Raw genomic sequence first — 141,180 nt, 5'->3', positions numbered from 1 at the left:
TTCCCTGTTCTGGTTCCCGACTCCTGTTACCACACTCACTGTCTGGCCCCCAGGCAGGCCCCCTGCCCTCCTCACCTCCATGGAGACACGCTGTGCCCTCATCTGATTCCTGAAGTGACTGCTGACCCTGCCCCCTCTGCTGAGAAGTGTCCCTTTCTGCCATAGCTCTGGGGGCGAATTCTCTGTGTCTGTGCTTGCAAGAGAGAAGCCAGCTCACTTACTGTTGGACTATTCACACTCACTCCCTCCGAGCTGAGGGACGGGGTGGGGCTGTTTGTAGGCATTTATTTACTCATCTGTACACACCTCGCATCTACCTCTGCTTTATGGCTGTGCAGCTGGTAGGTCTCAAGGGACACTGCGGAGGTGCCAGAGAACCCCAGAAGGAACAAGGAAGCAGAGGCCTGCTCTGCTCTCAGGGCACCAGACTTAAGAAAAGCGTTCTCAGACGGGGCATGGTGGCTCATGTCTGTACTCTCAGCACTTTGGGAGGCCAAAACAGGTGGATCATCTGAAGTCAGGAGTCCAGCCTGATCAACATAGTGAAACCCTGTCTCTACCAAATATACAAAAATTAGCTGGGTGTGGTGGCATATACCCATCTCCCTGGGAGGCTGAGGCAGGAGAATTGCTTCAATCTGGGAAGTGGAGGTTGCAGTGAGCCAAGATCGCATCACTGCACTCCAGCCTGGGCGACAGAGTGACACTGTCTCAAAAAAAAAAATAGAGAGCGGGCATTGTGACTCATACCTGTAATCCCAGCACTCTGGGAGGCCCAGGAGGGTGGATCATGAGATCAGGAGTTCGAAACCAGCCTGGAAAATATGGTGAAACCCCATCTCTACTAAAAATACAAAACTGGCCGGGCGCGGTGGCTCAAGCCTGTAATCCCAGCACTTCGGGAGGCCGAGCCGGGTGGATCACGAAGTCAAGAGATCGAGACCATCCTGGTCAACATGGTGAAACCCCGTCTCTACTAAAAATACAAAAAATTAGCTGGGCATGGTGGCGCGTGCCTGTAATCCCAGCTACTCAGGAGGCTGAGGCAGGAGAATTGCCTGAACCCAGGAGGCGGAGGTTGCGGTGAGCCGAGATCGCGCCATTGCAGTCCAGCCTGGGTAACGAGCGAAACTCCTCCTCAAAAAAAAAAAAAAAAAAAATACAAAACTTAGGCCTGGCATAGTGGCTCACGCCTGTAATCCAAGCACTTTGGAGGCCAAGGCGGGCGGATCACCTGAGGTCGGGAGTTCAAGACCAGCCTGACCAACATGGTGAAACCCCATCTTTGAAAAAATTTTAAAATAAAATACAAAATAAAAATACAAAAATTAGCCAGGCGTGGTGGCAGACTCCTGTAGTCCCAGCTACTGGGGAGGCTGAGGCAGGAGAATCGCTTAAGCCCAGGAGGCAGAGGTTGCAGTGAACCAGATCGCGCCAGTGCACTCCAGCCTGGGCAACAGAGTAAGACTCCGTCTCAAAAAAAAAGAAAGAAAGAAATGAGTTCTCTTACCCATCAGCATTACTAACCCACCTCTTCCAGTAGGGTTTGACCCAAGCAGGGGAACAGAAACTTCCCCTAGTCTGCTCACACATTCTTTGCTTCCAAATACATACTCCTCACTCTTCTCAAAGGTCTTGGGTAGAGTGGGGACAAGGGGCCAAGAAATGTTTCTGTATTTTCTAAGTCTTTCTTTCCTAACTCCAGTCTCTCACAACTTGAACTTCAAAAGGAGGCATTTGCTGCCTTTGTCCTCTGTTTCAGACTTGTCTGGACTGGAGAGGCCTCCAGGGTATAAGTAAATACATGTGGAAGGTGGGCAGGGGCTGCTACCATTAAGGCTTTTTGTGTCATTGCACCATGGTTGTCCCAGCCCTCAAAGCAAAAATATACCTGATTGGAACTGTGTTTCGCACAGGACAATTTTGGCATTTCTTCTTTTTTTTCCCCCCCAAGATGAAGTCTTGCTCTGCCACTCAGGCTGGAGTGCAATGGCTCAATCTCAGCTCACTGCAACCTCCACTTCCTGGGTTCAAGCAATTCTCCTGCCTCAGCCTTCCAAGTAGCTGGGATTACAGGCATGCGCCACCTTGCCCAGCTAATTTTTATATTTTTAGTAGAAATGGTGTTTCACCATATTGACCAGGCTGGTCTCGAACTCCTGACCTTGTGATCCACCTGCATTGGTCTCCCAAAGTGGGGATTATAGGCATGAGCCAGCATGCCCAGCCCAATTTTGGCATTTGGAAGCACAGTAATACAAAAACTACTCTTTTTGTTTTGTTTTGTTTTGTTTGAGGCAGGGTCTTGCTATGTTGCCCAGGCTGATCTTGAACTCAGGCTCAAAGTGATCCTCCCAACTCGGCCTCCCAAAGTGCTGGGATTACAGGCATGAACCACCATGCCCAGCCTCAAAAGCTACTGTTAACACTTTGGTAGGGCAAAGGAGATGAAACACAGGGTGCAGATTACCCTTCCTGTGAGAGGACAGTCTGTTTTCACTGGCTAAGGAGAGAACAGCAGAAAAAAGACTAGCTGCTGATGTTTTTCTCCATGTCCCACCCTATTGTTACTGGAGAGGGGTCCCGATCCAGACCCCAAACGAGGTCTTGGTTCTCGTACATGAAAGAATTCGGGGTGAGTCCATAAAGTGAAAGTAAGTTTATTAAGAAAGTAAAGGAATAGGCCAGGTATGGTGGCTCATGTCTGTAATCCTAACACTTTGGGAAGCCGAGTCAGGCAGATCACCTGAGGTCAAGAGTTCGAGACCAGATTGACCAACATGGAGAAACCTCATCTCTACTAAAAATACAAAATTAGCCAGGCGTGGTGGCGCATGCCTGTAATCCCAGCTACTCAGGAGGCTGAGGCAGGAGAATCACTTGAACCCAGGAGACGGAGGTTGCCGTGAGCCGAGATGGCGACACTACACTCCAGCATGGGCAGCAAGAATGAAACTCCATCTAAAAAAAAGAAAAGAAAGGGCCGGGCGTGGTGGCTCACGCCTATAATCCCAGCACTTTGGGAGGCTGAGGCAGGTGGATCACGAGGTCGAGAGATTGAGACCATCCTGGTCAACATGGTGAAACTCCGTCTCTACTAAAAATACAAAAATTAGCTGGGCATGGTGGCGCGTGCCTGTAATCCCAGCTATTCAGGAGGCTGAGGCAGGAGAATTGCCTGAACCCAGGAGGCGGAGGTTGCGGTGAGCCAAGATCGCGCCATTGCACTCCAGCCTGGGTAACAAGAGCAAAACTCCGTCTCAAAAAAAAAAAAAAAGAATGGCTACACCATAGACAGAGCCACCTCAAGAGCTGCTGGTTGGCTTTTCTTATGATTAATTTCTTGATTATGTGCTAAACAAGGGGTGGATTATTCATGAGTTTTCTGGGAAAGGAGTGAGCAATTCCCAGAACTGAGGGTCCCTCTCCTTTTTAAACCATATGGGATCTGATGTTGCCATGGCATTTGTAAACTGTCATGGCACTGGTGGGAATGTCTTTTAGCATGCTAATGAATTATACTTAGTGTATAATAAGCAGTGAGGATAACCAGAGGTCGCCATCTTGGTTTTGGTGGGATTTGGCTGGCTTCTTTACCACATGCTGCATTTGTTTGTTTGTTTGTTTGTTTGTTTGTTTTGAGACTAAGTCTAGCTCTATCACCCAGGCTGGAGAGCAGCGGTGCGATCTCGGCTCACTGCAACCTCTGCCTCCCGGTTCAAGTGATTCTCATGCCTCAGCCTCCTGACTAGTTGGGACTACAGGTGTGCACCACCACACTGGGCTAATTTTTGTATTTTTCAGCAGAGACAAGGTTTTGCCATACGGCCAGACTGGTCATGAACTCCTGACTTCAGGTGATCCACCTGCATCAGCCTCCCAAAGTGCTGGTATTATAGGTGTGAGCCACCAGGACTGGCTACATGCTGTTTTATCAGCAAGGTCTTTGTGACCTGTATCTTGTGCACCTCCTATCTCATCCTGTGACTGTGATTAAGAATGCCTTAGGGCCGGGCGCAGTGGCTCAAGCCTGTAATCCCAGCACTTTGGGAGGTCGAGGCGGGTGGATCACGAGGTCGAGAGATCGAGACCATCCTGGTCAACAAGGTGAAACCCCGTCTCTACTAAAAATACAAAAAGTTAGCTGGGCATGGTAGTGCGTGCCTGTAATCCCAGCTATTTAGGAGGCTGAGGCAGGAGAATTGCCTGAGCCCAGGAGGCGGAGGTTGCGGTGAGCTGAGATCGCGCCATTGCACTCTAGCCTGGGTAACAAGAGCGAAACTCCGTCTCAAAAAAAAAAAAAAAAGAATGCCTTAACCTCCTAAAAATGCAGCCCAGTAGATCTCAGCTGTGTTTTACCCCTCCCCTATTCAAGATGGAGTTGCTCTGGTTCAAACACCTCTGATACCATCACACACTTATGTCCCAAATTCACAGAAGCAAGAAGCACCTACGAGACCTTTTCAGATGGTCCAATTAACTCCTGTAGTCAAGCGCTGTGCTGAACACCAGAGATGCAATAAGTAAACCACAGTCCCTGCCCTTGGGTTTTAAAAGTCTACTTGGATGACAGACATTTAAGCAAATAACCCCAGTGGCCTGAGAGATGCTCTCACAAAGATGCATGCGGCTGAGCACAGTGGCTCACACCTGTAACCCCAGAACTTTGGAAGGCCAAGGTAGGTGGATCATGAGGTCAGGAGTTCAAGACCAGCCTGGCCAAGATGGTGAAACCCCCATCTCTACTAAAACTAAAAAAATTAGCCAGGTGTGGTGATGGGAGCCTGTAATCCCAGCTACTCTGGAGGCTGAGGCAGGAGAATTGCTTGAACCTGGTAGGCAGAGGTTACAGTGAGCTGAGATCATGCCATTGCACTCCAGATTTAAAAAAAAAAAAAGGCTGGGCGTGGTAGCTCAAGCCTGTAATCCCAGCACTTTGGGAGGCCGAGGCGGGTGGAACACAAGGTCAAGAGATCGAGACCATCCTGGTCAACATGGTGAAACCCCGTCTCTACTAAAAATAAAAAAAATTAGCTGGGCATGGTGGTGCGTGCCTGTAATCCCAGCTACTCAGGAGGCTGAGGCAGGAGAATCGCTTGAACCCAGGAGGCGGAGGTTGCGGTGAGCCAAGATCGCACCATTGCACTCCAGCCTGGGTAACAAGAGCGAAACTCCGCCTGAAAAAAAAAAAAAGACCAAGTGAGGTGGCTCGCACCTGTAATCCTAGTACTTTGGGAGGCCTAGGAGGACAGATCATCTGAGGTAGGCAGTTCAAGACCAGCCTGCCCAACATGGAGAAACGCCATCTCTGCTAAAAATACAAAAGTAGCCAGGAGTGGTGGCGCATGCCTGTAATCCCAGCTACTTGGAGCCTGAGGCAGGAGAATCGCTTGAACCTGAGAGGTGGAGGTTACAGTGAGCTGAGTTCGTGCCATTGCAATCCAGCCTGGGTGACAGAGTAAAAGTCCATCTCAAAAAAAAAAAAAAAAAAATAGCTGCATGTACAGCGTGATGGGGACACAGAAGAGGAGACCCAGCTCTTAGAGGGGGTGGCACTTGGGGAACTTTTTTTTTTTTTTTTTTTTTGAGACAGAGTCTCACTCTGTCGCCAGGCACTAGGCTGGAGTGCAGTGGCACAATCTCGGCTCACGGCAACCTCCGCCTCCCGGGTTCAAGCAATTCTCCTGCCTCAGCCTCCCGAGTAGCTAGGATTACAGGCACACGCCACCACGCACAGCTAATTTTTGTATTTTTGGTAGAGACGAGGTTTCACCATGTTGGCCAGGATGGTCTCGATCTCTTGACCTTGTGATCCACCCGCCTCGGCCTCCCAAAGTGCTGGGATTACAGGCTTGAGCCACCGCGCCCGGCCTGAGGAACATTTTTAAAAATAATAATTTTGGTTTGTTGTTGTTGTTGTTGTTTCAGAGACAGACTGTTGCTCTGTCACCCAGGCTGGAGTGTGGTGGTGCAGTCATAGCTCACAGCAGCCTCCAACTCCTAGGCTTCAACAAACCTCTTGCCTCAGCTGAGACTACAGGTGTTTGCCACCATGCCTGGCTAAATATTTCTTTTAATTTTTTTAGAGCAGGGGTCTTAACATGTTGCCCAGGTGCAATAACTTTTCTGTAAAAATAACACTTGGTCGGGCACGCAGGTTCACGTCTGTAATCCCAGCACTTTGGGAGGCAGAGGCAGGCGGATCATGAGGTCAGGAGATCGAGACCATTCTGGCTAACACGGTGAAACCCCGTCTCTACTAAAAACACAAAAAGTTAGCGGGGCATGGTGGCACCTGTAATCCCAACTACTCAGGAGGCTGAGGCAGGAGAATTGCTTGAACCCGGGAGGCGGAGGTTTCAGCGAACCAAGATGGTGCCACTGCACTCCAGCCTGGGCGACAAAGTGAGATTCTGTCTCAAAAAAAAAAGACACTCGGCCAGGTGTGGTGGCTCATGCCTGTAATCTCAACACTTTGGAAGGCTGAGGCGAGCGGATCACTTGAGTTCAGGAGTTTGAGACCAGCCTGGCCAACATAGTGAAACCCCGTCTCTACTAAAAGTACAAAACATTAACTGGATGTGGTTCCACATCCCAGCTACTTGGGAGGCTCAGGCATGAAAGTTGCTTTAACCTTGGAGGCGGAGGTTGCAGTGAACCGAGATCATGCCACTGTACTCCAGCCTGTTCGACAGACTGAGACTCTGTCTCAAAAAAAAAAAAAAAAAAAAATTAACTAAATTAAATTAAGGAATTCAGTGGGTCACGGTGGCTTATGCCTGTAATCCCAGAACTTTGAGAGGCTGAAGTTATCAGAGGCATTTGAACCAGAGCAATTTCATCTTTACTAGGGCCTGGGTAAAATGAGGCTGAGCCCTACTGGGCTACATTCCGAGACAGTTAAGGCATTCTTTTTTTAAAAAAGATGGGGTTTCTCCATGATGGCCAGTCTGATCTTGAACTCCTGACCTCAGGTGATCCACCCACCTCAGCCTCCCAAAGTGCTAGGATTACAGACATGAGCCACCACTCTCAGCTAAGGCATTCTTTTATATCTATATCTATATATCTATATCTTTCATTTTAGGTTCTGGGGTACATGTGAAGAACATGCAGGATTGTTGCATAGGTATATTCATGGCAATGTGGTTTGCTGCCTCCGTCCCCATCACCTATATCCGGCATTTCTCCCCATGTTAGCCCTCCCCAACTCCCTACCCCACGCTGTCCGCCCCCTAGTCCCCCACCACAGACCTCAGTGTGTGATGCTCCCCTCCCTGTGTCCATGTGTTCTCACTGTTCAACACCCACCTATGAGTGAGAACATGCACTGTTTGATTTTCTGTTCTTGTGTCAGTTTGCTGAGAATGATGGTTTCCAGGTTCACCCATGTCCCTACAAAGGACACGAACTCATCATTTTTTGTTTTTAGTTTTTGAGATGGAGTTTCGCTCTTGTCACCCAGGCTGGAGTGCAATGGCATGATCTCGGCTCACCACAACCTCCGCCTCCTGGGTTCAGGCAATTCTCCAGCTTCAGCCTCCTGAGTAGCTGGGATTACAGGCACGCACCACCTTGCCCAGGTAATTTTTTTGTGTTTTTAGTAGAGACGGGGTTTCACCATGTTGACCAGGATGGTCTCGATCTCTTGACCTCGTGATCCACCCACCTCGGCCTCCCAAAGTGCTGGGATTACAGGCGTGAGCCACCGCGCCTGACCATCTCCAGATCGCCATTCTAACTGAGGTGGTATCTCAATGTCAGGTAAGTCATTCTTAGTCACAGGATGAGATAGGAGTTAGGCACCAGATACAGGTCATAAAGATCTTGCTGATAAAGCAGGCTGCAGTAAAGAATCCAGTCAAAACCCACCAAAACCAAGATGGCAACAAGAGTGACCTCTGGTCATCCTCACTGCTACACTCTCATCAGCACCATGACAGTTTAGAAGAACAAAGTCACCCTGTATAGTCTAAAAGGGGAGGCATGAATAATCCACCCCTTGTTTAGCATATAATCAAGAAATAACCATAAAAATGGGCAACCAGCAGCCCTCGGGGCTGCTCTGTCTATGGAGTAGCCTTTCTCTCATTCCTTCACTTTCCCAATAAACTTGCTTTCACTTTACTCTGTGGCCTCACCCTGAATACTTTCTTGTGCAAGATCCAAGAACCCTCTCTTGGGGTCTGCATTGGGACCCCTCTGGTGTAACACCTCTCTGGCAACCACTGAAGGGACTGTCGTGTGGAAACTCCCAACCCAAAGGCTAGTGTTGGGGTCTGGTAAGAATCATATGTGGCCAGGTGCGATGGCTCATGCCTGTGATCACAACACTTTGGGAGGCCGAGGAGGGTGGATCATGAGGTCAGGAGTTCAAGACCAGACTGCCCAACACAGTGAAACTCCGTCTCTACTAAAAAATACAAAAATTAGCTGGGTGTGGTGGCTAGTGCTTGTAATCTACTTGGGAGGCTGAGGCAGGAGAAGTGCTTGAATTGAGACCCAGAAGGCGGAGGTTGCAGTGAGCCGAGATCACGCCACTGTACTCCAGCCTGGGCTACAGAGGGAGACTCTATCTCAAAAAAAAAAAAAAAAAAAAAAAAAAAAAAAAAGAATCATATGCAGCATCCAACCGCAGAAAGTGGTTAAAACACTAGAGCAGGCTGGGTGCAGTGGCTCCTGTCCGGTCTCCATATGCAAGCCTGGAGCCTGAAAGTCTGAAGTCCTGCTTGCCTCGGCTGATGTGTCCCACCACCACCACCCCCACCCCGCCTCCCCTCCCCGTCCGCCATTGTCCCTGACAGCTTCTCCAGGCAAGCCCCTCACCCAGCCCTGCCATCTTAACTGTTCTTACAATAATGTGAATACCTCTCACCCAAGCCTGCCGTTGTAACTGAACCTGTGGTCATGTATACTCCTTTGCCCCTACCCCCCACCACCGTAACTGAACTCCTCACTCTGCAACACCCCACCCCCCAAAAAACTACTCAAACCTATAAAACCACTGCCCTTTGCCAACGCCCTTTTCGGCCCTAGCCCACCTGCACCCAGGTGAATAAACAGCCGTGCTGCTCATACAAAGCCCATTTGGAAGGTCACTTCATTCAAAGCATGCGTTTTTCAACATCTCCGCCTGTAATCCCAGAACTTTGGGAGGCCGAGGTGGGCATATCACTTGAGCCCAGGAGTTTGGACCAGCCTGGCTAACATGTTGAAACCTTGTTTCTACTAAAAATGCAAAAAATTAGCCATGTATGGTGGTGAGTCCCTGTAGTCCCAGCTACTTGGGAGCCTGAGGCAAGAGAATGGCTTGAGCCCAGGAGGCAGAGGTTGTAGTGAGCAAGAGCATGCCGCTGCACTCCAGCCTGGGCAATGGGAGTGAAACGCTGTATCAGAAAACAGCAACATCAACAACACTATAGCATGTGGATTTAAAACATGCACCCCATTTCCCAGGAATGAATGTTGCTTTTTTCTGCTATGACAATGAATCATTTCAGCTACCTACTTTTTGTTTTGTTAGTTTCATTGAATTTTGCCCCATGGGGAAGGAAGGGAGAGCAGGATGAGGGGCACAGCTGGGGGTTGGAAACATGGCACTGGCCTGCAGCCCGGGGTAGGTAACTTAGGCAGCTACTCCTGAGGTGGTGATTTCCCTCGGATGTGGGGGAAGGACAGAATCGGACAGTCAGAGGGAAGATCAGATAAGTGAGGCCCTGAAATGATCACGTGCAATGGAAAAGTTCTTTCAAAAACACCTTTTTTTTTTTTTTTAAGTAGCAGTCACGGTTCTGAGGTTTGGTTCCATGCGCCCTCACTGCTTTCCAAGTTCCTGGTTCACACACAGTCCCGTCAGCATGACAAATCCTGTGAGTAATCCTAGTTCCTACTCAGACCTGATCCAAAGAAGTGGGCAGAGACCCAGGGTCCAGCTCCAGAACCAGCTACCTCTGAGCCATTTCTGCTTCCTACAAGGTGAAGCTCCTGGGAGGGAAGGGGCCCAAGGACCTGGAATGATAAAGCTCCCTGGAAAGCCGGCCAGGGCTAGTCTGCAGTCCCTGGGGACTCCGTGAGAGTCTAGACCCGGACAGGCCAGGGGTTGCCAGCTCAGGACAGCTGAGGACCTCAGTGTCCACTGGGAAGAGAAGGGAGGGAAGCATGCGTGCTGCTGGTCTTCCCTTCCATTCATTATCTGGGAATCCATTTCCTGTGGAAAGTGCAGTCAGAGAGGTTCTTCTCCACATCCTCGCAAGTCTTAGTGGCCCCTTCTCTCTGGACTCTCCCAAGATGCAAAGAGTGTTTCTAGAGATTAGTAGGCTCAAGAAGGGAGGGGAGCTAGCAACAAATTTTGAACAATCTTCACAGTTTGGAAGATTTGGGGTAGCTCTCAGGGATGAACTATCCAGCTTCTGTGACAGGTGTGTGAAAGTAGGACTGTGACTGATCTCCAAAAGAGCCCTGAGAACAGGAGATCCCCAGCAGCCAGGAGCTGTGGAAGGTCACCTTGGGGGAGCAGGGGCCCTGCTAACCCAGCATAACATCCATTCCTAAGGTAGTGCCCAGAGCAGAGATTCCCAGAACTTGACATACAGACCACCTCCATCAAAACCACCTGGAGAGCATCGATGTCCAAAGCCTGCCTCCTCTTCACCCTCCACTTAACGAATCAGAGGAGGGTCCCAGAGATCTGCATTTGTCTGTCTCTAAAAGGCAGCCTCCAGTGCTCCTTAGACTTGCTTAGAAAACACTATAAATTCAAAGACTAATAAAACTCTAAATGTCTCAGAATCCCAGGGTAAAGAATCACAAGTTCTCTACCACCCTGCCCCATTTTTAATCACACTCGTCATAGACCACAGAGCACCTGGCAAACCCAGGGAACGGTGGGTTGAAGATATGTTTTCTTCTAGCAGATTAAGAACTGAGCAGTATTTCCTGTGCCCCGCATTTCATTAGCACATTGGTGGTGTCGTTTCCGGTGACTGACTCTCTGTTTCCATTCTGGCACAGTGGTTTGCTCTTTTCACTTTGCTTTGGGTGTTGAAGGAGATGAGCTTCTCACGGAGCCTCTCCTGAGCCTCTTGGCAGTTTCGCCCTCTGTGCCCCTCATGTTTCCACCAGAAGGCAGAGGCCATAGATTCTCCCTGAGCCACCTCACTCGGAGGCACCACGTCCGGACGAGATTAGCCACATCCAGGTAGAACCAAACCTGTTGCTTAGGTATGTTGGGTCAACTCAGCCTGACATTTCAGAGGTAGACACAAGATAGGAAGTTTGTTGGGGGTGGGGGGAGGTGATAGACATGCTGGCTAACTGATTATGATTCAGAGAAACTTAGAAGCTGAAGCCAGAGAGCATCTGAAAGGTTCCTGAGACAATGGATGGTGTCACCACAACCCTTCCGACAATCGGAGGGAGGATCTTGGAGTTCAGCACTCTGCATGTGACTCCCAGCAGCCCGGACAGGTAAGTGACTCAGGGTGGTGAGTTCCACCCTCCCCTGATTTAGGCAGAAGGTCTTAGTCCACCCTTAAGAGCTTCTCACACAGCAGTGCTGCTACCTCTCAGCACCCAGGCTCGGGTCCACTAAGACCACTAAACTCTAGGATTGGAGGCTTTTCCTCAGGGGTGCTAGGGGGAAAGGCAGGTATTGAGGAAAGAAAGAAGATATTGTGGTTGAAGAAAAGCTATGATAACACTGGTCCTTAAAGTTAGTTGCCTGGACTAGTTGGATTTCTCACCTCTCAGAGGCCCTGAACCCTGTTGTCAATCTTTCCTAGATGTCCCCATGACAGAAACAAAAGGCTGAGTTTTCCAAGGATGTGTTTTGAGATCCAAAAACTTGCCACGAATAAAAAATGTAGTAATAGATGTAATAAAGGTATGTCTTTAGGACATAAATTCTTACAGAACTAACTAATTGTGGGTATAAATTATTGCTAATCCTTTCAATCTCATACAAACAAAACTAAAAATCCTTCAGCAGTTGAAACTTTGAAAACATTGATAGCTATAAATTTCAGTATTATAATAAAAATATAACCCAATGACAATTTTTAAATTGCAGTCATTTTGAGGCCGGGTGTAGTGGCTCACACCTGTAATCCCAGTACTTTGGGAGGCCGAGGTGGGCAGATCACCGGAGGTCAGGAGTTTGAGACCAGCCTGGCTGACATGGTGAAACCCCGTCTCTACTGAAAACACAAAAATTAGCCAGACGTGATGGCATGTGCCTATAGTCCCAGATACTTGGGAAGCTGAGGCAGGAGAATCACTTGAACCCTGGAGGCAGAGGTTGCAGTGAGCCGAGATCATGCCATTGCACTCCAGCCTTGGTGACAAGACTAAAACTCTGTCTCAAAAAATAAAATAGGCCGGGTGCGGTGGCTCAAGCTTGTAATCCCAGCACTTTGGGAGGCCGAGGCGGGTGGATCACGAGGTCGAGAGATCGAGACCATCCTGGTCAACATGGTGAAACCCCGTCTCTACTAAAAATACAAAACATTAGCTGGGCATGGTGGCACGTGCCTGTAATCCCAGCTACTCAGGAGGCTGAGGCAGGAGAATTGCCTGAACCCAGGAGGCGGAGGTTGCGGTGAACCGATATTGCGCCACTGCACTCCAGCCTGGGTAACAAGAGCGAAACTCCGTCTCAAAAAAAAAAATAAAATAAAATTGCAGTAGTTTTGGGAAATAAATGTTATTAGCCTAGCAAACACATGTCACTTGCAGGTAGATACAAGCATTGATGAGCAATGAATTCACAAAAATCAGAAGCCTGAAGCGTCCCTCCAAAAGTGTTTCTTTATTTATTTTTATTTATTTCTAATTGGCAAATCAAAATTATATATATTTATCATTATATCCTGTTGTTTTGAAATATGTATACATTGTGCAACAGCTAAATTAAACTAGTGAAGACACACGTTACTTCACAATTTTTTTGTGGTGAGAATACTTAAAATTTCTCAGCAATTTTCAAGAATATGACACTTTTTTTAAGATTCTTTTTTATTTTTATTTAATTAATTAATTTATTTTTTAAGATGGGGTTTCACCATGTTGGTCAGGCTGGTCTTGAACTCCCGACCTTAGGTGATCTGCCCACCTTGGCCTCTAAAGTGCTTGGATTACAGGCGTGAGCCACCATGCCCGGCCAGAATATGACACATTTTTATTAACTATAGTCATCATGTTATACAACAGATCTCTTGAACTTATTATTTCTCTAACTGAAATTCTGTATCCTTTGACCAACATCTCTGCACCCCCTCCCTGGCAGCCACCATTCCACCATTTCTATGAGTTCAGCTTTCCACTCCACATATGAGTGAATCATCTGGTATTTATCTTTTTGTGCCTGGCTTATTTCATTTAACATAATGACCTCTAGGTACATTCATGTTGTCAAAAATGACAGGATTCCCTTCTTTTTTAAAGGCTGATTAGTATTCACATTTTTTTCATCTACTGATGGACATGTAGGTTGATTCCATATTTTGACTATTGTGAATAATGCTGCAATAAGTATGGGAGTGTAGACATGACTTTCAAATACCAATTTCATTTCCTTCGGATATATACCCAGTAGTGAGATTACTGGATCATACGGTAGTGTTTTTTTGTGTGTGTGTGTGGTGGTTGTTATTTTGAGACACATTCTCGCTCTGCTGCCCAGGCTAGAGTGCAATGACACGATCTTGGCTCACTGCAACCTCCACCTCCTGTGTTCAAGCAATTCTCCTGTCTCAGCCTCCTGAGTAGCTGGGATTATGGGCATGTGCCACCATGCCCAGCTAACTTTTTTTTTTGAAATTTTAGTAGAGACGGGGTTTCATCATGTTGGCCAGATTGGTCTTGAACTCTGACCTCAAGTGATCCACTCACCTTGGCCTCCCAAAGTGCTGGAATTACAGGTACGAGCCACTGCACCCAGCTTTGGTAATTCTATTTTTAATTTTCTGAAGAACCTCCATACTTTTTCCAAAATGGCTGTACTACACTCAAAACTATTCCTATATTAATTCTTTTATTAATTCAGTCACTCATTCATTTAACAAATACTCATCAGCGCCCTACTAAGTACGAAGCCCTGTTTAAGGCAATAGTTAAACAGGATAAAGGTGTCCATAACCTCCTGAAGCTTATAGTCAAGTTGGGGAGTCAAATGATAAACAAGGCTGAGCATGGTGGTTTACGCCCATCATCAAAGCACTTTGGGAGGCCGAGGCAGGAGGATCACTTCAGCCCAGCAGTCACCAGTCTGGGCAACACATGGAGACTCTGTCTCAAAGTTTTTTTTCTTTAGTGAAAAAAATGATAAACAGCCAGGTGCGGTGGCTCACGTCTGTAATGCCAGCACTTTTGGAGGCCAAGGTGGGCACATCACCTGAGGTTAGGAGTTCAAGCCTAGTCTGGCTAACATAGCAAAACCCCATTTCTACTAAAAATACAAAAAAGTAGCCAGGCGTGGTGGTGTGTGCCTGTAATCCCAGTTACTTGGGAGGCTGAGGCAGGAGAATCGCTTGAACCAGGGAGGCAGAGGTTTTGCAGTGAGCTGAGATTGCACCATTGCACTCCAGCTTGGGCAATAAGAGGGAAAATCCGTCTCAAAAAAAAAAGAAAAAAGAAAAAAGAAAAAAGATAAACAAGCAAGCAAATGAATGTATGATATCAATCAATCATCAGTGCCATGAAGAAAAAGTGGAGCGCAGCAAGGGGACTGCAAGCAATAGGGTGTGGCCATAGAAGACCCGTCTGAGGAGATGACATTTGACATTTCAGAAGAGACCTGAATGAAATGAGGGACTCAGCCATGCAGACGGCTGGGAGAAAAGGGCTCCTGGGAGAGGGAGTGGCAGCTCTGACACAGAACTGTGCTTTTCCTGGCAGGCAGAGTCAGAGGGAAAGTGGTAGGAAGTAAGGTCAGAGATAGGCAGAGGCCAGATCATATTGTGCCATAAAGTCCTCATTGAGGAAGGACTACGAACTTTATTCTGAGGCACCCGAAGCCAGGGAGAGCGACAGCCAGGGAGAGCGACGAGCAGAGGAGGGATGTGATCTGATTGACTGTTTAGAGTTATCACACTGGCTTTTGTGTAGAAAGTATTACGTAGCCAAGAGTTAAAGAAAGGAGACCCACCAGGAAAGTTCTTGCAAAGGGTCATGTGAAACACACAGTGGCTTACACCCAAGTGGGGACAGCAGAGGAGGAAGAGGTGGCTGGGTTTGGAATAAATGCCTAAGGTAAGGCAGATAGAATCTGCTCGTGGATTGGAAGTAGGGCATGAGCTCCAAGGGTTTTTTTGGGTTTTTGATTTTTTTTTTTTTTTTTTTTTTTTTTTTTTTGAGATGGAGTCTTGCTCTGTTGCCAGGCTGGTGTACAGTCGTGCAACCTCAGCTCACTGCAACCTCTGACTCCCTGGTTCAAGTGATTCTTCTGCCTCAGCCTCCTGAGTAGCTGGGATTACAGGCACACGCCACCTCGCCTAGCTAATTTTTGTATTTTTAGTAGAGATGCAGTTTCACTATGTTCATCAGGCTGGTCTCAAACTCCTGACCTCGTGATCTGCCGACCTCGGCCTCCCAAAGTACTGGGATTACAGGTGTGAGCTGCTGTACCCAACCTGGCTCCAAGGTTTTTGACTAAGCCATTAGATGATGGGAGACATCGGGGGAGTAGCAGGTTTATGTGGGAAGAACAGCAGCTCTGCTTTGGTTTGAGATGTCTGTCAGGCAGCTAGTAGAAATGCCCACTAGAAAGTTGGATAGGCCGGGAATGGTGGCTCAAGCCTGTAATCCCAGCACATTGGGAGGCTGAGGTGGGTAGATCACGAGGTCAGGAGTTCGAGACCAACCTGGCCAACATGGTGAATCCCGTCTCTACTAAAAATACAAAAATTTAGGTTGGGTGTGGTGGCTCATGCCTATACTCCTAGCACTTTGGGAGACTAAGGCAGGCAGATCATACCTGAAGTTGGGAGTTCAAGACCAGCCTGACCAATATGGAGAAACCTTGTCTCTACTAAAAATACAAAAATTAGCTGGGCTTGGTGGCACATGCCTGTAATCCCAGCTACTTGGGAGGCTGAGGCAGGAGAATCTCTTTAACCCAGGAGGCAGAGGTTGCAGTGAGCCAAGATTGCGCCATTGCACTTCAGCCTGGGCGATAAGAGCAAAACTCTGTCTCAAAAAAAAAAAAAAAAAAATTAAAAAATTACCTGGGCATGGTGGCATGCACCTGTAGTCCCAGCTACTCAGGAGGCTGAGGCAGGAGAATCACTTGAACCCGGGAGGCAGAGGTTGCAGTGAGCCAAGGTCACACCACTGCACTCCAGCCCGGGTGACAGAGCGAGATTCTCTCTAAAAAGAAAAGAAAAAAAACTCCACACAACAGCGGAGTGTTGCTTAGACACCAGCTCCACTCCACAAATTGGCGCTGCGGGGGTTATTCAAGTTCATGCAGGTTGGGCTCTGTCACAGAGCCACTCCCTAATTGTAAATTGGCTAATCCTCTCCTCCAAGCAAGCCAGGAAGCTCATGAGTAGGGAACAAGAAGGGGAAAGGCCAGATGCATTTGACTTTGCAGGTTTGGAGGACAGACACTGGGGCAGAGTGAAAAGAGCATGGCCTTTGGACACAAACAGACCTCGAGTCACATTCCTCCTCTGCTCCTTCCTACCTGGGTAATCTCTGACATGTTCCTTTACTCCTCTGAGTCTAAATCTCAGGTTACTTGGCCACAAAGTGAGATAGGATTGCTGTAAAGATTAAGTAAGTCTCACCTGCAAGCCCCTGACACTCAGTAGGCGTTTGAAAGGAATAGTTCCCTTGCCCCCTGTCCAAGTCCCCTCTCTCCATAAAGTCCATATTCAGAGATAACCCTCTTTTCCACCACACCCCACCTCGGCTTTCCCTCACTCAGCTTCCATTCCAAATCTGCAGGCTCTAACTCTTGAAGGAAATGTCTCCTTCAGCCTCCCCACCCTCCTACAGCTGGCACATGGCATGTGATTGATTTTCTAGAAATAAAGACCAGATCAGCAGCATCTTTTCTGGGTTCCTGGGACTCCTCACCATCCTCCTGGTCGTTGCGGTTTTCTGCATCCTGTGGAACTGGAATAAACGGAAGAAGCGTGAGTCCCTTCTTTGTCCTGAGTTGGGACACAGTAGGATTAATAATCTAGCCTGGTAATTAAAGCCCAGCTTATTTTCCAGGAATAAACTGTTGGCCTGGGGAGTCCTTAGTTCTTACCTGAAACACTGGCCATTGTCTCACTCAAGATCCTGAACTGTGGCCCCAAAGGCCTAGCGCTGACAGGGTTCCCCTGGGAAAGACATTCCCCGGGTGGCCCTGTGGCCAGTTTCCTCTTTATGCTCTGCCCATCAAGTCCCCTACTCCTCTCACTCGAATGAAAATTTCTGTAGCTCAAGTTTGCAAGGTTATTTTTGTGAGCACTGACGAGGATGGGGAGCATTTTCAAGGGCCACTTCGTGCCCATGCGTCTCTATACTCTGTGCAGCTGACCCCGCCATGACTCCCATCTCTCTCATTGCTTTGCAGGGCAAGTTCCCTACCTCCGAGTTACCGTCATGCCCTTGCTGACTCTGCCACAAACCAGACAAAGAGCCAAAAATATTTATGACATCTTGCCTTGGGGACAAGAAGAGCTGGGTAGGTTTTTCCTTCTAATCCACGGAGTCCAGATGTTCAAACTTCTGCTCCCAGAATGTGCCTCTTGCGCTCCAGAAGCAACTTCCTCTAAGCTCTCAAACCTGTTTGCCCTTCAGAGAGCATCAGGGAGACTGGGATAGATAGACGGTCAGCTGCAACTCCAGGAGTGCTGGAGGGCTCCAAAAAGGGAGCAGAGGGTCATCTGGGCTGGGAGTTTTTTGTTTTTTTGTGTTTTTTTTTTAAGATGGAGTCAGGCCAGGCGCGGTGGCTCAAGCCTGTAATCCCAGCACTTTGGGAGGCCGAGGCGGGTGGATCACGAGGTCAAGAGATCGAGACCATCCTGGTGAACATGGTGAAACCCCGCCTCTACTAAAAATACAAAAAATCAACTGGGCATGGTGGAGCGTGCCTGTAATCCCAGCTACTCAGGAGGCTGAGGCAGGAGAATTGCCTGAACCCAGGAGGCGGAGGTTGCGGTGAGCCGAGATCGCGCCATTGCACTCCAGCCTGGGTAACAAGAGCGAAACTCCGTCTCAAAAAAAAAAAAAAAAAAGATGGAGTCTTGCATTGTTGCCAGGGCTGGAATCCAACACGATCTCAGCTCATTGCAACCTCCACCTCCCGGGTTCACGTGATTCTCCTGCCTCAGCCTCCCGACTAGCTGGGATGACAGGTGCACGCCACCACACCTGACTAATTTTTTGTATTTTTAGTAGAGATAGGGTTTCAATATGTCGGCCAGACTGGTCTTGAACTTCTGACCTCTTGATCCGTTCACCTCAGCTTCCAAAAGTGCTGGGATTACAGGCATGAGCCACTGTTCCCAGCCTGTTTTTTTTCTTAATGTTAAGGCAACAGAAGAAAGCCAAGTGTGTTCAGGCATGGGGAAGACGAAAAGGAGGAGAACTTTGGTGACAGCATCACAGGCGGAGGATGGGCTGGGGAGGAGCTTCTCCCACAGGGGCTTGTTTCTCAGACTCCCAACCTCTGTGCTAGCGTCCTCCAGTGCCACAGCAGCTGATGGGCTTCCAGTCCTCAGAGTGTCCTCCCCATAGCTCTGACCTCAGAACACCGCAGAACCCCGGACCCAAGGCTCGAGATTCCAGACTCCGTGCAAACTCAGTTCATCCATGAGGCAGGGGTTACTTGGGCTGAAGCACCCAGAGGACTGGCTCTCTTCAGGATTTGTTCTCTGTCCTTTCAGGGAGACATCAGTCAAGGGGTATCCGCATTTTCAGTACCGAGAGCCTCCTCTCCAGAAATTCTGAGAGCCCTGAGCATGTGGTAAGAGTCAAGCTTCCTGGGAGAACGACATGTTTCTGGCAGAAGAACTGAGGGGACAGAGTTATAGGGCTTGGATATGGTTTCACTACAAACAAACAGCGTGCCTTTTGGCACTTGTCCTGAAGTCCTATTAATAAATTGGGGGCCGGGCGCGGTGGCTCAAGCCTGTAATCCCAGCACTTTGGGAGGCCGAGGCGGGTGGATCACGAGGTCAAGAGATCGAGACCATCCTGGTCAACATGGTGAAACCCCGTCTCTACTAAAAATACTAAAAATTAGCTGGGCGTGGTGGCGCGTGCCTGTAATCCCAGCTACTCAGGAGGCTGAGGCAGGAGAATTGCCTGAACCCAGGAGGCAGAGGTTGCGGTGAGCCGAGATCGCGCCATTGCACTCCAGCCTGGGTAACAAGAGCGAAACTCCGTCTAAAAAAAAAATAAATAAATTGGGAAGACCAGCCTCAGGACCTCCCTATACCCAAAAGGAAAAATTAGGAACAGAGGCAAGTACCTGTTTTAAAAAGGGTGCCAGGGTACAGATATTCAAGTGCATAATGTCAGAACTGAAATTGACTGGTGTGTGTGTGTGTGTGTGTGTGTGTGTGTGTGTGTGTGTATATATATATATATATTTTTTTTTTTTTTTTTTGAGACCGGGTCTTACTTTGTCACCCAAGCTGGAGTACAGTGGCGTGATCACAACTCACTGCAACCTCTGCTTCCTGGACTCAGGTGGTCCTCCCACCTTAGTCCCCCAAGTAGCTGGGGCCACAGGCACACACCACCACACCTGGCTAACTTTTGTATTTTGTGCAGAGATGGGGTTTTACCATGTTGCTCAGGCTGGTCTCAAACTCCTGAGCTCAAGCAGTCTGTCCACCTTGGCCTCCCAAAGGGAGTTTCAGTACCAAATTGTCTTAAATTCACAAATGTACTTGGCTTGGACTTTAGTGTTTTAAGAATATTTTAGGCCGGGCGCGGTGGCTCAAGCAAGTAATCCCAACACTTTGGGAGGCCGAGGTGGGTGGATCACTTGAGGTCAGGAGTTCAAGACCAGCTTGACCAACATGGAGAAACCTCATCTCTACTAAAAATACAAAAAAGTTAGCTGGGCATGGTGGTGTGTGCCTGTAATTCCAGCTACTTGGGAGGCTGAGGCAGGAGAATTGCTTGAATTTGGGAGGGAGAGGTTGCAGTGAGCTGAGATCACGCCATTGCAGCCTAGACTGGGCAACAAGAGTGAAACTTCATCTCAAAAAAAGAGAATATTTTGAATCAATTGCCAACATTTAAAAATTGAGACCAGGTGCAGTGGCTCATGTCTATAATCCCAGCACTTTGGGAGGCTGAGAGAGGAGCATGGCTTGAGCCCAGGAGTTTGAGACCAGCCTGGACAACATAGCAGGACCTTGTCGCTACTAAAAAAAAAAATTAGCTGAGCCTGGTGGTACACACCTGTAGTCTCAGCTATTTAGGAGGCTGAGGCAAGAGGATCACTCGAGCCCGGGAGATGGATTCTGCAGCCTGGGCAACAAAGAGAGATTCTGTCTCAAAAAAAAATTTTTTTAAATGAAGACATTTTAAGACATCTGAAAGTCCAGATTTCCAGCTTTTCTTGAAAATTCAGAATTTCTGGAAACATCAGACCAGCATTCCTGAATGGCTACAATCAGCTGAGTCTATGTATCACCTGTCCCTCTAATAAAATGGCAAAGATTTTTCCGCCAGGCACAGTGGCTCATGCCTGTAATCTCAGCACTTTGGGAGGCTGAGGTTGGTGGATCAACTGAGGTCAGGTGTTCGAGACCACCCTGCCCAACATGGTGAAATTCCATCTCTACTAAAAATACAAAAATTAGCCGGGCGCGGTGGCTCAAGCCTGTAATCCCAGCACTTTGGGAGGCCGAGGCGGGTGGATCACGAGGTCAAGAGATCGAGACCATCCTGGTCAACATGGTAAAACCCCGTCTCTACTAAAAATACAAAAAATTAGCTGGGCATGGTGGCGCGTGCCTGTAATCCCAGCTACTCAGGAGGCTGAGGCAGGAGAATTGCCTGAACCCAGGAGGCGGAGGTTGCGGTGAGCCGAGATCGCGCCATTGCACTCCAGCCTGGGTAACAAGAGCGAAACTCCGTCTCAAAAAAAAAAAAAAAAAAAATACAAAAATTAGCCGGGCATAGCATTGGACACCTGTAATCCCAGCTACTTGGGAGGCTGAGACAGGAGAATCTCTTGAATCTGGGAGGCGGGAGTTGCAGTGAGCCGAGATCATGCCATTGCACTCTTAAAAATAAAAAGGCAGGCTGGGCGTGGTGGCTCACGCCTGTAATCCAAGCACTTTGGAGGCCAAGGCTGGTGGATCACCTGAGGTCGGGAGTTCAAGACCAGCCTGACCAACATGGTGAAACCCCATCTTTTAAAAAATAAATAAATAAAAATAAATAAAAAATAAAAAAAATAAAAAGGCAAGCAATTTTCAGTGTTTTCTATGTGCCAGGAGCTATTCTAAACCATTTATACATAGTAATCCATTTACTCCTCACAAAATATTATGCTGTGGCCGGGTGCAGTGGCTCACACCTGTAATCTCAGCACTTTGGGAAGCTGAGGCAGGAGAATCACCTGAGGTCAGGAGTTTGAGACCAGCCTGGCCAACATGGTGAAACCTTGTCTTTACTAAAAATACAAAAAAAATTAGCCGGCTGGTGGTAGCAGGCACCTGTAATCCCAGCTACTCAGGAGGCTGAGGCAGGAAAATTAATTGAACATGGGAGGCGGAGGTTGCAGTGAGTTGAGATCGCATCACTGCACTCCAGCCTGGGCGACAAGAGTAAAATTCCTTCTCAAAATTGAAAACCAAAACAAATTTATAATGTACGTATTATGATAATCCTCATTTTATAAACTAGGAAATGAAGACACCGAGAGATTAGGTCAGGTGCTCACACTCACTTGGCTCAAGGTGGGGAGGCTAGGATTTGTGCCTTCAGTCTGAGTCTAAGCCTCACCTTTAGCCACTATGTTGTACAGCCTCTCAATGGGCTCTAGGGTTGATAATACTTTCCTTCCACCCCTCATTGATTCCCATTCTGTGGCCAAAAACCAGTTGCAGCTTATCATCGCATTTGCACTGTTGCTCTTCTTAAACTCATCCCATTTCCCTTATACCTACCTGGCATGTAGAGCCTTGCAGTTTGGGACCCCTGACTTAGGCATTTTCTCCGAGGTGGAGAACCACGTGAACTATGCCAGTGGTATTTGCCAGGAAGAAGAAAGGCTCTGTCCATATTTCTGCTTGCACCTGGTCACTGGTGTCCTCTTCTTCCTCCTAGCCCTCCCAAGCAGGCAATCCCTCCCCGGAAAATAGAGCCCATATCCATGCCATGGAGTACGCAGTGGGTATCTATGACAATGCCCTGGTGCCCCGGATGTGTGGGAACCTCACTCCCTCAGCACACTGCGTCAATGTCGGAGCTTCCAGAGACTGCATAAGCATTTCTTCAGAGGATTCCCATGATTACGTCAATGTCCCCACAGCAGAAGAGATTGCTGAGACTCCAGCTTCTACCAAAAGCCCTTCCAGAAATGTCTGTGCTCTTCCCAGTACCCAGAAGCTGGAGGAGTTCAGTGAGGAAAGAGATGAGGGTTGTGGGGATGTTGGTGACTGTACCAGGTTTCATTGTCCGGGAACTGAGGGACATGATTCACTCAGCGATGGAGAAGGTTCTTCTCAGACCTCAAATGACTATGTCAACATGACAGGGTTGGATCTCAGTGGCATCCAGGAGAGGCAGCTCTGGGTGGCTTTTCAGTGCGGCAGAGACTATGAAAATGTTCCAGCAGCAGATCCTAGTAGAAGCCAGCAGCAGGCTGAGAAAGATGTGCCATCCTCAAACACATGTCATGTCGAGGACAAGACAGATGATCCAGGGACTCACGTCCAATGTGTCAAAAGGACAATCCTTGCTTCAGGGGATTATGGAGCTTTTCAGCCATTCACACAGAGTGAGGACAGTGAGATGGAACCTAGAGAAGAAGAGACGTCAAATGAGGACTCCAATGACTATGAGAATGTGCTAACGGCCAAGTTAGAAGGCAGGGACTCTGAGCAGGGGCCTGGCTCTCAGCTCCTTCCTGATGAATTAATATGCAGGTACCCAGCCGTAAAGCCACATGAAGTAGTCTATCCTGTGGGATCTTTAGCCACTGCAGAGTCCACTGCAGACCCGTGAATCACCCTAGTGCTTCAGTGGATTCACTTGGTGAGACTAAGAAGAGGCTGAAATGAGCAGAAACCAAGAGGCCACACAAAAGCAGAGGTTTGGGGATTCCAGAAGGGAATTTTTCTCAAGTAGAGTGTGGTTCTCTTCTGTACCAACCTAAGAATGTATGCTGAAGGCCGGGCGCGGTGGCTTACGCCTGTAATCCCAGCACTTTGGGAGGCCGAGGCGGGTGGATCACAAGGTCAAAAGATCAAGACCATGCTGGTCAACATGGTGAAACCCCGTCTCTACTAAAAATACAAAAAAATTAGCTGGGCATGGTGGCACGTGCCTGTAATTCCAGCTACTCAGGAGACTGAGGCAGGAGAATTGCCTGAACCCAGGAGGCGGAGGTTGCGGTGAGCCGAGATCGCGCCATTGCACTCCAGCCTGGGTAACAAGAGCGAAACTCCGTCTCAAAAAAAAAGAATGTATGCTGAAACTGCTTCCTAGAACTGTGAGGAGAGGAGGGAAGTAGTGCACAATAGTCTAAGATTATTACCTTCATTAACACCAACAGGATGCAAAGCAAGAGTATAGATTATTGTATGATCCAGGCAGAGGTCAAAAGAAAGGAAGACGTTGGGGTGGAATGGGGTGGGCAATTTCCATTTTAAAGAGTGTGCGCAGGCCAGGTGCAGTGGCTCATGCCTATAATCCCAGCACTTTGGGAGGCCAAGGCAGGCGGATCACTTGATGCCAGGAGTTCTAGAACAGCCTGGCCAACATGGAGAAACCCCATCTCTACTAAAAATACAAAAATTAGCCAAGTTTGGTAGTGCGAGCCTATAATCCCAGCTACTCAGGAGGCTGAGGCAGGAGAATCCCTTGAATCCGGGAGGTGGAGGTCGCAGTGAGCCAAGATTATGCCACTGTACTCCAGGCTGGGTGACAGAGCAAGACTTGCTTTAAAAAAAAAAAAAAAAAAAAAAAAATGTAGGCAACCAAATGTGGTTGAGGATGCAGAGGAACAGGAACTATCACTGGTCGCTGATGGGATTGTAAAATGTCAGAGCCACTTTGAAAAACTGTTCAGCAGTGTCTTATAAGCATAACTTACCATATGGCTCAGCCACTCCACTACTAGAAATTTTTTTTTTTTTTTTTAGACGGGGTTTCACCATGTTGGTCAGGCTGGTCTGGAACTCCCAACCTCTGGTGATCCACCCACCTTGGCCTCCAAAGTGCTTGGATTACAGGCTTGAGCCACCATGCCCGCCCACTACTAGAAATTGACCCAAGTGAATTGAAAACTTACATTCACACAAAAACCCTCACATGATTATTTATAGCAGCTTCATTCATAATTACTGAAAACTAGAAATAACCCAGATATCCTTCAACAGGTGACTGGATAAACTGTTGATATACATTCCTTGAGTTTATCCATACTCAACAGTGAAAAATGAACTATCGGTTCACACAATAATACGGACAAATCTTAAATCCATTTTGCTAAGTGAAAGAAGCTAGGTCTAAAAGTCTACATGTTGTGCAATTCTATTTATATGGCATTCTGGAAAAGGCAAAACTATAGGGCAGAAAAACAGATCAGTTGTTACCAGGTTTGGGGAAAGGAGAGAAGTTTGCTACAAAGGGGCTGCGAAGGGAACTTTTAGGCTGATGGAGCTGGAGCTGTTCTTTATAATACTGTGTGTGGTGGATATATGACAATATCCATTTGCAAATACAATAACTATACACGTGGCCGGGTGTCGTGGCTCATGCCTGTAATCCTAGCACTTTGGGAAGCCAGGGCAGGTAGATCACAAGGTCAGAAGATCGAGACCACCCTGGCCAACATGGTGAAACCCCATCTTTACTAAAACTCCAAAAATAAGCTGGGCATGGTAGCATTCGCCTGTAGTACCAACTGCTCAGGAGACTGAGTCAGGAGAATCGCTTGAACTCAGGAGGCAGAGGTTGCAGTGAGCTGAGATCACGCCACTGCACTCCAGCTTGGGCAATAGAGTGAGACTTAGTCCCAAAAATAAATAAATAAATAAGTATACACTAGAAAAAGAGGCTTTTGTTGTATGCAGATTTTTAAAAATGAGCAGACTGTAAAGGGAACCCAGGATGGTACGTAAATTGTGGTTAATGAATCTAGTTGTATTATAAATGCCTGACATCAACTCACTGAAAGGGATGGGGTAAAAAAAGAACTGACAATTACAGTTGGAAAACAGTGTTCTGACTTGTAACTGTAGATAAGGACACAAAGAACTGTATACAAAAATTGCACTCTGCTGGGGCACGGTGGCTCATACCTGTAATCCCAGCACTTTGGGAGGCCAAGGCAGGCGGATCACGAAGTCAGGAGTCCAAGACCAGCCTAACATGGTGAAACCCCATCTCTACTAAAAATACAAAACTTAGCTGGGTGTGGTAGCAGGTTCCTGTAATCCCAGCTTCTCGGAAGGCTGGAGAATCGCTTGAACCCGGGAGGCGGAGGGGTTGCAGTGAGTCGAGATTGTGCCATTGTACTCCAGCCTGGGCGACACAGTAAGACTTTGTCTCAAAAAAAAAAAAAAGCCAGGTGTGGTGGCTCAAGCCTGTAATCCCAGCACTTTGGGAGGCTGAGGCGGGTGGATCATGAGGTCAAGAGATCAAGACCATCCTGGTCAACATGGTGAAACCCCGTCTCTACTAAAAATACAAAAAATTAGCTGGGCATCGTGGCACGTGCCTGTAATCCCAGCTACTCAGGAGGCTGAGGCAGGAGAATTGCCTGAACCCAGGAGGCGGAGGTTGCGGTGAGCCGAGATCGCGCCATTGCACTCCAGCCTGGGTGACAAGAGCGAAACTCTGTCTCAAAAAAAGAAAAAAAGAAAAAAAAAAAGTTGCACTCTGGTTGGTAAATTTGTATCTCACAGAAGTATGGGTTAGCAATTCTGAAACTACTTTAAATGTATATTTGGCTTAAATAAGTCAATCTACTGTAGATAAGGAGAGACAGGTTAGCATAAGAATTCAATTGTAGGACACTCAGCTGGTATCCAGAGAGTTGGAATACTGGTCAGCTGTTGGGGGGAAAATCCCCACACATTTGGTGTCAGAAGTGTTGTGAGTGAAAACAGACCATTACTCCACCAAGTGGCCAGAATTTAAATTCATGCCACACAGAGGACACCATGACAGTCTGGTGCTGATGGCCAAGCAGGGTGAGCCAGGGCAGCAGCAAGCACAGAGAAAGGACAGCCCCACAGTCAAGTAAGGAGAAGTTTGTCTCATAGGTGAGAATAAAGCTTAAATAAACGGAACAAAATCTTAAATATTGGCATGAGAGAATTCTCATAACTAAGAGAGGATGAAAAGTTATGGCATCTAAATTAGAAGTTGTGACAACAGCTGTCACCCAGGATGGGTGGGAGGGACTGTTGGGGGCAGGTCCTGGAATAAACTAAGCCAGCTCTTTTTGTTTTTTTGAGATGGAGTTTCGGTCTTATTGCCCAGGCTGAAGCGCAATGGCATGATCTCAGCTCACTGCAACCTTCATCTCCCAGGTTCAAGTGATCTCCTGCCTCAGCCTCCCAAGCAGCTGAGATTACAGGCACCTGCCACCACACCTGGCTAATTTTGTATTTTTAGTAGAGAAGGGGTTTCACCATGTTGGCCAGGATGGTCTCGATCTCCTGACTTCATGATCCACCTGCCTCGGCCTCCCAAAGTGCTGGGATTACAGGAGTGAGCCACTGCGCCTGGCCCTAAGCCAGCTCTTGTTTAGACACCAACAATCTGGATACCTCAATCAGCCAGTCACACTTACATATTCTCGGCCGGGCGTTGTGGCTCACACCTGTAATCCAAGCACTTTGAAGGCCAAGTCGGGTGGATCACCTGGGGTCAGGAGTTCAAGACCAGCTGACCAACATGGTGAAACCCTGTCTTATATGTAAAAAAAAATTTTTTTTAATTTAAAAAAGAGACTCCATTACATTTATATATTCTCCCAAATCAAGAATGATTAATGCATTGTAGATTGCCTCAAATAGGTAGATTTTCTGTTTATTTCTTGTTCTTTTTTTTTTTTCCTTTCTTTCTTTTTTTTTTTTTTTGAGACGGAGTTTCAGTCTTTTACCCAGGCTGGAGTGCAATGGCGTGATCTCGGCTCACCGCAACCTCCGCCTCCTGGGTTCAGGCGATTCTCCTGCCTCAGCCTCCTGAGTAGCTGGGATTACAGGCACGTGCCACCATGCCCAGCTAATTTTTGTATTTTTTTTTTTTTTTTTTTTAGTAGAGACAGGGTTTCACCATGTTGACCAGGATGGTCTCGATTTCTTGACCTCGTGATCCACCCGCCTCAGCCTCCCAAAGTGCTGGGATTACAGGCTTGAGCCACCGCACCCAGCCTTATTTCTTGTTCTAAGAAATTTTTGCAAATGAGTCAATGAAAATAATTTTTATTGAATGCTGATTTTTTTTCTTTCTGTTTATGGTTTTGTTTTTTCACATTAGTTGCCAGGAAATTTTGACTAATTGTCTTATCTCATACACTCAATAATGCTAAATATGAGGAAGTTTTTCAAGATTAGGACAGGATGAAAAAGTAGATATAAAGCTAACCAAGGCCAGGCACAATGGCTCACACCTGCAATGCCAGCTCTTTGGGAGGCCAAGGCAGGCAGATGGCTTAAGCCCAGGGGTTCAAGACCAGCCTGTGCACCATAGTAAAACCTCATCTCTACAAAAAATACAAAAATTAGCTGGACATGATGGTGCTTGCCTGTAGTCCCAGCTACTTGGGTGGCTGAGGTGGGAGGACTGCTTGAGCCCAAGAGGTCGAGGCTGTAGTGAGCTGTATTCTTGCCACTGCGGCCTGGGAAACAGCAAGACTGCCTCAAACAAACAAAGATAACTCATTCTGAGTCCTCAATTGGTTAAATAAAGTTAATTAATCATTCAAACCTTTGTTATATTGATTGTGTCTTCCACCAGGATGCCGTTTAGTACAAAATACAGAGGTTTGCTAAATTCCCTCCTTCCCTCTAGAAGCCCCTGTCCTCTAACGGTAAGTAGATGAGGTGTTGCTGTCCCTCTGGCATCTGTCCTCCTTCAGCATCCCCTCACTTTTTTTTTTTTTTTTTTAAAGATGGGGTTTCACCATGATGGCCAGGCTGGTCTTGAACTCCTGACCTCAGGTGATCCGCCTACCTCGGCCTCCCAAAGTGCTGGGATTACAGGCGCGAGCCACCGCGCCCGTCCAAGCATCCCCTTAATTTAGCAGGCTGTGTATCGTCACTTCTGGGTTTCCTGTGGGCTGAGGACCTATACTGACTTGCAAGTATTTCCAGAAACTTTCAGTCAATAAGCCGGTGTCCTGCTCTCCTGAAGTCAGAGGGAAATGGAGGTAAACAGGCTTCCCTTCCTCTTGCTAATCATTTCCTTCAGCATTCCCAGCTCCAGACTGGGAAGGTAGACATCTGTTTCTACCCTGAAAGGTTAGGATCATTTCAGAAGAATACGACAACATAGCCAGAAAACTCTAACCTTTTCTTTCTATCTCCGATGCTTCTTTGACTCTCCAGGGGAAATGAAAGGAACCTAAGGCCCTTCACAAAAGCGCAACTTCCCACACAGGGCCAGCTTCCTGGACGTGCTGCCTGAGCAGCTGCACAGGGCCTGGCACTCAGAAGGGCCCTGCATTTGGTTTAATGGTGCTGTTGCCGTCTTGAAATTCTTACCTCCTTCTTTTTTCTGAGGCAGAGTCTCACTCTGTCACCCAGGCTGGAGTGCAATGGCATGATCTCGGCTCACTACAACCTCCGCCTCCTGGGTTCAAGTGAGTCTCCTGTCTCAGCCTCCTGAGTAATTGGGATTACAGGCACATGCCACTGTGCTTGGCTAATTTTTGTATTTTTAGTAGAGACATGGTTTCACCATATTGGCCAGACTGGTCTCAAACTCCTGACCTTGTGATTTGCCCACCTCAGCCTCCCAAAGTGCTGGGATTCCAGGAGTGAGCCACCGCACCCGGCCTGAAATTCTTACCTTCAAAAGAAATCCTTAGGCCAGGCGAGTTGGCTCATGCCTATAATCCTAGCACTTTGGGAGGCTGAGGAGGGTAGATCATGAGGTTAGGAGTTCGAGACCAGCCTGGCCAACATGGCGAAAAGATCGCTACTAAAAATAGAAAAATTAGCCAGGCATGGTGGTAGGTACCTGTAATCCCAGCTACTTGGGAGGCTAAGGCAGGAGAATCGCTTAGACCCTGGCAGTAGAGATTGCAATGAGCCAAGATTGCACCACTGCACTCCAGCCTAGATGACAGAGCAAAACTCCGTCTCAAAAAAAAAAAAAAAAAAAAAAAGAAAAAGAAATTTTTTTTTTTTTTTTTTTTTTGAGACGGAGTTTTGCTCTTGTCACCCAGGCTGGAGTGCAATGGCGCGATCTCGGCTCACCGCAACCTCCGCCTCCTGGGTTCAGGCAATTCTCCTGCCTCAGCCTCCTGAGTAGCTGGGATTACAGGCACGTGCCACCATGCCCAGCTAATTTTTTGTATTTTTAGTAGAGACGGGGTTTCACCATGTTGACCAGGTTGGTCTCGATCTCTCGACCTTGTTATCCACCTGCCTCGGCCTCCCAAAGTGCTGGGATTACAGGCTTGAGCCACCGCGCCCGGCCAAGAGAAAGAAATTCTTATCTTTGAACTCATATTTTGTAAATCAAGTCTGTTGGGACAACGGAGAATGCACATGGGAAGAGAAGATACCCACAATATTCATGTTCATCATTCATTGCTTCCCATTAATATACAGTGTTTGCAGTGCCTATGAGTAGAGAGTTCTGGCAGACCCACATTTCATAGAAGTTCAGCAAGATTCAGAATGGGTATGTCAGAGGCACTGGAACCAGAGCAATTCCATCTTGAATGACAGCCAGGTAAAATGAGGCTGAGACCTGCTGGGCTGCATTCCCAGGAGGTTAGACATTCTTTTTCTTTCTTTCTTTCTTTTTTTTTTTTTTTTTAAATGAGATGGAGTCTAGCTCTGTCATCCAGGCTAGAGTGCAGTGGCACAATCTTGGCTCATTGCAACCTCTGCCTGCTGGGTTCAAGTGATTCTCCTGCCTCAACCTCCCAAGTAGCTGGGACTATGGGTGCCCACCACCACACCCAGATAATTTTTTGTATATTTAGTAGAGATGGGGTTTCACCATGTTGGGCAGGGTGGTCTTGAACTCCTGACCTCAAGTGATCCACCCACCTCAGGCTCCCAAAGTGTTGGGATTACAAGCGTGAGCCACCTCACCCCATGGGTTAGACATCCTTAGTCACAGGATTAGATAGGAAGTTGGGACAAGCTACAGGTAACAAAGACCTCACTGATAAAACAGAATGTGATAAAGAAGCCAGCCAAAACCCATCAAAACCCAGATGGCAATGACAGTGACCCCTAGCCATCCTTATTGTTCATTCTATGCTAATTAGAATACATTAGCATGCTAAAAGACACTCCTACCAGCAACATGACAGTTTACAAATGCCACGGCAATTGAAGTTACTCCTCTCTTTTTCTTTTTTTTTTTTTTTTTTTTTTTGATACGGAGTTTCGCTCTTGTTACCCAGGCTGGAGTGCAATGGCGCGATCTCGGCTCACTGCAACCTCCGCCTCCTGGGTTCAAGCAATTCTCCTGCCGCAGCCTCCTGAGTAGCTGGGATTACAGGCACGCGCCACCATGCCCAGCTAATTTTTTGTATTTTTAGTAGAGACGGGGTTTCACCTTGTTGACCAGGATGGTCTTGATCTCTTGACCTCGTGATCCACCCGCCTCGGCTTCCCAAAGTGCTGGGATTAGAAGCTTGAGCCACCGCGCCAGGCTGAAGTTACTCTCTATGGTCTAAAAGGACAAGGAAGCTTCAGTTTTGGGAAATCCCCACCCCTTTCCCAGTAAACTAATGAATAGTCTGCCCTTTGTTTAGCCTATGATCAATAAATAACCAAGAAAGGTCAAAGGTGTGGTGGCTCATGCCTGCAATCCCACCAGCACTTTGGGAGGCTGAGGCAGGCAGATCATTTGAGGTCAGGAGTTTGAGACCAGCCTGGCCAACATGAAGAAACCCCATCTTTACTAAAATAGAAAAAGTAACCAGGTGTGGTGGCACACACTTGTAATCCCAGCTACTCAGGAGGCTGAGGCAAGAAAATCCTTTGAACTCAGGAGGGAGAGTTTGCAGTGAGCTGGAAACTCCATTGCACTCCAGCCTGGGCAACAGAGCAAGACTCCATCTAAAACAAAAAAAACAAATAACCATGAAAACAGCCAACCAGTTCCCTTCAGGGCTGCTCTATCTATGGAGTAGCCATGCCTTTATTCCTTTACTTTCCCCTTATTTTTTTTTTTTCCTTTGGAGACAGGTTCTTGCTGTCCACAGGCTGGAGTGCAGTGGTGCTATCACAGCTCACTGCAGCCTCAATCTCCCTGGGCTCAAGTGATCCTCCCACCTCAGCTTTCCAAGTAGCTGGGACTACAGGTACATGCTACCACACCCAGCTTTTTATTTTTTTATTTTTTGCATTTTTAGTAGAGGCAGGATTTTGCCATGTTGGCCAGGCTGGTTTCAAACTTCTTAGATCAAGTGATCCACCTGCCTCGGCCTCCCAAAGTGCTGCAATTAAAGGCGTAACTCACCACGCCTGGCCTATTCCTTTACTTTCTTAATAAACTTGCTTTCACTTTACTCTGTGGACTCGTCCCTAATTCTTTCTTGCACAAGATCCAAGAATCCTCTCCTGGGGTCTAGATCAAGCAAGACCCCTTTCTTGTAAGAGGTACAAGGTAAGCGTGTTGTGTCTACAACTGAGAAAGCAAGGACACCAACGATCCCCAAGGCCATGTTTTCAGTTGAAACCAGAGTCTGATAGGAAGTGTCAGAACAGAAATTTAAAAACCAAACAAAACAGAACTTTGAACACAGAAAGATGTAGACGGGGGCCAGGCGCAATGGTGTAGGCCTGTAATCCGACAGAGGTGGTTAAATGGCTGGAACCCAGGAGTTCGAGACCATCCTGGGCAACATGGTAAAACCCCATCTCTACTAAAAATAAAAAATAAAAAAAATAGCCGGGTGTGGTGGCAGGTGCCTGCAGTCCCAACTACTCAGGAGACTAAGGAGGGAGGATCGCTTGAACCCAGGAGGCAGAGGTTGCAGTGAGCCAAGATCGCGACTGAAGAGTGAGACCCTGTCTCAAAAAAAGAAAAGAAAGAAGAAAGCAAATAAACAAACAACAACAAAAAATGCCCACTGATGACTTCTTCTTTTTTTTTTTTTTTTTTGTACAAATGTAGTCTCGCTCTGTCGCCCAGGCTGGAGTGCAGTGGCGCAGTCTCAGCTCACTGCAACCTCCACCTCCCGCGTTCAAGCAATTCTTCTGCCTCAGCCTCCTGATAGTTGGGGTGACTGACGCATGCCACCACACCCAGTTAATTTTTGTGTTTTTAGCAGATATAGTTTTGCCATGGTTGACCAGGCTGGTCTTGAACTCCTGACCTCAAGTGATCTGCCTGCCTCTGCCTCCCAAAGTGCTGGGATTAAAGGCATGAGACACTGTATCTTTTTTTTTATTTTTTTTAAATTTTATTTATTTATTTATTTTTTTGAGAGAGAGTGCTCTGTCACCCAGGCTGGAGTACAGTGGTGAGATCTCAGCTCACTGCAATCTTCATTTCCTGGGTTTGAGTCATCCTCCCACCTCAGTCTTTCAAGTAGGTGGGACTACAGGCATGCGCCACCACACCCGGCTAATTTTTTTTTTTTTTTTTTTTTTTGTAGAGATGGGGTTTCACTATGTTGCCCAGGCTGGTCTCAAACTCCTGACCTGAGATAATCCGCCCACCTTGGCTTCCCAAAGTGCTGGGATTACAGGTATGAGCCACTGGGCTGGCCAATGGGTGTTCTAAGAAACACGAATGACTGAGAAGACCTATCGTATCCTTTCTACTTGTGTTACTTGCCTGACTTAGTTAACCACTTATGCTGAAAATAAATAATAGCATGGCAGAAAAGAGAACAGAAGGATAACCCACAGGTCCATTTCCCGTCGGTCTCCCTTCACTCATCAGCACATGGAAGGTGGATAGTGTTGGTAAAATATGCATGAAGTGTCAAGAAGTGGGGTAAAAAAAAGTTGAGTCAGTTGTGAGCAAGGCTCCCACTATTCTGGTGATAATCAAATACAGTTCATTCTCGTCATCCACAGTAGTTATGTTCTTTTTTTTTTTTGAGACTGAGTTTCGCTCTTGTTACCCAGGCTGGAGTGCAATGGTGCGATCTTGGCTCACCACAACCTCCGCCTCCTGGGTTCAGGCAATTCTCCTGCCTCAGCCTCCTGAGTAGCTGGGATTACAGGCATGCGCCGCCATGCCCAGCTAATTTTTTGTATTTTTAGTAGAGACGGGGTTTCACCATGTTGACCAGGATGGTCTCGATCTCTTGACCTTGTGATCCACCTGTCTCGGCCTCCCAAAGTGCTAGGATTACAGGCTTGAGCCACCGCACCCGGCCACAGTAGTTATATTCTATAAAATCACCAACAACACTAAATTAGTGAAAACATCCAGGAAAAATGCAGGTTTGGGTTTCTGTCAGCTTCTGGTGACAACTTTGTCATCAGTTGATCCATTACCTTGTTTTTTTTTTTTTTTTTTTTTTTTTTTTTTTTTTGAGACGGAATTTCGCTCTTGTTACCCAGGCTGGAGTGCAATGGCACGATCTCGGCTCACCGCAACCTCCGCCTCCTGGTCTCAGGCAATTCTCCTGCCTCAGCCTCCTAAGTAGCTGGGATTACAGGCACACGCCACCATGCCCAGCTAGTTTTATTGTATTTTTAGTAGAGACGGGGTTTCACCATGTTGACCAGGATGGTCTCGATCTTTCGACCTTGTGATCCACCCGCCTCGGCCTCCCAAAGTGCTGGGATTACAGGCTTGAGCCACCGCGCCCGGCCATTACCTTGTTTTATATGTGTCTCTGTTTAAAGACACAATGTGGCATACCTTATTTAATATATATTGTTTGTTCACTAACAGTGCACTCACAACTCATGGCATTATAACTCACACCTGCACGAAGCTTAGCTAACACACATATTTTTGCATAAGGCACATTAAACCCCCTTGCACTTAGGTACACCAGACAACACTTCAGCCCCATCCTTAGGGGCCATATGAAACTCTGAAACTACCAAGGGAAAAAAACACAAAACACAACAAGAGTGGCACTGCGTGGGCTGCAAAAGACATTGTTTATAGTATGTAAGAGAGCTGAAACAGAAAGCAGAGCTTTGCCTGTTTACTTTTGGGTGGGAATGCAGACATGAGCTGACTCAGCGTTTTTCTACACTACACATGCACCTGACCATGAATAACCCAAAGCACCAGGAGTATTGCTGTGGGGGTTATAAATAAATGTTAGCAAGTAAGCAAATTCACATGCACAGAATCTACAAGCAGTGAAGATCGACTGCATGTACGCATTTACAAAGTACAAAATAAAAAATTGTGTAATTTTGGTAATTCCACGTGAGTTAAGTGCTGTTATATTTGCATGTAAAGCTGGCATTAGGCCAGACGCAGTGGCTCATGCCTGTAATCCCAGCACTTTGGGAGGCCAAGGTGGGCAGATCACGAGGTCAGGAGTTCAAGACGAGCCTGACCAACATAGTGAAACTCCGTATCTACTAAAAACACAAAAATCAGCCGGGCCTGGTGGCAGGTGCCTGTAATCACAGCTACTTGGGAGGCTGAGGCAAGAGAATCACTGGAACCCAGGAGGTGGAGGTTGCAGTGAGCCGAGATTGCACCATTGCCTTCCAGCCAGAGCAACAAGAGTGAAACTCTGTCTCAAAAAAAAAAAAAACCTATAAAGCTGGGATTGCACAATATAAAGATGAAACCATGCTAACTATGTTAGATGTTAATTCTGTTTACTTAGATGGCATTAAATAGTAAATTTAAAACACCATGTCAAGAAAAACTGGATATAGGGGTGTCCAATCTTTTGGCTTCCTGGGCCACACTGAAAGAAGAATAATTGTCTTGGGCCACACATAAAATATGCTAACACCAATGATAGCTCAGGAGCTAAAAAAAAAAAAAAAAAGAAAAGAAAAAAAAATCGCAAAAAAGCTCATGTTTTGAAAAAGTTTATGAATTTGAATTTCTGTTAGGCTACATTCAAAGCCGTCCTGGGCTTTATGCAGCTGGCAGGCTCTGTGTTGAACAAGCCTGGACTGGAAGAAAGGGGAAAGCTTTATATTCCAGCAACTTTAACAGCTTTTCTTTTCTTTTCTTTTTTTTCTTTTTTCTTTCTTTTTCTTTTTTTTTTTTTGAGACAGAATCTTGCTCTGTCACTCAGGCTGGAGTGCAATGGCACGATCTCGGCTCATCGCAGCCTCTGCCTCCTGGGTTCAAGCGATTCTCCTGCCTCAGCCTCCTGAGTAGCTGGGATTACAGGCATGTGCCACCATGCCCAGCTAATGTTTGTGTTTTTAGTAGAGGAGAGTTTTCACCATGTTGGCCAGGCTGGTCTCAAACACCTGACCTCAGGTGATCTCCCTGCCTTAGCCTCCCACAGGGCTGGGATTACAGGAGTGAACCACCATGCCCAGCCAACAGTAGTTTTTTTTTCTCTTTTGCGAACAAGTGGTTGCACATTTTCAGTTTGCACTGGGCCCTACACATAACGTAGCCAGCCCTGGGCCTATGGACCTGTCCTCCTTGCCCTCATGCTTATGTGCTTATCTGAGTCTCTTTTCAGGAATGTGGATGTCCCAACTCTACTCCAAATGAGGAAAACACATCCTTTCTCACAGAAAGAGCTCTTGCTCTCATTCCTTCCCTCTCCCCAGCACACTGTGCCCCAAGCCTAAGTTTTGCAATCTTGAATATCAGCTTGAATGTCAGCTTCATGGACGGTAAGCAGCCATCCCCACCTATGCTATCAGACTCATGCAGGGAAAGACAGGGCCCCAGTCCAAAGGTCAAATAGGCAATAATTTTTCTAGCCATGTGTCCTTTCTGTCATGCTGTCAGTGCAAGATGTGGACTTCTAATTCCTTCAATTAGTAAATCTATTAAAATAATACAATCTAAAACTATGGCAGTTCCGAAAAGAGACTAGGGAAAAAGTTTTATAACCTCAGAGTGGTAAAGGTCTTTGTGTACAGGTACTCAAACCTAGACAACTATAAAAAGACAGATGGGGCCGGGTGTGATGGTTCTCTCCTGTAATCCTAGCACTTTGGGAGACCAAGGCTGAAGGATCACTTCAGTCCAGGAGTTTGAGACCAGCCTGGGCAACATGGCAAAACCTCATCTCTAAAAAAATACAAAAAAATTCCAGGCCTGGTGGTACACACCTGTGGTCCCACCTACTCTGGAGGGTGAGGTGGGAGGATCCCTTCATCCGGGGAGGTAGAAGTTGCAGTGAGCCACATCTCGCCATGCACTCCAGCCTGGATGACAGAGTAAGACCCTGCCTCAAAAAAGAGGCCGAGTGCAGTGGCTCATGCTTGTAATCCCAGCACTTTGGGACACCAAGGTGGGCAGATCGCCTGAGGTCGGGAGTTTGAGACCAGCCTGACCAACATGGTGAAACCCCGTCTCTACTAAAAATACAAAATTAGCCAGGCATGGTGGCACATACCTGTAACCCCAGCTACTCAGGAGGCTGAGGCAGGAGAATCGCTTGAACCCGGGAGGCAGAGGCTGCATTGAGCTGAGATCACGCCATTGCACTCCAGCCTGGGTGCAACAAGAGTGAAACTCGGTATCAAAAGAAAGAAAGAAAGAAAGATGGATAAATTTGACTGCTGTATTAGTTTTCTACTGCTGATGTAATACATTGCCCAAACTTGGGGGCTTAAAACAACACAAATTAGCCGGGCGCAGTGACTCATGCCTGTAATCCCAACCCTTTGGGAGGCCAAGGCGGGCGGATCACTTGAGGTCAGGAGTTTGAGACCAGCCTGGCCAACATGGTGAAACCCCATCTCTACTACAAATACAAAAAATTAGTTTAGCATGGTTACACGCGCCTTTAGTCCCAGCTACTTGGGAGGCTGAGGCAGAAGAATTGCTTGAACCTGGGAGGCAGAGGTTGCACCAGTGCACTCCAGCCTGGGCAACAGAGCGAGACTCTGTCTCAAAACAAACAAACAAAAAATGCACAAACTTATTAGCTCACAGTTCTGGAAGTCAGATGTCTGAAATGAGTTTAATGGAGCTAAAACCAAATTCTTAGTAGGCTGTGTTTCCTTCTGAAGGCTCCAAGGGAGAGTCCATTTTCTTGCCTTTACCAGCTTCTAAAAGGTGCCTGCATTCCATGGCTCATGGCCCCTTTCATCTTCAGAGTACGCAGTCCAACCTCTCCTTTTGACACTCACCATCTTACCTGCTTCTTCTAAGAACACTTCTAATTATACTGGGTCCACTCTGATACCCAGGATAATGTCCTTATCTCAAGACCCTTAATCGTATCTGCAAAGTTTGTTTTTTTTTTCTTGGCGACATAGTCTCACTCTTGTCAACCAGGCTGGAGTGCAGTGGCTTGATATTGGCTCACTGTAACCTCTGCCTCCTAGGTTCAAGCAATTCTCCCACCTCAGCCTCCCGAATAGCTAGGATTACAAGCACGTGCCACCATGCCTGGCTAATTTTTGTATTTTTAGTGGAGATGGGATTTCACCATGTTGGCCAGAATGGTGATCCGCCTGCCTCAGCCTCCCAAACTGCTGGGATTACAGGCGTGAGCCACTGCACCTGGCCTTGCAAAGTTTTTTTTTTTTTTTTTTTTTTTTTTTTCCATGTAAGGTAACATAGTCACAGGTTTCAGGGATTAGGATATGAAAATCTTTATGGGGGGCATTATTTTATCTACTACAAAAACATAATTTAATATGTCTGATGATAGAAGAACATGATAATATCTGAAGCCCTGTTGTAAGATTCAGAGAAGTAAAAAGGTATGAGCATATGTAGGCATGCACACAAATCTAGGTTTCTAAAGAAGAAACAAAGAAGTAGAAAAAAGGCTGTTGGGCCTGAAACATTTGCTGGTTTCTTGATAAACTAATATCTTTTCTTTTTTTTTTTTTTTTTTTGAGACAGAGTCTCGCTCTTGTCACCCAGGCTGGAGTGCAGTGGTGCAATCTCGGCTTACTACAACCTCTGCTTCTTGGGTTCAAGCGATTTTCCCACCTCAGCCTCCCAAGTAGCCGTGATTATAGGCGCCCGCCACCACACCCAGCTAATACAGCATTTGTAGTAGAGACAAGGTTTCACCATTGTTGGCCAGGCTGGTATCAAATTCCTGGCCTCAAGTGATCCGCCCGCCTTGGCCTCCCAAATGGTGGGATTATAGGCATGAGCCACTGTGCGTGGCCAGATAAACTGATTTATATTATGTATCAGATAAGGCTTTCATTTAAGAAAGATGTTTCTTCCCTGAAGCTCATAGCAAACATCAAAGCAGAAGCCAGCCATGTAAAGCCATCAGCACTCAGGCAGACAGCAGGCAGACACATCAGGGAGGTCTCCATGTGGATAAATACATGTTAGGTCCGTAAGTAAGCTGCACTCAGAAGCAGAGAATCTCTGACAAAGTTTGAGTTTGACCCAGGTGTCCCCAAAAACTGATTCTGTAAGAGGGGGAAGCCCATTCTCGGCAATCTCAGGTCAAGACATAATTCTCCAAGTTTGTTTAAATTTTGTGGGATTTCACACGAAAAGAATGCATATTCAGCTGCCGTTGAGCAAAATGCTTTGAAAACATCAGTGAAGTCGAGTTGGTTGACAGTGTTTGTTGTTCAGATCGTCCATATTCTTACTGATTTTCCATCCACTTATTCTATCAATTGCTCAGAGAAGAGTGCTGATGCTTTCAGATATAATTGTGGATTTCTCTGTTTTTCCTTTCAGTTCGGCCTGCTTGGCCGGGCGTGGTGGCTCACGCCTGTAATGCAAGCACTTTGGAGGCCAAGATGGGTGGATCACCTGAGGTCGGGAGTTCAAGACCAGCCTGACCAACATGGCGAAACCCCATCTTAAAAAAAAAGAAAGAAAGAGAGAAAGAAAGAGAAAGAAAAAACAGTTCTACCTGCTTTACCTTCATGGGTTTTGAAGCTCTATTGTTAGTTGCATGTATATTTAAGATTGCTAGTGCCTTCTTGGCGAATTGACGCCTTTGTCATTATTTAATGCCCCTCTTTATTGCTGGTAATATTCCTTGTTCTGAAGTCTATTTATCTGATATTAATATAGCCTCTCCTGCTTGCTTGCTTTCACTTAGAAACTGTTTAAAACAGCCAGGCACGGTAGCTCATGTTTGTAATCCCAGCATTTTGGGAGGCCAAAGCAGGTGGATCGCTTGAGGCCAGGAGTTTGTGACAAGCCTGAGCAATATGGTGTATTTTTAAAAAAGTAGTCAGATGTGGTGGTGCCCACCTGTAGTCCCAGCTACTCAGGAGGCTGAGGTGGGAGGGTCACTTGAGCTCAAGAGGTTGAGGCTGCAGTGAGCTAAGATCACGTCACTGCACTCCAGCCTGGGCAACAGAGCGAGATTCTTCCCCAACAACAACAACAACATGCGATTAAATGAGGGGAGAAAAGAGGAAACCGCCAAACAACTAGAGAATGAGGCCGGGCGCGGCGGCTCGCGCCTGTCATCCCAGCACTGTGGGAGGCCGAGGCGGGCGGATCACGAGGTCGAGAGATCGAGACCATCCCGGTCAACATGGTGAAACCCCGTCTCTACTAAAAATACAAAAAATCAGCTGGGCATGGTGGCGCGTGCCGGTAATCCCAGCTACTCAGGAGGCTGAGGCAGGAGAATTGCCTGAACCCAGGAGGCGGAGGTGGCGGTGAGCCGAGATTGCGCCATTGCACTCCAGCCTGGGTAACAAGAGCGAAACTCTGTCTCAAAAAAAAAAAAAAAAAAAAAAAAAAAAAAAAACCAACAACAACAACAACAACAACAACTAGAGAATGAGCAGCCAGAGGGGATGGGGGGAAAACAAGATAGAATTTTGTCTTGGCCAGGCAAAGTGGCTCATGCCTGCGATCCCAGCATTTTGGGAGGCTGTGGCAGGCAGATTACTCGAGGCCAGAAGTTAGAGACCAGCCCGGCCAACGTAGCAAAACCCCGTCTCTACAAAACATAGAAAAATTAACCTGGTGTGATGGCGGGTGCATTTGGTCCCTACTACTCGGGGGCTGAGGCATGAGAATCACTCAAATCTGGGAGGTGGAGGCTGCAGTGAGCCAAGAGCATGCCACTGAACTCCAACCTGGGTAACAGAGTGATACTCTGTCTCAAAAAAACAAACAGAACAAAAGAATTTTGTCTTCTAACTGAAGGGAGGAGAGTTTAAAGAAAATGGTGGGCCGGGTGTGGTGGCTCACGCCTGTAATCCCAGTACTTTGGGAGGCCGAGATGGGTGGATCACCTGAGGTCAGGAGTTCGAGACCAGCCTGGCCAACATGGTGACACCCTATCTCTATTAAAAAAAAAAAAAAGATTTAAAAAAAAAAAGAAAATAGTGAATGAGGTCAAACTTTTGCATATTGATTTGTAGTTGGACAGACCTGGGTTTAAAACTTGGCTTTGCCACTTACCAGCAATGACACTTTTTTTTTTTTTTGAGACGGAGTTTTGCTCTTGTTACCCAGGCTGGAGTGCAATGGCGCGATCTCGGCTCACCGCAACCTCCGCCTCCTGGGTTCAAGCAATTCTCCTGCCTCAGCCTCCTGAGTAGCTGGGATTACAGGCACGCGCCACCATGCCCAGCTAATTTTTTGTATTTTTAGTAGAGACGGGGTTTCACCATGTTGACCAGGATGGTCTCGATCTCTCGACCTCGTAATCCACCCGCCTCGGCCTCCCAAAGTGCTGGGATTACAGGCTTGAGCCACCGCGCCCGGCCACTTTTTTTTTTTTTTAAACAGGGTCTGGCTCTGTGGCCCAGGCTGGAGTGCAGTGGCGCAATCTCGGCTCACTGCAGCCTCCACCTTCTGGGTTCAAGCGATTCTTTTGCCTCAGCCTCCTGAGTAGCTGGGACTATAGGCACATGCCACCACACCCAGCTAATTTTTGTATTTTTAGTACAGACGGGGTTTCACTATGTTGGCCAGGCTGGTCTTGAACTCCTGACCTCGTGATCTGCCCTCTTCAGCCTCCCAAAGTGCTGGGGTTACAGGTGTGAGCCACTGCGCCTGGCCAGCAATGATGCTTTTAACAAGTCACTAGAAGTTTATTAAAAAGGGGTTAATAATCATACTTATTTCATAGTTATTGTGTTGATTAAATTAGATGATGTAAATAAAGCCATTAACATAGTGCTGGCACACAACAAACTATTAATAAATGCTGGCTAATAACTTGAAGAAAAACAAACACTGAAAAGGATCTATTCAATTTAAAACTAATGACCCTACCACGGTAATTTCAGGGAAGCCATGAGAATATACATCCAAATGAAACAGATTAAAGAGTGTATGAGAAAAAAAAAAAAAAAACAAAACAAGAGTATATGAGAGCCAAGAAAGCAGGCAAGGAAATTGGAAGCAAGACAGGATGAGAAATGAGGTGTGCCAGAGGGAAAGGACAGATTGCACATAATGTTCTTGCCGCGTTGTTAATAGAATGGGATGCATGTACGTTACTAGGCTTTGGGGAACAGCTAGAGAGGGATAAATTAAGCTGTAAGAGACAGAGGGGATAACAGACTAGGACCAAGAGGGACCACTCATTGATGCTTTCACTGACTACTGCAGTCACTTCTGCCCAACATCACCACAAGTTCAGGCTTTCTGAAACACAGCTTTGCTAATGTCACATCTTCTACCATTTTGTTTCCACTTCAAAGCCTTCTAGGAATTCCTAGAAATGCCAACAGAGTATATGATTCCAACATCTTCTCAAGATTCAAAACCCTCTACCATCTAATTCCAACCTACCATTACAATATCCTCTCTTCCTGTAACCTGTGAGCTCTTCTCCATCATCCCTTCAGGGATCTCTGGAATATAATTTCTTTCTTCCTTGATATGGTTTGGCTGTGTCCCACCCAAATCTCACCTTATAGTCTCACGTGTTGTGGGAGGGACCATGTAGGAGGTAATCGAATCATGGGGGTAGGTCTTTCCCCTGATGTTCTCGTGACAGCAAAGTTTTATTTTCTCTTTTCCTTTTCTTTTCTTTTCTTTTTTTTTTTTTTTAAGACAGGGTTTCACCATGTTGGCTGGGCTGATCTTGAACTCCTAACCTCAGGTGATCCGCCCGCTTCAGCCTCCCAAAATGCTGAGATTACAGGCGTGAGCCACCATGCCCAGCATGATAGCAAAATTTTAAAGGGATCTGATCGTTTTAAAAAGGGGAGTTTCTAGGCTGAGTGCGGTGGCTCACACCTGTAATCCCAGCAGTCTGGGAGGCCGAGGCGGCGGGTGGATCACGAGGTCAGGAGTTTGAAACCTGCCTGACCAACATGGTAAAACCCCATCTCTATTTAAAAAAAAAAAAAAGAGGGAGTTTCTGTGGGCACCGTGGCTCATGCCTGTAATTCCAGCACTTTGGATGGCTGAGGTGGGTGGATCGCAAGGTCAGGAGTTTGAGACCTGCCTGATCAACATGGTGAAACCCTGTTGCCACTAAAAATACAAAAATTAGCCAGGCATGGTGGCAGACACCTGTAATCCCAGCTACTCGGGAGGCTGAGGCAGGAAAATGGCTTAAATCCAGGAGGTGGAGGTTATAGTGAGCTGAGATCATGCCACCGGATTTCACCCTGGGCAACAGAGTGAGACTCTGTCTCAAAAAAAGGGAGTTTCCCTGCACAGGCTCTCCTCTCTTGTCTGCTGCCATGTGAAATGTACCTTTCACCTTCTGCCATGATTGTGAGGCCTCCCCAACCACAATTCCCCTTACACTGGAAATGTAAGTCCAATAAACTTCCTTCTGTCTTTTAAATTGCCCAGTCTCTGGTATGTCTTTATCAGCAGTGTGAAAACAACTAATACACTCCTCTTCACTCACCTCTCACCTCTGCCTAGGTTAAAATGAAACTCAAGTCTCACCTGCCTCAGAAAGTACTTCCTGAGGGGCTGGGCGCGGTGGCTCACGCCTGTAATCCCAGCACTTTGGGAGGCCGAGGCGAGTGGATCACAAGGCCTTTCACCCTTTGCCATGAGATAAGCCTCACCAGATGCTAGTGCCATGTTCTTGGACTTCTGGGAGGTGGCTCTTAGCCAGAATCATGCCCCCAGCTAAGAGCCAGATAAGCCTCACCAGATGCTAGTGCTATGTTCTCAGACTCCCAAACTGTGACCCAAAGAAACTTTTTCTTTTTTTCTCTTCCTTTTTTTTTTTTTTTTTTTTTTTTTGAGATGATTCTCACTCTGTCACCTAGGCTGGAATGCAGTGGTGTGATCTTGGCTCACTGCAATGACTGCTTTCCAGGTTCAAGTGATTCTCCTGCCTCAGCCTCCCATAGTTGGAACTACAGGCATGTGCTAGCATGCTCGGGTAATTTTTTGTATTTTTAGTAGAGACAGGGTTTTACTGTGTTAGCCAGGATGGTCTTGATCTCCTGACCTCATGATCTGCCCACTTCGGCTTCCCAAAGTGTTGGGATTACAGGCGTGAGCCTCGCCCAGCCTTAAACTTCTTTTCTTTATAAATTACCCAGTCTGTAGTATTCTGCGATAGCAACAAAAACAAAATAAGACACCCCATTCTAAAACTAAATACAGGACCAGGCACAGTGGCTCATGCCTGTAATCCCAGCACTTGGGAGGCTGAGGTGGGCACATCACCCAAGGTCGGGAGTTCGAGACCAGACTGACCAACATGGAGATACTTCATCTCTAGTAAAAATAACCCGTCTTTACTAAAAATACAAAATTAGCCAGGCATGGTGGCTCATGCCTGTAATCCCAGCTACTTGGGAGGCTGAGGCAGGAGACTCACTTGAACCTGGAAGGCGGAGGTTGCAGTGAGTGAAGATTGCACCATTGCACTCCAGCCTGGGCAACAAGAGCGAAACTCCATCTCAAGGGAAAAAAAAAAAGCCAGGCGCAGTGGTTCACGCCTATAATCCCAGCACTTTGGGAGGCTGAGGTGGGTGGATCATCTGAGGTCAGGAGTTTGAGACCAGCCTGGCCAACATGGTGAAACTCCATTTCTACTAAATATAAAAGAAATTAGCTGGGCATGGTGGTGCATGCCTGTAATCCCAGCTATTTGGGAGGCTGAGACAGGAGAATAGCTTTGAACCAGGGAGGTGGAGGTTACAGTGAGCCAAGATTGCACTCCAGTCTGGGCAACAGGAGCGAAATTCCATCTCAAAAAAAAAGGCCAAAATTAGTTGGGCATGGTGGCAGGCACCTGTAATCCCAGCTAATTGGTAGGCTGAGGCAGGAGAATTGCTTGAACCTGGGAGGTGGGGATTGCAGTGAGCTGGGAACAGGCCACTGCATTCCAGCCTGGTGACAGAGCAAGACTCTATCTCAAAGACAAAAACAAAAAACTAGTACATATGTTAAGTTCTCATTTAATATTATCAATACGTTCTTGGAAACTTAAGGTAAAACGATAGCAAAATCAATTTTACTATAGGCTAACTGATATAAACAAAAGTTGAGTTCCTATAGCATAGTTCTGGTCACAAAAAAATCATCAAACTTTTTTTTTTTTTTTTTGAGACAGAGTCTCACTCTGTCACACAGGCTGCAGTGCAACAGCGCGATCTCAGTTCACTGCAACCTCCATCTTCTGGGTTCAAGCAATTCCCCTGCCTCAGCTTCCTCATTAGCTGGGACTACAGGCACATCCCACCATGCCCAGCTAATTTTTGTCTTTTTAGTAGAGTCAAGGTTTCACCATGTTGGCCAGGATGGTCTCGATCTCTTAACCTTATGATTTGCTCGTCTCGGTCTCCCAAAGTGCTGAGATTACAGGGGTGAGCCACCACACCCGGCCCTGTTTTTAATTTATTTATTTTTTTCCAATACAGAGTTTTGCTCTTGTTGCCCAGACTGGAGTGCAATGGCTCAAAATCTTGATTCACTGCAACCTCCACCTCCTGGCTTTAAGCGATTCTTCTGCCTCAGCCTACCAAGTAGCTGGGATTACAGGCGTGTGCCACCACACCTAGATAATTTTTTGTATTTTTAGTAGGGATGGGGTTTCACCATGTTGGCCAGGCTGGTCTCGAACTCCTGACTTCAGGTGATCTACCTGCCTTGGTCTCCCAAAGTGTTGCGATTACAGGTGTGAGCCCCTGGGCCCGGCCTTAATTTTAATTTTTTAGAGATGGGGTCTCTGTTACCAAGGCTGGAGTATAGTAGTATCATGATCATAGCTCATTGCACCCTCAAATTCCTGGGCTCAAGTGATCATCCTGCCTCAGCCTCCCAGATAGCTGAGGCGACAGGTGTGCACCGCCATGTCCCACTACATTTTGTATTTTTTTGTTTTTTTAAAGACAGGATCTTGGCCGGGCGCGGTGGCTCAAGCCTGTAATCCCAGCACTTTGGTAGGCCGAGGCGGGTGGATCACAAGGTCAAGAGATCGAGACCATCTTGGTCAACATGGTGAAACCCCATCTCTACTAAAAATACAAAAAAAATAGCTGGGCATGGTGGTGCGTGCCTGTAATCCCAGCTACTCAGGAGGCTGAGGCAGGAGAATTGCCTGAACCCAGGAGGCGGAGGTTGCGGTGAGCCGAGATCGCGCCATTGCACTCCAGCCTGGGTAACAAGAGCGAAACTCCGTCTCAAAAAAAAAAAAAAAAAAAAAAAGACAGGATCTTGCTATGTTTCCCAGGCTCAAACTTCTTTTTATTTTTATTTTATTATTATTATTATTATTATTATTTTTAAAGGCGGGGTTTCACCACGTTGGTCAGGCTGGTCTTGAACTCCTGACCTCAAGTGATTCTCCCACCTTGGCCTCCAAAGTGCTTGGATTACAGGCATGAGCCACCACGCCCGGCCTTCCCAGGCTCAAACTTCTAAATAAAGAACAAAACATTGAACATTAAACATTCAATATTAAAATTGAAATAAATGTGAGTTATAGATGCATTTAAGAAAGTTTAGTAGGCTGAGAGTAGTGGCTCATGCCTGTAATCCCAGCACTTTGGGAGGCTCAGGCCAGAGGATCACTTGAGGTCAGGAGTTGGAGACCACCCTTGGCCGACATGGTGAAACACTGTTGTTCTTAGTCAGGGTTCTCTAGAGGGACGGAAATAATGGAATAGATACACGTATAAAAGGGAGTTTATTAACTATTAACGCACACTATCACAAGTTCCGCCATAGGCCATTTGCAGGCTGGGGAGCAGGGAGAACCAGTACAAGTTCCAAACTGAAGAACTTGGAGTCGGATGTTCCAGGGCAGGAAGCATCCAGCACGGGAGAAAGATGTAGGCTGGGAGGCTGGGCCAGTCTCGCTTTTCATATTATTCTGTCTGTTTATATTCCAGCCATGCTGGCAGCTGATTAGATTGTGTCCACCCAGATTAAGGGTGTGTCTGCCTTTCCCAGCCCACTGATTCAAATGTTAATCTCCTTTGGCAACACCCTCATAGACATACCCAGGATCGATACTTTGTATCCTTCAATCCAATCAAGCTGATACTCAGTATTAATCATCACACCCCTCTCTACTAAAAATATAAAAATTAGCTGGGCATGGTGGCAGGCACTTGAAATCCCATCTACTCAGCAGGCTGAGGCAAGAGAAAAGCTTGAAACGAGGAGGTGGAGGTTGGGTAAACTGAGATTGTGCCACTTTACTCCAGCCTGGGCAACAGAGCAGGACTTCATCTGGAAAAAAAAAAAAATGAGGCCTGGCATGGTGGGCTCACGCCTGTAATCCCAGCACTTTGAGAGGCCAAGGTGGGCAGATCACAAAGTCAGGAGCCTGACCAACATGTTGAAATCCGTTTCTATTAAAAATACAAAATTTAGCCAGGTGTGGTGGCGTACACCTGTAATCCCAGCCCCCTCAGGAGGCTGAGGCAGTAGAGTTGCCTGAACCCGGGAGGCAGAGGTTGCAGTAAGCCAAGATTGTGCCACTACACACCAGCCTGGGTGACAGAGCCAGACTCTCTCAAAAAAAAAAAAAAAAAAAAAAAAAAAAAAAATTAGTAAGAACAAGCTATTTATTTACCCAATTATTTCAGGTCAGGGTCTTGGTGGCTGAAGCTTATCCCAGCAGCTCAGGGAGCGGAGCATAAAGCAAACCTGGATAGGCTGCCATTCCATCATAGCATATGCCCACACACAGCCAGGCTCACTCAGACTGGGATCATTTAGACACACCAGTTCACCTAACTTGCACATCTTTAAGATGTGGGAAGAAACTGGAATACCTGGAGAAAACTTACACAGACATGGGGGAAATGTGCCGACTCCACACAGAGTCTACTCGGCCAGGAATTGTGTTTGTTTTTTTTACTTCATCATCATTATAATGAAATGACATTGAATGGAACAATGTTATTTGAGGACCTGTTGTACAAAGTACAAAATCCTATGTGAGGAAATGAAACAGGATAAGGAAGCATCAGAAGCACTAGAAGGAGAAGGCAGGCCTGGAAGGGTTGATTTCAATGATACCAGTTCAGATCCTGCAGTCAAAAAAAGAAGTTTAAATTGTGTCATCTGTAGTTAGTAGGTTATTTGTGACTCCTGTCTAAGGCTTCTTGCTAGAATGCTCTGTTAGTCACTGTCTTCTCACACATGTCAGACAGCTGAGACCCAAAGGCAGGGATCAAAAGAGGCAAGACGGGGCCAGGCAAGGTGGCTCACGCCTGTAATCCCAGCACTTTAGGATGCTGAGGTCGGCAGATCACCTGAGGTCAGGAGTTGAAGACCAGCCTGACCAACACGGAGAAACCCGGTCGCTACTAAAAATACAAACAAATTAGCCAGGTGTGGTGGCACATGCCTGTAATCCCAGCTACTCGGGAGGCCGAGGCAGGAGAATTCCTTGAACCTGGGAAGCAGAGGTTGCGGTGAGATCACACCATTAGCACTCCAGCCTGAGTGACAAAAGCAAAACTTGGTCTCAAAAAAAAAAAAAAAAAAAAAAAAAGCAGCAGCAAGATGAGGCTGGGCCCAGTGGCTTATGCCTGTAATCCCAGCACTTTGGGAGGCTGAGGCAGACATATCACCTGTGATCAGGAGTTAAAGACTAGCTTGGCCAATATGATGAAACCTCATCTCTACTAAAAATACAAAAAAATTAGCCAGGCATGGTGACGGGCACCTCCCAGCTACTTGGGAGGCTGAGGAAGGAAAATTGCTTGTACCTGGGAGGCAGAGGTTGCAGTACACTGAGATTGACATTACACTCCAGCCTGGGCAAGAAGAGCAAAATTCCATCTCAAAAAGAAAAAAAGTAAGAGGCAAGGTGATCCATAGTAGTGATGAACACTGCAGGGGAAGGGACTAGCCTCTCACATGGTGGTTCCTCTCCCACTGCAATCTCTCATGCCGAGTAGTATAAACAAAGGGCTACCCTCAGCTTTTGGAGCCCACAGGACTGACTAGAGCCTCTGGGCGAAGACTAGGTTAGAATTTGAATCCAGATCATATGAGAGTCAACACATTTTTTTTTTTTTTTTTTTTTTGAGATGGAGTTTAGCTCTTGTTACCCAGGCTGGAGTGCAATGGCGCAATCTCAGCTCACTGCAACCTCCGCCTCCTGGGTTCAAGCAATTCTCCTGCCTCAGCCTCCTGAGTAGCTGGGATTACAGGCATGTGCCACCATGCCCAGCTAATTTTTTGTATTTTTAGTAGAGACGGGGTTTCACCATGTTGACCAGGATGGTCTCAATCTCTCGACCTCGTGATCCACCCACCTCGGCCTCCCAAAGTGCTGGGATTACAGGCTTGAGCCACTGCGTCCGGCCGAGAGTCAACACATTTTACCACCACCTAAAGAGAGTAGGATCTGCTATGCAAATAACGAAGCTTAACCTTCAGGTACCCTTTCTTTCACAAGTTCCCTTCAAGGCTCTGGGCAGGGCCTTAGCAAGGCAGTCATTATAAAGCTCGCAAAAGTAAGATTTGAATGGCAATGATTAAGAGCCTTGTTTCTTTTCACTCAGCTGTTCTTTCTACTACCTTCTTACTGGGCATTTTGGGATCTGGCTAAAAGAGAGTTGGGATGCAATCATTTTGGGTTATACTTACGTGATTTAAGGTCACTTTTATGGGGCTAGAAATATTTTTCAAGAATACCCCGATTACCCACTGTAGTGACTCATCTGGCATTATAACACAAAGTTGTAGGGCCAGAGGTCACCTTTTGATGTAAACTTGCCCTACAGCATCTGGAACTGGAAGAATGTAAATCACGGAGGAGAGACAAGGTTGGAAACGTATGGCACCAGAAGCTAGTCTGTAATTCTTCACATGTCTAAATACTTTTTTCTCCTCCTGTCCCCTCCCCTAAATTTTTTTTCTTTTGAGATGGAGTCTCCCTCTGTTGCCCAGGCTGGAGTGCAGTGGCATGACCTGGGCTCACTGTAGCCTCTGCCTCCCAGGTTCAAGTGATTCACTGCCTCAGCCTTCTGAGTAGCTGGGATTACAGGTGCCCACCACCACACCTGGCTGATTTTTGTATATTTAGTAGAGACGGGCTTTCACCATGTTGGCCAAGCTGGTCTCCAAATCCTGACCTCAGGTGATCCACCTGCTTTGGCCTCCCAAAGTGCTGGGATTACAGGCGTGAGCCACTGCACCTGGCTGGCCACACATCTAAAATTTTATTTTATTTTATTTTATTTATTTTTGAGAAGGAGCTTCACTTGTGTTGCTCAGGTTGCAGTGCAATGGCACCATCTCAGCTCATGGCAACCTCTGCCTCCCAGGTTCAAGAGATTCTCCTGTATCAGCATCCTGAGTAGCTGGGATTATAGGCATGCACTACAACACCCAGATAAGTTTCATATTTTTAGTAGAGACAAGGTTTCACCATGTTGGTCAGGCTAGTCTTGAACTCCTGACCTCAGGTGATCCACCAGACTCAGCCTCCCAAAGTGCTGGAATTACAGGCGTGAGCCACCATGCCCGACCTATTTATTTATTTATTTATTTAGAGATGGAGTGTTGCTCTGCTGCCCAGGCTGGAGTGCAGTGGTGCGATCTGGGCTCCCTGCAGCCTCTGCCTCCCACGTTCCAACAATTCTCACCTGTCTCGGCCTCCTGGGTAGCTGGGATTACAGGCACATGCCACTGTGCCGGGCTAATTTTTGTGTTTTTAGTAGAGACAGGGTTTCAGCATGCTGGCCAGGCTGTTCTCAAACCCCTGACCTCAGGCGGTCTGCCTGCCTCGACCTCCCAAAGTGCTAGGATTCAAGCGTGAACCAGCGTTCTCGGCCACATGTAAAATTTTAAATGGAAGAGTCAGTTATCACTAACTAACAGCTGGTATGGTAGCAAGACTCCAAGAAAGACTCCAATGATCTCTGGCTCCTGTTATCATGCCCTTGCTTAATACCCTCCCACATTATGCCAGTGTTAATCTGTGTGATCAATAGAATACAGAAGAAATGTTGGTATGCAATTTCCAAGGCTGGGTTCAAGTGATTCTCCTGCCTCAGTCTCCCAAGTAGGTGGCATTACAGACACCCACTACCATGTTCAACTAGTTTTTTGTATTTTTAGCAGAGATGGGGTTTCACTATGTTGGCCAGGCTGCTCTCGAACTCCTGACCTTATGATCTGCCCACCTCGGCCTCCCAAAGTGCTGGAATTACAGGCGTGAGCCATCGCACCTGACTTATTTATTTATTTTTTGAGACAAAGTCTTGCTCTGTTGCCCAGCCTAGAGTGCAGTGGTGTGATCTTGGCTCATTGCAACTTCCACCTCCTGGGTTCAAGTGATTCTCCTGCCTCAGCTTACTGAGTAGCTGGGATTACAGGTGCGCACCACCATGCTAAGATAATTTTTGCGTGTGTGTATTTTTAGTAAAGACAGGGTTTCACCATGTTGGCCAGGCTGATCTTGAATTCCTCACCTTGTGATCTGCCCACCTCAGCCTCCCGAAATGCTGGGATTACAAGCGTGAGCCACTGTGCCCAGCTAATTTATTTATTTCTTTAAAAGACAGTATCACCAGGCACAGTGGCTCACGCCTGTAATCCCAGCACTTTAGGAGGCAGAGGTGGGCGGATCACCTGAGGCCAGGAGTTCGAGACTAGCCTGGACAACATGGAGAAACCCTATCTCTTTAAAAAAAAAAAAAAAAAAAGACAATATCACTTCATCACCCAGGCTGGAGTGTAGTGGTATGATCAGAGCTCACTGTAACCTCCCACCCGAGTCTCCTGGGATTCCAGGTGTAAGCCACTATCACCCGAGTAGCTGGGATTGCAGGTGTGAGCCACCATGCCCAGCTATTGGTAAGAATATCATGACTTTTTTTTGAGTTTGTAATATATGTGGCACAAAGTTTTTTGTTTTTGTTTTTTCTTTTTTTTTTTTTTAGCGAAACACAAAGTTTTATTTATATTTTTGCAGAGATGAGGTCTCACTATCTTGCTCAGACCAGTATCAAATTCCTGGACTCAAGTGATCTTCCGACCTCAGTCTCCCAAAGCACTGAAATTATAGTCATGAGCCACCACACCAGGCATGAAGTTGTTTGTTTTTTTTTTTCTGAGACGGAGTCTTAGTCTGTTGCCCAGGCTGGAGTGCAGTGGCATAATCTTGGCTCACTGCAACCTCTGTCTCCCGGGTTCAAGCGATTCTCCTGCCTCAGCCTCCCGAGTAGCTGGGATTACAGGTGCGCATACCACCATGCTCGGCTAATTTGTGTGTGTGTGTGTGTGTGTGTGTGTATACATATATATACACACACATATATGTATATATACGTGTATATACATATATATACACACATATATATGTATATATACGTGTATATACATATATATACACACATATATATATGTATATATACACTTTTTTTTTTTAAGTAGAGACAGGGTTTCACCATGCTGGTCAGGCTGGTCTCGAACTGCTGACCTCGTGATTCGCCCACCTTGGCCTCCCAAAGTTTTGGGATTACAGGCGTGAGCCACTGCGCCCGATATCGTTTAGATACTTTACCCCTTATAACATAAAAAGGGCAAGCCCAGCCCCACCACTGAGAATTCTGTGTGTATATGTGGGAGACGGGGGGAGGTTGGCATGTGCACTCTCCTGATTCTGAGAGGGTTTCCCAACTACAGCCTCAGGCTTTTCCTTCTGCCTGCCTTTTTCTTTTCTTTTCTTTTTTTGAGACAGGGTGTCTCCCAAGTAGTTGCGACTGCAAGATGTGCCACGACACCCAGGTAATTTTTGTATTTTTAGTAGAGACAGGATTTTGCCATGTTCGCCAGGCTGGTCTTCAACTCCTGACCTCTAGTGATCTGCCAGCCTGGGCCTCCCAAAGGTGTGAGCCACCCTGCCCAGCTTGCCCTCTTCAATGAATGTCCTTATTACTCTATTATAATTTTTTTCCTTCCCCTGTTGAGAGATACTAATAGAAACTGAAAAATGATTAAATTCATCAATAAGGGCCTGGTGAAATAAACTTTAAAAAGAGCCTTACAGTGAGTGGGATGGGAGCTGTTAAGAACATGGTAGGCCTCTAAGCGCCGATGACCATTAAAAGATATTCAACATATAGTGTAAAGTGAAAAAAACAAATTGCAAAACAATGTGTAGTTTTAGCCTCTTCATATTTTCATTCATTCTAAGATGTACATCCTTTCCAATTTTAAGATCTCTGATCAGAGTTTAATTGGCAGTTGCTGGTTTTTTTCTTCCTCCTCGAGGCTTGTAAAATAAAAATGTATCTTACCCCGGGGCGCGGTGGCTCAAGCCTGTAATCCCAGCACTTTGGGAGGCCGAGGCGGGTGGATCACGAGGTCAAGAGATCGAGACCATCTTGGTCAACATGGTGAAACCCCGTCTCTACTAAAAATACAAAAAAAATAGCTGGGCATGGTGGTGGTGCCTGTAATCCCAGCTACTCAGGAGGCTGAGGCAGGAGAATTGCCTGAACCCAGGAGGCGGAGGTTGCGGTGAGCCGAGATCGCGCCATTGCACTCCAGCCTGGGTAACAAGAGCGAAACTCCGTCTCATAAAAAAAAAAAAAAAAAAAAAAAAAAAATGTATCTTACAATGAATGACACTTTAGGTTTAATGAAATATGATGTACCTATAAACTATAAATAGCACACTACTCAGGCCAGGACTGCATCTTGGAAAGCCCTAGGTTGGAAAACTGGAAAACTCTTTTTTTTTTTTTTTGAGACAGAGTTTCGCTCTTGTTACCCAGGCTGGAGTGCAATGGCACGATCTCGGCTCACCGCAACCTCCGCCTCCTGGGTTCAGGCAATTTTCCTGCCTCAGCCTCCTGAGTAGCTGGGATTACAGGCACGCGCCACCATGCCCAGCTAATTTTTTGTATTTTTAGTAGAGACGGGGTTTCACCATGTTGACCAGGATGGTCTCGATCTCTTGACCTCGTGATCCACCCGCCTCGGCCTCCCAAAGTGCTGGGATTACAGGCTTGAGCCACCGTGCCCAGCCGGAAAACTCTTAAACTTGTGGCAAGCCCTCTGGTAGATTTTTAAAACCCTAGGTGTGGTGGCACAGACAGAAATTGGTTACCAGTAAGAGTTACACAGACCAAGTCGGGCGTGGTGGCTCACTCTGTAATCCCAGCACTTTGGGAGGCTGAGGTGGGCAAATCACAAGGTCAGGAGTTTGAGACCAGCCTGGCCAATACAGGTTAACCTCATATCTACTGAAAATACAAAAAAAAAAAAAAAAAAAAAATAGCCGCACATGGTGGTGGGTGCCTGTAGTCTCAGCTACTTGGGAGGCTGAGGCAGGAGAGTCGCTTGAACCCGGGAGGTGGAGGTTGCAGTGAGCCGAGATTGTGTCACTGCACTCCAGCTTGGGTGACAGAGTGAGACTCTGTCTCAAAAAAAAAAAAAAAAAAAAAAAAAACCGAAAAGAAGAAATTGGCTACGAGGAATTTGCTTAGGTCTGTTGACATGGTAATCACAGAGCATTGTCATGGAAGGCAGAGACTGGAGCTAAGATTCTAAAGCTAAGATTCTAAGGTTCTTAACTCTGAAAGGAGATAAAAGCCCAGATAGGAGGAGACTCTGGACCCTTCTGTTCTGACAAATTTCGTCTTGCGCTGCCTGGGACTCACACCACCAAGCTGGCAGGTGGAAGGAGCAGCACAAGAGGAAAATAAAAGGTGCCTGGAGTCCCGCCTGCTTTATCAACAGGGGTTTCCTTTCTTAGTAGCAGAACTATATCATTTACCCAAGTTGGGTAAAATGTTTGCCACCTAATTAGAGTTCTGCTGAGCTGCTACCCCAGGGAGATGTTGGGACGTAGGGAGACTCCTATGACATGTGTAATATATTTAAGTATGTTTGCATTGTAAAAGCCAGAAAGAATATATGCTGAGTTAACGAGAGCTATTTCTCAGGAATGAGATTAATAGAGATTTTAACTTTCTTTTCTTTTCTTTTTTTTTTTTTTTGAGACGGAGTTTCGCTCTTGTTACCCAGGCTGGAGTGCAATGGTGCGATCTCGGCTCACCGCAACCTCCGCCTCCTGGGTTCAGGCAATTCTCCTGCCTCAGCCTCCTGAGTAGCTGGGATTACAGGCACGCGCCACCATGCCCAGCTAATTTTTTGTATTTTTAGTAGAGACGGGGTTTCACCAAGTTGACCAGGATGGTCTCGATCTCTTGACCTTGTGATCCACCCACCTCGGCCTCCCAAAGTGCTGGGATTACAGGCTTGAGCCACCGAGCCCGGCCGAGATTTTAACTTTCTATTCTACTTTATATATTCTCTCTTATCTAAGTTTCTAAAAAACCACTTCCATGTGTTATCTTTTTTTTTTTTTTTTTTTTTTTTTTTTGAGACAAAGTCTCGCTTTGTCAGCAGGCTGGAGAGCACTGGTGTAGTTTCGGCTCATTGCAACCTCCGCCTCCAGGGTTCAAGAGATTCTCCTGCTTCAGCCTCCCAAGTAGCTGAGACTACAGGCTCAAGCCACCACGCCCAGCAATTTTTTGCATTTTTAGTAGAGATGGGGTTTCACCAGGTTGGCCAGCGTGGTCTCGATTACTTGACCTCGTGATCCACCCGCCTCGGTCTCCCAAAGGGCTGGGATTGCAGGAGTGAGCCACCATGCCCGGCCACCTGTATTACTTGTGTAACCTCGGGGAAAAGGTAAAAACATTCCAAAGGGAAAGTGCGGGATAATGTTAATAATGAAGCAGGGAGGAGACTGCTAATTGCGACCTCCAAGCAACCCTCCGGAATTTGGTCATGAGCATAAATTACTTTTCCAATACACAAAGTTGCTTCAAGAAATCAAAGAAACGCCCCTAAAGCCCAATTTCATTTCTTCAAGTAAAAAACTAACAAATCCTTCTACATTGCATGCTTAGGAAAAGCAGCGCATTTCTAAATTCAATGTATACATGGTTTGGGAGATTTACTCATTAACCAAATGTTTTGGTAAGAATAAACTGGGCGCTTACTGAATGGAAGATTCAGTTCCTGCGGCCCTCTCGCTTATTACCGCATTTGATTTAAAAACAAAAACAAAACGTTGTGAAAGCCGGCTTCCAGGCATTCCCTGGAGGGGAAGGGACTCCCCTACCCAGCACCTCCCCTCTCACGTGACCCTGTGACCCGGAGCAGCCATCTTAGGCATCGCCTCATAGAGGAACTACATCTCCCAGAACCCTCGCGCCCTGCGTCGTGCTGGCACTTTTACCGGCCGGGCCTTAGAACGGAGCCTGTAGCCGGGCGCCATCTTTGACGCTGGCAGTCTTGGTTTTCTGCTGGTGCTGCTGCTGCTGGGAGGACGACGGGCGGCAGCGGCCAAGCAAGAAGAAAGACGTGGCAGCAAGCAGGAGTCGGGGATAGTGTCATCGGTTCGGTAAAGTTTCTGTTCTCTGGTAACTAGACCCGTTTTTTGATTCCCGGTTGGCTTGGGGCCGGGGAGGTGGGGGAGAGGGCGAGGGGAGTGGCAGCGGCCTCCCCTCGCCCCTCGGTCGAGGCCTATCCCGGGAAGTCAGAGCGGATCCTTCAGCCTCGCCGTAACGACCCCTCCCCCCACCTCCCGGCCGCGGCCCTCGCCGGGGCGGGCTGGGAGCCCCAGTCTCCCGCTCCCTCTTCCCACCCTCCCCGCCTCCACCCCCCTTCACCCCACCCCCACGGCGCCTGCTCCTTTCCCAGCCAGCCTTCCTCCCCTCCCCCACATCCGGTGTTGCTCATCTGGGGGAGCCCGGAGGAGCCCCCGAAAGCCGACCGTTCCCCCGAATCCCGGAGAGAGAACTGACACTAGATTGCTTTCTTCCGGGCAACAGTTTCTCTAGTTCGGCGGACCCTCACTGCCTACATCCGACCGGGTGCCGGGCGCTGAATTCACCAACTCTCATTCCTCTCCAGGGTCCCACTACTTTGGAGCTTGTCTCAAACTCCACATACAGAAAGCCACGACCTTATTCCGGTGTCCTACACCCATTCCCCACCCTCACTCTACCCCCACCCCCGGCCCTCAGCGTCGGAGTCAAGAGCAACAGGGACACTTCGGTTCTCCTTGTAGGATTGGTGAAACCGTAATGAAGAACACCCCCTAAACTCCCATAATCGGTGCGGATTCCTATGGGGAAGGCCTATATGGTTGACATCTTCCAGGCCTTGGTTCTGGACCTTGAGAAGGAGGCTGTGGAACTAGAGATAGCGATGCTTTTTAGGGCAAATGTATGTAGGTATTGGGGGAAGGGGAGGGATCAATCGAAAAGAAATGGAAGTGGTTTAAAGTTTATATTTCACTTTCTGCTGTCCGTATAGCGTCCAACTTGTGAGTTACTTACAGGCTGTAAAAGCTTCTCCAGTCTAAAAATATCTGAAAACGAAACTTGGATTAACTCTTGATACACACAGCACTTTGAAAATGCAGCATTTAATCTTGTTTTAAAATTTTATTCTCAAAGCATTTTTTTCCCAGCCACTCACATTTTAAAACGTTGTGTTAACCTTTAGTTAGAATTGAAAGGGCTCAACTAGCATTTGCTGTGACCAGTATGCGGAGTCTGTGTTAGCTTTCCAGAATTGACTTTTTGGGTTGTATTGGCAAATCACAGTCTTAAATGATGAATGTTGAATGGTGCACTATGTTTTTGTTTAAATGAAATTTTCTGAAAATAGTTAATTTCAGAATTCAGGGAAATTGATGTCGCTATCATGAGGCATCATAAAAATATATATTTTAAAAGTTGAAGGCATTTCAAGCAGATACAGTTTTTGATGAAGCAGAAAGAACATGGATCTGAGATTTGGAAGACCTGGCTTCTAGCTGCTGCTAACCAACTCTGTGACTCTGGGAAAAGGGGACTCAGTTCACTTCTGTAACATGAGAACACTGGACTATTTGAATTCAGAACTTAGAAAATTGGAAGGGACTTTAAAGCACTCTAAGAAAGAGTTTGGGAAATGTTCTCCATTGCTGTCACTTTTCCTCCAAAAATAACCTGGCTTGGAAGTTATTGGTCCAATGGGAATTTGATTCCCCGTAGAAATTGGAGAAAAGGTAATGCAAGGAGAGAAGAACAGCTGTGTTTCTGCTTGAGTAATAAATCCACTAACAGATTCTGGTACGAATTGTGGAGACATAAAGAGAATGAGTGTATGTACTTTAAGTGTACCAGTTTCCTCACACTCTCCTGGCAGAAGATGCAGCACTTTTAGTGGTTCTGGGATTCTCGGATGTGTTCCTATTAATTCTAACACAGATGAAGATGTGGTAGAGGAAAAGATGGTAGCAGAAGGAGTGAATAAAGAGGCAAAACAGCCTGCTAAAAAGAAAAGAAAGAAGGGTTTGCGAATTAAGGGGAAAAGGCGTCGGAAAAAACTGATTCTTGCCAAAAAGTTTAGTAAGGATTTGGGATCTGGGAGGCCTGTTGCAGATGCCCCGACTTTGTTAGCTTCCAATGACTCTGAGCAGGATGAAGAAAGTCTTTTTGAGAGCAATATAGAAAAACAGATCTATCTACCTAGTACTAGAGCCAAGACCTCCATTGTGTGGCACTTCTTTCATGTTGACCCCCAGTACACCTGGCGGGCTATTTGTAACCTCTGTGAGAAAAGTGTCAGCAGGGGTAAACCAGGTAGCCATCTTGGTACATCTACTCTTCAGCGACATCTGCAAGCAAGGCATTCACCTCATTGGACCAGGGCCAACAAGTTTGGCGTCACTAGTGGAGAGGAGGACTTTACCTTGGATGTGTCTTTATCTCCCTCTTCTGGAAGCAATGGAAGCTTTGAATATATTCCTACTGATCCATTAGAAGACAACAGAATGGGGAAGAAACGTGATAAGTCAGCATCTGATGCCCTAAGGGCAGAAAGAGGGAGATTCCTTATCAAAAGTAACATTGTCAAGCATGCTTTAATTCCTGGAACTAGAGCCAAGACATCTGCAGTTTGGAATTTTTTTTATACTGATCCTCAGCACATCTCAAGAGCTGTGTGTAATATATGTAAAAGAAGTGTGAGCCGGGGTAGACCGGGGTCCCACTTAGGGACTTCAACACTTCAGCGACACCTGCAAGCCACACATCCTATCCATTGGGCTGTTGCCAACAAAGACAGTGGTGCTGTTGCAGATGCACTAGATGAAGCTGAGACCGACAGAAGTGATCTCTTGAGTGATACCTTGCATGGAGAAAAGTCTACAGGCAGCCAAGATTTAACAGCTGAGGACCTTAGTGACTCTGATTCAGATGAACCTCCTTTGTTAGAGGTTGAAAATAGATCCGAAAGTCCTATTCCTGTTGCAGAGCAAGGCACTCTGATGCATGCGCAGGAGAGAGAAACAACACGTTGTGGAAATCCAGTCTCAAGTCAAATAAGTCAGGCAATTATCCAGATGATTGTGGAGGATATGCATCCTTACAACTACTTCTCAACCCCAGCCTTTCAGAGGTTCATGCAGATTGTGGCCCCTGATTATAGGTTGCCATCAGAGACTTACTTTTTCACTAAGGCTGTACCTCAGTTATATGATTGTGTCAGAGAAAAAATTTTCCTGACTTTAGAGAATGTTCAAAGCCAAAAGATCCACCTGACTGTTGACATATGGACCCACGACCCATCCACTGACTATTTTATTGTGACTGTACACTGGGTCTCTTTGGAAACTTCATCGTTTCTCAATAATGGCAGGATTCCCAATTTTAGAAAGTGGGCAGTGCTTTGTGTTACAGGTTTGGCTAAAGACTGTTTGATAACCAATATTTTACAAGAATTAAATGACCAGATTGGTCTGTGGCTTTCTCCAAATTTCCTTATCCCTAGCTTAATTGTTTCTGACAATTCCTCTAATGTGGTACATGCAGTCAAAGATGGTGGTTTTACCCATGTGCCATGCTTCCTGCATTGTTTAAATGTGGTCATTCAGGACTTTTTTTGTGAGCACAAAAGCATTGAGAATATGTTAGTGGCTGCTAGGAAAACCTGCCATCATTTTAGTCATTCGGTCAAGGCCCGTCAGATACTGCAAGAGTTTCAAAATGATCACCAACTTCCCTGGAAGAATTTGAAGCAGGATGAAACTGGCCATTGGATTTCTACCTTTTATATGTTAAAATGGCTATTGGAGCATTGCTACTCAGTTCACCATAGTCTTGGTAGAGCCAGTGGAGTTGTGCTCACCTCCCTTCAGTGGACTCTAATGACTTATGTTTGTGATATTCTTAAGCCATTTGAGGAGGCTACCCAGAAAGTGAGTGTGAAGACCGCAGGATTGAATCAGGTGCTACCCCTAATCCATCATCTTCTCCTTTCCCTGCAGAAACTCAGAGAAGATTTTCAAGTCAGAGGTATTACTCAGGCCCTCAATCTGGTGGATAGTTTATCTCTGAAACTTGAAACGGATACCCTTCTAAGTGCCATGCTTAAGTCCAAGCCCTGTATCTTGGCTACTTTGTTAGATCCTTGCTTTAAGAACAGTTTGGAAGACTTTTTTCCTCAAGGTGCTGACTTAGAAACTTATAAGCAGATCCTTGCAGAAGAGGTTTGTAATTATATGGAATCTTCACCAGAGATCTGCCAAATTCCAACTTCAGAAGCTTCTTGTCCCTCAGTTACAGTAGGAGCTGATTCATTTACCTCATCTCTAAAAGAAGGCACCTCCAATTCAGGTTCCGTTGATAGCTCAACTGTAGACAATGTTGCCCTTGGAAGCAAAAGCTTCATGTTCCCTTCTGCTATAGCAGTTGTGGATGAGTACTTCAAAGAGAAGTATTCAGAGCTCTCAGAAGGTGATGACCCTTTAATTTACTGGCAGAGGAAGATAAGCATATGGCCGGCTTTGACCCAGGTTGCCATCCAGTATCTAAGTTGCCCCATGTGTAGTTGGCAATCTGAATGTATCTTTACTAAAAATAGCCACTTTCATCCAAAACAGATCATGAGTCTGGACTTTGACAATATAGAACAGCTGATGTTTCTGAAAATGAACTTGAAAAATGTTAACTACGATTATTCTACATTGGTTCTGAGCTGGGATCCTGAGAATGAAGTTGTTCAAAATAGTGAAAAAGAAATACTACCTTAATTTCTTTTTCTCCATTTAAAATGGGCAACTTTTTGCTGTGTTACTGTATCTTAATAGCTATAGTTGTTAAATATAATCATTTCTGTTTATAAGCAAACACATCTGGGGAAACCTGAAATCACAGAAGGGCTGAAAATTCCTCAGAGGCAATATAATTTTGATAAAATGAAGATTAAACTTAAAAGATTTCATAGCTATAACTCAATGTCGCTAGCACTTGAAAATTTTGCTCATACCAATGAAAGAGAGAAGATTTTTTAGTTTAAGAAAATATAGTGCAGCATTGAAAGGCCTTAGGCCTTCTGCCTGGTAGATTGAGCTAGTAATTGGTTTTAAGTAAAGTTTCCCCCACCATGGGAAATTTTATTGCTCTGAAATCAGTGAAATGAGAAAAAAAGTACACTAAGCTGGCATTCCTCCTGCCCCTGTTTTTGTTTCCTTAAAAACCCTGATTCTTAATTACAACTTGGCAAAAAGAAAACCCATGAAATTGTTTTATATTTGGAAATTTCTAATTGCTCCTCATACTGGTCAGCTTTATAATTTCAAATTGTTGAGTGTGATAGTGTTACCCTTTATATTTAGAATTGGATCTTATATAAAAGGGAAATATTAGAAAACAATGAGGAAAATATACATTTAGTCTTTGAAATGCCTGTTTTAAACCTTTATAAAGTAATATAAAAATAACAAAGTTTGTGTAGGTACTTTAAAATAATTTATGGGTAAAAACATACTAAAACATTTGCAAGAATTGGAAAGGATTGAACGGGAATTGTAATGAAAGCGCTTTGAACAGACTTGGAAAAATCCAGTAGATATTTCCCAAAGATCGTTTCTGTAATTTTAGGTAATCTTTTTAAAAACATACTTAATGACCCATAATACTGTATTAACTGTGCAATTGTTTTGGCCATTGAATTCTCAATGAAAACTAGCAGTCAATATTTTTATGTGTTAGGAATCATTGGTGAGATGAGTGAATTGATCTCATTATCTTTAAAATCCCTTTCTACTCTGAAAGTATGTTTCTGTGATTGAGTAGGGAGGCCAGAAAATGATGACTTTTAGTAAAAGTCTATTAAAAGTTTCAGACTGAATAACTAATGTAAGATCCCAATTTTTCCTTTTTTTCATTTTAGATTTGGGGATATTCCCTGCCCAAAAAATTCGTGGAAAATTGACTAGTATTAAGTGTGAGTAAAAGGTGTCCACTTTTTTTTAAGTTTTGATTTTAGTTTTGTCTTGGATAGTATTTGGCAAGATTTAGCCTAGAAATTATGTAGTATTTATTACATAAGAATCAAAATTGCTTGTTACTGGGCTGGTTCAGAGTTTAGAACTCATTTCTATGTATCAAAATAGGATTTTTTGTTTTTGATTTTTTGGTTTTTTTTTTTTTTTTTAATTCTTAAATGGTAAATATGCCATTGTGAAATGAAATCTCAACTCCGAAAGTTTACCCTTTTACTAACTGGAGTACATGTATAATTATAAAGTCTTTAGCTGTAGCCATTAGTAGAAAAGAATTTGGACTTAGGCTGTATAAGCAAGCCTTTCCAGGGCGAATATTTAATGGCAAACCAGTGACACTGGTGTTGATATAAAATAAGAAAAAAATTTTCCCTTAGATAAAGCTTTCTGTGTTTTGACAGTGCCAATTTTAGAATGGCTATAATGCTGCTCTGCCTTCTACAGCTTGCTGCACCACTCTGTAGTTACTCTATTACCATACGTTTCTATCTTTTTTGGTTAAACACTCCATGATGATGATGATGATGATGATGTATATACATACATCCATATTATACATATTGATAATATGTGTAAGGATTTACCTTCGTCTTTATTTTGTGGGCTGGGAAAAATTTAGTGTAACAATAACTTCATGACACTTTGGTATAAGAGTAAGTTCTTTATTTTTATAATGAACCCAAATCTAAAGTCTTTTATAGTGTATTTTAAAAGGGGAAACTTATCCAAATGTTTTATTTCTACACATTTGTGTATATGTGTGTGTGTGTGTGTGTGTATAAGCCAGTTAGTATATATCTCTATGTATATTTACATAAAACACTATATTTTTACATACAAGTATGCTTTTATTATACAGATAATAAAGATGGGGGAAGGTTTCTGTTTTTTTCTTAATAGGTGAAGAAATCTTGAAGACCAGAGATTGGATCTTACTGAATTTTGGTGGTTTTTTTTTTTTTTTTTTTAATTGTTCAGCTATGGAAGATGGATTTTCTTTTTTCATAATCCTTTGATTCTCAAGTTCATCCTTAAATGAACTCTTTTTTTGTTTTTTGTTTTTGAGGAGATAGCTAACCTTAGCTGTCTCCAGTCTGACAAAGGTTATTTGAATGGACTTAATCTTCCAGTAGTTGGGAGATATTTTAAAAACACATGCTGTGTTTGAATTGTGGCTGAGAGGTTTTCTTGGCAATGTGAGGAGGAAAATTTTTTCTGCCTCATTATTATTAATTCATGGATTGAGTGTTGGTTCGACCTACAGGCGTAATAGATTGGAACTCAATGAAGACACAGACGTTCCTGTTGAGAGCAACCAGCTAATGTAAGTAGGGAAGCAGGCATTTTTCTTATGAAGGGAGTGAACATTATTGTCATTTAAGGGATAATTTTCATGGATCAGTAAGAACTTAAAAGGGCATTGTCTAGACATTTTTGCTTTTACGTAATAGTTTATAAACTTTTAGTTTTGGGATGGAAACACATCTTTTCTTCCTTTCCTTTCCTTTCTTTTCCTTCCTCCCCACCCCTTCTTTCTTATCCACCAGGCTGGAGTGCAATGGTGCAATCTTGGCTTACTGCAAGCTCTTTCTCCTCAAGTGATTCTCCTGCCTCAGCCTCCCGAGTAGCTGATATTACACATATGCACCACCACGCCTGGCTAATTTTTGTATTATTAGTAGAGAGAGTTTCACCCTGTTGGCCAGGCTGGTCTGGAACTCCTGACCTAAGGTGATCCACCTGCCTCGGCCTCCCAAAGTGCTAGGATTACAGGCATGAGCCACTGTGCCTGGCCCATAGTTTTTCTTTGTTTTGATAATATATGTACATTGTAAAAAAGGTGAAAACAATATAGCCAAACTTAAACCCTCCTGTAATTTCATCTCCTTGGAGAAAAGCACTGGATTATTTTGTTTTGTTTTGAAACAGAGTCTTATGCTCTGTCACCCAGGCTGGAGTGCAGTGGCATGATCATAGCTCACTGCAACATCAAACTCCAGGGCTCAAGATATTCTACTGCCAAAACCTCCTGAGTAGCTGGGACTACAGGCGCGCACCACTGTACCTAGCTACTTTTTTAAACTTTTTGTAGAGATGGGGTCTTCCTGTGTTGCCCAGGCTGGTCTCAAACTCCTCTGAGTTCAGGCAGTCTTCCTGCCTCTGCCAACCAAAGTGTTGGGATTACAGGCATGAGCCACCATGCTTGGCCTCCCATTCCTTTTTAAATAATGACTCTAGATGATTTTATAATCAAGTTCCAGTAATAAACTCATTGGGATTTTGACTTGAATTACATTCAATATGTGCATTATTTTGGGGAGAAGTAACTTATTTAATCCTCTGTTCCATTTATTCATCATCCAGGTCTTGTGTGCCTTAATAGTTTCATAGTTTTCTGGTTTTATTTTTAATTTAATGTGGATCTTGCATACTTCTTCATTTTCTTCCTGCATGTATTTTGTGTGTGTGTGTGTGTGTGTGTGTGTGTGCGCGTGTGTGTGTGTGTGTGTGTGTGAGTGAATGATACTCTGCCATCATCTGAATAATTGCTGCTGGCATGAAGGAAATTTACTACTTCTTGTAGATTTTATATTTTTATTATTTTCAATTTGTTTTAACTGATTTTCTTTTTCCTTTTTTTGAGATGGAGTTTCACTCTTGTTGCCCAGGCTGGAGTGCAGTGGTGCAATCTCAGCTCACTGCAACCTCTGCCTCCTGGGTCTAAGTGACACTCCTGTCTCAGCCTCCTGGGTCTAAGTGACACTCCTGTCTCAGCCTCCTGAATAGCTGGGATTACAGTCATGTGCCACCATGCCTGGCTAATTTCGTATTTTTAGTAGAGATGGAGTTTCATCGTATTGGTCGGGCTTGTCTCAAACTCCTGACCTCAAGTGATCTGCCTGCCTCAGCCTCCCAGAGTACTGGGATTACAGACGTGAGCCACTGTGCCTGACCTGTCTCATCTTTTTAAATATATGCTTGTAATTTACACCTTTTTTTCTTTTGAAAAAATTGAGTGAATGTTCTATTCATTAAATATCAAGAAATATTCATTATTGATTATAAGATGTGGTATTGAGGAAACCACAGAATCAAAATATGATATAATAGAGATTTTTTTTTTATTTTTTGAGATGGAGTCTCGCTCTGTCACCCAGGCTAGAAGTGCAGTGGCACGATCTTGGCTCACTGCAACCTCTGCCTTCTGGATTCAAGTGATTCTCCTGCCTCAGCCTCCTGAGTAGCTGGGATTGCAGGCATGTGCCACCACACCCAGCTAATTTTATATTTTTTAGTAGAGATGGGGTGTCTCCATGTTGGTCAGGCTGGTGTCAATCTCCTGACCATGATCCACCCACCTCAGCCTCCCAAAGTGCTGGATTACAGGCATGTGCCCAGCTTCTTTTCTTCACGTTTTTTTTTTTTTTTGAGACGGAGTTTCACTCTTGTTACCCAGGCTGGAGTGCAGTGGCGCAGTCTCGGCTCACCGCAACCTCTGGGTTCAAGCAATTCTCCTGCCTCAGCCTCCTGAGAATCTGGGATTACAGGCACGCGCCACCATGCCCAGCTAATTTTTGTATTTTTAGTAGAGACGGAGTTTCTCTATGTTGACCAGTATAGTCTCCATCTCTTGACCTCATGATCCACCCATCTCAGCCTTCCAAAGTGCTGGGATTATAGGCATGAGCCATCGTGCCCGGCCTTTTCTTCACTTTTTAACCATTTTTTCTTTTTTGAAATCTTTCAGAAGTTACGACAGGATTTTTTTCTGTTCTTTACCCCTTTCACGCGATTAAATGTAATGAGTTTCCTAATGTTAACTCATTCCTAGTTCTAAAATAAACCTTTTTGATTATGTAGTGTTTTATTTATTTACTTATTTATTTTTTGAGATGGGGTCTCACTCTCTCACCCAGACTGTAGTGCAGTGGCGTGATCTTGGCTCACTGCAACCTCTGCCTCCCAGGTTCAAGCAGTTTTCCTGCCTCACCCTCCCAAGTAGCTGGGGCTACAGGCACATGCCGTCACACCCAGCTAATTTTTATATTTTTAGTAGAGACATGGTTTCATTATGTTGGCCAGACTGGTCTTGAACTCCTGACCTTGTAATCCGCTCACCCTGGCCTCCCAAAGTGCTGTGATTACAGGCGTGAGCTGTCGCACCTTTTTATTTATTTTTAATTTTTATTTAGAGATGGGGTCTCACTGTGTTGCCCAGGCTGCTCTCAAACTCCTTGCCTCAGGTTAGTAATCCTTCCAAAGCTCTGGAATTACAAGCATGAGCTACCATACCTGACTGTGTTACTCTTTTAATATATAGCTGGTTCAATTTGCTAATGCTTAATTTAGGATTTTTTTTTTTATCTGTATCGTAAGTCAGGTGTCCAAAGCAGTTGTTTTAAACATTTTTAAAATATTTATTTATTTATTTAGAGAGAGTGTCTTGCTCTGTTACCCAGGCTGGAATACAGTGATATGATCAAAACTCAGTGTAGCCTCAATTATTCCTGGACTCAAGTCTTCTTCTAGCCTCATCCCCCTGAGTAGCTGGGATTACAAATGTGACTCACTATGCCTGGCTATTGGTAAAAATATTATGACTATTTTTTGAGTTTGTAATATACGTGGCACAAAGTTTTGTTTTGCCTTGTTTTTTTTTTTTTTTTTTTTTTTTTTTTTAAGAGAGAGAGTCTCACTCTGCCTCCCAGGCTGGAGTGCAATGATGTGGTCATAGCTCACTGCAATCTCAAACTCCTAGGCTCAAGTGATTCTTCCAGCACAGCCTCCCGAGTAGCTAGGACCACAGATGCATGGACCATGCCCAGCTAATTTTTTTTTTTAATCTCTTTTTTAGGAGGGAGGCATGGTCTCACTATGTTGTCCAGGCTTATTTATTTATTTATTTATTTGAAAGTGGGTTTTGCTGTTGCCCAGATCAGAGTGCAGTGGTGTAGTCACGGCTCACTGCAGCCTCAGCTTCTTGGGCTCAAGCAATCCTTCTGCCTCAGCCTCCCGCTCCTTTACTCCTTTACTGGAAATAAAGGCATGTGCCACCATACCCGGCTAATTATTTAAATTATTGTAGAGACGGGGGTCTCACTATGTTACCCATGCTGGTATCGAATTCCTGGGCTCAAGCAATCCTGCCTTGGCCTCCCAAAGTGCTGGGATTACAGGTGGCTCACATGTCTGGCTTGTTTTGTTCTTTTTCCACTTTTTTTTTTTTTTTTTTTTTGAGACAGAGTTTTGCTCTTGTTGCCCAGGTGGGAGTACAATGGCGCGATCTCGGCTCACTGCAGCCTTTGCCTCCCGGGTTCAAGAGATTTTCCTGCCTCAGCCTTCCGAGTAGCTGGGATTACAGGCATGCGCCACCATGCCCAGCTAATTTTTTGTATTTTTAGTAGAGATGGGGTTTCTCCATATTGATCAGGCTGGTCTCAGACTCCTGACCTCAGGTGATTCACCCACCTCAGCATCCCAAAGTGCTGGGATTACAAGTATAGCCACTGCACCTGGCCTTTTTTTCTACTTTTATTGAGTGTTTTTTTGTAAATTCTTTTTCTGAAGTTAGAATACTACTTTGAATATTTTTCAAAAGTACAAGTATATAGGCAGTGTACTTTTTGAGAATTTTTGTGTCTAAAAACTTCTAAATTCTGAGCTATCCATGAACTGTATTTCGAAATTCTAAATCTAAGGTCATAATCTTTAAATTCTGGATGAATAGCATTTTGTCTTTTGCCATTTAGAGTTTCAGATGAAAAGTCTAATAATGTCAGGTGTGATTTTTCTTTCCTTTGTTGTCAGTCCTATTTTTCCTGGAAGTTTGTGTATTTTGTTTTTAACCATTGGTATTCAAAAATTTCACCATGTCTGTATATAATAGAGGTGCCTTCCCCCCCCCCCCCCGAGACGGAGTTTCACTCTTGTTATCCAGGCTGGAGTGCAATGGCGTGATCTCGGCTCACCGCAACCTCCATCTCCTGGGTTCAAGTAATTCTCCTGCCTCAGCCTCCCGAGTAGCTGGGACTACAGGCGTGCACCACCATGCCCGGCTAATTTTTGTATTTTTAGTAGAGACGGGGTTTCACCATGTTGACCAGGATGGTCTCGATCTCTCGACCTCGTGATCCACCCGCCTCGGCCTCCCAAAGTGCTGGGATTACAGGCTTGAGCCACCGCGCCCGGCTGTAGAGATGCCTTTAAAGAAAAGTTCTACCTGGCATTTGATGAGCCCCTTTAAAGACTCGAGTTCATCAAGTTTAGGGAAATGTTCTTGTATTGTTCTTTCATAATCTCTACAAATTCCATTCCTTTTTAGAATTTCTATTTATAGAAATTGAGTTTTGTGGAATTATTTTCATTTCATATACAATTTCCCTCGTAGTTACATATGTTGGCATTTTTGCTTTGGATTCTTGGAGATATCCTGTCAGTGATAGCTTGTAATTCAGTTGATATGTTTTTCATTGGTGTTTATTCTGCTCTTTGCTCTACTGATAACCTGTTTTTGAGGGTAGGAGCTGGAAATTTGAGGGTTTTTTTCTTTTCTTTTTTAAGATGGTGTTGGTCAGGTGATCTGCCTGCCTTGGCATACAGAGTGATTGGATTGCAGGCATGAGCCACCACAGCCAGCCATTTTTTTTTTTTTTTTTTTTTTTTTTTGAGATGGCTCTTGTTCCCCAGGCTGGAATGCAGTGGTGTGATCTTGGCTCACTGCAACTCCTGCCTCCCGAGTTCAAGCGATTCTCCTGCCTCAGCCTCCTCAGTAGCTGGGATTACAGGCATGCACCACCACGTCTGCCTAATTCCTTCTTAGCTTTTGAGTCTGTGTTTGTTCTTGTTGCCCAGACTGGAGTGCAATGGCACGATCTTGGCTCACTGCAACCTCTACTTCCTGGGTTCAAGCAATTCTCCTGCTCAGTCTCCCAAGTAGCTAGGATTACAGGCCCATGCCACCGTGCCGGCTACTTTTGTATTTTTAGTAGAGATGGGATTTTTACCATGTTAGTCAGGCTGGTCTTGAGCTCTTAACCTCAGCCTCGGCCTCCCAAAATGCTTGGATTACAGTCATGGGCCATCACACCCAGCCCACGTTTTCTTATTTTTTAAGCTTTGTTTTCTTCCCACTCTTTTTCATAGTGTCATGTTATTTGTAGCAATGCTATATCCTTTAAAACTTGCTGAAAGCATGAAGATTTTAAAATAATGTCTCCTTTTTCCTACATTAACTTCTAGAATGTGGGTTGAGAAAGGTCCAATTATTTTTCTTGGCTTCATATTTTCAGTTGAAAAGTAACCAGATTGACCGGGTGTGGTGGCTCATACCTGTAATTCCAGCACTTTGGGAGGCTGAGACCAGTGGATCACTTGTGGTCAGGAGTTTGAGACCAAGCGGGCCGACATGGTGAAACTCTGTCTCTACTAAAAATACAAAAATTATTTTGAAACCACTTCAAATGCTAAAGGAGCAAAGAAAAAAGAAAAATAAAAAAAAAGAAAAGGGAAAAAAAAAATTAGCCAGCGTGGTGCCAGGCGCCTGCAATCCCAACTACTCGGGAGGCTGAGGCAGGAGAATCACTTGGAACCCAGGAGGTGGAGGTTGCACTGAGCCAAGATCGTGCCACTGTGCTTCAGCCTGGGCAACAGATTTTAGCCATTGTAAATTTTTTTGTTTTTTTGAGACAGAGTCTCACTCTGTTGCCCAGGCTGGAGTAGAGTGGCATGATTTCTACTCACTGCAGCCTCTACCCCGGGTTCAAATGATTCTCCTGTCTCAGCCTCCTGAGTAGCTGGCTTACAGGCATGTGCCACCACACCCAGCTAATTTTTGTATTTTTAGTAGAGACGGGGTCTCACCATGTTTGCCAAGCTGGTCTCAAACTCCTGACCTCAAATGATCCACCTGCCTCAGCCTCCCAAAGTGCTGGGATTACAGGTGTGAGCCACTGTTTTTGAATGGATTTTAGCCATTAGAAAAGGAATTCGCGGCTAGGCGTGGTGACTCATGCCTGCAATCCCAGCACTTTGGGAGGCCGAGGTAGGTGGATCACCTGAGGACAGAAGTTTGAGACCAGCCTGACCAACAATGGAGAAACCCCATCTCTACTAAAAATACAAAAAATTGGCCTGGTGTGATGGCACAATCCTGTAATCCCAGCTACTTGGGAAGATGAGATAGGATTATCACTTGAACCTGGGAGGCAGAGGTTGTGGTGAGCCGAGATTGTGCCATTGCACCCCAGTTTGGGCAACAAAAGTGAAATTCTATCTCGGAAAGAAAAAAAAAAGGAATTTACAATTCCTAATGATATATTTTGTTGGGCAAGGTTTCAGATGCTTATTTTCCATCTATATATCTTCTTTGGTGAGGTACTTGTTCAGATCTTTTGCTTTTTTGAATTGGGGGCTTTTGTCTTATTTCTGAATTTTGAGAGTTACATATTTTATTTATGAGACCTTATCAGTTACGTTTTGCAAAGATTTTCTCCCAGCCTGTGGCTTTTTCATTGTTTTGACAGAGCATTCATAGGGCAGAGCGTTTTAATTTTAATGAACTCCAATTTAATGGTTCCCCCCCACTTTTTTTTTGTTTTTTTTTGAGACGTAGTTTCGCTTTTATTGTTCAGGCTGGAGTGCAATGGCATGATCTCAGCTTACTGCAACCTTTACCTCCTGAGTTCAAGCAGTTCTGCCTCAGCCTCCCAAGTAGCTGGGATTACAGTCATGCGCCTCCACGCCTGGCTAAATTTTAATGGTTTTTATTGAAAACCAATTATTGGTTTTCTTTTATATTTAAGTTGTTACACATTTTATTTTTTGTGAAAAGTGTAAAGTCTGTATCTAGAATTTTTTTTTTTTTTTTTTTTTTTTTTTTTTTTTTGAGACGGAGTTTCGCTCTTGTTACCCAGGCTGGAGTGCAATGGCGCGATCTCGGCTTACCGCAACCTCCACCTCCCGGGTTCAGGCAATTCTCCTGCCTCAGCCTCCTAAGTAGCTGGGATTACAGGCATGCGCCACCATGTCCAGCTAGTTTTTTGTATTTTTAGTAGAGACGGGGTTTTACCATGTTGACCAGGATGGTCTCGATCTCTCAACCTTGTGATCCACCCGCCTCAGCCTCCCAAAGTGCTGGGATTACAGGCTTGAGCCACCGCGCCCGGCCTCTAGAATTGTTTTTTTGTATGTGGATATACAGTTGCTCCAGTAACATGTTGGAAAGATTATCCTTTGCTCCTTTGTCAAAGGTCATTTGACCATGCTTGTAATCTATATTAGTTTCTTAGGACTTCCGTAACAAAGTATCACAAATTAAGTGGCTACAGAAGTTACTGTCTCACAATTTTGAAGGTGAGATGTCTAAAAAGCATTCAGTAGGGCCATGCTCCCTCTGAATCCTGTAGAGGAATGATCCTTTCTTTTTTTTTTTTTTTTTTTTGAGACGGAGTTTCGCTCTTGTTACCCAGGCTGGAGTGCAATGGCGCGATCTCGGCTCACCGCAACCTCTACCTCCTGGGTTCAGGCAATTCTTCTGCCTCAGCCTCCTGAGTAGCTGGGATTACAGGCACGCGCCACCATGCCCAGCTAATGTTTTGTATTTTTAGTAGAGACGGGGTTTCACTATGTTGACCAGGATGGTCTCGATCTCTTGACCTCGTGATCCACCCGCCTCAGCCTCCCAAAGTGCTGGGCTTACAGGCTTGAGCCACCACGCCCGGTCGGAATGATCCTTTCTTACCCCTTCTGGCTTCTGGTGTTTGCTGGCAATCCTTAGCATTCCTTGGCTTGTGGATGCATCACTCCAGGCACATGGTCATCTTTTACTTGTATGTCTTCTCATCATGTTCCATCTGTACATGTCTGTCTCTTTCATTTTAAGCTGGCAGCATTTTTGCTAAGATGGTTGCCTGAATCTAGGAACATACCTAATTGCCAGCAAACTGTTGTCCACCCATACCTTTTTCTCTACACAGCATACATTCTTGTTTTTTTGCAATATGCATAGGCTGAGAATTTTCCGGATCTTGAAGTTCAGATTCTTTACCCCTTTTTGCTTAATAGTTCTTGTCTCAGTATATCCCTTTCCTTGCATTTCACTGTAAGCAGCAGAAAAAGACCAAGCTGTTCCTTTCACACTTTGCTTAGAAATCTCCTCGACTAAAACCCAAATTTATTGCTTTCAAATTCTGCTCTCTGCACAACAGAACACAATTCTAAGTTCTCTGCCACTTTATAAAAAGAATAACCTTCCTGGCTGGGTGTGGTGGCTCATACCTGTAATCCCAGCATTTTGGGAGTCCGAGGCGGGCAGATCACCTGAGATCAAGTGTTTGAGACCAGCCTGGCCAACATTGTGAAACCCTGTCTCTAGTAAAAATACAAAAATTAGCCATACATGGTGGTGCAAGCCTGTAATTGCAGCTACTTGGGAGTCTGAGGCAGGAGAATCACTTGAACCTGGTAGGCAGAGGTTGCAGTGAGCCGAGATCATGCCAATGCACTCCAGCCTGGGCGACGGAGCAAGACTCCATCTCAAAAAAAAAAAAAAAAAAAGAATAGGCCGGGCGCGGTGGCTCAAGCTTGTAATCCCAGCACTTTGGGAGGCCGAGGCAGGTGGATCACGAGGTCGAGAGATTGAGACCATCCTGGTCAACATGGTGAAACCCCGTCTCTACTAAAAATACAAAAAAATTAGCTGGGCATGGTGGCACGTGCCTGTAATCCCAGCTACTCAGGAGGCTGAGGCAGGAGAATTGCCTGAACCCAGGAGGCGGAGGTTGCAGTGAGCCGAGATTGCGCCATTGCACTCCAGCCTGGGTAACAAGAGCGAAACTCCGTCTCAAAAAAAAAAAAAAAAAAAAGAAAAAAAAAAGAATAAACTTTCCTCCAGTTTGCAATAACATGATCGTCATTTCTGACTGAGACCTCACCATAAATACCTTAAGTACCTTTAAACATTCATATGACTTAGCAGCAGTTTCTTCCATTCTTCCAGGCCTTTCCTATTAAGCACCTCAGAGCTCTTCCAGCCTCCACCCATAACCCAATACCAAAGTTACTTACATATTTTTAGATTTTTTTTTGGTTTATGTTTTTGTTTTTTTTTTACAGCAGCAGTCACTTTCTGGTATGAAACTCTGTAATGGCTGTATATTGTCACATTATGTGAATATACCATTATTTTTATTATTTACTATTTTTGAGACAGAGTCTTAACTGTTGCCCAGGCTGGAGTGCAGTGTGTAATCTCAGCTCACTCAGCAATTTCCATCTCCTGGGTTCAAGTAGTTTCCCTGCTGTAACCTCCCGAGTAGCTGGGACTACAAGTGTGTACCACCATAGTCAGCTAATTTTTGTATTTTTAGTTGAGATGGGGTTTCGTCCTGTTGCCCAGGCTGGTCTTGAACTCCTGACCTCAAGTGATCCACCAGCCTCCACCTCCCAAAGTACTGGGATTAGAAGTTAGCCGCTGTGCCTGGCCATATATCATAATTTTTAAAAGATAGTTGCCCTGGCTTGTGGCTCGTACCTGTAATCCCAGCACTTTGGGAGGCCGAGGCAGGTGGATCACCTGAGGTCAGGAGTTCGAGACCAGCCTGACCAAAATGGTGAAACTCAGTCTCTACTAAAAATACAATAATTAACCGGGCATGGTGGCAGATGCCTGTAATCCAAGCTACTTGTTAGACTGAGGCAGGAGAATTGCTTGAACCCAGGAGACAAAGGTTACAGTGAGCCGAGATCACACCATTGCACTGCAGCCTGGGCGACAGAGCGAGATTCTATCTTAAAAAAAAAAAAATCATCTTCACTTTTTGAACATTTAGGTTTCTATATGTTATTTCATCATTTTTTCCTTTTTTTTTTTTTTTTTTTTTTGAGACAGAATCTGTGTTGCCCAGGCTGGAGTGCAATGGCACAATCTCAGCTCACTGCAACCTCTGCCTCCTGGGTTCAGATGATTCTTATGCCTCAGCTCCCCCTTCTGAGATCACAGGTGTGCCCCACCACGCCCAGCTAATTTTTCTGTTTAGTTTTTTTTTTTGCCATGTTGGACAGGCTTGTTTTGAACTCCTGGACTCAAGTGATCTGCCTGCCTTGGCCTTCAAGAGTGCTGGGATTATAGGCATGAGCCACTGCACCCAGCCTGTTTTGTTAATAATACAAGATTGTGATAACACTTCTTGTGCATTGTTACCTTTAATACTTCTATCTTATAATAAATTCTAGAAATGGAATTGTTTGTCGAAGGGTATGTAAACTTTAAAGATGTGGGTACATGTTTAGTGTCAGACTCTTAGTCCTCATCTAGTTTGCTAACATCAAGGTGACTTTTCATCATGGTATGCCATTCTTGCATTAGGAATTATTAGTGGGAAATATGATTGAATTTGACTTAATTTCAAGTTGTAAATCCCTGTTTCTGAAACGATCTTCTGGTGTATAAGTTTGTGGAAAGCCCTTCCATATTCTCTTATGTGCTCTTGTTATATGCTGTAGCTTTTGTAGAAACTTGCTTGGACATTTTAGTGTGGGGACCAGGGTATGCCATGGACTAGGGGAGAAAATATTTGTTGTTGTTGTGGAATCACTATTTTGTGGAAAACCCTGAAGACTTAGTTTGCTTCTTGTTTGTAATTGGTGTACAGCTCTAGTCATCTTCATTAATGTAAGCTAGATCCATAGATATTTTCAGAAGTAATTGTTTCATCAGTTATTCTTATAGCTAAACAGGGTTTTCTCACCTAGTTAGGATTATATACTTTTGAAATAACAAAAATGCTTGTGAAAATATTTGAACTTTTTCATTTAGATGAAACATTCTACTTTATCAGATTTTGTTAGCAAGTATCTTGCGTTAATAATCTAAGTTCCATTAATAATCTAAAATGTAGAGTCATGAGACTCAAATTGATAGACAAATTCTCTCTCTCTCTCTCTCTCTCTCTCTCTCTCTCTCTCAATGTGGCTAGGCGAGATGGTTCACACCTGCTCCCAGCATTTTGGGAGGCCAAGGGAGGAGGATTGCTTGAGGCAGGAGTTCAAGACCAGACTGAACAACATAACAAGATCCTGTCTTTACAAAAAAAAAAATTTTTTTTTAAATGAGCTGTTCAGGGCCGGGCGTGGTGGCTCAAGCCTGTAATCCCAGCACTTTGGGAGGCCGAGGCGGGTGGATCACGAGGTCGAGAGATCGAGACCATCCTGGTCAACATGGTGAAACCCCATCTCTACTAAAAATACAAAAATTAGCTGGGCATGGTGGTGCACGCCTGTAGTCCCAGCTACTTGGGAGGCTGAGACAGGAGAATTGCTTGAACCCAGGAGATGGAGGTTGCGGTGAGCTGAGATCACGTCATTGCACTCCAGCCTGGGTAACAAGAGCAAAACTCCGTCTCAAAAAAAAAAAAAAAAAATGAGCTATTCATAGTGGGATGTGCCTAAAGTCCTAGCTACATGGGGGAGGCTGAGGTGAGAGAATCACTTGAGCCCAGACCATCAATGCTGCAGTGAGCTGTGATCACATCATTGCACTCCAGCCTGGGCAGCAGAGTGAGACACTGTCTCTAAAAATAATTAAAAATAAAATGTAGATGTTTAGTTAACAGTGCTTATTTAATTTACAATGCTGAAACCGTGTAAAAAGCATCATAGAGAATGTAAAAGAAAGAAGGGCATGGCCTTTCTAGCCAAAATTTTACATTGTAGATGGGAAAGTATAGTATTCACAATCAGTGTGTTTACAAGGCTCTGTATAAGCAAGTTAGTATTAATAAAAGTTGATTTTAACAGTATGATCTCATTAGCCATGGTGATTTGAAGGAGGAATAATTTACCTGAAATATTTTAATTCATTGTGTCCTCACTTTAGGATTACAGTTGAAAGACAATTTCTGTGATTGAGTTGTCATTTGGAAGATTAAACCCATTTCACGAGGACTTGGAGCCTGGTCTTTGCTTTGAGGAAGCAGTGGCTTGTTACCAAAAGCCACTTCTGATCTAAGACTCTACCCGGCATGCCTAATCAAGGAGAAGACTGCTATTTTTTTTTCTATTCTACATGTACCAAAGTAAGAATTGACATCTTTAAATCACTCCTTTCTACAACTTAACTTAATAGAATTGGATAATATTTTCCCAACATTTTAAGTTGTTTTTATTATATATTTTGTTGCCCAAGTGTTTATTATTGGCTGTCAGTTTTTAAATAAATAATAATGTATTTAGAAGAATTCATTGTTTTTTTCTCTTCATTTTATATATAACTAATTTTTCCATGTTCTACAAAAGTGAAAAGATATGTGACATGTAGGCATCATTCAGTGCTTGGAATTAATCTGTTCAGGGTGCCTGTGGAAATGGGGGCACTTTGACCTATGCCTTACGAACTTTGCTTTTATATACTTTGTATTAAATGAGTGAGTGGATTGTATTGTACTTCCACAAACTGTCATGGGTTGAATTTGACTTCTTTCTTTTCCCAGATTTCCTGCTGAGTACTAAGAATATGGAGCCATCGTTCTAAATAGCTTTTGCGTTTTTTTTTTTTGCTTTATCTTTGTCAGAAATTCTGTTTTTCTGCTTGATTCTTTTGCAGCTCTATTTGCATATGCCTACTGCTTTCTGTAATTTTATGTTGTTAGAAAAACTTGCTCTTCAGTCATCTTGATATTGTGGGTTTTTTTTGTTTTTTTTTTTTTCCTTTGAGACAACGTCTTGGTCTGTCTCCCAGGCTGGAGTGCAGTGATGCAATCTCGGCTTACTGCAGCCTCCGCTTCCAAGTTCAAGTGATTCTCCTGTCTCAATCTCCTGGATAGCTGGGATTACAGGCATGTGCCACCATACCCAGCTAATTTTTGTATTTTCAGTAGAGACGGGGTTTTGCCATGTTCATCAGGCTGTTCTCAAACTCCTAACCTCATGACGTGCCCACCTCGGCCTTCCAAAGTGGTGAGATTACAGGCGGGAGCCACCGCGCCTGGCAGTATTCTGTTTTAAATGATGAGTTTTGAGCAAAGCAGTGATAATTTTATCTTACCTACAGCAGTTTGCACAACAGTAGCATTTTATTTCAGATATTACCATTGCATAAAGTATGCAGTGAAACACAGTATGTTAATTATATTTAAATTCTGTTCGCTTTCTGATTTTCCATCAAAAGCTAAAGTTACAGAAATCGAGATGTCAGTTTTGAAGATGAACTGTAAAATATGTATTGTTTTGTTTTGTTTTGTTTTGTTTTCTGAGACAGAATCTCACTCTGTTGCCCAGGCTGGAATGCAGTGGTGCAGTCTTGGCTCACTGCAACCTCTACCTCCTGGGTTCAAGCAGTTCTCCTGCCTCAGCCTTCCAAGTAGCTGGGACTACAGGTACATCACCACGCCCAGCCAATTTTTTGTATTTTCCGTAAAGACAGGGTTTTATCGTGTTGGCCATGATGATCTCAATCTGACCTCATGATCTGCCTGCCTCAGCCTCCCAGAGTGCTGAGATTACAGGCGTGATCCACAGCCCCTGGCCTAAAATACATTTTTAAAGAATACCTAACATTCCTGCTAGTCTTTTTCAACCCTTTCTCTCATCTTGTGTCACTCATGTCAGATCAAATGAAGGGTCCTCTCTAGAAATAGGTTATAGGAAATAATACATTCGTTGCTCTCAGTTTGTTCCTGTCATTCCATCTCCGTTGTTTTTTTTACCATACCTTTCTTTTCTTACTCATTTGTGCTTGTCTAAATTTCAGGAGTTCTTGTTATGGATATTTTACCTGGGATGTATTTCGATGCTACAGTTCTTTTCTGTGCTCTCTTTTTGTTTACAGGGTGACAGCTGCCCATTCCGTCACTGTGAAGCTGCATTAGGAAATGAAACTGTTTGCACATTATGGCAGGAAGGGCGCTGTTTTCGACAGGTGTGCAGGTTTCGCCACATGGAGATTGATGTAAGTTTTTTATTTCTGTTACCATAATAAGTAGCTTAGGGTCATGGTAGACCAATAAAAAAGAGAGGTACAAAACTGACTTTTAAAAATATATATTAGAGGGCCGGGCGCGGTGGCTCAAGCCTGTAATCCCAGCACTTTGGGAGGCCGAGGCGGGTGGATCACGAGGTCGAGAGTTCGAGACCATCCTGGTCGACATGGTGAAACCCTGTCTCTACTAAAAATACAAAAAATTAGCTGGGCATGGTGGCTCGTGCCTGTAATCCCAGCTACTCAGGAGGCTGAGGCAGGAGAATTGCCTGAACCCAGGAGGCGGAGGTTGCGGTGAGCCGAGATCGCGCCATTGCACTCCAGCCTGGGTAACAAGAGTGAAACTCCGTCTCAAAAAAAAAAAAAAAAAAATATATATACATATATACATATATATATATATATATATATATATATATATATATATTAGGCCGGGCGCAGTGGCTCATGCCTGTAATCCCATCACTTTGGGAGGCCGAGGTGGGCAAATTATGAGGTCAGGAGTTCGAGACCAGCCTGACCAACATGGTGAAACCCCTTCTCTGCTAAAAATACAAGAATTAGCCAGGCGTGGTCATGTGTGCCTGTAATCCCAGCTACTCAGGAGGCTAAGGCAGGAGAATTGTTTGAATATGGAGGTGGAGGTTGTATATATAGAGCAGTGAGCTATAATTCCAGCCTCCCAAAGTGCTGGGATTACAGATGTCAGCCGCCGTGCCCGGCGAATGGTATTTTTGTTGTGTATGATCCTGTGGCACACAGTTTTAATTTTCTCATTACTGGTCATGTTAACTTTGATCACTTGATTAAGATGGTGTCTGCCAGATCGCTTCATTATAAAGGTTTTCTTTTTATAATTAATAAATATTTTGTGGAGAGGTACTTTTAGATCCTTTACTCCACTTTTCATTGAACTTCAACTTTTTCTTCTTCTTTTTTTCTTTTTTTTTTTTTTTTTGAGACGGAGTTTTCGCTCTTGTTACCCAGGCTGGAGTGCAATGGCGCGATCTCGGCTCACCGCAACCTCCGCCTCCTGGGTTCAGGCAATTCTCCTGCCTCAGCCTCCTGAGTAGCTGGGATTACAGGCACGCGCCACCACGCCCAGCTAGTTTTTTGTATTTTTAGTAGAGACGGGGTTTCACCATGTTGACCAGATGGTCTCCATCTCTCGACCTCGTGATCCACCCGCCTCGGCCTCCCAAAGTGCTGGGATTACAGGCTTGAGCCACCGCGCCCAGCCAACTTTTTCTTAGTTATTTATGTGAATTATTGCAAACTTGTGATGTGGTTTGGCTCTGCACCCCCACCCCAATCTCATCTCGATTGTAATCCCCATGTGTTAAGGGAGGGACCTGGTGGGAGGTGATCGGATCATGGGAGCAGTTTCCCCCACGCTATTCTTGTGATAGTGTGTGAATTCTCCCAGGATCTGATGGTTTAAAAGTGTGGCAGTCCCTTTGCTTGTGCTCTCCTGCTGTGGTGTAAGACTTGTTTGTGCCTTGCATCCTCTGATTATAAGTTTTCTGAGGCCTCCCCAGCTATGTAGAACTGTGAGTTAGTGTAACCCTTTTTCTTTATAAATTATTCAGTCTCAGGTAGTTCTTCATAGCAGTGTGAAAATAGACTAATACATGTGGTTTTCTATTTTAATCAGTGTGTCATACTCTGTTACTATCATTACTGATTTTTTAATGCTCAAGTTGACCCAGATTTGGCTAGTAGGATTTCAAGCTGATTTTTGTGTCCCTTTGATGTTTTACATCTTTCTTTCAGCATCTCTGCTTTTTAGCCTGACAAGATTCTCCAGGCTCATCCAGTACCTTTCTTACTTCAGCCCTGGATTCAGTCATTGATCGAAGATACCCTGGTTTCTTTTAGTGAAGAATGGTATATAGAGGTTAAGATTTGGGTTGCTCCTAGAGTGTCATCACTGTCAGGTCCTCTCAGTGGAAGAAGCTAAGGAATATATAAATATATACACTTAGAGACATTTACATCATTATGTATTTAACAATAGATACATAGTGTTAGAAATTATGGGTTCATATAGATGCTTCCAGTTCATCAATACCACAGGACTTAGTCTAGACTTCTGCTTTTCCATACCTGTAACTCTTATTCAGAAGTGAGAAACTTGGTTTCCATTGTTCATAATAGTTTTTTTTATTTAATCAGTCTCCTAATAAAAACTAATATTGTGTCACAGACTCTTCCTTCATCTCAGGCTCTGACATGACACACAAAGCTTTGCCACAGGGACTTCTTTCTCACCATGTTTCAGCTCTAGTACCCTGTGCTAAGCCTCCCTGCTTGCTTAACCATAGGAACCTCTTCCTCACCCTTCTTGGACTCCAGCATCCTACTTTTGACCCCCAACCCTATCCCTATAATGGATACTGTTTTCACATCCTTGGGCTGTGATACTTTGTGTTGGGCAGCCCTCCCGTGTGAAATGCTGTCCTGATCCTGCTCACATACTCCAACTCTGTACCAGTTTCCCTTGGGAGTACCCTGCTTTCCTCATCCCGCTTTGTCTTTGATGCCCGTTCTAGGCTAACCCTACATAAGTATATCTTCATCATCCTACATTGGGATCTCTTCTGCACAAAACATTGCTAACCCTGCTGAGGCTCAGCACTTGTCAGGGTACCCTCTCATGCACATGTCCTCAATCCTCCATGGGTTCCAACACCCTATGCGAGTTCTACACGGTCATGTGGTTGCCTTCCACATCTCAGTCAGGCTCCAATTCTCTGCTCTGGGCCACCATGTCCTTTCCTCCTCCCATGTGAGTGCCTGCCTCCCTCAACACCATCTAGTGACTTTGGACTGAATTGTTAGGGCAAGACTAAATATGCAGTTCATATGCCTAGGTTCAGCTACTCCAACCTGGCTTCAGATTTCTTGTCTCTTAACTACATTCTAAGCTACCTGTCTTGCAAATAGCAGCAAATATCAAATAAATTCATAAAGGAGTACTCTGCAACTTTTTTTTTTTTTTTTTTTTTGAGATGGAGTTTTGCTCTTGTTACCCAGGCTGGAATGCAATGGCACGATCTCGGCTCACCACAACCTCCGCCTCCTGGGTTCAGGCAATTCTCCTGCCTCAGCCTCCTGAGTAGCTGGGATTACAGGCATGCGCCACCATGCCCAGCCAATTTTTGTATTTTTTTTTTTTTTTTAGTAGAGATGGGGTTTCACCATGTTGACCAGGATGGTCTCGATCTCTTGACCTCATGATCCACCTGCCTCGGCCTCCCAAAGTGCTGGGATTACAGGCGTGAGCTGCCATGCCCGGCCCGCAACTTTTATGTTTTATGTTATAACATGAAAAATCATGTTATAACATTGTTAGTGGAGTGTATATTGGCAAAACTCCTATGAAGAGTATGTCAGTGTCTCCAGGAGCACCTCTTCATTTAGAGATTTTCTAGCATGTACTCAGAGTTGAGATGTATTATGGAAATAGAGTAAGGATTCACTGTCAGATCATAAAAAGATAGAGGAAGAGTCTGGAAGAATCCATCTGCCTGTTTTTTTTATGCTCACTCCCTTTAGGGGTGACACAGAGCACATACTTCTCCCAGTGATGAAAATGCAGCAGTGCATATATGGTGTTTCTACCCAGGGAAATCCATTAGAGTTTCAGCATTCAGGATTTTCATTGGTGCTGGCCATGTAGGCACCCTTTACCAAACATGTACCCAAATTCTAGACTCCCAGAAGGAAGGCAGATGTTCAGCATTAACCATAGTCTTTGCACAAACAGTCTAGGCATACTGAGCCTTTTCCCTCCTCCACTTCCAATTAACTTACTAGGAGTGTTCTAAAAGCCAGTTCTCAGAGGCTAGCCAAGAGCAAGCCTTGCAAGCAGGTGTTTCTAAGCATAGTAGTCTCAGAGCTACTATGTTAACTCTTTTTTGCACAGAGGCTTTTTGGCTGTATTGCTTGAAATAACGAAATGCTTATATTTTTTACACGTATGTATTCACATGCAAAATAAGATGTGTGCAGAATTACTTATTGTAATTTGTAATAGTAAAATATTGGAAATAACCTAACTGTCCTTCATTTAAAATAAAGTTTTACTACATTCATACAGTGTAGTGCTGGGCAGCTGTTAATAAAAATTTTAAAGGGGAAACTAACTTACTGATACGGAAGTAATCAGGGTATATTGCCAAGTGAAAAATGTAAGGCGAAGAGCAAGGTGTGTTAAAAAAGGAGAGACAAGCTGGGCACAGTGGCTCACTTCTGTAATCCCAATACTTCGGGAGGCTGAGGCAGGTGGATCACCTGAGGTCAGGAGTTTGAGACCAACTGGCCAGCACAGTGAAACCCTGTCTCTACTAAAAATATAAAAATTAGCCAGGCGTGGTGGGGCACACCTGAAGTCCCAGCCACTTGGAAGGCTGAGGCAAGAGAATTGCTTGAACCCTGAAGGCAGAGATTGCAGTAAACTGAGATTGCACCACTGTACTCCAGCCTGGGTGACACAGTGAGACTCCCATCTCAAAATTAAAAAAAAAAAAAAAAAAAAGGAGAGGGAAAATAATTCGTATTTGTTTTTCACTTGCATATGAATTTTTTTTTTTAATTATTGAGATGGAGTCTCACCCAGGCTGGAATGCAGTGGGCATGATCTTGGCTCGCTGTAACCTCTGCCTGTTTCAAGCCATTCTCCTGCCTCGGCCTCCCAAGTAGCTGGGATTCCAGGCGCCAGCCATCACGCTCGGCTAATTTTTGTTTTTTTAGCAGAGACGAGGTTTCACAATGTGGACCAGGCTTGCCTCGAACTTCTGACCTCGTGATCTGTCCACCTTGGCCTCCCAAAGTGCTGGGATTACGGTGTGAGCCACTGCGCCTGGCCTGCATATGAATTTTTTAAATCTCTGAAAGTATAAAGGTGAATTTCCTTTTTTTTTTTTTAATTGAGACGGAGTTTCGCTCTTGTTACCCAGGCTGGAGTGCAATGGCGCGATCTCATCTCACCGCAACCTCCGCCTCCTGGGTTCAGGCAGTTCTCCTGCCTCAGCCTCCCGAGTAGCTGGAACTACAGGCACGCGCCACTATGCCCAGCTAATTTTTGTATTTTTAGTAGAGACAGGGTTTCACCATGTTGACTAGGATGGTGTTGATCTCTTGACCTCATGATCCACCCGTTTCGGCCTCCCAAAGTGCTGGGATTACAGGTGTGAGCCACCACACCCGGCCTCCTCTTTTTTTTTTTTTTTTTGAGACAGAGTATCACTCTGTTGCCCAGGCCGGAGTGCAATGGCACTATATCAGCTCACTGCAACCTCCGCCTCCCGGGTTCAAGCAATTCTCCCTCAGCCTCACAAGTAGTTGGGATTACAGGTGCCCGCCACTACGCCCAGTTAATTGTTGTATTTTTAGTAGAGATGGGGTTTTGAACTTCTGATCTCAGTTGATCCACCCACCTTGGCCTCCCAAAGTGCTGGGATTACAGGTGTGAGCCAGTAAGTCCAGCTAAAGATGAAACTTAACAACAGTAGCTGTGGGAAGGTGACAGGGATGAGGAGGAGTCCTTTTACTGTGTACCCCTTCTGTTGCAGTTCATTTTCATTATTCATGGGCTCCATATTTGTGAATTTTGCCTGCTTACTAAAATTTATAACCCCAAATCAGTACCTGGTCATTCGCAGACATGTTAAGAGCAGCAAAAAATTTGAGTCATCTGACGTGTCACGTTGATTCACAAATTGAGTCACATTTCCAGGCAAGGTAGAACAGACCTCTGTGCTTTCTTGTTTCACATCCTTTCCATGATCTGTTTAGTACCACGTTTTTTCCATTTTTGTGCTTTAGGTTGGTGGTGGTGCTGCTAAAATGGCTCCTGCATGCATTGCTGAAATACTTTATAGTATTCCTGAGTAGAAGAAGGCTGTGATATGTCTTACAGAGAAAAGAGATTGTTAGATAAGCCTTGTTCAGGTGTGAGTTGCAGTGTTGTTGGTCTTGAGTTTCATATTAACAAATTAACAATATCAGACACACCCAAAACCAAAGTTGTGTATTGATTAGTTGATGAAAATGTGACCGGAGGCTCACTGCAACCCAACTCTTATTTCCCTTAGGGAAAATGGTTTAGTGTTTACTAACTCAGTGTTCTCGGTGACTTTATAGAACATAACTACTGAAAACAATGAGAATCAACTGTTTTATCTTTGGATCATGTGCTAGATTACTATTAAAAATGTCAAGACATAATTACATAGGAGAAATACTACTATGGAGGATTTTTTTTTTTTTTTTTTTTTTTTTTTGAGACAGAGTCTTACTCTGTTGTCCAGGCTGGAGTGCAGTGGTGCAGTCTTGGCCCACTGCAACCTCTGCCTTCTGGGTTCAGGTGATTCTCCTATCTCAGCCACTTGTGTAGCTGGGACTACAGGTGCCCGCCACTACAACCAGCTAATTTTTGTAATTTTTAGTAGAAATGGGGTTTTACCATATTGGTCAGGCTGATCTTGAACTCCTGACCTGAGGTGATCCACGCACCTCAGCCTGCCAAAGTGCCGGGATTACAGGCATGAGCCTCTGTGCCCGGCATGTAGAGGATGTTACTTAGGAAAAATGTACAGAATTATATGGAATACCTTTCTTTTTAGTATGGATATATAGTCGCTTGTGATTTTTTTTTTCCAAGTAAAAAGAATTCATACCAAAATAAGTGATTCTCTTTGAGTAATAGCATAATTAGCATTTATTTTCATTTTCCTAGTTGTCTTCATTACACTTATATTACTTTTCAATTAGAAACAAAATCTAGTAAATGTATTAAACAGATCAAATAAATTTCATGTGACTTCTGTATATAGAAGATACTGTTACAGAAATCATTCAGCAATTTGAAAATTGCTTCCAGGAAAGATGTAGAAATTTAAGCAAAGGTGGGCTTAACAGCAAGGAAGATTAGCCTTAGGTTCTGCCTTGAGAAAGGAAGACTTGAATAATTGTTGTTATTCCTGTCTTAAAAACAGTGATAGCTATTACATCTACCTTTTGGGTGTGACACAGGACTAATAATTTCTGTCTAGTTCTTTGAAAGGTAACAATATTTGGCATTTGCTGTACTTTTATTTTTACTTACTTAATTTATATATTTATTTTTGATGTTCCTTGTGGAGCAGGGCTACTCTATAGACAGTGTTCCCAGAATAGCCTGTACTTTTAAAAAATATTAATAGGTAATCATGCATATGACATAAACGTAGAACATACTTTTAAAAAATTGTTTTTGCTAAATCACCTTTAGAGATGTGGAGCTAATTTACATTTCCGTTATGTGTTTGAGACTGCCTGATTGTTCCACATCCCTAAAAACAGTGTACAGTTGAATTTTATAAGTCTCTCAATGTAGTAGATTTTGGCCTTTGATACATTTGATACATTTAAGCATCTTTTTGTAATGGTTATTGTTTCTTTTTCTCTTCTCCATGTTCTAATATTTCTGAAGTAATGCTGGTGTTTTTTCCTGGAATTTTAAAGCTTACGCTGTTTATTAGGATTAGAGATTCGACATAATTAAGTTCATCAGAGGTTACTTTTTGGAAGTGCTTCTCATATATTTTCTCCCTTTTTTGAACTATTAAAATGTATACAGAAAAGTGCACAAATCATAATCTTAGAACCTGAAGAATTTTCACAAAGTGAATATGCTTATTTGATCAGCACCTAGTTCAAGAAATAGAGTATTGGCCGGGTGTGGTGGTGCATGCCTGTAATCCAGGCACTTTGGAGGCTCAGGTGGGCGGATCACCTGAGGTCGGGAGTTCAAGACCAGCCTGACCAACATGGTGAAACCCTGTCTTTAAAAAAAAAAAAAAAGAAACAGAGTATTAGCAGTAATCTAACTTCTCGTTCATCCCCTCGTTAGTAACCACATCCCCAAAGCTGATCACCATCCCAACTACTCTACCATGGAGAAGTTTCGACTGTTTTGATCTTTTCATAGACAGAATCACGTGATATGCACTCGTATCTGGCTTCTTCATTCTACATCTGTGGCACTGAGTATAGCAGTGATTTATTCCTTATTACTAGATGACGTTCATAAAGTATGAATACTTTATGGTTTCTTTTTTCTTTTTTTTTTTTCCTGTCACTTAGGCTGGAGTGCAGTGGCACAATCTTGTTTCACTGCAACCTCTGTCTTCTGGGTTCAAACGATTCTCATGACTCAGCCTCCCGAGTAGCTGGAATTACAGGTGCCCGCCACAATACCTGGCTAATTTTTGTCTTTTAAGTAGAGACAGGGTTTCACCATGTTGGCCAGGCTGGTCTTAAACTCTTGACCTTAGGTGATCCGCCCACCTCAGCCTCCCAAAGTGCTGGGATTACAGGCATGAGCCACTGCACCCAGCACTTAGTTTCTTTATCTGTTCTAGTATTGATGTACATGTGGGTTTGCAGAATTATAGAGCTATTGAAAATAATACTGTTGTGAACGTTGCTTATACACATCTTTTGGAGAACTAATGTGTATGTTTTCTTGGATATATATCTTATGATGCAGCAGTTTATTCTAGATGCACAGGTATTTTTTTTTTCCTCCCAATTTTTCTTTATAAAAGTGAGGTGACTTGGGAAAGATACATCACATCCTCAGTGTGTTGTTATATGTGCCTTACTTTGAGAATTCATGAATGGGAAAAATTTTCTCAAAGCCTTGAACTCTCAGCTTTAAGTAGTAACTGCAGTGTGTTGAGTTTGGCCTGTGTGCTTAGTGCTTTATATACATTATTTTTAGATAATCTTCATAAGAAACCAATTATTCTCATTTTATCGCTAAGGAAAGTGAGGATTAGAGGCATAAGTTGTCCAAGGCCACGTGGCCAATAAGTAGTATAATAGAGATGCAAACCCTGTTATCTTTGATTTCATAAACTGCTATATCATCCTGCTGCTCTAAATTAACTGTAGACATTTTAGGGGTTCCAGGATGAGGGTAAAAAAGGGAAGAATAATACAAACTACTCTCCTGCTCCTTTCATCTCTCCATCATGCCTCAAGTTATGTTATTTTCAGCAACCTCTCTTCCTTCTAAAAATCATCTCACATGCCTTGGATTTTTGAACCCTGTATGAACTTTGTTTAGAAAACAAATTACCTGTGCTCGCTTCGGCAGCACATACACTAAAATTTGAACGATACAGAGAAGATTAGCATGGCCCCTGCGCGAGGATGACACGAAAATTCATGAAGCATTCCATATTTTATATATATATAAAAAAAGAAAACAAATTACCACATTAATACATGTATCAGTTTTTTATTTGAAAGTCATGTGTTTTTCCCTCTTACAGAAAAAACGCAGTGAAATTCCTTGTTATTGGGAAAATCAGCCAACGGGATGTCAAAAATTAAACTGCGCTTTTCATCACAATAGAGGACGATATGTTGATGGCCTTTTCCTACCTCCGAGCAAAAGTGAGATCAGTTTTTAATTTTAAAAGAACACTATCAAATAGATGCTTATTATGCACACTGTACAACAGTACTTTTTAGACATTGGCTTCTTTCAGTCTTGTGAGACAGCAGAATTATTTCCACTTTACAGATGAGTGAACTGAATCTTATTAAGGCTAAATGATTTATCCATGATTGTAGAACCAGTATATCTTGGCATGCCATTTAAGTTCCTATGCTTACTTCATTTGTCATGTTCTTATCAGACCCATAAACATTTTCAAAATAAATTTGATTTTCTAGGCCAAAGATTGGCAAAACTGGTCCTCTGCCTATTTTGTAAAATAAAGTTTTGTTGGAATGCAGCCTTGCCCATTCATTTACATATTTTCTGTTACCAGTTCTGTACTAGTGCTGTAGAACTGAGTAGTTGAGACAGAAGCCATATGGCCCACAAAGCCTAAAATATTAATTGTCTGGCTCTTTACAGAAAATATTTGCCAACCCTACTCTGTAGATTGTAATCTAAAATAAAACTAGAAAGCTAGTAGTTATTCCCAAAGTCCCTTTTAAAGTAATTTAAAGTAGAATTAGCCATATAAAAGTCCCATTTGCTGTATGATTAAAATTTGATGGCTACATCTTTTTGCCTCGGTTTAAGGGAAAAAGGTAGACATATTTCTTTCTGGTTTGGTTCAAATAAGTGTGAGTGCTTTGTCTTAGAAGCTACTTCTTTGCTGAGCAAAAAGCCTAGAATTACACTATTAAAATCAAAGGTTAAAATTTGTGAACAGGTACTATGTTTCTAGTCTTCTGATTATTATGTTTTGAGTGCCCACTTTGTGTTTATCTACAGTGGAGAGTTAATAAACTAAATGCACATTTTTTTTTTTCCCTCCCTGGGACTTTAGAACTTAAATGAGGAAATTAGGTTAAAAGACAGAAATGCGGCCAGGCTCAGTGGCTCATGCCTGTAATCCCAGCACTGTGGGAAGCAGAGGCGGGTGGATCACCTGAGATCAGGAGTTTGAGACCAGCCTGAACAACATGGTGAAACCCTGTCTCTTTAAAAAAAAAAAAAAAAAAAAAAAAAAAAGACATACATGCTCATAGGGAAAATGCACGATACTTTTCATAGGTAGTCAGAAATTCTTGGTAAATTGGGGTTGTATCTTCTGTTTTTAATTTACGACTGATTTTGTGTGTTTAGCTGTGTTGCCCACTGTGCCTGAGTCACCAGAAGAGGAAGTGAAGGCTAACCAACTTTCAGTTCAGCAGAACAAATTGTCTGTCCAGTCCAATCCTTCCCCTCAGCTGCGGAGCGTTATGAAAGTGGAAAGTTCGGAAAATGTTCCTAGCCCCACGCATCCACCAGTTGTGATTAATGCTGCAGATGATGATGAAGATGATGATGGTAAGTTTTGTCCGACTCCTTCTTTAAGGCAAATAAATAGGGTCTCATTGTGAATTGGACAGAATCAAGATTAAAGCTGTAGGCTTATTTTTAATTGTGAATTTGCCTTAAATGTTGACACATAGATCAGTTTTCTGAGGAAGGTGATGAAACCAAAACACCTACCCTGCAACCGACTCCTGAAGTTCACAATGGATTACGAGTGACTTCTGCCCGGAAACCTGCAGTCAATTTAAAGCAAGGTAAGAAAAGGCTATATTGGTGCCAAATCTTAAGCACTTTTGAATGTGTCCAAACTTTAAAAACTGCCTTTAAATTTTAGTTCACAGTCATTCACCTCCCTCTTCTTTTTCCCATGCTACACACATACATACCTATACTTAGTTTCTGTTGATCATTTATTAAAAAAATAAATGCCTGCTACATACAGATAAAATACAAAGATGAAAGGGCTCTAGTTCTCATATAATTTCTATTTGGATTTTTCAGGTGAATGTTTGAATTTTGGAATAAAAACTCTTGAGGAAATTAAGTCAAAGAAAATGAAGGAAAAATCTAAGAAGCAAGGTGGTAAGTCATCACAGGTTTTGGCATGAATAGTTGTATGTTGCTAGGGAAGAATACTAAAGACACCTCTAGAAGCAGCAGCCAAAATGAACAAATAAATGTTGATTTCCATGGCCTGTTTGAAGTAAAACACAGACTTATTTAAATTGTGGTTGTTTTTAATTCACTGCAGCTGTGTTTCAGTCCCTAACTCTTCAGAGCTGGGTACATAAAGAATGAAAGAACCTGTATATCTTGAACAATATAGCTCTAGAGAGCATCATATAAGAACTATATTCATAGCCGGGCGTGGTGGCTCACGCCTGTAATCCAGCACTTTGGGAGGCTGAGGTGGGTGGATCACCTGAGGTCAGGAGTTCAAGACCAGCCTAGCCATCATGTTGAAACCCCATCTTTAAAAAATAAATAAATAAAATAAATAAAAAAGAAAAAGAACTATATTTATTCTGTGAGTTCTTACAGTGATTAAAATTATATTAAGAGAGGAAAAACTTCATTTTCTAGTAGAAGAATTCTTCCTTAAGAGCTGCTAGGATTTTCTTTTGGAGCTTACCTCAGCCTGATTGATCTGTGTTTCCAACTTTAATTTTTTTTTTTTTTTGAGTTGGGAGTTTTGCTCTTGTTGTCCAGGCTGGAGTGCAATGGTGTGCCATCTTGGCTCACCAAAACCTCCACCTCCCAGGTTCTAGCGATTCTCCTGCCTCAGCTTCCCAAGTAGCTGAGATTACAGGCATACCCCACATTTTGTATTTTTAGTAGAGACTTTCTCCGTGTTGGTCAGGCTGGTCTGGACTCCCGACCTCAGATGATTCTCCCACTTTGGCCTCCCAAAGTGCTGGGATTACAGGTGTGAGCCAGCTTCCAATCCTAAAATTTATAATGTAAAGTATAGTATATGTAGAGAGAAATGGTTCTAAGAACTTTGTTTTAAGGCTTGCTTTATAGGAATCTTGGAGTTATGTTTTTCAGATGATTAAATTTAAATAGAATAGGTTGGATTGATATACCTGATGGCTAATGTACCTCCAAAGTTAATTTTAGGATAATATTAGCTTTATTGGTAATCAAAAGCAGGTTGGGTACCTAAGTCACTCAAAATAATTTTATATTATGTTTTCACATCATGCCCAAGGCTCCCCTCACCACTACTCTGTTTGACTGTAGACAAATAGATACAGAAAGGCTCTTTGGCATATAGTCATAATAGCAGTCTGTATTGGACTTCACTGGTTACAAAAACAAATTTTTTGACTTCAGTAGCATTATTTTTCATAAATTATTTGCTTTTCTTGACTTGCTTTATTTAGAGGGTTCTTCAGGAGTTTCCAGTCTTTTACTCCACCCTGAGCCCATTCCAGGTCCTGAAAAGGAAAATGTTAGGACTGTGGTGAGGACAGTAACTCTCTCCAGCAAACAAGGTAAGGTATAGGTAGGTCTTAGAATTGTCAAGCCTCTACTTTTATACAATGGGGAATGCAAAATTTCTGGGTTATCTTTTACCTTTGATGAATTTTCAGGAAGTTGTTAGTATGTTGATAAGGTATAAAGATGAAAGGTTGGTACATTCAGCTCTAATGTTTAAAAGATTGAAATTCTTTCCCAAGCAGCCCTCACATTTATTTTTCCATTTACTGTTTATATCCACTCAATACATTTATTGGCTTCCCATGTGACTAAAGAACTATTATAAAGTTTTTTTGTTAAAAAAAAATTTTTTTTTTTTAGATGGAATCTTGCTCTGTCTCCCAGGCTGGAATGCAGTGGCATGATCCCCTCTCACTGCAACCTCCACCTCCTGGGTTCAAGTGATTCTCCTGCTTCAACCTCCCCAGTAACTGGGATTACAGACACCCGCCACCACACCTAGCTAATTTTTGTATTTTTGATAGAGACAGGGTTTCACCATGTTGGCTATTTTGGTCTTGAACTGCTGACCTCAAACGATCCTCCTGCCTCAGCCTCCCAAAGTGCTAGTATTACAGATGTTAGCCACCACACCTGGCCTGTAATAAATGATTTTCACTTGATAATTTTAAGCCTAATAAGGAATTATAGCAGATACATTTAAATGTGCAATTCAGACAACAAAGTTAGAAGAAAGAGAGCTCACTTCTTCCTGAGGTGACCTTTAAAGAAAGTTATATTGGAGAGTTAGCATTGGAGTAGAGTATGATTTCATTTAACACATTAAAGTATATAAGCAAAATTATTGTTTCAGTTTTATAACCAATTAGTTAAGAATACAATCTGTCTTCTACTTGACTGCTATTAATAATTAGTACTATGCTAGGCTGGGTGCAATGGCTCATATGTATAATCCCAGCACTTTGGGAGACCGAGGCGGGTGGATTGCTTGAGGCCAGGAGTTCAAGACCAGCCTGGCCAATATGGTGAAGCCCCATCTCTACCAAAAATAGAAAAATTAGCCAGGCGTGGTGGTGTGCATCTGTAATCCCAGCTACTCAGGAGGCTGAGGCAGCGGAATTGTTTGAACCCAGGAGGCGGAGGTTGCAGGGAGCTGAGATCGCACCGCTGCACTCTGGCCTCGGTGACAGTACAAGACTCCATCTCAAAAAAAAGCCTCATTCTAGATGAGAATGGGCAATGTTGATAATAGTATCCAAAAATAGTTAATGCGGCTTAACTGAGACAGGTTATGCTTCCAGCACAGTATGCATATTACAGTGGTGACAGTGAGACCTGTAACATTTTGCTATGCTTATGAGTAAAATATATAGGAGAAAAATGTTGACTTTTCAATATTAGAAATAATAACATTAAAATAATCATTAATTTTCAGCTCTTATCTCATAGGACCACTGTTTGTAGGCTATATATTGACTGAAACATTTTAATGTGGTACATGACTGTGTCTTAGATCATGTGTCAAAAGATAATCGTACTTTGTACAATTCAGAAAAAAAAAATTAGCCAAGTGTGGTACTGTGCACCTGTAATCCCAGCTACCTGGGAGGCTCAAACAGGAGAATTGCTTGAACCCAGGAGGTAGAGGTTGCATTGAGCTCAGATGGAGCCACTCCACTCCAGCCTGGGTGACAGAGTGAGACTCTGTCTCAAAAAAAAAAATAAATAAATAAATAATAATAATAATAATTAGGCTGGAATGGTGGCTCACGCCTGTAATTCCAGCACTTTGGGAGGCAGAGGCCAGGGCAGGCAGATCACCGGACGTCGGGAGTTTCAGACAAGACTGACCAACGTGAAGAAGCTGCGTCTCTACTAAAAATACAAAATTAGCTGGGCATGGTGATGCATGCCTGTAATCCAGCTACTCAGGAGGCTGAGGCAAGAGAATCACTTGAACCTGGGAGGTGGAAGTTGCAGTGAGCCGAGATCGTGCCATTGCTCTCCAGCCTGGGCAACAAGAGCGAAACTCCATCTCAAAATAATAATAAAATAATAATAATAATAATAATAATAATAATTAGTAGTGGTGGTAGTAGTAGTAGTAGTAGTAGTACTATGCTATTGCTTCTATTTGGGCTGTATATTTGGCTGTTTATTATTAATAGATTTTGGGGTTTTTCTCTTTTTTTTATGTGATGGCCTTTCTTAAGACTGAGACCTGATTTTCAAGAGACTTTCTGGGTGGGTTCATGCTAATATCAGAACATACTTTGTATATATAAGTGGTTACTGAATACAGAAAAATTGATTTAAGAATCGAGAAATTGTGCTTTTGCTAAGAATCGAGAAATTGTGCTTTTGCCATTGCAGGAGAAGAACCCTTGGTTAGATTGAGTCTTACTGAGAGACTGGGGAAACGAAAATTTTCAGCAGGTAAGAAAAGTTTTATGCATGTCTCTTCTTTTCTGGTTGTTTGTGCATTAACATGATAGTTTCTCCAAACCGTCTTTATACAGATCTCATCATTATTATCAGTGCCCCTGTATTAACTGAAAGCACTTATAAATTTCCTCATGTTGGGCTGGGCACGGTGGCTCATGCCTGTAATCCCAGCACTTTGGGAGGCCGAGGCGGGTGGATCACGAGGTCAAGAGATCGAGACTATCCTGGTCAACATGGTGAAACCCCGTCTCTACTAAAAATACAAAAAAATTAGCTGGGCATGGTGGTGTGTGCCTGTAATCCCAGCTACTCAGGAGGCTGAGGCAGGAGAATTGCCTGAACCCAGGAGGCGAAGGTTGCGGTGAGCTGAGATTGCACCATTGCACTCCAGCCTGGGTAACAAGAACGAAACTCCCTCTCAAAAAAATAAATAAATAAATTTCCTCATGTTTTCATGAGTGCATTATACCTTTCGTTGAAGTTACAGAGATTTACAGTGTTACAGTTGAATTGGATTATGACCATGACCAACATTTTAGAAGGAACTAGATTTTAAAAATGGTTGCCGGGCGCGGTGGCTCAAGCCTGTAATCCCAGCACTTTGGGAGGCTGAGGCAGTTGGATCACGAGGTCAAGAGATGGAGACCATCCTGGTCAACATGGTGAAACCCCGTCTCTACTAAAAATACAAAAATTAGCTGGGCATGGTAGCGCGTGCCTGTAATCCCAGCTACTCAGGAGGTTGAAGCAAGAGAATTGCCTGAACCCAGGAGGCGGAGGTTGCGGTGAGCCGAGATCGTGCCATTGCACTCCAGCCTGGGTAACAAGAGCGAAACTCCGTCTCAAAAAAAAAAAAAAAAAAAAAAATTTTAAAGAACATCTCTATTTCTCTGGACAAACTTAAATGTGAGATTTTTAGAAGGGGAAAAAGTGTTTGGTTCATATAATGTGTGTCTCTTAGAATACAGGGATCCCTAAGAAGAAAGAAGAAAATATAGGTATATAAAATGTGAGTCCTTGAGTCTATTGGTGCTGTTTTGTTTATTTATTTTGAGATAGAGTCTTGTTTTTTGTTCACCAGGCTGGAGTGCAGTGGTGCAATCTCAGCCCACTGCAACCTCGTACCTCCTGGGCTCAAGTGATTCTCCCGCCACAGTCTCCTAAGTAGCTGGGACCATAGGCATACACCACCACACTTGGCTAATTCTTGGATTTTTTATAGCGATGGGGCTTCATCACGTTGCCCAGGCTGGTCTCCAACTCCTGGGCTCACGTGTTCTGCTGGCCTTGACCTCCCAAAGTACTGTGGTTACAGGCATGAGCCACCATGCTCGGCTACTATTTTATTTTTAGGGAAGTACTTTACCATATTAGTAAATTGTTATATACCTACCCTAATGTGTCTGACTCCAAAAAATATTATTTTTTGAAATGGAGTCTCACTCTGTTGCACATACTGGAGTGCAGTGGTGTGATCTCGGCTCACTGCAGCCTCCACCTCCGGCGTTCAAGCGGTTCTGCCTCAGCCTCCCGAGTAGCTGGGAATACAGGTACCACTCCTGGCTAATTTTTGTATTTTTAGTAGAGATGGGGTTTCCGCCATGTTGGCCAGGCTGGTCTCGAATTCCTGCCCTCAGGTGATCCACCTGCTTTGGCCTCACAAAATGCTAAGGTTATAGGTGTGAGCCACTGCGCCTAGCCTCCAAAAAATTATTTTGAAAATTTTTTCTGACTTCAGAGTTTTCTTCATACTGTTTTACATGTGCTGAACAGGAAATCTTATCTCTATTTTATGTTTTCTTTCATGCAGTTCTCACTGCCCTATCTTCAGAACTGTTCTGAACTTAATAACATTTAAGTTTTCAGGCAGTGAAAAAAATGGGAATGTATTATTGAATCAAAAACTTTCAATGATGAAATAACACCCATGAATGAAATTAATATTTGTTGTGGCTTTGCTATGTATCAAAGAGCATTATGTAAATTCTCATTTAATCGTCGGCAACCATGAGCAAACCATGTACCATGCTTGGCACTTGATATCAGTAAATATTTTCTACGCTGAGCTCAAACTCAGGAAGGGTCAAATAACTTGCTCAAGGTTAGAGTCAAATGAATGTATTACACATTACACAGGCATTTGCAAAGAGAACTTAGAAGAGACAGAAATGAGGCAGTCTTTAGAAATCTCTTCTAGCTGTAAATCAAGAAACAATATGAATTCTAGATTTTAAGAGCAGTATTTTTTTTTTCATTGATTTATTTTACAAGAGCACAGATCCACTTTTACTGAGTTTTCATTAGTTTAAATCCTTGACGGGTACAATGTCTCTCAGATTCTGTGTCCAGTAGTGTTAGCAGGAAGATTGCTTTGGAATTTGGCACAAACCACACCACTGTTTCCATGGGCCTGAGTTAGCTTTTCCCAGATTACTCTGGTTTTGTTTGGTTTGCTACCAGGAGTCACTGTGTTCTTTGCTTTTTATACATGAGCACATCTCTTGCCCAAATAGAATTCAGTTTCATCTGGGGCATAAAGACCTTCAATTTTAAGAAAAGCTGTGTGCTCCCCTTTTTCCCGGAGACCCCACTTACAGCCAGCAAAAATGACCTTGGACCACAGCCTTCCAGATATACTTCCTTTAAGAAGTCCTGTTTCCAGCAGGCCTCTGCAAGATCCAAGATGGTGCGAAGAGCTAAGAGCAGTGTTTTATTATCTCAGCTTGCGTTTAGAGTACAAATCAAACTAGGGTTCCAAAATAATAAGACTTTCAGCTTGAATAAAGCTGATCTAGAAATTTTAGGTAGAAATAAATAATAATAAACAAGGTATGGTGTTGTATGCCTGTAGTCCCAGCTACTTGGGCAGCTGAGGTTAGAGGACCACTTGAGTCTGGGAGTTGAAGGTCCAGTCTGCGCAACATAGCAAGACCCTGTCCCTAAAAATAATTAGAAGTTTTTAAAATATAGAATTGAGCTGTTTTAATATCAGCATACATAGAAACTTTGTGATTATTTTATATTTAAATTATACATGAGGGGAGAGAGACAATCATACTCTGTGTAGGGTCTTTTGAAGTTTTGTTTGTTTGTTTGTTTGTTTGTTTGTTTGTTTGTTTTGTTTTTGAGATGGAGTTTCACTCTTGTTACCCAGGCTGGAGCACAATGGCGCTATCTCGGCTCACCGCAACCTCCGCCTCCTGAGTTCAAGCGATTCTTCTGCCTCAGCCTCCCAAGTAGCTGGGAGTACAGGCGCACGCCACCATGCCCAGCTCGTTTTTGTATTTTTAGTAGAGACGGGGTTTCACCATGTTGACCAGGATGGTCTCGATCTCTTGAACTCGTGATCCACCCGCCTCGGCCTCCCGAAGTGCTGGGATTACAGGCATGAGCCACTGCGCCCGGCCCTGTCTTTTGAAGTCTTTAATGAGACCTTGCAAGAATGTAACTTACAAGTAGTCTAAAAAACAGTTTTAAAAACTTTAAACAACTTGTATTGAACAGTGTAATAAAGCTAGAAGGCTGGGCATGGTGGCTCATGCCTGTAATCCCAGCACTTTGGGAGGCTGAATCGGGCTAATCACTTGAGGTCAGGAGTTGGAGACCAGCCTGGCCAACATGGTAAAACCCTGTCTCTACTAAAAAATACAAAAATCAGCTGGGTGTGGTAGCGAATGCCTGTAGTCCCAGCTACTCCGGAAGCTGAGGCAGGAGAATCGCTTGAACCCGGGAGGCAGAGGTTGCAGTGAGCCAAGATCACGCCACTGCACTCCAGCCTGGGTGACAGAGCGAGACTCTGTCTCAAAAAAAAAAAAAAGAAAAGAAAACAAAGAAAAACCTAGAATTAGGAAACTTGATTTAGGTCTTGGCTGTATCACTAACTTAACTAGCTCATGACTTGGGTAAGATACAGAATCTTTCAGAACCTTAGATTTCTGTTCTAGAATTGAAGATGTCACCCTGAGTCTTCATACTAAAAAACTTAAAATTTTAATTCTTAACCTGTTCTCCTTATCCCAGATGCATTTACGTAATTCAACAGCTGACCAGTTAAGATATTTTGGGGGCCCTGGCATAGAGGCATATGCCTGTAATCCTAGCCGTTTAGAGGCTGAAGTGGGCGGATCATCTGAGCTCAGGAGTTCAAGAAACAGCTTGGGCAACATGGCAAAACCTTGTCTCTACTAAAAATACAAAAATTAACCAGCATGGTGTGTGCTTATAGTCCAGGTGCTTGGGAGGCTAAGGTGGGAGGATCACTTGAGCCCAGGAGGTGAAAGTTGCAGTGAGCCGAGATTGTGCCACTGTACTCCAGCCTGGGTGACGGAGTGAGATCTTGTCTCAAGAAAAAAAAAAAAAAAGATTCTTTTGTATATGAAGATTTTTCACATTTGTAGGTTTAATCAGTTTTTTTATTTGGTAAATGTTTGTACATTCTAATTTTTTTAATTTTTGTTTTTTTCCTTACCTCTTTTTTTTTTTTCCTTGAGAATGAGGCCTTGTTATATCACTCAGGCTGGAGTGTAGTATTAGGATCATAGCTCACTGTAACCCTTCTACCTCCTGGGCTCAAGTGATCTTCCTGCTTTAGCCTCCTAAGTAGCTGGGACCACAAGTGTGTGCCATCATGCCTGGGTATTTTTTATTTTTATTTTTTAGAGATATGGTCTTGCTGTATTGCCCAGTCTGGTCTCAAACTCCTGGCCTTAAGTGATCCTCCAGCCTTGACCTCCCAAAGTGCTGGGATTACAGGCCTGAGCCACTGCACCTTGCCTTCCTTACTTCTTTCTAGGATATTTTTATCTCTCTCTCTCTCTTTTTTTTTTTTTTTTGAGACGGAGTCTTGCTCTGTCACCAGGCTGGAGTGCAGTGGTGCAATCTCGGCTCACTGCAACCTCCGCCTCCTGGGTTCAAGCGATTCTTCCGCCTCAGCCTCCCGAGTAGCTGGGACCACAGGCACGTGCCACCACGCCTGGCTAATTTTTTAATATTTTTAGTAGAGACGGGGTTTCACCATGTTGGCCAGGATGGTCTCGGAGCTCTTGATCTCGTGATCCACCCACCTCAGCCTCCTAAAGTGCTCGAATTACAGGCGTGAGCCACCGCACCCGGTCCTATTTTTATGTCTCTAACATTGAGCTGTAAGGAAGCTAACAAACACACCAGATGCATGCAGAACACTTAACAGAATTGTGCTGTGTTGTCTGTTTTTGTTTGTATTTCTTGACCTTGCTGTAGATTGACTTGAAATCTTAAACTAAGTTTTCTCTCTTTATAGGTGGTGACAGTGATCCTCCATTAAAGCGTAGCCTGGCACAGAGGCTAGGGAAGAAAGTTGAAGCTCCAGAAACTAACATTGACAAAACACCAAAGAAAGGTACCTGTGTTCTTGTATACTTTGTGTATGTATTTGTGACACTTGTTTCTTCTAATACTAACAGCTATGATTTGTCCTTCTTTTGTTCAGGTAAATTGGTTATCTTGTATCTGTTGTATTATTCACTCAACAAACATCTAATCCTTACTCTGCTAGGTTCTGGGTAGACACCATTGAAAAAAACATCATCACACTCCTCAGGAGCTTATAGTTTAATGGCAAGTAGGAATACTCATAATTGCGATAAATTTTGTAACAGAGAAAAGTACACAGTGTTATGGGAGCATGTAGGAGAGGCACCTATTGTTAACCATCTGTTAGGGGAAGGTTCACATAAGAAGTTATTTTATTTTTTATTTTTTATTTTTTTTAAAGACAGGGTTTCGGCTGGGCGTGGTGGCTCACGCCTGTAATCCAAGCACTTTGGAGGCCAAGGTGGGCGGATCACCTGATGTCAGGAGTTCAAGACCAGCCTGACCAACATGGTGAAACTCCGTCTTTAAAAAAGGAAAAAAAGGGTTTCACCATGTTGGCCAGGATGGTCTCAATCTTCTGGCCTCATGATCTGCCTGCCTCAGCCTCCCAAAGTGCTGGGATTACAGGCGTGAGCCACTGTGCCCATCACAGAAGAAGTTATGTTGAAGTTTAAACTAATACATGAGTTAGAAATTAACCAGGTGAAGTTGGAAAGCAAGGGACTGTGTCTTAGGCAGAGAGAGTAACTCCTGCAGAGGCACAGAGCTAATTAAGAGCGGTATGCTCAAGGAACTGCATATGGCTAAAATGTAGAAATGGGCTGAAGAGTGTGGTAACTCGATCATAATATAGAGTCTTTAAGCCACGAAGATTTGGGCTTATTCTGAGATGGCAACAACCCATTGAAAAGTTATAAACAGGCCGGGCATGGTGGCTCACGCCTGTAATCCCAGCACTTTGGGAGGCTGAGGTGGGAGAATCACGAGGTCAAGAGATCGAGACCATCCTGGCCAACATGGTGAAACCTCGTCTCTACTAAAAAAAAAAAAATACAAAAATTAGCTGGGCATGGTGGCACGCGCCTGCAGTCCCAGCTACTCGGGAGGCTGAGGCAGGAGAACTGCTTGAACCCAGGAGGCGGAGGTTGCAGTGAGCCAAGATCACGACACCGCACTCCAGCCTGACACCTGGCATCAGAGCGAGACTCTGTCTCAAAAAAAAAAAAAAGAAAAGAAAAAAAAGAAAAGGTTATAAACAGGCTGTGCACAGTGGCTCACACCTGTAATCCCAGCACTTTGGGAGGCTGAGGTGGGTGGATCACAAGATCAGGAGTTCAAGACCAGCCTGGCCAAGATGGTGAAAGCCCGTCTCTACTAAAAACTACAAAAATTAGCTGGGTGCGGTGGCAGTCGCTTATAATTCCAGCTACTCGGGAGACTGAGGCAGGGTAATTGCTTGAATCCGGGTGGCAGAGGTTGCAGTGAGCTGAGATTGCACCACTGCACTCCAGCCTGGGCAACAGAATGAGACTGAAGATTGACTTGAAATTGCACCACCGCACTCCAGCCTGGCAACAGAATGAGACACCGTCTCAAAAAAAAAAGAAAGATAGGTTATAAACAAGGATCAGAGTCTCAAATGTGCATTTTAGAACCATTACCTGGCCTGCAATATGGAGAAAGATTAGAAGGGGGCAAGGATGCTGGCCCGGAGATGAGTTAGCAGGCTGTTAAAATAGATTAAGAGGAGGCAGTGGCATAGATTTAGTATTTTGGAAGTTGATTTGGAGATATTTGGACTAAATCAAGAAGTATCTGGGAGTTAGGTTTTTTTTTTTTGTTTTTTTTTTTTTTAAGACAAGATTTCGCTTTTTAAGGGCAAGGATGCCTAGGCTAGATTCCAATTTCTGACTCAAGCCATCCTCCTCCTTCAGCCTCCCAAGTAGCTGGGACTACAGGAATGTATCGTTGTGCCCCTCAGGGAATTAGAATTCTTTATAGTTGAAGGAGAGAAAGAAGTCAAGTTTGGATTTATTTTGTTTCTTCTTGTATGACTTGCAGTGAAACATTAGCGTTAAATTATTAAAGAATAGGTGCTTTTTTCCCTTCTCATTGTATTTGGTTTTAACGTTCTTCGAAAGAAGAAACTTCTTTTCATTTTTCCCATGCCCAATTGGTTTTGATGAGTAGATGTTCCTGTTTGGAGGTTTTCTTGCATTCTTAGAGGAAAAGTTACTCTTTCTTTGCCACATTCCTTTCCTCCTTATGTATCATATTGAAGATTTTCATAACTAAGGACCATATTTTTAATTTATTTGGGGGAAAAAATCTTTTGATGGCAATAAGGTTTTAGAAGGCTTTCAATAACAAAATTATTTCCTTTAATTCAGTCGTTTCTGCTTTTCAGATATAAAGTAAGTTTTTCTTTGTTTCTTTTGGTATTTTTGTTTTTTGTTTTCTTTTAAAGAGATAGACAGGGTTTCACCATGTTGGCCAGGCTGGTCTCAAACTCCTGACCTCAAGTGATCTGCCCGCCTCGGCCTCCTAAAGTGCTGGGATTACAGGCATGAGCCACCACGCCTGGCCCCAGGTATTTTTGTTTTTTGAGGCAAAGTCTCGCTCTGTTGCCCAGACTGGAATGCAGTAGAGCAGTCTTGGCTCCTGTAGCCTCCGCCTCTCGGGTTCAAGTGTTTCTTCTATCTCAGCCTCCAGAGTAGCTGGGATTATAGGCATGCACCACCATACCAGGCTAATTTTTGTATTTTTAGTAGAGATGGGGTTTCACCATGTTGGCCAGGGTGGTCTTGAACGCCTGACCTCAGGTGATCCACCCACCTTGGCCTCTTAAAGTGCTGGGATTACAGGCATGAGCCACAACCTCTGGCATGTTTTAAGCTTTCCATAGTACTTTAGGGAATCTGTGATTGACATGTCTGTTCTATGGAGAAGAAAAATTTAAGTTTTTTTTTTTTTTTTGAGACGGAGCTTCGCTCTTGTTACCCAGGCTGGAGTGCAATGGCGCAATCTCGGCTCACTGCAACCTCCGCCTCCTGGATTCAGGCAATTCTCCTGCCTCAGCCTCCTGAGTAGCTGGGATTATAGGCACATGCCACCATGCCCAGCTAATTTTTTGTATTTTTAGTAGAGACGGGGTTTCACCATGTTGACCAGGTTGGTCTCGATCTCTCGACCTCGTGATCCACCCGCCTCGGCCTCCTAAAGTGCTGGGATTACAGGCTTGAGCCACCGCGCCCGGCAACATTTTTTTTTTTTTTAAAGACAGTCTCGCTCTGTGGCCCAGGCTAGAGTGCAGTGGTCTGATCTTGGCTCACTGCAACCTCTGCCTCCCAGGTTCAAGCAGTTCTCCTGCCTCAGCCTCCCTAGTAGCTGGGATTGCAGGCACATGCCACCACACCCGGCTGATTTTTGTATTTTTAGTAGAGATGGGGTTTCACCATGTTGGCCAGACTGGTCTCAAACTCCTGACCTCAAAGTGATCGGCCTGCCTCAGCCTCCCAAAGTTCAGGGATTACAGGTGTGAACCACCATGCCCAGCAAACCTGTATTTAACTTGTAAAAAGTTTCTATTCAACTTTTGATTTTTGAAAATCTTTGTTTTCACAGCTCAAGTTTCCAAGTCTCTGAAGGAGCGATTAGGCATGTCAGCTGGTCCAAATAATGAGGAGGCAACAGGTAAGGAAATCCTAAGACCGGATTCTGATTATTTTTTTCTTTGCTGTAAATCTTTGCTTTTTCTCAGATTTACTTGTTGCTTGTTAAGAGCTTTTGTTTTTTGTCCTTTTGTAGCTCTGTTTGTTTTTTAAGTAATTGATCAATTCATTTCAAACTCAACTGAGATCAATTCCTTTTTTGTGCTAAGAGATGGTAAAATGATTGTTCATCATAGCATTAATAGTAGGAAATTATTACTTATTTATCTATTACTTATTTATTTTTGAGAGGGAGTTTTGCTCTTGTTGCCCAGGTTAGAGTGCAGTGGCGTGGTCTCAGCCCACTGCAACTTCCGCCTCTTGGGTTTAAGCGATCTTCTTGCCTCAGCCTCCTAACTAACTGGGATTACAGGCATGTGCCACCACGCCTGGCTAATTTTTGTATTTTTAATAGAGATAGGGGTTTCACCATATTGGTCAGGCTGATGTCAAACTCCTGACCTCAAGTGATCCTCCTACCTTGGCCTCCCAAAGTTCTGGAATTACAGGCATGGGCCACTGCGCTGGCCAAATAGTATGAAATTAGAAAGAACCTAAATATACAACAAAAAGGGTTTAGATAAAATTATGGTAGTTATGTGCTAAAATAATTGCTGTCACGAAAAGTCGAATGCTGAACGACAATGATAGGAAAAATCGAATTGCGTTGTATCAAGTGAAGAAAGATAACAAAAGAGTACATACCACTTTTGACCTCCTGATTTAGAGCAGCATAAGAATTTTTTTTTTTTTAAGTATATATATTTTATTGCACTTTAGGTTGTGGGGTACATGGGAAGAACATGCAGGATTGTTGCATAGGTACATACATGGCAATGTGGTTTGCTGCTTCCATCTCCATCACCTATATCCGGCATTTCTCCCCATGTTAGCCCTCCCCAACTCCCTATCCCCCACAGTCCCTCCCCTAGTCCCCCACCACAGACCTCAGTGTGTGATGCTCCCCTCCCTGTGTCCATGTGTTCAAGAATCTTCTTTTTTTTTTAAGTTTATTTTCTTATTATAGAAACTTATTCTTAGGGAAAACATCCATGTATGTATATGAGATTAAATTATTCTAATTTTGTAAAGATATAAACATATGCTTTTAAAAATCCACAAAAATACCCCAGAATGTAAGTATAATTGGCGTTATCTGGGTTTTTGAGTGTTCTTTATATTCTTCCTGTGTTAAAATTTTTTAATTTTTAAAATAAGTATATGTATGTACAATTTAAGGAATAATAAAATGAACATCCATGTATTCAGCTTTCCATCTTTTTTTTTTTAATACCTTGCTGGATTGAGTTTGAGGCTTTTAAAAATTTTAAATTTTTACATCTATATTTATAAATTATGTTAGTCTTCTTAGGTTACTTTTTAATCCCCCATCCTTATCTGATTTGGATGTTAAAGTTACATTAGCATCATAAAAAGGGAGTCCGATGTTGGACATTCTTACTCTATTGTATACAACCTGAATTATTCAGAGATTTCTAGGCTTTTATCTCTCTCTAGTCCGCTGCAGGTTCACCGTTAACGGATCTAAACATGAATCATTTGTGTTCATTCTGCTAAATCAATATTTATGATAAATGCTTTTTTTTTTTTTTTTTTTTTTTTTTGAGACGGAGTTTCGCTCTTGTTACCCAGGCTGGAGTGCAATGGCGCGATCTCGGCTCACCGCAACCTCCGCCTCCTGGGTTCAGGCAATTCTCCTGCCTCAGCCTCCTGAGTAGCTGGGATTACAGGCACGTGACACCATGCCCAGTTGATTTTTTGTATTTTTAGTAGAGATGGGGTTTTACCATGTTGACCAGGATGGTCTCCATCTTTTGACTTCGTGATCCACTGGCCTCGGCCTCCCAAAGTGCTGGGATTACAGGCTTGAGCCACCGCCCCCGGCGATAAATTCTTAAATACTGATTCAGTGGGCCCTTTGAATCTAACGATTTGTCTTTTTTAGCTCTAGGAAACATTCATTTCTTTTGAGTATAACCTCTCCACATTTCTTTTTCTTTTTGTTTTCTCCTTGTGAAATTTGTACTAGACAGATGTCGGAACTTTGGGATATATGCCTGCATGTCTCTTTATACTTTCTGTTTCTTTGTTTTTGCCTAACGTTCTGTTAGCTTTGTTCAACTTTATTTTTTAGATAAGGAATTGCAGATTTTTTCTGTAAAGAGTCAGATAGTAAATAACTTTGTCATCCACAGTATGGCAGCTACTCAACTCTGCTATTGTATCATGAAAGCAGCAATATGCATATGTATGTAATGTGTAAATGAATGACTGTGGCTGTGTTCCCGCAAAATTTCAATTACAAAATTAGTTGGTGGCTCAATTTGGCTTATAGGCTATATATAGTTTGCCTATGCCTTTTTAGGTGGCTGATTTGCTTATGTCTTTTAGATGGCTGATGATAACTTTTATTATTCAGTCCTTCACATGAATTTATTTTGGCACTTGTATTTTTATTTTTCAAGAACTTTCTTTGTTCTCTGATTTTTTTTTTTTTTCCTTTATTTTCAGCCTGACTTCAGGCTGCTCTGTGATTTCTTCTTTTTTTTTTTTTTCTGAGACTGAGCCTCAGTGGCGTGATCTCAGCAGCTCTCTGCAACCTCTGTCTCCTGGGTTAAAGCAATTCTCCTGTCTCAGCCTCCCAAGTAACTGGGATTACAGGTGTTTGCAATCACGCCCAGCTAATTTTTGTATTTTTAGTAGAGATGGGGTTTCACCATGTTGGCCAGGCTGGTCTCAAACTCCTAATCTCAGGTGATTAGCCTGGTTGGGCCCACCAGTGTTGCTTTTGATACTACTTAACCCAAGTCTGGCATTTTCCTCTGACCCTATTGGGAGGAACAGAGCTCACACCTAAGGTTTTAACTGTTCTTTTTCCATTTTTCTATAAATGCAGACATCTGATTTCTGTCTTCAAGGTGTATGCTCTGCCAGTTACATTTCTTATTTCTGCTTGCTGGTGTGGATTTTATTTTTAATAGTTTATCATTTCAATGAGATTTTGATAGGGGAGGGAAATAGGGCCTCCATGTCACTATTCATGTTGTACTTTCTTGAAGTGGTAATTTTGGATGTTTGCCACCTTGGATTGAAAGAATTTACTTTTTTTTTTTTTGAGACAAAATCTTGCTCTTTTGTCCAGGCTGCAATGGTGCGATCTCGGCTCACTGCAACCTCCACCTCCCGGGTTCAAGCGATTCTCCTGCCTCAGCTTCCCAAGTTGCTGGGATTACAGGTGCCCGCCACCATGCCCGGCTAATTTTTATATTTTTAGTAGAGATGGGTTTTCACCATGTTGGCCAGGATGGTCTCAAACTCCCGCCCTCAGACAATCTGCCCGCCTCAGCCTCCCAAAGTGCTGGAATTATAGGCGTAAGCAAGCCACTGCGCCCAGCAAGGATTTGCAATTTTTATTAAAGAGCTTGAAATACTCAGTAAGTGAGTACTTTCTTTGTAATATTACAGGTAACTCAATGTAGTCATTGTTCTCATGAAGTTTTTGGTGTGGCTGAAGATACAGGCAATTACAGTACTGAGTATTGAGGGCTGTGATCCAAAAAAAGTAATGATATATCAGGGCTGTGATCCAAAAAACTAAATCAGATTCTAAGCTGAACTCAGTTGAAACTAGTCAGGCCCAGGGTGGTGGCTCACGCCTGTAATCCCAGGACTTTGGGAGGCCAAGGCAGGCAAATCTCTTGAGGCCAAGAGTTTGAGACCAGCCTGGCCAACATGGCAAAACTCTGTCTCTACGAAAAATGCAAAAATTAGCCAGTTGTGGTGGTGGGCACCTGTAGGCACAGCTACTCAGGAGGCTGAAGCAGAGAATCACTTGAACCTGGGAGGTGGAGGTTGCAATGAGTCAGGACGACCACTGTACACTCCAGCCTGGGCGACAGAGCAAGACTCTGTCTCAGAAAAAGAAAAAAAAGGCCAGGTAGCAAGAGAAAAGAGATCAGCATGGAATATTCCAAGTAGAGGGATAGCATACTCAAGAGTTCAGAAAGTGAGACAGAACATGGTATATTATTTAAGATTTCAGACTGGGTATGGTGGCTCACACCTCTAATTCCAGCCAGCACTTTGGGAGGCTGGGGGCGGAAGGATCGCTTTAAGCCAGGAGTTGAGAGACCAGTCAGCCACATAGCAAGACCTCGTCTTTACCAAAAAAGAAAAAAAAAAAGATTTTTAAAGGATATGTTTTGAAGTGTGGGGGATTTCATTAAAAGCTGTTTTTCAGTGATTACATATATACATGTATGATCTCTAAATTATTGTTTATTTCATGGCACTATCTCTTTTATTTTTCCTAGCCCTTCAGTAATGAGATTGGTTCTATCTGAAGTGTGACATTTGCTCTTCAGTTTAGACAGATACAGAATGGTGTTATCATTGAAAATAGCTCTTCAGTGGCATGCCAATTTCTGTGCCTTTTGTATTTTTCTTCTGCTTTGTCACCTGTTTTACCTCCTTTTTATCCTTTAAGTATCTTTAGTATCACTTCCTTGTAGACAAGGGTAGGTGTTTCTGCTGTGACCTTTTATAGCATTATACTTCCTTATCAAAGCAGTTATCATTACTATACTCTGTGATAGCTTGTTTAATTTATCTGTTAGACTGTAAACTACTTGTGGACAGAGATTGTATTTTTGTTTACCATTGTATCTTGAGTACAGTGTTTATCACATTTATAGCCATAAGTGAATGGAAGAATTTATTGCTATTTCTGTTAAGATTTATAATGACAAATTTATCCAACTATAGTAAATGGCTTTCAGTTTCTGAATAGAAATACAAATCAATTTTTGCCTGCAGAAGGTTTTCCTTGAGGACCACTGCCTGAAACTTGCAGTAATCTGAAATTGAAATAGAAACAGTTATCTGGGTTTGGTGGTGGGTACCTGTAGTCCCAGCTACTTGGGAGGCTCAGGTGAGAGAATCACTTGAACCCTGGGAAGTGGAGGTTGTTGTGAGCTGAGATTGTACCACTGCACTCCACCCTGGGTGACAGAGTGAGACTCTGTCTCAAAAAAAAAAAAAAAAGAAAAGAGATGAATGTTACCCTTTTGATCCTTTTTAATTGCCTGCTTGAATGATAGCTCTCTATTGGACCGTCTTGATCCAAGACTAGAAAGATCATAAGTCAGTAAGAGATGAACTTCAAATATAATGGGATGTTTTTATCTTATGAAAACAGAGAAAGTTAATAAAGTTGGTGAGATCCATGTGAAGACATTAGAAGAAATTCTTCTTGAAAGAGCCAGTCAGAAACGTGGAGAATTGCAAACTAAACTCAAGACAGAAGGACCTTCAAAAGCTGATGATTCTACTTCGGGTACAAGAAGCTCCTCCACTATCCGTATCAAAACTTTCTCTGAGGTCCTGGCTGAAAAAAAACATCGGCAGCAGGAAGCAGAGAGACAAAAAAGCAAAAAGGATGCAACTTGCATCAAGCTAAAGACTGATAGTGAAATTAAAAAAACAGTAGTTTTCCCACCCATTGTTGCCAGCAAAGGACAATCAGAGGAGCCTGCAGGTAAAACAAAGTCTATGCAGGAGGTGCACATCAAGACGCTGGAGGAAATTAAACTGGAGAAGGCCCTGAGGGTACAGCAGAGCTCTGAGGGCAGCACCAGCTCCCCGCCTCAACATGAGACCACTCCAGGGGCAAGGCGGCTGCTGCGAATCACCAAAAAAACAGGTAACAAGAGAACTTGGTCTCGAGTACCATGTCCCCAAATAATACTCCAGAGGAGTGTTCCAGGGGGTCTTCGTAGGAGTTCTTGGACAACTTTTCTTTATACTCAGATAACATTGAAAACACTGAATTAAATGAAGCTTTTCAGCAGCACTATGTAGACCTTTGCTATTTTGTTTTATTTTATTTTTGAGGTAGAGTCTCACTCTTGTCACCCAGGCTAGAGTGCAGTGGCGTGATCTTGGCTCACTGTAGCCTCTACCTCCTGGGTTCAGGCAATTGTCCTGCCTCAGCCTCCCAAGTAGCTGGTACTACAGGCGTGCACCACCACACCTGGCAAATTTTTGTATTTTTAGCAGAGATGGGATTTCATTCACCATGTTGGCCAAACTGGTCTTAAGCTCCTGACCTCTAGTGATCTGCTTGCTTTGGTCTCCCAAAGTGCTGGGATTACAGATGTGAGCCACCATGACTGGCCCAATCTTTGTTATTTTAATGCATATTTTGACACTTAATTAGCACAAGTGGGCTTTATCTATAATTTTATTTGTCCTGTCTTAAACTACTTTCATTAAATAAAGTTTTGTTTAACATCTCTATCATGAAGTTGTAGCTTAAATAAAGTAACCTAATGATGTCTTTAATGTGAATGCAGGGATAAAAGAAGAGAAGAAATTTCAGGAAGGAAATGAAGTTGATTCTCAGAGCAGTATTAGAACAGAAGTTAAAGAGGTAAATTTGTTTAAGATCATTGTATGGTTTTGTTCATGGCAAACAAAGGCCAGATAGTTGGTAGTTTTACCTTACAGTAAATCAGTAAATTTCTAAATACTTCAATGATATATTAGGTAAACAGTCTTTCTTTTTACTTACAATTTCTTTTTTCTTTTTTTGAGACAAAGTCTCACTCAGTCGCCAGGCTGGAGTGCAGTGGCGCTATCTTGGCTCACTGCAACCTCCACCTCCCCAGTTCCAGTGATTCTCCTGCCTCAGCCTCCCAGGTAGCTGGGACTATAGGCATGCACCACCACGCCCAGATAGTTTTTGTATTTCTAGTAGAGATGGGGTTTCACCATGTTGGCCAGGATTGTCTCCATCTCTTGACCTTGTGATCCGCCCACCTTGGCCTCCCGAAGTGCTGGGATTACAGGTGTGAGCCACTGTGCTCAGCCTACCTATAATTTTTTATGATAATTTCCTATAGTTCTGTGTATATCAGTATTCACTGCCCTTTTAAAGTTTTTTGTTTAATTGGCCATTATTTTTTATTTTTTATTTTTTTGAGACAGAGATTTGCTCTTGTTGCCCAGGCTGGAGTGCAGTGGCACAATCTTAGCTCACCACAACCTCCACCTCCTGGTTCAAGTGATTCTCCTCTCTCAGCCTCCCGAGTAGTTGGGATTACAGGCACGCACCACCATGCTTGGCTAATTTTTTTGTGTTTTTAGTAGAGACGAGGTTTCACCATGTTGGTCAGGTTGGTCTCAAACTCCCGACCTCAGGTGATCTACCTGCCTTAGCCTCCCAAAACGCTGGGATTACAGGTGTGAGCCACTGTGCCCAGTCTAATTGGCCATTAATATTTTGTAAACTGAGTTTTTCCTAAAGCTATCCATCATGCAAAAGTTGGAAATTTTATTTTTAAAAAAATGAACAAACCCTAAAAATGTACAACTCAGATGTAACCATTATTATCCTTTTCATGGATTGCTTTGAGCTTTTTCAGTCTTTCTCTTTTGCCCAGGCTGGAGTACAGTGGCACAATACCGGTTCACTGCAACCTTTGCCTCCTAGCTTCAAACTATTCTTATGCCTCAGCCTCCTACATAGCTGGGCTCACAGGCATGCACCAACACACCTGGCTAATTTTTGTATTTTTTTCAGTAGAGACAGGGTTTTGCCATGTTGTCCAGAGTGGTCTCAAATGTCTGGCCTCAAGTGATCCACCTGCCTTGACCTCCCAAACTGCTGGGATTACATGTGTGAGCCACCGCACCTGGCCACCTTCAACTTTTTTGTTTATATATGCATGCATGTGAACTTGTTTAACATTAAACCCGTTTAGAACATAATTGAGAACTCTACAGTATATCATCTTACAGCCTGCTTTAACTTTACCATGTTAATAATTCTTCCAAGAAGTTTGTTTTGACTGTGCATGGTGGCTCACACCTGTAATTCCAGCACTTTGGGAGACTGAGGGCAGTGGATCACAAGGTCAGGAGTTCAAGACCAGCCTGACCAATATAGTGAAACTCCATCTCTACTAAAAATACAAAAATTAGCTGGATGTGGTAGTGTGCACTTGTAGTCCCAGCTACTCAGGAGGCTGAGGCAGGAAAATGGCTTGAACCCAGGAGGCGGAGGTTGCAGTGAGCCAAGGTTATGCCACTGCACTTCAGCCTGGGCGACAGAGTGAGAATCCATTTCAAAAAAAAAAGAAGTTTGTTTTTACTGGCCATACGATTCTCCATTATATAAATGTAGTCCTTTTCTGGACATTTAGATGTCATTTTACACAATTATAAATAAAATATCTTTGTATTTAAATCTTTATGCAAGTATTTGATTATTTAGGAATCATTAGTATTTGACTTAGAGTCATGGTTGTCTAGTTTGTAGAATCTGAGTTTTTTATTATTCCACACATTTCTAATCTTTCCTCTTTAATAGTATTGTCTAGCATCAAATGAAGAGCTTTTCTCTCAGTTTCTAAGTCATGGCAGACTCTGCTTAACTTAGATGTAGTCTGGTACTTAACGTCATACAGGTTATTAGAGGTACCATATTTTAATTCTGTCATTTAAATTTATCTACAGCCTTCAGGCGAGACCACAGGAGTTGACATTACTAAAATTCAAGTCAAGAGATGTGAGACCATGAGAGAGAAACACATACAGAAACAGCAGGAGAGGGAAAAATCCGTCTTGACACCTCTTTGGGGAGATGTAGCCTCTTGCAATATGCAAGTGGCAGAGAAACCAGTGCTCACTGCTATGCCAGGAGTCACACGGCACCTGACCAAGCGGCTTCCCACAAAGTCATCCCAGAAGGTAGAGGTAGAAACCTCAGGGGTTGGAGACTCAGTATTGAATGTGAAATGTGCAGCACAGACCTTGGAAAAAAGGGGTAAAGGCAAGTATTTGCTATACTATGTATTGCTTTCGCTTATCAAAATTACCAAATTCAAACCAATTGTTGCCAGGAAGTTACTGGCAACAATTGGTTTGAATTTCATTTGCCTTATGTCCAAAAGTAGATAGTAATATTTCTGATATTGTTATACAAAGGCAAAACTAGATGATTTTCTTTCTCAGGATTTTAAATTGCTGTTTAAAAAGCTTCATGTAAAACTTTGTGTTGCATCTTTCCTCTGGTATTGAAGAAAAACAAGGAATAAAGGAATGGTAACAAATTTAAGAGGCATTATATCTACATGGTGACCACTGTGGTGACCACAAATTGCCTTAGGATCATTTTCAGTCTCTTTTTTAATAAATTATTTGTGGTATTTCAAATGCTGAAGGAGTTTTGGTATTTTATTCTAAATTATTCTCCATGTAAAAGGGAGTTTAGCTGTTAATCAGGTATTTTCTGCCCTTGTAGCTAAACCCAAAGTGAATGTGAAGCCATCTGTGGTTAAAGTTGTGTCATCCCCCAAATTGGCCCCAAAACGTAAGGCAGTGGAGATGCACCCTGCTGTCATTGCCGCTGTGAAGCCCCTGAGCTCTAGCAGTGTCCTACAGGAAATCCCAGCCAAAAAAGCAGCTGTGGTAAGAAGTATATTCACTTCCATGGTGCTTTATTCTATGTGGTAGAAAAGCAGGAAAGACTAACTCTCTACTGGCACTCTATACCTGTGTATATCACTTCCTGGCGTTTCCTAGCATTTTAGTAGTTTGGTTATTACTGTATTTTACACTTGAAGTTGGATGTTTGTAAAGTAGCAGGACAGGATTTTTTGAAAGCCAAGTTTTAGGTGGCAAGATGTTTTGCTTATCTATACACTCAACCTAAGATTATTGATTCTTAGATTCTCAAGCTTAAAGAAGGATAGCCTTGATTCTAAGAAGGCAGCAAAAGAAAATGAATATGCTGAAATTAAAAAGCCTGACTCTCACTGAATGACCTGACTCTTCCTTTTGTAGGCTGTTGTCCCGCTCGTCTCTGAGGACAAATCAGCCACTGTGCCTGAAGCAGAAAATCCTAGAGACAGGTATTACTTTTTAATTCTTTGTAAACAAACTCCAGGCCCCTGTTACAGTTTAGGCTGTCTAGAGAATAACACTGACAAATAACTTTAAACAGTTTAGCAACATCTAAATAAATCTGCTGCACTTAAAATTATAAAATTAATTGCAAAAAAATATGAAAATACAGGGTTGCTGTTCTCCTTTGGCGCCACTGTTTACGTTTTGCCTATATTACCTAAAAGATGTTTTTTGTTTTTTTGTTTGACACAGGGTCTCACTGTGTCACCCAGACTGGAGTGCAGTGACGCAATCTCGGCTCACTGCAACCTCTGCCTCCTGGATTCATGTGATTCTCCTGCCTCAGCCTCCCAAGTAGCTGGGATTACAGGTGTCTGCCATGAGGCCAGGCTAATTTTTATATTTTTAGTAGTGACAGGGTTTTGCCACATTGTTCAGGGTGTTTTCAAACTCCTGATCTCAAGTGATCTGCCTTCCTCAGCCTCCCAAAGTGCTGGGATTATCGGCGTTAGCTACCATGCCCAGCCCCTAAAAGATTTAACACCTACTTTGAGTTATAAAAATGCTTGGTGCTGGCCTGTAGTCCTAACACTTTGGGAGACTGAGGCTAGAGAATTGCTTGAGCTCAGGAGTTCAGGACCAGCCTGGACAACATAGTGAGATCTTGTAATAGAAATCCAAAAAGTTAGCCTGGCATGGTGACACACCTGTAGACCATGCTACTTGGGAGGCTGAGGCAGAACGATCACTTGAGCCCAGGAGGTCAAGGCTACAGTGAGCCATGATTGTACCACTGCACTCCAGCCTGGGTAACAAAGGAAGACCCTGCCTAAAAAAAAAAAAAAAAAAAAAAAATGCTTGGTCCCAAATCAGTAAAATAACTATTTATATGTTTAACAAAAGGGACACTTTATTGAGGCTCCAGGGCCATGGGTCCTGGGCAGGAGGCTGCCCTTTGAGGAAGGCAGAAGCTTATTTGACTTTCTTGGGGGAGTAGGTTGTTGGTGTGGCCACACTTCTTGCAGCAGTTGACAGCATGGGGGTACAGGTGATCATAGCACTTTTGGCAGATCATCTTGCCACAGTTATATTTCTGGGCGAGCTGGTGGAGGGAAGGCTCAATAATGCCACCTCCCAGGCGCAGCACCAGGTGCAGGTGGACTGTTGCTGGATGTTTTAGTCTGAGAGTGCGGCCATCCTCCAGCTGTTTGCTAGCACATACCAGACGCTGCTGGTCAGGTGGAATACCCTCCTTGTCTTGAATTTTGGCTTTGACATTCTCAACGATGTCACTGGGCTTGACCTCAAGGGTGATAGTCTTGCCCATGAGGGTCTTCACAAAGATCTGCTTCTGCATCTGCCGTACGACTGCTGCCACCAACCAACTCAGCTGCCTTGCTGAAGAAAAAGAGCAAGAATTCTTTCTTTTTTTTTTTTTTGAGACGGAGTTTCGCTCATTACCCAGGCTGGAGTGCAATGGCGCCATCTTGGCTCACCACAACCTCTGCCTCGTGGGTTCAGGCAATTCTCCTGCCTCAGCCTCCTGAGTAGCTGGGATTACAGGCATGCTCCGCCATGCCCAGCTAATTTTTTGTATTTTTAGTAGAGACGAGGTTTCACCATGTTGACCAGGATGGTCTCGATCTCTTGACCTTGTGATCCACCCGCCTCAGCCTCCCAAAGTGCTGGGATTACAGGCTTGAGCCACCACGCCCGGCTGAATTCTTTCTTTATGTATGTTCTTAGAAACAGTTTTTTGCTCACTCTTTGTGTCCATGAGACTAGGTGATTCAGCCAACTATTGAAAAAAGGGCAGTTTCCTAATAATCTTTTTCTTTCTTGCAGTCTTTTGCGGCCTCCAACCCAGTCCTCTTCAGATCCCTTACCCCCGGAGGTGTCTGGCCCTTCCTCATCCCAAATGAGCATGAAAACTCGCCGACTCAGCTCTGCCTCAACAGGAAAGCCCCCACTCTCTGTGGAGGATGATTTTGAGAAACTAATCTGGGAGATTTCAGGAGGCAAATTGGAAGCTGAGATTGACCTGGATCCTGGGAAGGATGAAGATGACCTTCTGCTTGAGCTGTCAGAAATGATTGATAGCTGAAGGTGGTAGTGAGGACACTTTAAAAAAAAAAAAAAAAAAAAAAAAAAAACTCACCAAAAAACTGGACTTAGTTTCATCTATTGTAACATTTACCTGAGATGATCATTTCTTTAGTCTAGAATTTGCCCCAAATCAGAAGTATACCTCTGAATTTTCTGTATGTGTCTTGGATTCCTTGGGGTCAGATTTTTAAAGTTACTTTATAACCATTTTGTCCATTTGATGCCATTGTTCGTCATCTTTTGAGAAAAAAGTTCTATCATACCCTTCTCTCCACAAAACAGAGACTGAGAGGAGATCCACGTACAAGGGTACAGGCGAATTTAGTGACTCCTTGAGGTGTTTGTCGGTTTTGGCTTTTTTCTCCTTTGTTGTATTCTTTATGTATTGTCTTGATGTACTTAATATTACCTGAGTTTGAAATGGATGAAGACAGCTGCTACCATTAAGGACCAAATTTTATGCTACCACTAAACAAAAATACCCACTCAGTCTGTGTGAAATTGTATGTCTTTTTAAAGGTATTTAAGAGATTCAACTAAGCTTTAAAGAGGGCTGAGCAGCTCGGGAAGCCTGTAATGTGGGCATAACTCTTTGGACCTGATTTTGATGCTTCTGCTGCTCTGTTAGCCTCTGAAGAGCAATATCTAATTTATTATTACTGTAATTTTTTAAAAGGCTTTAAAGTGCCTCAGGGGTCCCCTGAAACTAATTTTCTATTTCTGGGATTCCCTGGATTCATTATATGAGATGATGACATGATTAGAGTAATTCTTTTTTAGTATCCCTTGTCCCTTCTTCAGTACTTGCCTCCTTACTGGCATTGAATTAACACAGGGACAAAATTTGGTTAATTTTTTATTTCTAACTCTCCTAACAAACTCCTGTTGCCCAGTATTTATTTGGTGGCCTTTGACCACCTGAGGGAAAAAAACGAGCTTATTCAAGCTGCCAATAATTATCTGTGGGCTGTAGCAGTACACTGAACTGTACTGTGCCAGAGATATTGAGATGCTCTGGGGGTGTATTGTATACCTGCCAGTTTTCTTCATTTCTGAATTGAGTTTTCTTTTCTTGATGTTGGTTTCCTTCATATCACCTCAAGGTTTAGATTTGTGAAGGAATAAGCATGATGGGAATAATAGTCTTGAAAGGAGATACGTTGTATATAATCAGAAGGAGGAGGAAGGAAGGACTTGTCCATTTTGATATTTTGCTCTAGGTGGCCAGTTTTGTTTCTCATGGGGAAATCTGACCCACCTGTCATGTTGGCTCCTAAGGAACTGCTGTTGTAAGCGGCTCATCAAGAGTTGAACTTCACATAGCTTTGTTGGGAATATGGAAAAGGAAGAAAGCCACAGGACTGCCCATTCAGTCTTGGGAAGATCTGGATGATTCTGCACAGCAAAAAAAGACTTGAAATTCATGTATAGACACACCTCTGCCAATCCATCTTCAGCTGACTGAATGTTGTATGATAGCCCTTCTCCAAAGCAGGAGTAGAATGTTCAGGTTTCACCACAGATTTTCTACTTAGTTCATTTTTGGAATCAGCTTACAGATTCCAGGTCCCTTTTGTATATATTCTTTATTCTTTTGCTTTTAAAAAAAAAATAATTTTGTTTCGTATTTAAAGCACTTGTATTAGTCAGTGTTTCGTGTTCCGCATTATTTGAACCATTGACCTTACAGAAGGAGAAATACTTGTTTGTGTTTTAAATAAAACTGATGTAGGAAATTCTTGATGTTGTGAGTTAAGTTATTGTACATCATCATATCAGCCTAGGGTCCACCTTGAGACCCCAATCAGAATGCTGTTGGCCTTTCATGTAAGTGCCCCGATTTCAGTTATTTGGCTTAGAAACCTTCCACCTGGACATACTGCCAAATTTACAACTGTGCTCAGTTTTAGCTGCATATGCTTTAGGTAAGAATTCATATTTTATATGTGAGGATTTTTTTCTGACATATCCTTAGTGTTGTAACTCAGGCAATGCCATTAATTTTTTCAAAGGAGGGAGGATTTAAAAGTGATTTTGGAGAGTCTCTTTGGGCCTGCTGTGGCTCAAGAGGCTGGTAAAAAATAAATGAATAAACGTGATCTTTAGAGTCAACGATTTAGAATTTTCTTTTTTCTTTTTTCTTTTTTTTTTGAGACGGAGTTTTCGCTCTTGTTACCCAGGCTGGAGTGCAATGGCGCGATCTCGGCTCACCGCAACCTCCACCTCCTGGGTTCAAGCAATTCTCCTACCTCAGCCTCCTGAGTAGCTGGGATTACAGGCGTGCACCACCATGCCCAGCTAATTTTTTGTATTTTTAGTAGAGACGGGGTTTCACCATGCTGACCAGGATGGTCTCGATCTCTTGACCTCGTGATCCACCCGCCTCGGCCTCCCAAAGTGCTGGGATTACAGGCTTGAGCCACCGCGCCTGGCCGATTTAGAATTTTCAAGGATGAAGATGCAGCAGTTAAGAGATTTAATTTACAGAAGTCCAGGTTTCTTAATATGTGTGCCAGTTTTGTTTTTTTTTTTTTTTTTTTTTGAGACGGATTTTCGCCCTTGTTACCCAGGCTGGAGTGCAGTGGCGCGATTTCGGCTCACCGCAACCTCCGCCTCCTGGGTTCCGGCAATTCTCCTGCCTCAGCCTCCTGAGTAGCTGGGATTACAGGCACGCGCCACCATGCCCAGCTAATTTTTTGTATTTTTAGTAGCGGACGGGGTTTCACCATGTTGACCAGGATGGTCTCGATCTCCTGACCTCATGATCCACCCGCCTCGGCCTCCCAAAGTGCTAGGATTACAGGCGTGAGCCACTGCGCCCAGCCTGTGTGCCAGTTTTAAAAATTGTTGTGGGCATACATACCTTTGTTAGCTACCAAAGAATATAGATTTTTCCTGTTAGTCTAAAAGTCACCCCAACAAGTTGAGTCAACTTTTCACAAAAAGCAAAAGACTATAGAGTTTTGAGTGATAGTTTTTCATTTTAACAGTAAGAAAAAGGCCCAGATGTTCCAGTGTGGTTATAGCCAGAGATATGAAGATGGTTTTATGTTATGTATTTTTTTTTTTTTCTTTTGAGATGCAGTCTTGTTCTGTCGCCCAGGCTGGAGTAAAATGGCACAATCTCGGCTCACTGCAACCTCTGCCTTCCAGGTTCAATTCTCCTGTCTCTACCTCTTGAGTAGCTGGGACTACAGGCACCCGCCACCACACCCCGCTAATACTTGTATTTTTAGTAGAGATCAGGTTTCACCATATTGGTCAGGCTGATCTTGAACTCCTGACCTCAGATGATCCACCTGCCTTGGCCTTCCAAAGTGCTGGGATTACAGGCATGAGCCACCGCACTTGGCCATATATTTTATCTCAAGATGAATAATTCCTAAAGTTCTGGCCTTAACCCTAAATCTCAGTGGTTCCTCTTACAAAGCCAGAACATGGCCGGGCGCGGTGGCTCAAGCCTGTAATCCCAGCACTTTGGGAGGCCGAGGCGGGTGGATCACGAGGTCGAGAGATCGAGACCATCCTGGTCAACATGGTGAAACCCCGTCTCTACTAAAAATACAAAAAACTAGCTGGGCGTGGTGGCGCGTGCCTGTAATCCCAGCTACTCAGGAGGCTGAGGCAGGAGAATTGCCTGAGCCCAGGAGGCGGAGGTTGCGGTGAGCCGAGATCGCGCCATTGCACTCCAGCCTGGGTAACAAGAGCGAAACTCCATCTCAAAATAAATAAATAAATAAATAAAAAATAAAAAAAAATAAAGCCAGAACATGGTATGTTTTCATCTTGATCAGTATTTGAAAGATAAGACTAATGTTTAATAATTGCATTTGCAGGAACAAAGCTTGATTTATTAGTATATTGATCCAGAATTCCATGATCCTTTTCTAAAATGGTGGCTTTATTTTGCCAGAATAATTCTGTGGGGTGTTTTTGTTTTGTTTGTTTGTTTTTGAGAGAGTCTTACTCTGTTGCCCAGGCTGGAATGCAGTGAATGGCATGATCTCGGCTCACTGCAACCTCTGCCTCCCAGTTTCAAGTGATTCTTTTACCTCAGCATCTGCAGTAGTTGGGATTACAGGGGTGCACCACCAAATGTGGCTAATTTATATATATATATATATATATATATATATATATAAAACTTTTTTTTTAATTGAGATGGTCTCACGCTATTGCCCAGGCTGGAGTGCAGTGATGCAATCAATCTTGGCTCACTGCAACCTCCGCCTCCCGGGTTCAAGCGATTCTCCTGCCTCGGCCTCCCAAGTAGGTGGGATTACAGGCACTTGCCACCATGCCTGGCCCATTTTTTTGTATTTTTGGTAGAGACAAGGTTTCACCATGTTGGCCAGGCTGGTCTAGAACCCATTAACCTCAAATGATCCGCCTGCCTCGGTCCCCGAAAGTGCTGGGATTACAGGTGTGAGCCACCATGCCCAGCCAACAAGTCTGCAGTTCCATAAAGTATCTGATTGCTTTGAATTTGGCTGTAGCAACAGGAAATACCTGGTCTCCAGTTGTAACTGCTTGGTAGGTAACACTTTTAAATTAGCTAACATTCATTGAGTGCTTACTGTGTACCTTTAATTCATAGACTCATTTTGACACTAAATTCTGCAGTACATTAAAGATGACTACTTTATCCCCCCACTGTGGTTTCAAGGACAGTATGTTTATATATTATGCGCCATTGAGCTTGATTAGTAGATCTTTTTCAAGAGTTTTTTTTTCTTTTAATCTGATATTATGAAGCTGCTCAATAAATCTTTGAAAATTCCTACTGTCCAGACATTTAACTGCATTAGTAAATCTCCAAACTGCAATTTATTTTGGATTTGCAAAATGATATTAAGGGGCTTGAGCACAATGACAATCCTTGACTATTCTCTTAACATTGTACAGTAAAATGGGGGGGGGGGGGACCGTAATGACCCTAAATAAGAACAGCAATCCAGAATTTAATTTTGCATTACAAGTAATTTTGGCTGGGCACAGCAGCTCACACCTGTAATCCCAGCACTTTGGAAAGCTGAGGTGGGTGGATCACCTATCAGCCTGGCCAACATGGCAAAACCCATCTTTACTAAAAATGCAAAGAATTAGCCAGGCATAGCAGCATGCACCTGTAATCCCAGCTACTTGGGGGGCTGAGGCAGGAGAATCATGTGAACCCACAAGGTGGAAGTTGCAGTAAGCTAAGATGCCGAGATCACACTACTGCACTCCAGCTTGATCAACAGAGCAATACTCCATCTCAAAAAATAATAATTTTGGATTCATATTTACTAAAGTCTGTTACTAAAGTATTGGATTTTACTGCTAAAATGTTGCAGAGTCTGAATCTATGGCATGGTAAAGAATCATCACAGCCATTCAGTAAGTTGCAAAGCCTCTGGTTGGGAAGAAAGAAACTTCAAGCTGAGCCGGGCGCGGTGGCTCAAGCCTGTAATCCCAGCACTTTGGGAGGCCGAGGCGGGTGGATCACGAGGTCGAGAGATCGAGACCATCCTGGTCAACATGGTGAAACCCCGTCTCTACTAAAAATACAAAAAACTAGCTGGGCGTGGTGGCGCATGCCTGTAATCCCAGCTACTCAGGAGGCTGAGGCAGGAGAATTGCCTGAGCCCAGGAGGCGGAGGTTGCGGTGAGCCGAGATCGCGCCATTGCACTCCAGCCTGGGTAACAAGGGTGAAACTCCGTCTCAAAAAAAAAAAAAAAAGAAACTTCAAGCTGAGAGGAAGAATGTTCTGAAATATTGTTTGGCAGACTCCTTTCTCAGGGGTATGTTTATTTGGGGCAGTGATTCTCAAGCCCAGTTTGCAGATACCTTAGGGGTGTCATGAGTTTTATGAGAATATATGAGTAGTTGCAATAACAAAAGGAAACAAATGTTTCATCCTCCATTCCTGTCAGTGTCTCAGGTATTCTTCAAGAGATACGTTAGGCATGTAAAAGTGAACACACTTCCATACAATATCATTAATAAAACACATGACATTCTGAACCCTGCCTTTTTTATTAAAGAAAATATCAAATGTATTTAGAATAAAGTATAATAAACTCCACGTAGTCACCCATCTTCAACAATTACAAATTCATGGCAAATCCTGTTTCATCTTTATCATACCAACTATCCATCACCCACTATTCTGACCTTGGCTGAGCCGAGGGTGAGGCAAGCAGGGTACTTGGGCACAATTTAAGGAGGCACTCATTTTCAAAGATTGTACTTGAACCTGTGATTGTAATTTCTAAAATGCTAAATCCTTAGGCTTACCTCATCTGAGATCTGGCCCTGCTGGCTCCATTGAGTTATTCTGAAGTAAATCTCAAGCATATTATAACTTGCTTTTTTCTCATAATGTATATTCAATATCATTTCATATCAAGACACAAAGACCTTTAATCTTAACATTTGCACCCTATGAAGATGGAGTAATTTACAATAGCTAGTCCCTACTGATAGACATTTAGGTTGCTTCCCATCTTGGTGTTTTAAACAATGCTGTAATGATTACATTATGCCACACAGGTAAGTTTATATGGAGGATAACTACCTAGAAATAGAGCTTCATAATTTACCACTATTTTTTCATCATTGCCAATCTAGTAAGGGACATAGTACTTCAGTAGAGTTTGGTTTGCCTCTCTTTTTTTCTTTTATGACAGACATTCTGAATGTAGCCTTTCTCTTATGAGTGAAGCTGGGCGTTTAAAGACCATTCGTCTTTCCTTTGCTACAAACTGATTGTTCACATCGTCCATCACCAATTTTAATTTTCAGTCTTTTTTTTTTTTTTTTTTTTTGAGATGTTGTCTCACTCTGTCGCCCAGGCTGGAGTGCAGTGGTATGATCTCCACTCACTGCAACCTCTGCCTCCCAGGTTCAAGCAATTCTCCTGCCTCAGCCCCCCAAGTAGCTGGGATTATAGGTGCCCACCACCACGCTCGGCTAGTTTTTGTATTTTTAGTAGAGACGGAGTTTCGCCATGTTGGCCGGGCTGGTCTTGAACTCCTGACCTCAGATGATCTGCCCACCTTGGCCTCTCAAAGTTCTGGGATTACAGGCGTGAGCCACCACGCCCATCTAGGCTTGGCTTTTTAAAGTGCTAGTAGCTTCAACCTTGGTTTCCTAGACCCTTAATCCCCCATATAAGAAAGCATACTACCCTTCCAGAGAGACCATGTGGTGAGGGCTGAGGCTACACAGAGATAGTAACTTAGCTGAAGCCAGTCTTCCAAAGATAAACACCAAAGCCTTAGATACATCTTGTGGAGCAGAAGAATCACTCAGCTGAGAACCAGCCCAAATTCCTGACCCATGAAGTCACAAATTAAAATGGTGGTTGTTTTAAGCTACTAAGCTTTGGGATATATCTTACACATCAGTAGAGAACCAGAATAGCATTCTTTTTCAGGAATTCTTTACATAAAAATCAGTCATTTTTCAGATGGAATGCAAACATGTTTTTCCCAGATCCTTTGACCTTTATTATTTTCACTTGTTAGTCAAGCAAAATTTTATCATTTTTATGTAGTTTTTCATTTATCGTTCTTTTTTTCCCTAAAAACCAGCTAGTGCATATAATTCAGGAAACGATACAATTTTTAAGAAGAAGAGAGAAGTATCTAGGGTTAAACTTAAGAAATCACAAGGCCTATATGAAGAAAACTAAAAACTTAGGAAAAATCAAAGGAAAATTTGAACAAATAAAAAGACATTACGTACTTAGATTTAAAAAAGTAATGCTGGCCGGGTACAGCTAATGCCTGTAATTCTAGCACTTTGGGAGGCTGAGGCAGGAGGATCGGTTGAGGCTGGGAGTTCAAGACCAGCCTGGCCAACATGGCAAAACCTTGCCTTTACTAAAAATACAAAAAAACTAGCCAGGTGTGGTGGTGCACACCTGTGGTCCTAGCTATTCGGGAGGCTGAGGTGGGAGAATTGTTTGAGCCCTGGTGGGGAGGTTTCAGTGAGCCAAGATTGTACCACTGCACACTGCATGTCAGCCTGGGCCACAGTAGGAGATCCTGTCTAAAAAAAAGGGGGCGGGATAAATAAACATGTTGTCTTGAAGTCGGACATGACACTCTACTGGGTTTGGGTGGGGGAACTTCTTTTTTAAGACTGGGTCTCACTATGTTTCCCAGGCTGGAATGCAGTGGCTATTTATAGGTGCCATTACAGCTCATTGCACTCTTGAACTGCTGGGCTCAAGCAGTCCTACCACCTCAGCCTCTCCTAGTACTTGGGACTACAGGCCATACCACCAAGCCTAACTATGGAATTTTTTTTTTTTTTTTTTTTTTTTTTTTTTGCAGGATCTGGTTCTGTTGCTCAGGCTGGAGTGCAGTGGCATGATCTCTGCTCACAGCAACCTCTGTCTCCTGGGTTTAAGCGATTCTCCTGCCACAGCCTCCAGAGTAGCTGGGACTACAGGTGGGCACCACTATGCTTGGCTAATTTTTAAATTTTTTTTTTGTAGAGCCAAGGTCTCATTATGTTGCTCAGGCTGGTCTTGAACTCCTGGGCTCAAGCGAGCCTCCTGACTGCCTCTCAAAATGCTGGGATTACAGGCATGAGCTAGCACACCCAGCTGAAATTTTTTAAAGGAAATAGCCCAAGCATTTGCTAGCTTTGTGTAGTATATTTATTTTTATTTATTTATTTTTGGGAGGGAGTCTCACTCTGTTGCCCAGGCTGGAGTGCGATCTCAGCTCACTGCAACCTCTACCTCCACAGTTCAAGGGATCCTCCTGTCTCAGCCTCCTGAGTAGCTGGGATTACATTCGTGTGTGCTACCACACCCTGCTAAGTTTTGTATTTTTAGTAGAGATGGGGTTTCACCATGTTGGCCAGGCTAGTTTTGAACTCCTGACCTCAGGTGATCCACCTGCTTCAGACTCCCAAAATGCTGGGATTATAGGTGTGAGCCACCGCCAGTGGCCGCTTTGTGTAGTTTAAAAATCACTTTCAACCCAACCCCTTTTTGAGGTCGTTATTACCATTATCCCCATTAAACAGAAGACCTCAGAAAAGCTAATTTTGATTCTGCGATTTGCCCCAATCCGTGTTCCCGTAGGCAAGTCCTTTCAAAACTCCAAACTTAAGTTTCTTCCTCCAAAAAATGGGTATGCCAACTAAATGAAATCTCTGCCAGGCCACAAGCCATGACACAATGGGAAGGAGGTGGGCTCGGGGGTCAGGCACACCTACCAATTCCAGCTCCTCCACTTAGTAGCTGTGTTACCCAGGGAAGGACATGTTCTGACACTGCCTGACGCCTGCGTGCACACATAAGACAATTCTTTCGCTGAATCTTCAAGACCCTGAGGAAAATACATCTTAATCTTCGTTTGGGAAACTAAGCCAAGACACAGGGAGGCTGAGTGATTTATCCTTGGTCACACAACTCTAAAAGAGCTGGATTTACGCCCAGCATGTGGATTTCGGCGTCTTCACGGAAAATCGCCACCTGCGTTGCCACCTGAACACCCCTCCACGAAGCGGCTGAGAACTGAATCCTTAACCGGAGTCTGGCTTTAGAATGCGGCCCGCCCCTGGCCGACTGCCAGGAGTGGGAGGCCTGACGTTCGGGCTTCTTGCTGCCCTACCCTTTCCACCACAACGCTGCTATCAAGCCTGAACTCCAGCAAAACAGACTTCAGGAAAGGCACGAAATTAACTCGTTTTACACACAGAGATACACGGTGGAACGATTTGGGCTCTTTAAGTTAACTCAGAAACTGGAGACACGGGCCGGGCGCGGTGGCTCACGCCGGTGAATACCAGTACTTTGGGAGGCCGCGGCGGGCGGATCACAAGGTCAGCAGATCGAGACCGGCCTGGCTAACACGGTGGAACCCTGTCTCTACCAAAAACACAAAAATTAGCCGGGTGGTGGCGGGCACGCCTGTAGTGCCAGCTACTTGGGAGGCTGAGGCAGGAGAAACGCTTGAACCCGGGGATCAGAGGTTGCACGCGCCACTGCTCCAGCCTGGACGACAGAGCGAGACTCTCAAAAAAAAAAAAGAAAAGAAAATGGAGACACGACGGCACTCCTCCCGCCACGGCCACCATACAACCGAAGGCGCCTCCTCCCGCCTCCCTCCAGGTGGCGCTGTAGGACCGGCCCAACTTCCACAGCACGGAAGCCTCAGTTTAGCCTCCCTCGGAGGCTATGCAGTGGAGAAAAGCGACTGGCTAGTGGGGCATTTCCCAAGAGCCGCCCAGATCGCCACGTGACCTCCACGCACTTCCGCTTCCGGTTCTTTATTCCGGAAGTTGCTCTCAGAGGCAGCGTGCGGGTGTGCTCTTTGTGAAATTCCACCATGGCGTACCGTGGCCAAGGCCAGAAAGTGCAGAAGGTTATGGTGCAGCCCATCGTATCCTACGCAGGATGTCAGGACTAGGAGGTTCGGGCTAGAATAGGGGATGCCGAGGCGCGGGCTGAGAGCGGGCCTGGGGGAGCGGACTATGGACCCACATCCCATGAGCCCCCGGGGCGATCAAGACGGGAAGAAAGCGCGGGTAGTTGGAGAACCGTGATGGTGGGGAGGGGGTCTTGGGTGGACCCCTGCAGTCGGGAATGCAGGAATGGAGGCGGCGGAAGGAGGGAAGAGAACTTCAAGTAGGTGCTGAATGAAAACGGGAGATAATGGTTTCGGGAAACTCCAGGGGGATGAGAGTGGGAGGGATGGTCAAGACCCCTAATGAGTGCCCCGCTGGGCACTTTTTCTTTACATAAGCCCCAGACTTCGCATTCAGTAAAAGAAAAGGTGAGACCGGAGCACAGTCGTCCAGTTGTTTCAGGGAATAGAGTCTATGCTGCTTTTGTATTTTTTCCTTAACCATTGTGGTGCAGAACCTCATCTTCAGATACTTACAAAATGTACGTAAGTTGCTTGTTAATTGTTTCGTTACTGGTTTTTAAATAAGAGGTGAATTGATTTAGTTTTTTGTGTTAACCCGAGTGATCGCTGTGTTCTAGAGTTTAAAAACAGATGGAACTGGAGATTGGAGATTAATTGAGGGGAAGGAGTACAGAGAAAGCACTAATGTCATGAAGTGCTGTTATCCTTGCCACTTCCCAGCATGCGAAGAATTGTATCATTACTTTGCGAGATCAAAGTCCTTTTGATTTCCAAAAAGTATTATTAGCAGACTTGACCATGATATTTAGGCATCAGTACTTTCGTTAGTAGTGATTATGGCTGGAACATTGGAACCTCTCCCCTTTAGGATGATACATGTAAGAAAAACCCAACTTAAACCATGTCAAGAGGTGTTGTGTTTTAGTACCTGTGGGAAAACTAAAAGACACGAATAAAGGAAGAGAGAACGGGTAGCTTCAGTTTGGTGGCAACTGTTTTCACTTCGGGGAATTTTTAGCAACTTAAATTTTATAGTGTGACAATGCAAATGAAAAACATTAATTTCAAGTGATTATAATTTTTAACCATCTGAATTGAGGGCTCCTATCCTGGTTGTTAAGTGTGTGATATAGGAAAGCTTTGTTTTGGAGCTGGATTTTGCTGCAGGAAATAAGCCCTTGGTCATTAGAAATTACTGCTTTGTGCTATACCGTCAAAAACTTTCACTCTAAATATATTGAGACCAGAAGCAGTTGGAAATATTGAGTCCCAAGATCACAGGAAAATTATTATCTTGTACAGTTTCAATATAGCACTTATTAAACGAAAATTTTCTTTGAGGTAATTATTCTTGGTGAATAATTCTTAGATATGGGCTAATTAAAACTCTTGACTTACATTACAGTTTTTTTAGAAGCCATATTTCTCTGTCGTTTTACCATAATGGTTAGGTTTTGTTTATTTTAAAGTTTTTTTTTTTTTTGGAGACAAGATCTTGCTTAATGTTGTGCAGGCTTATCTTGAATACCTAGCCTCAAACAAATTATTCCTCTTTGGCATCCCAAAGTACTGGAATTACAGGTGAGAATCAAAGCACCTGGCCTGTTTTTCTTTTCTTTTTTTTCTTCTTGAGACAGAGTCTTGCTCTGTCACCAGGCTGGAGTGTGCAGTGGGGCGATCTCACCTCAGTGCAACCTCCACCTCCCAGGTTCAAGCAATTCTCCTGCCACAGCCTCTTGAGTAGCTGAGACTATAGGCTTGTGCCACCACGCCCTGCTAATTTTTTTTTAGGAGAGATGGGGTTTCACCATGTTGGCCAGGATGGTCTCAATCTGTTAACCTTGTGATCCACCTGCCTCAGCCTTCCAAAGTGCTGAGATTACAGGCATGAGCCATCGTGGCTGGCCCTATTTTTCTTTTTTTAACGTTTCCATTTTTATGATTATTTCAGAGATCACGGATTCAGGTGTGGCTCTATGAGCAAGTGAATATGCGGATAGAAGGCTGTATCATTGTGAGTATACAGGCAATTGTATCTCATAGCAGTTTGGTCGTGGAAAAAGACTTCACAGAATGTAATTTAATTTTGGGTAATTTTAAAAAGACAGGGAAAATTAACTTTTGATTCATTTTCTTTCCTCTGTGCTGAGAAGAGATTTTGTATTTATATATTTATTTTTTGAGAGACAGTCTTCTGTTGCTCAGGCTGGAGTTCAGTAATACAATCATGGCCCATTGAGGCCTCAACCTCCAGGGCTCAGGCAGTCCTCCTGCCCCAGCCTCCCAAGTAGCTAGGACCACAAGTGTGCACCATCACAGCCCACTAAATTTAAATTTTTAATAGAGATGAGTTCTCACTGTGTTGCCCAGGCTGGTCTCAAACTCCTAGACTCAAGTGATTCTCCAGCCTCGGCCTCTCAAAGTCTTGGGATTACAGGCGTGAGCCACAATGCCTGGCTGAAAACTAACTTTTAAAAATTATTTGAAAAAACATTATTTGAGCAACAGTGTTAGTATGGAGAGAGGGGACAAAAGAAATGAAATTAGGGAGGGTGGGGACTAATGGAGCTATTTGTTGTGGGTTAGGTGGTGCCTGAATAGAGCTCAGGGAGATTAGTTAAATAAGGCTTCTGGGATAGCAGGATACCCTAAGTAATGTTTGTTTGTTTGTTTGTTTGTTTTGAGACAGAGTCTCGCTCTGTCTTCAGGCTGGAGTGCAGTGGCACGATCTTGGGTCACTGCAACCTCCACCTCCTGGGTTCAGGCAATTCTCCTGCCTCACCTCAGTGCAACCTCCACCTCCCAGATTCAAGCAGTTCTCCTGCCTCAGCCTCCTGAGTAGCTGGGACTACAGGCATGTGCCACCATGACCCGCTAATTTTTTGTGTGTGTATATTTAGGAGAGACGGGGTTTCACCATGTTGGCCAGGATGGTCTCAATCTCTTGACCTCGTGATCCACCTGCCTCAGGTGGATCCACCTGGGACTATAGGTGCACACCACCACACCCAGCTAATTTTTTTTCTATTTTTAGTAGAGATGGTGTTCCACCATGTTGGCCTGGATTCATCTCCTGACCTTGTGATCCACCTGCCTCGGCCTCCCAAAGTGCTGGCATTATAGGCGTGAACCACTGCACTTGACCTCCCCCCCCCCCGCCTTTTTTTTTTTTTTTTTTTTTTAGATCTTGCTCTGTCACCCAGGTGCTGTCATAGCTCACTGCAATCTTGAACTCCTTGGCTCAAGTGATTCTCATACCTCAGCCTCTAGTAGGTGGGACTATAGGCATATACCACCATGTCCAGCTAATTTTTAAATTTACGGTGACTCACATCTGTAATCCTAGCACTTTGGGAGGCCAAACGCTATGAATCACTTTAGCTTAGGAGTTCGAGACCAGTCTGGGCAACATGGCGAAACCCTGTCTCTACCAAAAATACAAAATGTAGCCATCCATGGTGGTGCGCCCTGTAATCCCAGCTGCTTGGGGGGCTAAGGCAGGAGAATCGCTTGAACCCAGGAGGTTGAGGCTGTAGTGAGCTGAGGTCACACCACTGCACTCCAGCCTGGGAGACAAAGTAAGAGCCTTTCTCAAAACAAAAAAGAAAGGCTTTGGGTGGAAGGTCGGGTGGGGCTCCAGATCAGTGAATTTTTAAAGTTAGTTAGATTTTTGTATTGGGATGGGTATACTCATTTAAAATGGATGTCATTTTCTTTGAAAACAATAGTTTGCTTGTTTTTCTAGGGTTTTGATGAGTATATGAACCTCGTATTAGATGATGCAGAAGAGATTCATTCTAAAACAAAGTCAAGAAAACAACTGGGTAAGGATACAAGTGGTCTTACAGAATTCTAGAAATGTTTTATTCACTTGCAGAATTCAACAACCTGCAATTCAGTTCATGTTTAAACTTAGTCTGCATTTGAGAAGTTATTATTCAGAGTAGTAATACACAAAAATCATCCGCTACCACTCACTTCTCACCACACTCCATTTTGGCATCTCCACCCAGAGAGCTCTCACCAAGGAAACCAAAGACTAGGGGCATTAAATGTAATGGTCAGTACTAATCCTTATGTTACTAAGCTCTCAACAGCATTTGGCACTGTTGGGTCTCCCACCTTCAAGTGCTTTGTTCCCTTGTCTGAGTGGGGGAAAAACCCAGGTAGCTTTTTCTGTTTCCTCAGTTGACAGTAATCAACACAGGAGACTTCTGTGACCAGATGTGTGGACATGTTTCCCCACACACCAAGCAAGCAATCAGTTCGGTAGTGGATGTCAGCTTGGAGTCCTCAAGTTCAGTTCAGTTCTGACACTGTCTACTTGCAGATAGTGTCAGTTCCCAGAGGCTGAGGGCTCAATCCTCAAGATTCCCTTCCCTGCCCCTCAACCCTCCACCAGGTACCAGTTGTCAGCTCCAGATTGTTTTACCTGTGCTTCCTACTGAATGGCTAGAAATTGGGTTCCATGACCCCTCTGGCGTGACTAATTTGCTGGAGCAGCTCATGGAACTTGTGGAAATACTTACATTTACTGGTGTGATAAAGGATACTCCAGTGAATACAGATGAAGAGATGCGTAGGACAAGGCATATAGGAAGGAATGCACAGCTTTCGTGCCCTCTTCAAGCTCACTGCCCTTCCAGGAACCTACACATGTTGAGCTATCAGAATCCCATTGTTTTCAGGGTTTTTTTTGGATACGAGGTCTCGCTCTGTCGCCCGGGCTGGAAAGCAAAGGTGTGGTCTTGGCTCACTGCAAAACCTGCCTCCTAGCTTCAAGCGATTCTCTTGCCTCAGCCTCCCAAGTAGCTGGGATTACAGGCACCCGCCACCATGCCTGGCTAATTTTTGTATTTTTAGTAGAGGTGGGGTTCCACCGTGTTGGCCAGGCTGGTCTCAAACTCCTGATCTTGTGATCCATTCTCCTTGGCCTCCCGAAGTATTGGGATTACATGCGTGAGCCACTGCAACTGGCCTGTTTTCAGTTTTTTTTTTTTTTTTTGAGACGGAGTTTCGCTCTTGTTACCCAGGCTGGAGTGCAATGGCGCGATCTCGGCTCACCGCAACCTCCGCCTCCTGGGTTCAGGCAATTCTCCTGCCTCAGCCTCCTGAGTAGCTGGGATTACAGGCACGCGCCACCACGCCCAGCTAATTTTTGTATTTTTATTAGAGACAGGGTTTCACCATGTTGACCAGCATGGTCTCGATCTCCTGACCTCGTGATCCACCCGCCTTGGCCTCCCAAAGTGCTGGGATTACAGGCTTGAGCCACCGCACCCGGCTGTTTTCAGTTTTTATGTAAGCTTCATTACATAGGTATGACTGATTAAACCGTTGACCACTGGTGATCAGTTTAACCTTCAGCTTCTCCTCCTCCTTGGGTTGGAGGGTGGGGCTGAAGGTCTGACCTCACTAATCATGCCTTGGTCCTTTCAGTGACGACTCCCATCCTGGAACTAGGAAGTGCTGGCCATCAGTCAGTCATTAGCTTACAAAAAGGCAACACCTAGAGATTCTAAGGATTTTAGGAGTTGTATGGGATTGAAGACCAAATACATATTTTGTAGTATCACACCTTGGCTTTACGATATTACACTTGGGTTTTTATTTTTCATTTCCGGCTATTTTCAGAATTGTGTATTCATTCTTTGGGACGCAGTCACTAAATGAGTTGCTCCAGGCTTGGTTCTAGGCCTTGCTGTCATTCAGTATTGTCTACCTAGACATTGGAGTACAGCCTCAATTACCACCTATATGTTGACTCCCAGATTTGTAGCCAAGACTTCTCTGAGCCTAGTCACCATTTCTACTTGAATGTTTCAAAGGCTTCTCAAAGTCAGCGAGCGTATCAGAAAGCAAACTCAATTCCAGCGCACACAATTTAGAGCTATTGTAGTATTATTTCCTGCCTTATTGAATGACACCACTTTTCATTCAGCTTACTAATTGATTTCTTTGCAGCTACCTCTAGTTTTCTTTCCAGGCTTCAGTCATCTTTAAAAACACTAGTCTGACCATGTCATCCCTTTGCTTGAAATTCTTCAATGACTTCCTGTTGCTCTTAGGATTAAAAAACATCTAATGATTCTGCATATCTAAATGATCTTCATGATCTAGTCTTCGCTCCCTCTGCTAACCTCATATCACTGTGCCCCACCTTCTGAGCTCCAGCACCACTTATTTCAGTTCTTTGAATCTGCACACTTGCCCATTAATCTTTGTATGTGATAGTCCTTGTGTCTTTAGAGCTCAGATCAAATATCACTTCCTTTAAGACAACGATCCCCAACTATTTTGGCACCAGGGACCGGTTTCATGGAAAATAATTTTTCTATGGACTGGGGTGTGGGGATGGTTTTTGGATGGTTCAAGCACATTATATTTATAGTGAACTTTATTTCCATTATTATTACATTGTAACGTATAATAATTACGTAACTCACCATAATATAGAATCAGTGGGCGCCCTGAGCTTGTTTTCCCACAGTAGGTGGTCCCATCTGGGGGTGATGGGGAACAGTGACAGATCATGAGGCATTAGGCTCTCATGAGTCCTAGATGTGAACTAGTTGTACTCCTGTAAGGATCTGAGGCCTCTGCTGACCTGGCAGGAGGCAGAGCTCAGGCGGGAATGCTAGTGATGGGGAGTGGCTGTAAATAAAGATGAAGCTGCTAGTCGGCTGCTCACCTCTTGCTCTGTGGCCCAGTTTCTAACAGGGATCAGGACCAGTACTGATCTGTGTCCCAGTAGTTAGGAAGCCCTGCTCAAAAAGTTCAGTTTAATTTGGTTTTGCTGGGGATAGGGGAAGGCAGGATTATGTGCTCCCTGAGTTTGTAATAAAACATTTATTAGTGGGTTTATTTTATTCATGTCTCTCCTATTATCAGATGCTTCATCATAAGTGCATGAGTCATGTCTTTTTGGTTCCTAGTATACTCAGTACTCATCTCAGTGCCTGGCACATAATAGAAATAGAAACTCAAAAAATTTTGAACAATGGAGGGTATTTCTTTTTTTTTTTATTGTTTTGGAGACGGAGTCTTATCTTTTGCTCTGTCGCCCGTGGTGCTATGTCGGCTCACTGCAATCTCTGCCTCCCGGGTTCAAGTGATTTTCCTACCTCTGCCTCCCGAGTAGCTGGGATTATAGGCACACACCACCACATCTGGCTGATATTTTGTATTTTAGTAGAGATGGGCTTTCACTGTGTTGCCCAGGCTGGTCTCAATCTCCTGAGCTCAACAATCTGCTTGCCTCAGCCTCCCAAATGCCAGGATTACATGTGTGAGCCATTGTGCCTCACAATGAATGGTATTTCTTAACCCAGTTAATGAATGGTCCTAGAATTCATGGTTTCATCAAGACACACTGAATCATTTCTGTTAACATCCCATTCACTTGAGGTTTATTTAGGCATTTTGTCTTTATTTGTTAAATGCTCACTAATACTAATACTTTTATCAGTGATGGGTTTCAGGTGTCTCTCAGACCTCAGGATTCTCTCGAACCTACACTAAATACGTGGAAAGTAGATTCTCAGAAGCAGTATGGTGTTTTGCTAGTTGCTGTTTGATCAGACTATTTTTATGAAAGCCTGGATTTTTTAGATTTATTTTTATTTTTTTAGAGACGGAGGCTTGCTCTGTTGCCCAGGCTGGAGTGCTGTGGCGTGATCTCGGCTCACTGTAACCTCCGCCTCCTAGGTTCAAGCAATAGCTGGGATTACAGGTGCATACCACCACATCTGGCTAATTTTTTATATATTAGTAGAGATGGCACCCAAGTGGTTTTTTTTTTTTTAGATTTAAAGATATCTTGCCAGGAAGGGCAAGCTTAGCCTTAGTGAGGTCACATTATTTATAAATTATTGACCAAGTGTTGAATTTCCATGGTAGTATTTATCCTGTGGAATAGAATATTATTATTGCAGCTGAGCACAGTGGCTCACGCCTATAATCCCAGCACTTTGGGAGGCTGAGGGGTAGATCATGAGGTCAGGAGTTCGAGACCACCCTGGCCAATATGATGAAACCCTGTCTCTACTAAGAATACAAAAAAATTAGCTGGGTGTGGTGGCATGTGCCTGTTGTATCAGCTGCTCAGGAGGCTGAGGCAGGAGGATTGCTTGCACCTGGGAGGCAGAGGTTGCAGTGAGCTGAGATTGCGCCACTGCACTCCAGCCTGGGCGACACAGCAAGACTCCATCTTAAAAAATAATAATAATAATAATAATAATAATAATAATACCTATAGAAACCTGGGAAAGTAAAACAGTTCAATTACTGTTGATTAATATGTCTCAAAACTGTTCTGCAAGTGAACACCAGTGTTCCTGAAGATGTTACAGATTTCTTAGAAGAAAAAAGTTTTTTTTTTTTTTTCCTGAGGCTGAATTTCATTCTTGTTGCCCAGGATGGAGTGCAGTGGCATGATCTCGGCTCACCGAGACCTCCTCCTCCCTGAAACCTTTGCCTTCTAGGTTCAAGCGATTCTTCTGCCTCAGCCTCCTAAGTAGCTGGGATTACAGGCATGTGCCACCATGCCCGGCTAATTTTGTATTTTTAGTAGCGACGGGGTTTCTCAATGTTGGTCAGACTGGTCTTGAACTCTTTACCTCAGGTGATCCACCCGCCTCAGCCTCCCAACCTGCTGGGATTATAGGCATGAGCCACCTTGCCTGGCTGGTTGGAGTCTTTTATATACTAACAGCTTTAAGAATGGAGTTATAATATGCTGTATTTCCTCAACTTGACATACGACTCATTTCCAAACTTGGCATTGGGAAATGTTGGATGAAGCCTATTGAGGTGACTTAGTCTGCAGAAATGGTACTTGTCATGAAATATTATGTACCTTTGTTAGGTTGTTGTTGAAAAGGTGAATCTACTCTAATGGAGCCAGAAAGCCTTTCACCACATGGACACTTGAAAATGTTCACTTTTTTTTTCCCCAAGAGAGAGTCTTGCTCTGTCACCCAGGATGGAGTGCAGTGCTGCGATCTCGGCTCACTGCAACCTCTGCCTCCCTGGGTTTAAGCAAGTCTCCTGCCTCAGCTTCTGGAGTAGCTGGGATTATAGGCTATAGGCCTATAATTATAGGCATGCCACCATGCCCAGCTAATTTTTGTATTTTTAGTAGAGACGGGGTTTCACCATGTTGGCCAGGTTGGTCTTGAACTCCTGATCTGGTGATTGGGATTACAGGTGTGAGCCTATGGTGCCCGGCCATGTTCACGTATTTTCTCTAAGAAAGCATTTTCAAAATATTGTTCAAAAACTGGATACAAATTTATGAGTCTGTGGCTATTAATAGCTTTTTGTTTTTGTGTTGCAGGTCGGATCATGCTAAAAGGAGATAATATTACTCTGCTACAAAGTGTCTCCAACTAGAAATGATCAGTGAAGTGAGAAATTGTTGAGAAGGATACATTTTGTTTTTAGATGTCCTTTGTCCAGTGTGAACATTTATTCGTATTGTTTTGATTACTCTTATGTTATTACAAGATGTCAATAAATGCTATGGGATTGTTTGTATTAAAACATTTACATTGCTTCTGTTCAGTGGTGGAGACTTTTTGCACAGTAACACCATTTGTTGTTGGTATTTACTGTGGTTTTCTGAAGGGTGGCAGTTGCCTTGAGCACTTGGTATTCTCAGATCTTGGACCTGTAGATTTTGAGGCAGATTAGGAATTTTGCCTGACAGGTGAGCTTCCAGTATTGGGATGTGGAGAAAGGGAGGGTTCACAAAAATAAATAAGGGTTATTGCACTAACAGGTGTCTTTAACACTTCTAGTTCTGGATCCCGGAATACCAGAGTTTCTAACCTAAATAGGTTGGGTACATTATTTAATGGTGTCAGTATTTGCTGAACACTCTCATTGAGTCACTGTGAGTTTGAAATTCATTAAACTAACTACAGCATGCAAAGAAAACACTGGGCAGCAGAGGGAGTTCCAGCCCTGAGACTGCTTCAATCTTGCGGGTGAAAAGATTGAAGCTTTTTCAGAGCGGAGCAAAGACCTCCCTGCAGCTTTCTTGGCGCCAGAATAGCTGGGAAGAAGGATAAAAGCCCAGAGGAGTATAATCCTTAAGAAAACCTGCTGGCTGCCTTTTGCATTTCCCTGTGTGGCCTTTCTGACCTGGCTGCCCTGTGGAAGCAGAGCTGTTCCTGCTGTGGCTTATTCTGAATGGATCAAGACATGGAACGTTCTATTTTTGACAGAGCAAATGATGATAGTGAGAATTAAGGTACAGTGAACTCTTACAATTGAGCTTTGTATTTAGAAATCTCTGCTTGCTTTCCTGCTCTACTGGAGCCTGTGGTGTTTGCTTTTTAAGTTGTACTTTTCCACAATCTGGATTGTTTCTTCCAACCAGAATTTGTGGGAGGTGATGCTCTCTGCCTCATTAAGGTTACTAAAACATCGTGCTGGGAAGCTGCTCTTGTTGGCAGCCCTTGGTTACATCAGCTTTTCTGGAATGGCTGTTGGTTGCTGAGGGGGTCTTGATAGACACCCCCAATCCTCATAGCACTCTTGAAGAGGGGGTTGGAGGAATAGAGAATCAGGCTCTGAAAGAAAAGTGCTGATGTGGGCCCAGTATTCAGTTAGTAGCAGGTAGGGAGAAGTTTGAAAATCGTAAGATACTGTGCTTTGGGGTGCCAGCTCTTGTGATACCACACTTGTCGACAATTTCCGGATTAGAGAGTGTACCTCTAATTTGGATTAAGGCATTATGGATGGGCCAGGCAGTTTTATGGTGGGGTAAGCCTAATAGCATCTCAGGTTAGCTGGATGACACAGGCATTTTCCTTAACTAAACCATCTACTCATGCATGCTTTTGTGAGGAAACGCTTATTAAAACTTTAGTGTTGAGACAGGCTTGTGCTGTTGCCCAGGCTGGCGTGGAGTGGTGCAATCACAATTCACTGCAACCTTTACCTGGGCTCAAGTGATTCTCCACTTCAGCCCCCGAAGTGGGTGGGACCACAGGCACACACCACCAAGCCTGGCAATTTTTTTTTTTTTTTTTAAATGGTAGAGCCAGTTGAGGCTTTATTCTGGAAAATAATAAATTGTTTTGTAGCTGGAGTCATAGGCCAGGGGGGTACCCCAGACAATGAACTCCCCCAACGAGTGGGCTGAGGCCTAGGACTGAGCCTCACTTGTGAGGCTATGCTCACTCCTGTTCCCTATGTTTCCCTGAACAGTGGCCTCTTCCGCAGGCTCTGTGGCATCCACAGGAAGGGCTGGACTGGGAGGGGCTGCTATGCCGATTTACTTGGGCAGGACATCAGAGGACTGAGACACCAGCTTCCCATCTCGGGTCTCTGTTTCCTTCACAACCACGGCCTTGGAGGAACTCTGGAGGAGCTGGTGTGGCTGAAGGAGACAGAGCCCCAACAAGAGCCAAGGCTGGAGCCTAGCCATAGCTGAGGCCAGGGCTTGTGAGGTCCCACAGGCCGAGCTCAGCGCACCTGAGTAGCCACTGGTGGTCTTTATGCTTATGTTCTATGTCCCAGACTTTAGCCTACTCTTGTTGCCCTCCAGCAACTTCCTGTAGGTGGTGACCTCTGTGTCCAGGGCCAGCTTGATGTTCTTCAGCTCCTGGTATGCCAGCTTGGGGTGTGGTATCTTTTTTTTTTTTTTTTTAATTTGAAATTTTTATTTATTTATTTATTTATTTTTTGGGACGGAGTTTCGCTCTTGTTACCCAGGCTGGAGTGCAATGGCGCGATCTCGGCTCACCACAACCTCCACCTCCTGGGTTCAGGCAATTCTACCTCAGCCTCCTGAGTAGCTGGGATTACAGGCACATGCCACCATGCCCAGCTAATTTTTTGTATTTTTAGTAGAGACGGGGTTTCACCATGTTGACCAGGATGGTCTCGATCTCTTGACCTCGTGATCCACCTGCCTCGGCCTCCCAAAGTGCTGGGATTTCAGGCTTGAGCCACCACGCCTGGCCTAAAATTTTTATATTTTTGAGACTGGGTTATAAGACTTAATTTTTGCATTTTTGTTGGAGACGGGGCTTCGCCGTGTTGCCCAAGCTGGTCTCGAACTCCTGGCCTCAAACAATTCATCCACCTTGGCCTCCAAAAGTGCTGAGATTAACAGATGTGAGGCACTGCACCCAGCTGCATTGCTGTCCTTACCGGCCAGCTCCCCACGCTACTCGACATTTGTGATGGCAGCCTCCAGGGAAGTCCTCTGGCCTTTGAGGCCCTCAGTCTCAGCCTGGAGCTGGCTGATGTTCTGGTTCATCTCAGAGATTTTCATCTTCATGTGACACAGATTATCCCCATGCTCCCCATCCAGTGTCTGCAGTTCCCCATGCTTGATCTGGTATATGTTCTCGGCCTCAGCCCAGCTGCAGTTGGCGATCTCATGCTTGTCCTTGACCCCAGTGATGATGCTGTCTGTGTCCACGGAGGGGCTGTTGTCCATGGACAGGACCATAGATGTGTCCAAAATCTGGGACTGCAGCTCCTGGGTCTCCTCATACAGATGCCTGAGGAAATGGATCTCGTCAGTCAGCCCTTCCATGCAAGACTCCAGCTCTACCTTGTTCACTAAGTTTTGTCCATAAACTTCTTGATGAAGACAAATTCATTGTCCATCTCTGTACACTTATTGATCTCATCCTTATCCTTATTCTTGAGGTCCTCCAGCAGCCCCTGCATGTTGCCAAGCTCCGACTCCGGCTTCAGCTGCTCCTGGCCCAGAATGTACAGCTGCTGCTGAAGGTTATTGACATAGCTCTCAAGCGTGTTGTCCATGTTCCTCTGCGCTGTCTGCTGCTGCTGCTAGAGGCTGCACTTGCTCTCCAGCATCTTGTTCTGCTGCTCCAGGAGCTGTACCATGTCTGTGAAGAAGGCAAATTTACTGTTAAGGGTCTTGATCTGTTCTTTCTCCTGGGCACACATGGCCTAGATGTTGAGTTCCACCTCCAGCTTGAGGGGGCTCAGCAGGCTCCGGTTCACCATGATGGCTGTGATGCTCCCCATTACCACTGGTCCTGCAATACAGCTTCCACCCAGACCCATGCCAGCACCCAGGCCATCCCTGAAGCACTGCTACTACCCACTTGGGAGAGCCTTGAGGAGCTAATGTGGGCACTGGGTTCACTCATGTAGAAGCAGCTGCTGAAGATGCAGGGACCAGAGTCAATACCTTGTAGGATGTCTGGGTCACCCTGGTGAACATGGTAGAGGCAAGAGTGGAGGCAGGTGGTCCAAACCAGGCAGAGATATGAGAGGGAGTAGAGAAGCTACATCTAGGTCTAACTTTTTATTTATTTTTTGTCAAGATAGGATCGTACCATGTTGCCCAGGCTGGTCTCAAACACCTAAGCTCATGTGATCCTCCTGCCTCAGCCTCCCAAAGTGCTGGGATTACAGGTGTGAGCCACTGTGCTCAGCAAAACTTTCTTTTAAAGGCAACTTGAGAACTTAAGTCTATTAGTACCTGGAGTTTAACTTTAAAGTTATATCCAATGGAATTATTAAAAATTAGAAAATTAGCTTAGTACGTGTTTATTATCAAAATGCAAACAGTATAGAAATAGAAAAAGAACTGTTCCTTTTCCTACTAGCATTCTCCTTAGATGACCACTGTTGAGAGTTAGATGCTTATCCTTCTGAACTTCATACTAATAGGTATAGGTTGTTTTGTTTATCATTTTGGTATTTTACTCATTTTTTTTTTAAATTGTTTTTAGGTTGAGTGCAGTGGCTTACACCTGTAACCCCAGCACTTTGGGAGGCTGAGGCAGGAGGGTCACATGAGCTTAGGTGTTTGAGACCAGCCTGGGCAACATGGTAGACCCCATTTCTTTTTTTTTTTTTTTTTTTTTGAGACGGAGTTTCGCTCTTGTTACCCAGGCTGGAGTGCAATGGTGCGATCTCGGCTCACCGCAACCTCCACCTCCTGGGCTCAGGCAATTCTCCTGCCTCAGCCTCCTAAGCAGCTGGGATTACAGGCACGCGCCACCACGCCCAGCTAGTTTTTTGTATTTTTAGTAGAGACGGGGTTTCACCATGTTGACCAGGATGGTCTCGATCTCTTGACCTCGTGATCCACCCGCCTCAGCCTCCCAAAGTGCTGGGATTACAGGCTTGAGCCACCGCGCCCGGCTGGTAGACCCCATTTCTATAAAAAAATAAATTTAAGGCCTGACATGGTGGCTCACGCCTGTAATCCCAGCACTTTGGGAGGCCAAGGTGGGTGGATTGCCTGAGTTCAGGGATTCGACACCAGCCTAGATAACAGGGTCAAACCCCATCTATACTAAAATACAAGAAAATTAGCCGGCCATGATGGTGTACGCCTGTAGTCCCAGCTACTCAGGAGGTTGAAGCAGGAGAATTGCTTGAACCCAGGAGGTGGAGGTTGGTGGGAGCTGAGATCACGCCACTGCACTCCAGCCTGGGCGACAGAGCCAGACTCTGTCTCAAAAATAAATAAATTAGCCAGTTCTAGCTGTGGTCCCAGCTACTTGAGAGGCTGAGACAGGAGGATTACTTGAGCCTAGGAAGTTGAGGGAGGCTGCAGTGAGCTATGTTCATGTCACTGCATTCCAGCCTGGGTGGCAGAGTGAGACCTTTTCTCAAAAGAATAAAAAATTGGGGCCGGGCACGGTGGCTCAAGCCTGTAATCCCAGCACTTTGGGAGGTCAAGGCAGGTGGATCACGAGGTCAAGAGATCGAGACCATCCTGGTCAACTTGGTGAAACCCCATCTCTACTTAAAAAATACAAAACATGCCAGGCGCGGTGGCTCAAGCCTGTAATCCCAGCACTTTGGGAGGCCGAGACGGGTGGATCACAAGGTCAAGAGATCGAGACCATCCTGGTCGACATGGTGAAACCCCGTCTCTACTAAAAAAAATACAAAAAATTGGCTGGGCATGGTGGCGCGTGCCTGTAATCCCAGCTACTCAGGAGGCTGAGGCAGGAGAATTGCCTGAACCCAGGAGGCGGAGGTTGCGATGGGCTGAGATCGCGCCATTGCACTCCAGCCTGGGTAACAAGAGCGAAACTCCGTCTCAAAAAAAAAAAACAAAAAACAAAAAACAAAAAACAAAAAACATTAGCTGGGCATAGTGGCGCGTGCCTGTAATCCCAGCTACTCAGGAGGCTGAGGCAGGAGAATTGCCTGAACCCAGGAGGAGGAGGTTGTGGTGAGCCGAGATCGCACCATTGCACTCCAGCCTGGGTAACAAGAGCAAAACTCCGTCTTCAAAAAAAAGAATAGAAAATTGTTGCCGGGCGCGGTGGCTCAAGCCTGTAATCCCGGCACTTTGGGAGGCCGAGGCGGGTGGATCACGAGGTTGAGAGATCGAGACCATCCTGGTCAACATGGTGAAACCCCGTCTCTACTAAAAGTGCAAAAAATTAGCTGGGCATGGTGGCGCGTGCCTGTAATCCCAGCTACTTAGGAGGCTGAGGCAGGAGAATTGCCTGAGCCCAGGAGGCGGAGGTTGCGGTGTGCCGAGATCGCGCCATTGCACTCCAGAGCCTGGGTAACAAGAGCGAAACTCCGTCTCAAAAAAAAAAAAAAAAGAAAGAAAGAAAATTGTTTTAAATTGTGGTAAAGTACGCATAATATGTATTTACCATCTTAACCGTTTTTAAGTGTACAGTTGAGTAGTGTTAAGTATATTCACATTGTGCAACCAGTCTCTAGAACTTTTCATCTTGCAGGACTGAAACTCTACCTATTAACTGCATTTTCCCTAATCCCCTGGCAACTGCCATTATTATTCATCTTTCTGTCTCTATGATTTTTTCTGTTTTAAGTATCATATAATAGAATCATGCAGTATTTATCTCTTTGTGACTGGCTTATTTTATTTAGCATAATGTCCTCAAGGTTCATTCATGTTGTAGAAAATGTCAGAATTTTTTTCTTCCTTTTTTTGAGAGGGAATATGGGGTGGAGACAGAGTCTTGCTCCGTTGCTTAGGCTGGAGTGCAGTGATGTGATCTTAGTTCACTGCAATCTCCACTTCCCAGGTTCAAATGATTCTCATGCCTCAGCCTCCTGTGTAGCTTGGACTACAGGTGTGCATCACCACACCTGGCTAATTTTTTTGTATATTTAGTAGAGACAGGGTTTCACCGTGTTAGCTGGGCTTGTCTTGGAACTCCTGGCCTCAAGTGATCCACCTCCTCAGCCTGCCAAGTGCTGGGATTAAAGGTGTGAGCAACCATATCCAGCCTCTTTAGTTTTAAGGCTGAGTAATATTCCATTGTATCCACATTTCACATTTTGTTTATTCATCTGCTGATGCATCATCTGGGTTGCTTCCATCTTAGCCTATAATGAATAATACTGCCATGACCCTGAGTATACAAATGTCTCTTTG

General features: G+C 44.0%; 6 protein-coding genes, 2 non-coding genes and 2 pseudogenes across 15 annotated transcripts; 7 read left to right on the top strand and 3 right to left on the bottom strand.

The window, feature by feature from the left end:
• The first annotated feature begins 11,022 nt into the window (after nt 1-11,022).
• LAX1 (lymphocyte transmembrane adaptor 1) lies at nt 11,023-29,548 on the top strand. Of its 3 annotated transcripts, none has more exons than XM_074384998.1 (6): nt 11,023-11,197; nt 11,329-11,466; nt 17,026-17,135; nt 17,564-17,674; nt 18,879-18,958; nt 22,288-29,547. In XM_074384998.1, the coding sequence occupies exons 2-6, from the start codon at nt 11,378-11,380 to the stop codon at nt 23,185-23,187; spliced, it is 1,290 nt and encodes a 429-aa protein (XP_074241099.1). In that variant the 5' UTR covers nt 11,023-11,197; nt 11,329-11,377; the 3' UTR covers nt 23,188-29,547. The 3 variants fall into 3 exon arrangements, with proteins under 3 accessions (XP_074241099.1, XP_010347207.1, XP_074241100.1); XM_010348905.2 differs by having other exon boundaries at nt 11,023-11,220; XM_074384999.1 differs by lacking the exons at nt 11,023-11,197; nt 11,329-11,466 and adding an exon at nt 11,474-13,916 and having other exon boundaries at nt 22,288-29,548.
• A 27,364-nt stretch (nt 29,549-56,912) lies between these two features.
• ZBED6 (zinc finger BED-type containing 6) lies at nt 56,913-76,186 on the top strand. Of its 2 annotated transcripts, none has more exons than XM_074384995.1 (3): nt 56,913-62,076; nt 63,399-63,458; nt 76,008-76,186. In XM_074384995.1, exon 1 carries the CDS (start codon nt 57,944-57,946, stop codon nt 60,878-60,880), a length of 2,937 nt encoding a protein of 978 aa, XP_074241096.1. In that variant the 5' UTR covers nt 56,913-57,943; the 3' UTR covers nt 60,881-62,076; nt 63,399-63,458; nt 76,008-76,186. The 2 variants fall into 2 exon arrangements, with proteins under 2 accessions (XP_074241096.1, XP_074241095.1); XM_074384994.1 differs by having other exon boundaries at nt 63,035-63,458.
• LOC141581060 (uncharacterized) lies at nt 62,549-76,186 on the top strand. Its single transcript, XM_074384997.1, has 2 exons — nt 62,549-63,458; nt 76,008-76,186. Exon 1 carries the CDS (start codon nt 62,549-62,551, stop codon nt 62,645-62,647), a length of 99 nt encoding a protein of 32 aa, XP_074241098.1. The 3' UTR covers nt 62,648-63,458; nt 76,008-76,186.
• ZC3H11A (zinc finger CCCH-type containing 11A) lies at nt 76,117-116,161 on the top strand. Its single transcript, XM_074384996.1, has 16 exons — nt 76,117-76,206; nt 77,958-78,077; nt 87,434-87,557; nt 88,747-88,950; nt 89,076-89,192; nt 89,440-89,520; nt 90,825-90,935; nt 93,256-93,318; nt 98,606-98,704; nt 102,304-102,372; nt 107,608-108,111; nt 108,764-108,840; nt 110,928-111,243; nt 111,715-111,881; nt 112,257-112,324; nt 114,165-116,161. The coding sequence occupies exons 1-16, from the start codon at nt 76,153-76,155 to the stop codon at nt 114,421-114,423; spliced, it is 2,433 nt and encodes an 810-aa protein (XP_074241097.1). The 5' UTR covers nt 76,117-76,152; the 3' UTR covers nt 114,424-116,161.
• Nucleotides 87,240-87,346, top strand: LOC120362831 (U6 spliceosomal RNA). Its single transcript, XR_005578633.1, has one exon. It is a non-coding gene; the product is annotated as a U6 spliceosomal RNA (small nuclear RNA).
• LOC120362890 (small nucleolar RNA SNORA1) lies at nt 92,096-92,228 on the top strand. The gene has a single exon (XR_005578682.1). It is a non-coding gene; the product is annotated as a small nucleolar RNA SNORA1 (small nucleolar RNA).
• Nucleotides 95,570-97,403, bottom strand: LOC120362813 (large ribosomal subunit protein eL33 pseudogene; annotated as a pseudogene).
• On the bottom strand, nt 113,230-113,676 carry LOC120362814 (ubiquitin-ribosomal protein eL40 fusion protein-like). Its single transcript, XM_039467061.2, has one exon. It carries the CDS (start codon nt 113,674-113,676, stop codon nt 113,230-113,232), a length of 447 nt encoding a protein of 148 aa, XP_039322995.2.
• An 8,534-nt stretch (nt 116,162-124,695) lies between the features above and the next one.
• SNRPE (small nuclear ribonucleoprotein polypeptide E) lies at nt 124,696-134,366 on the top strand. Of its 5 annotated transcripts, none has more exons than XM_003938313.4 (5): nt 124,696-124,814; nt 125,294-125,320; nt 126,754-126,816; nt 128,548-128,626; nt 134,140-134,366. In XM_003938313.4, exons 1-5 carry the CDS (start codon nt 124,761-124,763, stop codon nt 134,193-134,195), a joined length of 279 nt encoding a protein of 92 aa, XP_003938362.1. In that variant the 5' UTR covers nt 124,696-124,760; the 3' UTR covers nt 134,196-134,366. The 5 variants fall into 5 exon arrangements, with proteins under 5 accessions (XP_003938362.1, XP_074241091.1, XP_074241092.1 ...); XM_074384990.1 differs by having other exon boundaries at nt 134,119-134,366; XM_074384991.1 differs by lacking the exon at nt 134,140-134,366 and adding an exon at nt 132,434-134,112.
• Nucleotides 134,367-136,086: 1,720 nt separating this feature from the next.
• Nucleotides 136,087-138,018, bottom strand: LOC141581154 (keratin, type II cytoskeletal 8 pseudogene; annotated as a pseudogene).
• Nucleotides 138,019-141,180: the final 3,162 nt, after the last annotated feature.

The sequence above is a fragment of the Saimiri boliviensis genome, chromosome 14 (genome assembly GCF_048565385.1).
Source record: "Saimiri boliviensis isolate mSaiBol1 chromosome 14, mSaiBol1.pri, whole genome shotgun sequence".
Taxonomy (NCBI): Eukaryota; Metazoa; Chordata; class Mammalia; order Primates; family Cebidae; genus Saimiri; species Saimiri boliviensis.
Note: the sequence above shows the minus strand (reverse complement) of the source record. Positions and strands in the feature narration are given on the sequence as shown.

Bases quoted from the DNA above. Each gene is read 5' to 3' on its own strand.
- LAX1 (XM_074384998.1), top strand. From the start codon at position 11,378: ATGGATGGTGTCACCACAACCCTTCCGACAATCGGAGGGAGGATCTTG. The intron at 17,675-18,878 runs GTAGGTTTTTCC...CTGTCCTTTCAG, and splicing joins TTGGGGACAAGAAGAGCTGG to GGAGACATCAGTCAAGGGGT. The intron at 18,959-22,287 runs GTAAGAGTCAAG...TCTTCCTCCTAG, and splicing joins CTGAGAGCCCTGAGCATGTG to CCCTCCCAAGCAGGCAATCC.
- ZBED6 (XM_074384995.1), top strand. From the start codon at position 57,944: ATGAGTGTATGTACTTTAAGTGTACCAGTTTCCTCACACTCTCCTGGC.
- LOC141581060 (XM_074384997.1), top strand. From the start codon at position 62,549: ATGGCTATAATGCTGCTCTGCCTTCTACAGCTTGCTGCACCACTCTGT.
- ZC3H11A (XM_074384996.1), top strand. From the start codon at position 76,153: ATGCCTAATCAAGGAGAAGACTGCTATTTTTTTTTCTATTCTACATGT. The intron at 87,558-88,746 runs GTGAGATCAGTT...TTGTGTGTTTAG, and splicing joins TTTCCTACCTCCGAGCAAAA to CTGTGTTGCCCACTGTGCCT. The intron at 102,373-107,607 runs GTAAGGAAATCC...TTATGAAAACAG, and splicing joins AAATAATGAGGAGGCAACAG to AGAAAGTTAATAAAGTTGGT.
- LOC120362814 (XM_039467061.2), bottom strand. From the start codon at position 113,676: ATGCAGAAGCAGATCTTTGTGAAGACCCTCATGGGCAAGACTATCACC.
- SNRPE (XM_074384990.1), top strand. From the start codon at position 124,761: ATGGCGTACCGTGGCCAAGGCCAGAAAGTGCAGAAGGTTATGGTGCAG. The intron at 125,321-126,753 runs GTACGTAAGTTG...TGATTATTTCAG, and splicing joins TCTTCAGATACTTACAAAAT to AGATCACGGATTCAGGTGTG. The intron at 126,817-128,547 runs GTGAGTATACAG...TTGTTTTTCTAG, and splicing joins GGATAGAAGGCTGTATCATT to GGTTTTGATGAGTATATGAA.